Source organism: Antennarius striatus, chromosome 1 (genome assembly GCF_040054535.1).
Source record: "Antennarius striatus isolate MH-2024 chromosome 1, ASM4005453v1, whole genome shotgun sequence".
Lineage (NCBI taxonomy): Eukaryota > Metazoa > Chordata > Actinopteri > Lophiiformes > Antennariidae > Antennarius > Antennarius striatus.
In genome coordinates, this window is record NC_090776.1 from 13,098,176 (window position 1) to 13,220,071 (window position 121,896).

General features: G+C 41.1%; 2 protein-coding genes across 2 annotated transcripts; both read left to right on the forward strand.

The window, feature by feature from the left end:
* Nucleotides 1–20,235: 20,235 nt before the first annotated feature.
* Nucleotides 20,236–52,943, forward strand: LOC137592139 (dynein axonemal heavy chain 12-like). The gene is made up of 68 exons (XM_068310093.1): nt 20,236–20,472; nt 26,772–26,798; nt 26,895–27,081; nt 27,192–27,246; nt 29,112–29,304; nt 31,237–31,425; nt 31,503–31,650; nt 31,739–31,830; nt 31,935–32,113; nt 32,194–32,308; nt 33,024–33,158; nt 34,915–35,100; nt 35,212–35,412; nt 35,536–35,730; nt 35,814–35,935; nt 36,034–36,169; nt 36,256–36,402; nt 36,530–36,649; nt 36,805–36,961; nt 37,051–37,223; nt 37,327–37,479; nt 37,583–37,822; nt 37,961–38,206; nt 38,323–38,442; nt 38,542–38,651; nt 38,798–38,981; nt 39,113–39,253; nt 39,339–39,422; nt 39,568–39,756; nt 39,866–39,985; nt 40,136–40,324; nt 40,402–40,553; nt 40,677–40,815; nt 40,962–41,128; nt 41,240–41,495; nt 41,637–41,933; nt 42,130–42,308; nt 42,583–42,775; nt 42,910–43,071; nt 43,177–43,371; nt 44,032–44,165; nt 44,368–44,530; nt 44,631–44,711; nt 44,806–44,985; nt 45,084–45,215; nt 45,335–45,428; nt 45,522–45,658; nt 45,748–45,989; nt 46,077–46,224; nt 46,320–46,465; nt 46,588–46,802; nt 46,892–47,084; nt 47,171–47,363; nt 47,477–47,649; nt 48,729–48,869; nt 48,982–49,140; nt 49,238–49,533; nt 49,624–49,880; nt 49,983–50,123; nt 50,235–50,372; nt 50,468–50,701; nt 50,795–50,983; nt 51,459–51,562; nt 51,650–51,854; nt 51,940–52,077; nt 52,182–52,273; nt 52,375–52,442; nt 52,569–52,943. The coding sequence occupies exons 1-68, from the start codon at nt 20,236–20,238 to the stop codon at nt 52,760–52,762; spliced, it is 11,097 nt and encodes a 3,698-aa protein (XP_068166194.1). The 3' UTR covers nt 52,763–52,943.
* Nucleotides 52,944–62,224: 9,281 nt separating this feature from the next.
* On the forward strand, nt 62,225–116,751 carry LOC137592200 (dynein axonemal heavy chain 12-like). The gene is made up of 75 exons (XM_068310217.1): nt 62,225–62,272; nt 63,326–63,431; nt 65,650–65,797; nt 65,847–65,901; nt 67,793–67,936; nt 81,130–81,199; nt 81,351–81,480; nt 91,182–91,340; nt 92,371–92,563; nt 95,026–95,214; nt 95,290–95,443; nt 95,535–95,626; nt 95,731–95,909; nt 96,001–96,136; nt 96,244–96,369; nt 96,457–96,591; nt 97,106–97,299; nt 97,380–97,611; nt 97,712–97,897; nt 98,014–98,214; nt 98,363–98,557; nt 98,646–98,767; nt 98,863–98,998; nt 99,088–99,234; nt 99,362–99,481; nt 99,657–99,813; nt 99,903–100,075; nt 100,179–100,331; nt 100,435–100,674; nt 100,875–101,120; nt 101,237–101,356; nt 101,456–101,565; nt 101,710–101,893; nt 102,032–102,172; nt 102,257–102,340; nt 102,482–102,670; nt 102,780–102,899; nt 103,050–103,238; nt 103,321–103,472; nt 103,583–103,721; nt 103,867–104,033; nt 104,146–104,401; nt 104,543–104,839; nt 105,042–105,220; nt 105,487–105,679; nt 105,811–105,972; nt 106,078–106,272; nt 106,919–107,052; nt 107,255–107,417; nt 107,513–107,593; nt 107,688–107,867; nt 107,966–108,097; nt 108,217–108,310; nt 108,405–108,541; nt 108,631–108,872; nt 108,960–109,107; nt 109,203–109,348; nt 109,471–109,685; nt 109,775–109,967; nt 110,054–110,246; nt 110,360–110,532; nt 111,736–111,876; nt 111,996–112,154; nt 112,315–112,610; nt 112,698–112,954; nt 113,057–113,197; nt 113,309–113,446; nt 113,866–114,099; nt 114,193–114,381; nt 114,669–114,772; nt 114,860–115,064; nt 115,150–115,287; nt 115,393–115,484; nt 115,584–115,651; nt 116,558–116,751. Exons 1-75 carry the CDS (start codon nt 62,225–62,227, stop codon nt 116,749–116,751), a joined length of 12,030 nt encoding a protein of 4,009 aa, XP_068166318.1.
* Nucleotides 116,752–121,896: the final 5,145 nt, after the last annotated feature.

Genomic DNA, 121,896 nt, shown 5'->3' on the forward strand with positions numbered 1-121,896 from the left:
AGTACAACACAGACAGTACATCAGACAGTACAGCACGAAGTATAAGACGAAACACAAGGGATGGTTAACATCTCTATACACTCTAATCTCATAGGGGAAGTGACATGTGCACAGTCCCTGAGTTGACGGGGGGAGGGAGAGATAGGTAGTCAGGTGCTGGGGGGAGGGCAGGCCAGTGTGAGGGTAGAGTTCAAGGCTATGGCAGGGGGCAGAGTAGGGAGGGAGTTGAGCCTCCTGACTGCCTGGTGAAAGAAACTGTCCTTGAGCCTGCAGGTTCTGGCCGGCAGACTCTGCAGTCTCCTACCTGATGGCAGCAGGCTGAAAAGGCTGTGAGAGGGGTGGGTGGGATCACCTGCAATGCTGATGGCTTTGCGGGTGAGGCGGGTGTTATAAATGTCTGTAAGGGAAGGGAGAGAGACACCAGTGATCTTTTCAGCTGCTCTCACGATGCGCTGCAGGGTCTTGCGGCAGGCAACCGTGCAGGCGCCGTACCACCCTGTGATGCAGCTGGTTAAGATGCTCTCGCTGGGGCCTCTGTAGAAAATCAGCATGATGGGGGGTGGGGCTCTTGCTCTCCTCAGTTTGGGTAGGAAGTAGAGGCGTTGTTGGGCTTTTTTGGCCAGCGATGCGGTGTTGTGGTCCCAGGACAGGTCCTCGGAGATGTGCACACCCAGGAACTTGGTGCTGCTGACCGTTTCCACTGCAGCACCATCGATGGTTAGTGGAGCATACTGAGTGTGTGTTCTCCTGAAGTCCACAACAATCTCCTTCGTCTTCTCCACATTCAGATGGAGATTGTTGTCCTTGCACCACATAGCCAGGAGGCCCACCTCATTCCTGTAGGCTGTCTCATCGTTGTTGTTGATGAGACCCACTACAGTCGTGTCGTCTGCAAACTTGACAAAGAGGTTGGAGCTGAAAGTTGGTGTGGTATCCATACAGTGGTATACAGTGGTACTACTTACGAAATTAATTGGTTCCGGAAGAAATGACCTAAGTAGACAATTACGTAAGTAGAGACGTGTTTTCCATGCAAATGCCCTTATCCATTCCAAGCCCACAAAAATTCCGACATAAATGTTTTATAAAGCATAAAAATGCATCAAATACATGTTACGATTAGGTTATTACACAATAAATGAGAGTTGTGCATAACGTCAAAAACAAAGAATAAAGAATAATGATGACGATCATTTACCTTTTAACAGCTGTCCCCATTGTTTTTTGCCCTCTTTAGTTCATGCGCTCCTATCTCACGATGCCGAACAACAGAGTGGATTCCAGTCCTCCTTTTGAACTTCTCCAACCACCCACGCAATGCCTTAAACTCCTTAAACTTTGTTTTGTTTTAATAACATGTCAATTGTAGATTTTTGGCCATATTCTTTGGCGAGATCAACCAAACGCATCCGTTTCTCATACTTTTCTGTGATCCCCTTCTTTGTTTGTATGGACAAAAAAACTTTTCTTTTCCTGTTTACTCCGTCACTTTCTTGGGGTCCAAAGTGAATACGTACAGAAAAAGTCATTATATTTGCGCAAAACTATCAGAACACCTCACGGGTCAAGTGCCGAATGCCGACACTCCATAAGCACCGTTCTAGCTCCACACAGAGGTGGAGTGGCATCCCTCTTAGCCAATGGGATGCCAGGAATATATGTAAAAGGTAATAGCCAATGGCAGAGCAGCTATGAGAATATCGCGTTCAGGAACCTGTGGGAGATTTGAGTATCAACCGACACTGTATTTTTACATTACGTAAGTCAAAATTTCTTTCGTAAATAGAGGAAATGTTTTCCTGCTGAGAAATTTTGTAAGTAGAAAATTTCATAAGTAGAGACATTTGTAAGTACGTACAGGTATCACTGTACAGTGTCAGGCAATTCACAAACAGACTAGGCTACTGTCACTTGTATTTACTATTTTCAGGGTATTTTTTGCATTGATTTAAGCTTCTGTTTGTCACAGCACCCAAAAACATATTCTTTTGAAATTCATTAATATTATTTGAGTTGGACTTGGTAATAAAATTGATGGCATAACTATTTATAGCTTTTTGCTGTTTATTTTAGCAAGTTCAAATTTGGTGATTCATAAACGTTGACTCCTTCACTTTATTCTAAATACACATTTCGTTAATTCTTTCTGTCCTTTTCTTCTTGCATATCACAACACTTTAGTGAAGATGCAGCCACTCTGGCCACAACTTTATCACAAAAGCCACAAACAAAACCACACAATGGCAAAACCACAGATCCGTAAAAATAGGCATGAATGCAGTACTAATAATATGTATCAACCTCAGATGTGTATAGTAGCGATTGATACATGGGTTCACTTCAAGACATTGCAAAATACCCTTTGCCTGGCATTTATTATTCATAAATTTTTGCATCACAATAAGCAGTTAGTGTATATCAGACTGCCAATCATTGGTATTCTTTATGTGGACTGGCTGCTTATTGAGTGGGAGATCCGTGAGGGTGGGGTACTCAATCACTCTTCTCCTCTCTCACTAAAAGGCTCAGACATATCTCCCTTGAGGCCTACAGTCAGTCTGCTGCTCTCTGTACACAACTTAATAGCTTCTGTCACTGCACAACTCATCCATGCTTGCTCGCTCAACAGCAACCCAATTACCAGTTTTTGGAGAGAGTTTTGATATAGTACATGTTACTTTGTATAATACAATGAATTTCATTTTTTTTCTCAGTTGTGTTCAAGGCAAGACTCAGAAATAGTAAATTTGTATTAACTGAGGTTAGAACTTTTTGCCCACCTAATGGGGTTACACCAAAGCAATGTCCGCATTGCACCTTTACACCAGGTCATGGCTAAAAAAAACAAACTGAATATACAATCTCAAGTCTGGTAATCAATCTTCTTTTAAAATTCTGGTCTTTGTATTGAGTACATGTTTCGTAAAAAGAAAGGCATTTTTTTTGCTTGTGGGTAGATATTAGCTTATACCACACAGACACACATTAATACTCATACCACCAAATGGCCAAAAGCAACTGCTGAAATTGACTTTATCTCGACACTTGGACTGACTGATGTCAATGATTATGTCATCACTGATGATTTTCTTCTTTTCCTTTCGGCTTTTCCCTTCAGGGGTCGCCACAGCAAATCAGTTGTCTCCATGTAACCCTGTCTTCTGCATCCTCTTCTCTCACACCAGCTACCTTCATGTCCTCTTTCACTGCATCCATAAACCTCCTCTTTGGTCTTCCTCCAGGCCTTCTGCCTGGCAGTTCATCACTGATGATATCTATGAATAATGTCAATGTCTAGACAAACTGAGTAACCCCCTTTTTTACCTATGGGCCACAAAGGGAGGACGGTAAACAGTATTTCTCCAGGAATCTCTTTTTCTTTGGCAACATGTTACTGATTAGTGGTAGAACTGTAGCTAAAATGAGAAACAAGCATGGCTACATTAAGTTATATACGAACATGAGCCATAGGGATACACTGAAGTCTGTTATCACCCACTTTGTCTGAGTGCTATTTAGTAAATTTAATAGCTTCCATTGTTTTTTAAATCAAATGTATTTATTAATTTGCAAGAGTAGTAGATTGGGATTTCTCTAAGATGATATAAGAAGGACATAACCACAATGGAGCAGGCTTTTGCTTTCATAAAAATACTTGTGTAATGATAGTGTGAAAATAAAATATGAACCCAGGCACATTCATACATAGCTGTGTGTCTCAGTCATTATCAGTTCAATAATGTGTGATTAATACCAGTGACTAAATTGCTCTGTGTTATCAACCATTTCAAAAAGATTCGGCAGCAAATCACAACCATACCACAAAATCCAAAAAGGTTTGTTGTTGCTCTGCTGTGTGGATGATGCCAGTGTTTACATCTCTGACAACATTTCAATAAAACAAAACATGTTTGTCGCCATCTTTACAGAATATATTGTTTCCAGATACTTTGTGTGCTATTCTAGAGAACAGAACATATCTATGCAGTATGACAATTTCCTATGCAATGAATCAGGGAAAGAGTTGCATTGTATATAAATTTAATTTTTCTTTCAAAGAAATGTTGAAATATGAAAACAGTCTATTGCTCTGGCTACAGTAACCATTACTCAACTTCATTTTGCAGTAGAGTATGCACATCTGTCGCTGTGGCTGTATTTCCAAAACCAAAGGTAATTTCTTTACCAGATACATTATTGTTTTACCACATGGTGTCCATCTAACAGAAATAAAATAAATGGATAGTATTCACATTAATATATCGGGGCCATTTCACAATGCAGATTTACTGGAAAACCTGGGTAAATTAACCCTGAAATTAGGAAAAAGCAAGGTATTGGCTTTCACAAAGGGAGGTAACTTAACCCAGAGTTAGAGGAGCAACCCTGACCTGTTGTTTTTAATAACTCTGTATTTTAGAGGTAACAGGGCATGTCTATTTTACGAGGATGCCATTGGTGAATTCAGCATTAATTCCGAGAGAATTTAATATTTTTGTATCGCGTTCAGATGTCCCGTCATATCCAGACAGTTATTTTTATGATCATAGTGGTTCACGTCCCAATCCATCACACACATCCACGACCTGATCAATACTCAGATTTTCTTATTTGCCAGAACTTGATATAGATGAGAGCACATTTATGTGTGTGTGTGGCAATAAAAAAACTGAAAAGTCAAACGTCCACCATATTTACTGTACAATATCAAACATAATGAGGATGAGGAGGATCCATAATGAGATGATGCAGAAGTCTGACCTGTGGGAACAATGTTTTTATACTTCATTCTCATCTGCTGACGTGTGCTTCTCCCTCGCTGGATGGTACTTCAATAAAATAAATTAATAAGACTATTATTCAAGCCGTTTCCCTCCGTAATTTTACTGCGATTGAAAGATTATGTGGTCATGAATAATGTATGGGTATGTGCCTCTTCGTTATGAAGCTTTATGTCTGACTTTAACTCGTTTAGTCCTTAAGCGACGCTTACTCAACACCCTGGTATCGTGACAATGTGAGAGTCATGTGTCTGTGACAGGATGTGATCTCTCAAAAATAGTGACTTGAAACTTGATAACTTGAAAACTAAAAGGACGCATCCAATTTCCCAAAGCGATTTTCTGACATTACAGGTAATTTCACATATAACAGGTCTGATGCTTTGATAACATGTACTTTATTACTTTCAACATGATCTGACTATATTTGTTGAAGGAAATAATATCAAACAAGCTGCCGAAATATCGCTGTAACAATTATGTCACTTCGGGCTGTTAGCCTTAAAATAACAATAAAAAAATCCGTGTGACGTATTTGTCACAATAACAGAAATTCACCCAATTGATTTTGCTCCATCAATTACATTAAGTTGAAATATGTTCTGCTGGTCAATTAAAAGTGTACTGAACAATTAGATACACAAAATAATCTGAAAATGTTTGGTTTTTGTTACAAAACATTTTTGGCAAATCTGCACATAATTTTAACAAATTTTTACTATCTGATCCTGATCACATAAACATGTTAATGTCTTATTTTTGTTAAATATCAAATATTTTGCTATTTCTGTTTAATTTGTAGTATGAAAATAAACAACACCACACTCTTCATGATGAATTGGAGGCCATTGTGGGAGATGAGTTTGAGGGATGTGATTCTTTTATTTTCTTCAATCCAACACATTCAGATTGGAATTCAATTTCCAATGAATGGATTATTCTGTCAATTTATTGGGTAGATTGCTATCACTCTGCAAACCAGACGCACATGTCTAGACATGTCTTGGATTGGTTATCTTTGAGTTATTATTGTGTTGTGGGTGGGCTCTTGTCTGGACAGAAATTTCAGGCTCCATGTCCAAATAAAGACATTTTAAATTACTGACCACTCTGAGTTCGGAGCAGTACGATGCCAAACTGTGGGTCTAGTGTACCTCAAGTAGGTGTCTTGGGGATGACTCTGCACTGAATCGATATATCCAGTTAATTTCAAGTTACAACCTTTTGCAATCTCATTCAGACAGGCCTTTCATCTGTGAGGAAACTGTTTTCGTTTAGAATGCTTGCTGTTGCCCAAGGAACAGATCACGACAGGCGGACAGTGGGTAGGCCCACTGGAGGACAGTTCAACTGTCCTTTTTGGTGTGGTGATTATACACTTTCCTACACTTTCAAATGTTATTTATACGACCAAAGATAGACTTAAATGTGGCATCGTTGTTTTTTTTAGATTTTCATTGATACAACTTTTCATGTTGTGCCCTTAAATAGGGAAATGATAGTGAGAGAGAACTGAGGAAAACCACACGCAGCTCTGTCGTTCACTTGTTTTATCTGGGCTTGCGCTAGCCATTCGCCACTTCGCCATAGGCGAAGTAAATTCCAGATTGGCTACAAGGTTTTTAGACTGTGTAGCCACAGTGGCGTTCTTATTTTTACGGAAAAAAGGCTAAAACTTACAACTTTTTCGCTCGCTAGCGCCGCTATTTCCGCTAGCGCCGCTATTTCCGCTAGCGCCGCTATTTCCGCTAGCACCGCTATTTCTGCTATTTCCGTTAGCGCTGTATTTCTGCTAGCGCTGCTATTTCCGCTAGCGCCGCTCGCTAGCGCCGCTATCTCTGCATGCAGACGGAAGTCAAAGTTAAAATGTCTTCTAGTATAAGTAAAACTTACAAGTAAACATTGAGTAATATTTTGTATGTCTGTATCTTCAAATAGCGGATGCAGTTTTTCAATTGTTGAATCTCACATTTATACCTGCATAAAGTAGGAGAGAAATAAAGATAGTTAAGCTTGAACTGTTGACTTTAGTGTATTTTTGTAGGTAAACTGAACAGAAGATTTTGCTCTCAGAATGCAGGAAAACAACCCCATTTTCTAAAAAAATTCCCAAGGGAGGCACCCCGTATCCACCCTATGGGGGGTATCCCCCCTACGCCCCCTCGCCTCCTGCGACAAGCATTGTTTGTCAGCGCACTGCGCCGCTGCCTCGGACACGGAATGTGGCTTTTTGTGGCTTACTCAATTCCTTTACACTGAACCACAATGGCTTGGTCTTACTACTTCCTAGTGCAAATCCAGTATATTGAACCATTTTTCACATCAATTCCATCCATTCACCTATCGCTCCTTTATGGAGTAAAGGCTGTTGACCACAGTCCGCCAGAGTCCTCTATCCTGGTTCTTCCGTTCTAGCTGCTTCCACGTCAGTCCACGCTGCTTCATGTCAGTCTCAAGGTCCCTTCGCCGGGTGTTCTTTGGCCTCCCTCTCTTTCTCGTGCCTTGTGGGTTCCATCTAAGGGCTTTTCGTGTGATGCTGGTATTGGGCTTCCGGAGTGTGTGTCCAATCCATCCCCACCTTCTCCTCTTGACTTCCTCTTCCACTGGCGGTAGGCTGGCTCTTTCCCAAAGGTCCTTGTTGCTGAAGGTATCTGGCCAACAGATCCCCAGGATCCTCCTCAGGCAGCTGTTGATGAATGTTTGCACCTTCATTGTTGTTGCCTTTGTTGTCCTCCATGACTCTTATCCGTACAATAGTACTGACTTGACATTTGAGTTGAATAGTCTGAGCTTTGTCCGTTGGCTGATTTGTTTCGAACTCCATAAAGTCTTCAGTTGGGTGAAAGCGGCTCTTGCCTTACCTATTCTTACCTTGACATCGGCCTCTGTGCCTCCCTGACTATCGATAACACTGCCTAGGTATGTAAAGGCTTTCACTTCCTCAAGTGCTGTTCCCTCCAGTGTCACTGGGTCTCCGTGTGTTGTGTTAACCTTGAGTATTTTTGTCTTTCCTTTATGGATGGTGAGGCCAATTTTTGATGAGGTGTCTGCCAACACTTTTGTCTTCTCTTGCATCTGCTTTTGGGTATGTGAGAGCAGAGCAATGTCATCCGCAAAGTCTAGGTCATCGAGCTGTGATGTAATTTTCCACTGGATCCCGTTTGTCTTATGTGTTGTTGTGACCTTCATTATCCAATCAATCGATAAGAGGAAGAGGAAAGGAGACAGTAGGCAGCCCTGTCTGACTCCAGTCTTCACGTAGAAGCTTCGAATGAGCTGACCTCCATGGATAACTCTGCATGTTGTCCATTCGTAGGAGTTCCTTATCAGGTTAACCAGTTTTTCTGGGATGCCTTAGTGTCTGAGCAGTTTCCAAAGGGTGTTTCTATCAACACTATCAAATGCCTTCTCGTAATCTATGAAGTTTATGTAGATTGGAGAGTTCCATTCAACTACTTGCTCAACTATAATACGGAGAGTTGTAATTTGATCCACACAGGATCTATTCTGCCAGAAGCCTGCTTGATGGTCTCTTAGCAGTGGGTCTACAGCACTCTTTATTCGCTCCAGGAGAATCCTGTTGAAGATCCTCCCCGGCGCTGATAGCAGCATGATTCCCCTGTAGTTATGGCACTGACTGAGGTCTCCTATTTTGGGTAGCTTGACCAGGTACCCTTCCTTCCAGTCTTGGAATTTCCCCCTTCTCCCAGATCTCCCTGAACAGTGGGTGCAACATGTCTACAGAAGCATCTATGTCTGCCCTCAGTGCCTCTGCTGTGATGTTGTCCGGTCCTGTCGACTTTCCATTTTTTAGTTGAGCAATGGCCTTCTTGATTTCCATCTTAGATGGGATTCCACAGTTGATGGGAAGGTTTGTCTCTGCTGCTTCTATCTCTAGTGGGTTTGGTGGTGTAGGTCGGTTAAGCGGCTCTTCAAAGTAAGATGCCCATATTTCCTGTTGTTGTTGTGGTTCTTTGCTTGTATTTCCCTCCTTATCTTTCACTGGTCGCTCTGATTGGCTGCTCTTTCCTGACAGTTTCTTGGTGGTTTTGTGCAGCTCTGCCATATTTCCTTTCGCAGCTGGCTCTTCAGCTGCTTTTGCCAGGCTGTCACTGTAGTCTCTCTTGTCTTTTCTGGCACATTTCTTCACCTGTTTGTTGATCTCTGTGTACTCTTTCTGGGCCTTTGCCTTACCTGCCCGTGTTTTGCAGTTGTTGATATTGGATTTCTTCTGTCTCCTCTCCAGGGCCTTTAGCATTGTTTTTGGTGATATCCATTCCTTCTGTTGGCTCTTCATTGGTCCAGGGACTTACTGGCAGGTTGATGTTATAGCCTCTTTTATCTTTCCCCATCTATCTGGTGTGTCCTCACTGTTCAGGTCTTGTAGGGCCTGAAATATGTTCTTTAGGGTCAGTGTGTACTCCAACCTTTTCTCGGTGTCTTTCAAAAAATTTACAAATATACAAAAAAATTCACTTATATTTAACAAAAACAACAATATATTCAATAACCCAGATATCATTAGAACAACATACTGTAGATATCATTAGAAATATACTTTGTTTAAAACTAAATTATTCCATGGTCAGCATATTATGAAATAGGTTTTTAGCTTACCAAATTTCTTGTAGTGACACATGCATTGTGACACAGAGAGAGATCTGAGAAAAACCACACGCAGCTCTGTCGTTCACTTGTTATATTGAAAGAGACAGCATCTGTTGGCCAGGGTGCGTCTCCCCCCTTCCAGAGCCCTGAGGCATTACCAACAGATCACTGAGCAATCGATCTCCCTGTCTGTGTACGTTCTCAGTTATCCAGGTCATGGTTATCCAAAGCTGTGAAGACCTTTCGTCTCTCATCCAAGAGATTTCTTCAGTTCAGAAGGTGGCTGGTCATGTCCCAGCTTATTAACACTATGGGGTGTGGTCAGTGCTATTCACATTCCAATGACCCATCTGGCTTCTCAACGATTGTTGATGGGGGAGTCACAGGGGGTCGTTGAAATGTGAGTTTCACCTTTGTATGCTAATGAGGGTCATTATTATGAGACACATCACCTGGGTCAATCAGCTGAGCCAATCTTTTTGGGAGTTTTGACTTAAAAGACAACAATTTTCTCTTTTTGGATTGCAAGGTCGGCATAAAAGATGACAGAAGTCTGTATGTAGGGGTATATAGGAAACCAACACACATGGACCAGTAACTGCTTTTTGATTGTCACCACCCACTGGAGCACAAGCTGGGCGTCACCAGGACCCTGCAAAACAGGGCTGCTAAGCTACCAACCAGTGCCCAAGACCAGGTGAAAGAACACCAACACCTGAAAGGGGCACTGAAAACATGTGGATATCCTGACTGGATCTTTGTGAAAGCTCACACAAGATCCAGAAAGGAGAACAACCCAGTGAGGACAGAAGAGAGCAAGCGTAATGGTATAGTGATCCCATATGTGTCTGGAGTGTCGGAAAAGCTGAGTTGAGGAGGATCTTCAACAAACACAAGGTTCCTGTGTATTTTAAGCCAGGCAACACCCTCCGACAAAGACTGGTCCATCCAAAAGTCCCCACACCACACAGTCAGAAGAGCAATCTGGTGTATGCAGGCAAATGCGACGAGGAATGCAACAGGACTCAGCAGACTTCCTTCACCTCAAGGAAGAGGGACACTCATTTCAGGACACCGATGTTCAGATCTTGGACAGGGAATATAAATGGTTTGAGAGAGGAGTTAAAGAGGCCATCCACGTCAAAGTGGAGAAGCCATCTCTGAACAGGGGGGGGTGGTCTACAACATCACCTTTCACCCATTTAAAATCATGTCCTTGTCATGAATGTAGCGCAGGGAGGCAGGACTCAAGTGCACGACACTGAGCGGTAAATCAGAAAAACAAGGTTTATGAACTGGCGACAAGACACAAAGTGTATTTTGTGGTGACAAAGGGGAAATATATATTGGGGCGACAGTGGCTCAGTGGTAGAGCGGGCGGTAGAGCGGGTCGTCCTATGATTCAAGATCGGCGGTTCGATTCCCACTCCCGCCCCCCATCAAAAATTACCCGGAGGTGAACTGACAGTGGGAGGTGTCAGCTCACCTCTGGAGCACTGCCGAGGTGCCCTTGAGCAAGGTACCGTCCCCTTTACAAATTGCTCATTTGAGGAGTTTTTTCGCTGTCACAGAAAAACAAATCACTGTGTCCGACGAAGCAGTAATGGCTCCATTGTGTGGGACGGACGAAGGCAAAGACGAGGGCCGCTTCGTGAATTCAGTCCTGGTGAGTAAAGTTTCGGGGTTCCACATACGACAACGTGAGGTCCGAACTTCAGGTTAGATGCTAAAACCGTACCCAAGAAAATGTTTGTTTTCTTGTGTACAGTGTGTTTGCATTATATGTCAATGGATATTAAACAGAAAAGAGAGTATTTTGTGGTGACAGCTGTTTATTTAATTCCACAATGCTCTCAGGAGCTCTCGTTCACGTGATTCCTTCTGGCAGGTGCGCCGTGATTGGTTGGGTGCTTGATTGACAGATAGTGGGTGGAGTTAAAAACGTGACGGCATGAGATTTTCAAGTGAGCTTATTCAAATATATAGGTGGGGAGATATACAGATACCTACAGCAACGATAACTGCCGCTTCCTTTCACCTTCATTGTATGTTAAAGTGAGGCATCGTACAGCCTCATGGCCACAGACAGACAAGATTTCCTGTGGCATTCAGTAGTGTATTTAGGAACGGTCATCCTACTACTCAGTGCACTACTTTGTCCCATCAGTGTCCTGTACAGTGAGTGGATCTTATTGTCCAAGATGCCCCTTAGTTTGGACAATGTCCTCCTCTCCAACACTACAGTATGAGAGTCTAACTTCACTCCCACAATGTCACCAGCCCTGTGGATCAATCTGTCCAGTCTTTTGGCATCCGCCACCCTCAGACAACAGCCCCAGCACACCACAGCATAGAGGAGCACACTGGCCACCACAGACTGATAGAAAATCCTCAGCAAGGTGTTAAATACTGTATGTTAAAAGACCTCAGCTTCCTCAGAAAAAAGAGATGGCTTTGGCCCTTTCTGTAGTGAGCATTAGCTAGTCTCCCCATTTATAGTTTATTGTAAATGTGGACCCCACCAAATACTTGTAGTCCTCAACAACATCCACATTGATCCCCTGAATGCAGACCACCAGTTCCTTCGTCTCAGCCGCGTTGGAGTTGGAGGTACTTTTTCTTACTCCATGTGACAAAGTCCTCCACCATAGTCCTGTACTCCGCCGCTCTGCTTTTTGCAGACATTGTTGTATTATTGGCCTCAACAAACCTGGACCTTTAGTATGCACTGGGCGGTTTGAAGTTGAGTGCAATGTAAGTGGGATGAGGATCAGCACCTCCAAATCTGAGGCTATGGTTCTCTCTGGAAGAGAGAGAGATCCCGAGCTAGCTGATCCTCTCGGGATCTCTCCAGAAGAGCTGGAAGAGGCGAGAGGGAAGTATGGGCATTCATCCTGAGACAGCTGCCCCTACAACCGGCCCCGGATAAGCGGTTGAATATGGATGGATAGTTGGATGGATTTTAGCATCGGCTTTGACTTTTTTAGAGGAATCCTACATGGGTTCTCATATGGCAGTATTTGGAACAGGGTTACATTTTCTGCATGTACCTCTCCATAAAGTTGTACTGTCCAGGGTGTCCAGTTGTACTGTCTGTTTCAGGGTGAGATGGCAGTTAGTGTGCATCCGGCTTGGCCAGTGGATGCTGTTACCATGATTTTGGTTAATGGTGTGGTAGGGGCTCAGGTGTGGGCCGATGTTGCACCTCCTGCTGTTGTGTCAGTGCCCCTGGTTAGCAATGAGACTGACGGGAATGAAAGAGTTTCCTGAATTGTTTGGGGTATGTGCTGTAAAACACGCAATGGAAAAAAAAACAGTTAAAAGAGATATACTTTGCTTATTTCAAACTTTGATGTTACAAGAATTAGTCAGTCAGATCAGGGATCAAATTTTTCATCACATTTGTTTGCACAGGTGTTGAAACAACTGCGAGTAAAATACTGCAGGAGTCTGCACACAATGCAGTGTCAAGGTGCTCTTGACAACCCCCAGGCAGCCTGGGGGTTGTTAAAAGTGTCTCAAGGAGGAAGATCTGTGGCAGAGTACGCCATCAATTTCTGCACCATTGCTGCCGAGAGCAACTGGAATCCTGCTTCCCTCTTTGATGCCTTTTATCACGGTCTCGCTGACTGAAAAATAAACTGGCAACACAAGATCCCCCCGCTGATCTCGACTCTCTTATGGCCTTGACTATCTGCATTGATGGCTGCCTTCGGGAGCGAAGAAGAGAGAGACTACTCTTCCCAGAGGCTGTCCAGGCGCCCTGTGACCCACCTGCAGCTTGGGCACCTCCACCGACAACTGAGGAGGACGTCCCAGAAGGTCAGGACGAACCCATGTAACTCGGTCGCTATCGTCTACCCCCCAGCTGAGAGAGAGCATTGTCTGCGCGAGAATCACTGCCTCTACTGCTGCCAGGCTGGTCATTTTGTTTCTTTTTGTCCGTTAAGAGGGGCGAGCTCACCAGCTAAACGGAGGGCAATAGTGAGTAGAATAATGAATGCTGATATGCCTTCATGACCCCTGCTGCATGCAACCTTTCATTTCTCTGGACAAAAGATAACAGTGGTGTTTTAATTGACTCTGGGGCTGACAACAACTTGCCTGACTGGTCCCTGGCAACTCGTTTAGGGATTTGTATAGAGTCCCTAGCCGAGTCCTCTCATACCACCGCACTGGATGGTCGACTTCTCTGCCAGGTCACTCATCAGACTGTTCCCCTGTCTATGCGCGTCAGGTAATCATGGGAAGTCTCTCAACTTTCATCTTATTCATTATCCCCAACAACCTGTATCCTTTGGGTGTCCTTGGTTGAAGAAGCACAATCCCCATATACTGTATACTGGGCATCTGGAACTGTACTTCAGTGGGGTGCTTATTGGCACACGTACTGTCTTAAATCTGCCCTGTTGACCCTCGATTCCTGTCGTTCAGGTGGACTGTTGGACTTAGCTGAGGTTCCAGAGAAGCATACAGAAACCCAAGAGTTGCTTGATAGAACCTTCCCCAGGGGCAGACTGTATTTCTTTTCAACGGTCTCACTCCCTCACATCTGAACCAGAAAACACGCCGGAATCTGAGTCTGCCTCCATGCCCTGGCCTGCTCCTGTATCTGCGCCCCGGCCTGGTCCCATCTCTGTGCCCGAACCCCGGCCCGTCTCTGCACCTGGACCCTGGCCCATCTGTGCGCCCGGACCCTGGCCATCTCTGCGCCAAAAGTTAAAGAAGAAAAGGAGACAGATATTAAAGAAATGTGTGTGGAGAAGGCTCTGTCAGCTTGTTTCATTGTCCAGTGGAGAATATATAAATTAGAGGTCAAACAAAACTATTGAGTGAAAAGTAAAAGCGAAAACAAACTGTTTCTAAAACAGTTTTTTAAATGACTACCAGGCTTTAACATTTTGATAAAACTAATATATAATTGTACTCTTTTTTATTTTTCTTCTAAGTTATGACATCATTGTTAATAAAGCCATTAAAATGAACAGTTTTTTTTGTTTTTATATTATGCTATTGTCAAAATTCAATCCTTGCGTACGCTTCTATCGTTCATTCTAATATTACATCCCACTTCAAAGTGGTGATGTATTGCAATTGTCAGTGTTCGTCTGTTTGTCTGTTTGTATGTCAATCCGTTAGTCCACCCAATATCTTCGCAACTGTTGCAGATTTAATATGAAACAAAAAGCACATTATTCGGGCGGCAAAAGGGATGAAAATGAGACAATGTCCTTGACCTTGAGAAAACTAGGTCATGATCAAATTTTAACTTTTGCAGACTCAGGAACTGGATAAGATAGAAAAATGAGGGAGAAGGCCAGTGTGAGTAAGACTGCAGATCAAAGCTGACAGTAGGTCAGAGCACTGGCTTTGATCTTTGACATATGCAAGTAGGTCAGGTTAACATTTTGAATTCAGGGTGTTACAGGATGTTGCAGTCTCTGACTGCCTTGGTTCCAGTTACTTTTGGGATGCATAAACATAATGTTGGCATGCACAAATCTTTCTTGAAGTACATCACATGGATGCACAACTTTCTTGTGGTAAAACGAACTCTGCAACAGTCCTTCATCTTATGCCAGAAAGATATTTGACCTAAACAGTAAAAAGACAGAAGGTCTGTAGTACTGAATCATGTAAACTAATTCAGTACAACCTGCTTCTCCACTGACAATTTGGCAACAGACTCTGTAAAGTCATTAGCCACAGACTCTAATGGCAAAAATCTGAACAGTTGAACATTCACATTTAACTAGTATGACCTGTGTAAATGACATGGGTTGCTTGTCCTTGCGGTCATTTACACACTATAATGACCGGGAGAGCGGCAGTGGCACACAGTTTCGTAGTGCAACAATCATGTGAATCATTTTCTCTTGATAATGTTACTGCAACAATTGTAACAAGCACCAATGCAGTCAGAGACTGCAACATCCTGCGACACCCCTGACTTCAAAATTTTACCCTGAACAACTTGCATCGGTGAAAGATTAAAGCTGGAGCTCTGATCTACTTTCATCGATCAAAGCACCAGCTTTGATCCACAGTCTTACACTGGCCTCCCTTGTCTTTCTATCTTATCCAGTTCCTTAGTGTACAAAAGTTAAAATTTGACGTTAACCTAATTTTCTCAAGGTCAGGGACATCATCTCATTTTCATCCCAATTGCAGCCCGAGTAATGTGCTTTTTGTTTCATCTTTCTATCTCAGGGCTCGAAATTAACCTTTTTTCTTCGTAGCACTGGTGCTCCCAAATTTAGAAGCTAGTAGCACCAGCAAAGACTTTAGGAGCACTTACCCAAAAGCAAGGCAGTGACGGAGCGATAGAAACCGCACCGTCCATCTCTGTTCCGAGCGCCTCTCTCCCTCGCCCAGGAGAGCAGCCACAGCTGCGCTCTCACTGTTCCTGGCAGGACCGCGGTCCTGCTCAGACTGTTTTGCGCACATTCTCCGGCAGGTCCACACTCACGTGTCCGCATCAAACAAACTGTCGCGGTAGTGCGTTTGAGGGTGCACACTCGCCGCCTACATGTTTTCCCCACATCCACACAAAACTGTATGACAGACTCTCACCTGATGATGCTGTGTTGGTCCGCCTCCGGGTCAGGGGCCAAACCGAGGCACTACCTGGGTGTGGCTTAAATAGCGCATTGTGGCCGCTGTCATGTCAGCCCAGTACCTGGACTGAACCATTTTGGTTATTATTGGATTGTTTTGTATTTAAAAAATCATTAAAAGATATTTTATGTTGCCCCAAACTCCACCATGCCTTTAGTGAACATTCGTTTGCATTTTTCTCGGTCATTTTGCCCTCACCTCGGACTTCATAGTTCTGGGATAGTTCTGCGCGAAAGATCTGTGCTGTGTTTCATAGTGGCGCTTCATATTATCACTTTTAATTCATGCTACCTGTAAAAATGCGTCAAGAAAATCTACTCTCGTGAATTTATCATTGGTGACCCCTGCTCTATAGAGAGAGAAACAAAAGGGCTTTATCCGGAGCAGATGAAAACAATGGTGATCAAAAATGTGGAGGAATTGGAGAAACTCAACCAATAAGGTATGACCAAAGAGAAAACTTCTGTAACTTCAACACAGTCGAGAACAACCATCTCTGCACTGTCTGAAGAAATGAAAGATCTGATACAGAGAACTTCTGATCAAGATAATCTGGAATTGAACACCAATCACTTTGTGGATTATACCCTGTCTGACTCAAATGGAATTACTGACCCGGATAACAATTTTTACAAAGACACGATGAGAAAGAATGGAAATCACACCAAGGAACAATACAAAAAAAAGTTTAAAACGGATGGTAAGCTTTCACTAATTCACTTCAACAGTAGGAGTCTATACACCGATTTTGGACGCATTAAGGATGACCTTATCCAGTTCGATAATCCATTTAAAATCATTGCTGTGACAGAAACTTGGATTAATGAAGACAAAGGCATGGATTTCTATTTGGATGGATACAACATGACTTGTGTGAACAGGAAGAACAAAGGAGGGGGGGGGGGGTTGCCCTGTTTATTGAAGACAATATTAAATTTGAGACTCTAAAAAATATGTCCATAACTGTTGATAATATAATGGAATGTGTAACAGTGGAAGTGTTTGTGAAAAAAAGTAAAAATATTATAGTAAGTTATGTCTACAGAACACCTGTCCCTAACTTATCAAAGTTGCTCTTTAACTCACTCTTTAATTCTTTCATAGAGACCATTTGGTCTTTAGTATCCTCCGATTTTCCTTTTGGTTTCGTCATTTTGCAGAGAATAAGTGAGAGTCAGTCTGGGTATGAGTTAGAGAGATAACAACAACAGGAGACAGAAGAAAGACGTCTGCTCCTGTTGAGAGCTGGAAGTCTTATATGTTTGTTAAACAAAGAACAGAACAAGCAGAAACTAAATACAAAAAATATAGAAATAAATTAAATGTTATAATACGAACATGTAAGAAAGAATATTATAGTAATCTGCTTGCAGAAAATAAAAATTACACTAAAAATTATGGGACATAATCAATAATGTTATGAAACAAAGTGAGGCCAAATCATCCTATCCAGAATACTTTAATATTAAAAATACAAAATTAGAGGATAGGGATAAAGTAGCAAATAAATTTAATGAATTCCTTGTGGGTGTTGGACCTGAGCTGGCAGAAAACAATCCTGTCTCACACTTGCACTGGGATTATTTGGACGACATTGGAGGAAGGAACCCAAACTCAATGTTTCTGGCACCAGTGAAGGACACAGAGATAAGACACCTGGTCAGTCAATGCATAGCAAAAATTTCTACTAATGTGAATGGATTTGATATGAAGCTAATTAAGGACATACTGGATGGAATTCTGCAACCACTTACACACATATGTAATCTGTCATTTCAAACTGGGGTGTTTCCTGACAAAATGAAGATTGCAAAAGTGGTTCCGATATATAAAAATGGGGATACTGGTGAATTTACAAACTACAGACCTGTTTCAATACTACCACAGTTATCAAAAATCCTAGAGAAATAAGAGACTGGATAAATTCATAACAAAGCACAATCTCCTTGACTGTAGTCAGTACGGCTTCAGGAAGGATCACTTGACTGAGTTAGCGCTGACAGAAACTATAGAACTCATTACTGATGCCATGGATCAAAAGTTGTACTCCCTAGGAATCTTTATTGACCTTAAAAAAGCTTTTGACACAATTGTTCATAAAATTTTAATTGAGAAACTAGAACGATTTGGATTTAGGGGTACAGTACTAAATTGGATAAAGAGTTATTTACATGAGAAGTCTCAATATGTCACTCTGGGCGGAAGGATATTAAAAGCATTAGACATTGTGTGTGGGGTGCCACAGGGGTCAGTGTTGAGTCCAAAATGTTTTATACTTTACATTAATGGTTTATGTAAGATTTCAAAGGTACTTAAAATGATACTTTTTGCAGATGATGCAACCATCCTTTGCAAAGGAAATTATATAAATAAACTAACTCAAACAGTAAACGAGGAATTAGCCAAGATGCAATTATGGTTTGATATAAACAAATTATCCTTGAACCTAACCAAAACTAAGTATATTCTATGTGGGAAGAAAAGTTGCAAACACAAAATCAATATTTGGTGGAAGATGTAGATATTGAACGGGTTAATGAATTTAAAATGCTAGGAGTGATTATTGATGAGATGCTAAATGGGAAACCTCATTTAAGACAACTGCAAATAAAGTTAGCCAGAAGTGTATCCATACTCTGGACAACTCAAAAACTATTAAATCAGAAGGCACTCAATATAATATATTGTGCACTAACCCTGCCCTATCTGAACTACTGTGCTGAAGTTTGGGGAAACACATATAAAAATGGCTTGCAACCTTTATTCCTGACTCAGAAAAGAGCCTTGAGAATTATTCACAATGAACATTATACAGCTCACACAAACCAGTTATTTATTTATTCTAAATTACTGAAAATACATGACATCATAAGCTATAAAACTGTACAATTTATGTATAAAGCAGCCAATAACAATTTACCTCAAATATGCAATCACAAATACAGATTAATGAATCCAATTACCAACTAAGCGAAAACACAGCATTTGTACAGAAAAAAGCAAGAACAACATTAAAAACATTTTCATTATCGTTCACTGGTGTCAAACATTGGAATAAACTGGATAATGAAATTAGGAGTATGGGAACTCTAACTGCCTTTAAAAAAGCATTTAAAACCTTGTGCAGTAACTGAGTACATGCAAGATGTTATGACTGCTACGAAAGTGGAAAGGAAAGGAATGCTGAGTAAACAAGGACACTACTGACCAGAAACAACCCTTGAAAGGAATAACAAAATGAACATTAACAAAATTTGGTCTCTTCTCAAGAATTGACAAAGAGGTGTACAAAGATGCATGCCTATTGGACTAAATAGACGGATTAAAACAACAATGTACCAGAATAACATAATTGAAATTGATTTGTGACATGCAATGTATGAATTGGTTGACAATGTGCTGGAATGTACAGCAGCGTAGAGCTGCCAGACCAAAAAAATAAAAACCGGGAGGCTTAGTATCACGTAATTACGTGAAAGGTTTATTGTTATAACAACATCTTTTCACGTTATAACGTGAAATTATAATGTTATTTCATGATATGATTTTTTTCACGTAATAACGTGAAAATATCACGTTATTCCGTGATAAGACGAGAATGTGAAAAGAAAAGTGGTTTTATTTACTGTCTGCTGGCCATCTGTAAATCATGGCTCCTTTACATGATGCCATTGAATTATATTTCATGCTTGGCTTAAGACATGGTGAGATTTTGCAGTTATTGGGCTCCATGGATGAGATTTATATAAGCATGCGTACCCTAAGAAGAAATTTGAAAAACATGGGGCTATACCGGAGGAAAAACGAGGTAGCGTCGTTCCTCATTGATAAGCTGGAGGGACACGGCCGGCTGCATGGATACAAGCTCCATCATCTCAACTGTATCCAAGCTGGATATGTTGTCACCCAAAGTACAGTGAGGCATTTGTTAAAGTTTTTCGACCCCCGTGGTGTTAAACAGAGATAGAGAAATTGCCTAACGTGGCACATGTACTTTAACCCAGGGCCTAATTTCATGTGGCATGTTGATTCATACGACAAACTAAAACCTTTTGGTGTCTGTATAAATGGAGCAATGGATGGCTCTTCAAGACTTATGATATGGCTACATGCCTATTCAACAAACAGCGATCCCAAAGTATTCGCAGGGTATTTCATAAAGGAAGTTTAGAGGAGGATGGGGACACCATGAAGAATTCGCGCAGACTTCGGGACAGAAAATGTAACAATGGCAGAAATGCAGAGGTTCTTGCGATGGAGTATGGATCGCCGCCTTGTCACCGACTATTACATCGCTGGGTCCAGTAACCACAATCAGCGGATCGAAAGCTGGTGGGCCTTTTTGAGAAGACATCATGCCCAGTACTGGATGAATCGTTTCCAGGAACTGAAAGACAAAGACTGCTTCTCTGGAGACTTTTTGGACAAGCAACTTATATTGTTTAGTTGCCTGGCCATCATCCAGGTAAACTATGTCAGATATATGAACCATCATCTTGTGTTTGTGTGTGTGCTCAAGCATGCGTAATCGTGAGCAGAGAGAGACAGAGAGAGTGAGAGAGTGAGCGCATCTATATATATGGTCTGTTAGCTATTCCCGATAAGAGCTGCACAGAAAAGAATCAGATTTTTTTGGAATTAACAAAGTATTTTCTCTATTCCAATCATGGATCCCATGGATGTATTTTGTGATTGATCCATGATCTAACTATGATTTAATCCGTGGTTCAAAACAACGTTACCAAACTTTGCCCTCTCGCGAGATCTGTCCGACAATCTCACACGCACACTCTGGTGGTACACCGCCATCTACTGGTCAAAAGCCAGTGGACTTTATATCGCAGCTGTCAAAATCCTATGCCTGTAAGCAACAATGTTGTCATGTATGTATGTAAAAAAAAATTTTTCTTTTTTCTTTTTTACTACATGGGAAGAACTGCAGCAAGTTGTACATTTGTGGAACACCCATGTTATCCAGAGGAGCAGAAATGCAGTGGCTCCAAGTGGACATCCCATTCTCATGTACACCATCCCTCATCTATTTGGAGGACGAGATCATCTGAAAGAAGTCTCTCAGGGAGCAGTGGAGGCTTGTAAAGAGGAATGCGAACAGAGAGGACCTCACCCTTGTGATGAAACTTTATTCAACATGTGTTGCCTTATAATGACAGAGAACTTCTTACACTCTCCCACCACACCAGATGAAGCTATAGAGCTGTATCTTTTCCTGAGAGCATGCATTCTAAAAGACTTAGAGATTACTCTGTGATTTCTGGAATAGGCAAATAAAGCAAGCCTATATTGTTGATGTGATCCGTTTTGAACATTTAATGCATGAGGAAAAGAAACATCACAACTATGATGTTGTTGTTTTAATTTCTTGAACTATTTTGCCCACACTGTACATTTGCACATCAGCATTGTAGTGCTCTTGCTCATCTACATATAGCAAGAAATTTAAATTTGTTTCCATAAGTTCATGAAAGATGGGGCAAATATGAGACTGTTATGTTTCTCATTACCATGTGATTTGTGCTTCAGGGGAAGGGTCACACAACTACACAACTCCAGGGCTCTTTCTTGTGCTTTCTTCCTCGTGGCTGCATTTTTCTTTTTTACACATAAGACACATGCAGACCTAAGCATTACACAAAATTAACTGTTTTATTTTGTAGTAACAGCATTCAGATTCCCTTTCAAATCGCTCTTTTATGTAACAGTACATTAACATGTAGAGCAGGTATTGGGGAACTCATTAGATAACTCATAATCAGGCAACATGATTATAGAAAAGTAGTCAGGTTTTGAGCTGCACTCTGGAAGAACTAACATCACACATGTGTTTTTTTCATCAACTGGACAGGTAAAAAAAATTCCCTGCTCTTATGGATTATAACACTATGCGTACCACAAATGTAAACATTATACAAAATAAACCATTTCCCAACATTAAGGTGCAAGTCTACATTCCTTTTGTAGCCGCATTTAGAACGACTGTAGAATCAAATTGCTCTTTTACATAACAGAGTAGTAGAGCATATATTGGGAAACTCATTAGAGAAGTCATAATCAGATAAGGGTATAGAAAAGTGGTCAGGACTTCACAATAACAATAACAGGTTATTTTTCCATCAACTTGACAAGTCATAAAATGTTCTGCTCTGAATATCTGTAGACATTCATTAGACACACATTAGACATGTGCACCACTAGCTTAGATGAGATAAGCATATCACAACAAAGCTAAGCTAGGCTGAATTTGTATGATGTTTTGTCAATCAGTACACTGTCAAACTCAGTACGTAGCTCTGGATAGGAAGCGTATGTCCATGGTAGTTCCTGAACTGGACCACATGTGTGGGTAACAGGTCTTCGTGCAAGTCCATCAACTGCTGTGAACATGATGATAATTTTGTTTACACATATGACATCTGACCCTGTCATAAACCTTAATACTCTTCGGAGACCTGCCTCATCTAAGCCTCTGTTGTTTTGTTGCAAGAAACTAAAGCTTTGGGTCTCAGCTTGACTTGAGGGAGAGGCATGTGGCATTTTCAAAAGCCTTTTGGTTGTTGGCTTTTTGGCTTCATACATGTGCAAGACATCTTGTGGGCTGGCAAGAGCTCCTCTTTGGGAGGAACCAGCAACGAAGAACATCTTTTCTGATGCATATCTTGGCTTTTGGATCAACTGCTTGTGTGCCACTTTCAGAAGGATGCCTTTTAAATTATTTTGTGTTGGAAGTGCTGTTACGTCCAACCGGTCTAAAAGATCAATCAGCTCATCCTCCTCTCCTGAAAGTTCTCCCTTCAAGGCAGTGGTGATCAGACTCCTGTCTGAATGACTGACATATAGAAGAAGACTTTCTAAAAGCACATCATCGGAGACTTCCCGCTCACCAAAAATGCCACTGTAAAAGCAGGGGAAAGGTGACAGGAAAAATAGCCGTGGTCTTGAAATCCCTTCAGTAGAATTTGCCCAATGGATTTCCATTGTTCTTCTTGCCACTTAGGACACAGAGATGGAATTATCTGGTCCTCCCCTTCAGCTGTGTCAGTCCAAAATGCAGCATACACATCCCTTGAGATGCCATCTGCATCAAGACCTCTTTCATCTATGTAAGTGTATCTAAGTTCATGTTTGAGAAGTGCTGCATCCTTGAATTGGCCTATCATCTCCTCTAGAAGATTGACTCTATGAAGTCTTACAGTGATTTGCACAACATTCCATGAAGGAGTTGAACTTCTTGCTACCTCACCTACAGATTCTGACTCTGCAGTATCATTGGCTATTGGCAGAGGTGTGATGGAAGCTTCATCTTCTCTCAGTGCTGTGTCTGAAGTGGAGGATGCTGCACTTATTGGGAGAGGAATGCTGATCAATGTGTCATTTGAGCTTGTTCTGGGAATGAGAACTGTTTCAAGTTTCAAGTTTATTTATTTTTATATAGCCCAGATTCACAAACAATGTCTCAAAGGGCTTTACAATCTGCACATGGACGATATCCCTCTGACCTTTGTGCACTGCGAGCAGTACGACCCTCACACCGGAAAACGAACAACTCCCCCCAAAACCCTTTTAACAGGGGAAAAAATGGATGGGAGAAACCTCAGGAAGACTGCAGAGGAGGGACCCCTCTTCCAGGAGTGGACAGACGAAGCAATAGATATCGCATGTACATATCTGACGTTATGATAAGGTCCTCATTGTTCTCCAAGTCAGGTAGATAGATCAAAGTGTCATCCATTTGGCCAGCCACAGGTTCTCCAAACATAACCTCAGGTGTGTCTAGGTTTGCCTCAATGTCAGAAGTTTGAATAGGCTGGTCATCTTCTTCCAACATGTCATTCAGTTGCTCATCCTTGTTGTTTGATGTTCCCATAATGCATTCTTCATCATCCTTATCTTCTGGGGTCTTAATGCACAGGTAAAATCTCAACACTCCCATTCTAAGTATGCTGTACAGTTCACCAACTGTAATAACATCATCAAAAATAGCTTCCTCCTGATAGTCTAACTAAATGACTAACTGATGACTAAATGCATCAGTTTTTCCTACTTTATTTTCTCCCTTTGGGAAGACAATGTATTTGGCATACTCCAATATCTCCTCTTTTTTTGAGTCTTTGGGGACATCGAGGGTCCTTGTCCCCCCCCCACGTTTCTGGACTTGTTTACCCTCATGGATCCACTCCAACTCAGTTTTTCTTGTCATTTTCTCAGCCCATTTGTTGTGTTTTGCATAATTTCTTCTAATTTTCTCCTGGTTAGTGTTATCATCAGTGTCACCAATCACCATTCTTTGTTTGATGTCTTTGTCTTTGTCATTGTCTTTGGGAACAATGTAACAACACTTTGTCATTTATTCCCATTCAAGCCCATTCCACAACAGATTTACATTTTACCACACTTAGATATATACTGACTGGCTTCCTGGAAGGGTTATCAAACTTTATTACCTCCTGTGAAATGATCTTTTTAGGGTCAATGACCAGCCTCCTACTGTATGAATGTCTCTCCTGCTCAAACCATTGCAAATACCATGTCATAACCCCACAAGACACACTTCTTTTCCACCGAACCGGTCAAGGCGGCCATCCACAGTCTGGATCTAGCTCGGAGTTTCTTCCTCAGTGAGAGAGTTTTCTCCGCTGCTTCCGCTTATGCTTGTTTGGAGGGTTCTGTTGGGTTTCTCTGTCTGTAAAAGTTTCGAATGTGGATGTTTTCTGTGTGTATGTGTGGCTCCATGATGCACTGGAGTGTCCCCTGCATCACATGCTGAGCTGGCTGGGATAGGCTCCAGCACCCCACGACAGTGGATGAAGCGGGTTTAGAAGATGAATGAATGAATGAATGAATGAATAAATGAATGCATTTTCTTTGATCTTTGATTTCATCTTGACTTCAATATTAGACCTCCCCCAGCAACATGTAATGGAGAATGTCTCAAAGTCTTTGACTTGTCATTTTTATAAAATGGTGCTTTGATGTCTGACTTCTAAAGAATTAAGTGTGATATATACAATACAAATTCAAACTATAAATGTTAACAATCCGTGAATCAAGAACAACGAAGAATGCAGCCTACTGAAAACATAACTAAATCGTTGAAAAGGAAACTACGGAGCCAGAGAAGTTCTGGCATTCACACAGAGCAGCAGTCTGAAAGCAAACAGAGTGATGAAGCACCTATGAAGCGACATCAAGCTTTGCCAGCCGAAACAGAACAGAAGACTGTTCATGATAATGAAAAAAAAGATTATGGAATATTAGAAAGGAGACTGATGCGACTGCAAAAATGCCAGCATGAACTTTCTCACTTTTTGTAAGTTTTTGCTAACATTTTTTTCTGCAATATCTTGAGGGGAAAACATCACAGTGAATCAAGGTCAATACCCTAGCCCAAGCAACTGTCAGCAACACCCCATCAATTCAAATAAAATTTAAAAAAATCACAAACGCTGACGATTACAATACATCACCGCTTTGAAGCGGGATGTAATAAATACAGCACAACACCCTGAAAATGGAATAAATAGCGTAATACCATTGGTGAAATCAACAGCAAAGTTAAAGCTCAAGCATTCATCCTTAGCAACCAGCCTTCAAAACAATCCATCCATGCATTAATCCATTTTCTTGTAGATGAGACAACAAAAATTGCCACGTCTTCATGCACTTTTCCACCTTGTGGGGCATGGGTGTTGCTGGAACCTATCCCATTTAAATATGGGCACTGGTGGGGTACACTCCAGACACTTTGCCAGCGCATCACAAATTCACATGACAGACATTCATTCATCTTTCTAACCTGCTTCATCCGTTGTAGTGGGTCGCAGGGGCAGTGGACACTCTGAGAGCGATGCCAGTGCAAGTTGGAGCTATACATAGACGCAGACAAACACGTATGCCCGCGCTTACACCTACGGGCAATTTGGGACTGGCCAATTAACCTGATGCACATGTTTTTTGGAGGTGGGAGGAAGCCAGAGAACCTGGAGAGAACCCACGTGACAGACAAATGACCAATAATGCACACACACCTACTCTCTTAATTCACTCTCCTTACACTCTCTACAGTCCTTTTTTTTACATCATACAGCTTGTGCATTGAACTGCCGCCTTTTGCTACAAGTTTGCTCACTAACAAAGGAACAAGTGCAATTATAGTATAGGTTTTATGTGACAATATGAATTAGCAATTAAATTCGTCCATGGTGCACTGGCGTTGCTCCTGGAGTTTTGCCCCCACCTCACGCCCTGTGCCAGCTGGGATGCGCTCCAGGTCCCTGTGACCCGCACAAGCGGATGAAGCGGGTAGGAAGATGAATGAATGAATTAAATTCGCCTTTGTGGGTAATGGGTCTGCTGAATCCTATACCAACTGGCTATGGGCAATAGGCTGGGTACACACTGGACAAGACACCAGTTCAAGGCCAGACAATATGAAAGGCAAACAAACACAAATGCTCACATTCACCTAGGATATTTTGACGTGACAAATTTATCTCAGTTACATGTTTTAGTGGTGGGAGCTGCAATGAACACACTGATATTTTGCTTCCTCAATTATCACAGGTCTTACAAAACAGAAGAAGACTGCAAACGTGCCAAACGTGGCACACCCTTGAGCATGTCTCTAGAAACAATACAAAAGCTTCCAGGACAGGTGACATTTTTTCCCCCTTTGGCACAAATTTTAAGTATCATACTCAATATAATGTTTGCAAAATTTGATTGTGTTTTTGTGTCAATGCTTTACAGGATGAAAATGTTAATAGAAGGCGCCGGGTATGTTTCCTTTGTATTATGAAATATGAAATAGAAAAGTAAAGAAAGAAACAAATCAGTGTTTTTAGTTTGTGTATCATTCTGGGTCTATTCCAGGTCACCGAGCAACTAAAAGACTATAGAGGAAAATGTGATATTGTGCCCATCTCAAAAAATTGGTTGGATAGCATCTATCATCGAGTAAAGTTGGACATGACAAAAAGTCATGAGTCAAGGACATTACTTGAGGAAGTCCATTTGGAGATCGTAGACAATCATGACAAAATGCTTCAAAAGCACATAGGTATCCTGCCTATTGCTGTTTTAATATTCACATATAGTGCATGTGTATGTTTAATTCTGCAGTACATCGACTGTAAATGAATCATTTATTATCAAATTTTCTTCTTCCAGCGAGTAATGTAACAAAGGCCGACAGAGGTATTTCAGAAGAGGGGACCAATGAAGAGTGAGTATTAAATGTAGAAAGAACTGATTCATATATCAGGAAACAAAAAAACGTGTTTTTTGAAATCATGCCAACATACCAAAAAGCCAAATATTAAATATTTTAATAATCTATAATTTACACAAATTTAAAAATGCTGTGTATATTAATTAAATGTAACACATACCAATCTTTTGCAGGGGTTTAGTTTTCTATCACAGTTGGCATGAGGATTTTGTCAGAAACCACAGTGAAATTGCAAAGAAGTTGAATAATATTCATCCCGTAATGCAGGCAGTCTTGGACCTTTGTCACCAGACATTTTCCACAATGATCCTGACTGATCTTTCAGACTGCAGGTATGGACACACATCATGAATGCAACATGGCATTAAAAAAATTTAAAATGGATTTGCCTATTTAGAGCAGTCTGGAGGACACTCTCAGACTTTAATTATTACAAGTTCATAGAGCAGAATCCGTAATCTCTAAATTTGTTTTTCAGTACAAGGTCAATATATCAATAATGGAGCATTACTCAAGAAGTCTGTCTATGACACCACAGAAAATTTCTGTAATTTGTCTTGAAAAAACACACTTTTAAATTGCCCCTGTTCATGGTTCTGTTCAAGGTCCTACCTTAACTATACTTCACACATAGAATGATTGCTTTATTGACCTCACATTGAGTCAGTGGAGCCTTTGAGACTAATGTGTAAAGATGGCCCAAACTTAATTTGGCGAATGAGAGTCTGTGCAATTTGTAGGTCATGAAACAATATTTTGAATCACAAATCACTTTAATTTTCGTTGTCATATTCAACAACAAAATTAGGTGCTGTCTTTTAGTAAAATACAGATAGTAAAACACATATGAAACAGATAGGAAAAAGTGAAAAATAACCAAGGGGCAAGATGACCATCACACATTCATCAATGCTTATTCACAGTATGGAATGATGCACAGTGTCAATAATGTATATAAAACTTCCACATAAACACTTGGTAGTATCACATTTCAATGTTGCATTGATATATGTGTATGTACATATTTCAGAGGAGTTTGGTCGTGTTCAACAGATTTATGGCAATTACAGAGAAACTTTTTCAGTCTGCTGGTTTTTGTTTTTATTGCCTTGTCCCATCTCCCTGATGGCAACAGTTCAAATGGGCTGTGCCATGGATGTGACGTGTCCCTTGTGATGTTCACTACTTTCTTGATGCAATTTGGACTGCACAGTTCTTCCAGAGATGGGAGGGGACAGCCAGTAATCCCATGGTCAGCTCTAATGACCCCCTGGAGCGCTTGTCTCTACAGCTACGACCTCTGTGTGTGTACAGCTACAGTATCACATACAGTATACTCTCAGTATGCTCTCAACAGAACATTGGTAGAAGGCCCTTAGCAGCTTTTGAGGGAAGCTGCATATCCTCAGAATCCTCAGGAAGTAAAGTCTCTGCTGGGCTTTCTTTACCAACTTGATGTGTGTGCTCACGGTCATATCCCTACCATGTGAACTCGCTAGAAATGGATTACATGGAGCTTCTCCACACAGACCATGTTAATGTAAAGTGGCTCAGTGTCCTGTTTGCGTTTTCTGAAGTCCACTACAAGCTCATTGGTATGACCTGACAGATGTAGTAATGTCTTGTGTGCCAAAATGTTGTAATTAAAATTCTCATGGAGTTACATCCCTTGAGAAGATGCTCTCTCATGGGATGTAACTCTACATCTGTGTAATTTTCAACACAGATGTGAAGTTTTATGTTGCAACACACAAAATGCATGCAGTGCCTAGTGCAAAGTGCAAGGAGACATTCAACATTAGTTTAGCTTGAATCAATTTAGTTTGGTTTCTTCTTAATTTTATGTTCTGTTGGTATAGGTCTTTGGGATCCATAGAGTGCAAGAAATTGAAGGCCAAAATAATCAAAGATTGCAAAACAACAGAGGATAGTCTCATGACTACCTGGTTTGATGCAGTGCTCAACCTATTCAAAAATAAGCACTTTTATTGCATGAAAAAGGCAAAACTGAATTCCTTATATAAATGTGCATCGGTCCTCATCTCAAATCAGGTAAGCTGAAACTGATTTTGTTTTGAGTTTCATCTTGACTCAGACCATCCATCCATCCATCCATCCATCCATCCATCCATCCATCCATCCATCCATCCATCTGTCAATCTTATCCATCTTTTTTCAGACTTCCCAGTCACTTTCTCGAGCTTATCCAGTGGGAAACTATCTGTGTTCTGTCTAGCCACCAGCTACAAAGGAATGTGATCAGCTTGTATATGGGATCTTGTTCTTTCGATCATGATTCAAAGCTCTTAACCATACGTGAGAGAAGGAATGTAGATTGATCAGTAAATTGAGAGCTTTGTCTTTTGGCTCATCTTCTCCTTCTCCATGAAAAGCCAATACAATTTAATCTCTGCACCCACCTGGTCTATCTGTCGATCTCACACCCAGTACTTCCCTCACTCATGAAACACAGCCCAAAGTACTTGAAAACTTGTCTTACCTATTGTCACTGCCCACGTGAGCATTGACATCACCCAGGAGAACAATGGAGTCCTGAGTCGCAGCACTGTCCAGTGCCCCATCTGGAAATTTCAAGGCCAGGTACTCTGCACTGCCTTTTGTCCCGTAGGCCAAAATAACATCGAGACACCCCAACCTGAATATGACCCTCTCATTCACCGTTGCAAACTCTTACACATGGTGGCTATAAGCCCACACTAGCCAGCTGCCTGTCATCGCAGGCAACGCCAGAGAAGTGCAGAGTCTAGATCCTCTCAAAGAAGAAGAAGAAAGTCAACTTTATTGATCCCCTACGGGGAAATTATCTTTACACTCTTTTTTTTTCATGCGTATATGTATCAAACCATGCATACAAAGTTGTGTAGAGGCCCCTGAACAAACACAACACACACTAGGGGCCTGTAGGCATGCGGTTAGTACAATTGTTAATACATGGGGAGGCAGAGTGAAGGGTTGCGAGTTCGGGGTGCGCCCCAAATGAGCAGCTTGTGGGGGGGACAGCGCCTTGCTCAAGGGCACCTCAGCAGTGGCCTGGAGGTGAAAGGACAAGATCCAGGACCCATGTAGTTGAAATTACTCTCCTCTGTAGGGTGGCTAGATGCACCCTTATAGGGTATAGGGTGAGGACCTCAGTTGCCAGGGAAAAAAGCTGGAGAGACTAGGCCCCATCCACACGATGATGGATTTTTTGAAAATGCAACTTTTTTGTTGCGTTTACGCCTTCCGTCCACACGACAACACAGATATCCGGAACGAAAACGCAACTTTTTAAAAACGCCGACCGAGGTGGATTTTTTAAAAAACGCTGGGTCTGCTTTGTCGTGTGGACGGCGTATCCAAACTTTTTAAAAACGCTGACGTCTTGCCTGCGACGAAAACCACTGTGACGTCATATTTATGGGCCCGTGTGTTGTGACAACAAAACATGGAGGATTCCTATTGGATAAAATTTGACTCAATACTGCCACCACATGGTTTGGCAGGCTTATAGCCGTCTTCAAAAACACACTGCTGTGTTTACGTGTGGAGGGAGATTTTTTTGAAAATGCAATCGTGTGGACGCGAATCGTTTTCGATGCGTTTTTAAAAAGTTGTGTTTTTTTAAAAATCCGTCATCGTGTGGACGAGGCCATCTCTCAACTGGCTTTGGGAGTGCCTCTGCCCTGGAAGAGTTAGGTGAGGTATGTCTGGGGAGAGGGAAGTATGGGCATCCCTGCTCAGACTGTTGCCTCTGCTACCTGGCCTCGGATAAGTAGTTGAAGATGGATGGATTTATGGATTAAATCAATTTATTTCACTCAGTATTGAAGTAACCTGGAGAGCGCCTACATAGATATGTGGAGAACATACAAACATCACATAGAAAGGACTCACCTGGACAGAGCTTGCTTTGAGATGACAGCGCTACCTGCTGCACCACCATTCCACTCAAATGTTGAACTTTTTTTTTTTTTTAATTTCCAGTTAATAGCCATGTTAGAGAGAAGCACTCTGCAGTTTGTTAATCTGTTCGACCCAAGCAATCGCCACCTCATGCCTCTGATTCATATGTCTTTGACTTTTGATGGTGAGAAAATGAAAATGGATCCACCCTTGGAAGATCTGGAAACATATTTTTTTGACATGCTAAAGACTATCACAAACACACTTCAGGTGAGGTTATCTTCATTTATCAAACAACTAAAAATGTTTGGACACATCTTTCATATTTTTCTGTTTCTGATTGACAGAAAGTACCAGCTCTCCAGTCATTTTTGGGACAAGCTAAAACAGCATTTGTGGATGCCAAGGTGCCTGATGAGGTACTTACTTGGGCACATTTGAAGAAACTTGTACGCAAAAATCTGGAAGAACCTGCCAACCATTTCCAGACCTATGGTGGGGTATCCTATTACTCAGTAATTTCTGATCCCTATCCCACTAATTCATTTACAAATATGCTGACCTGTGCCTTTTTAATTTACAGTTGACAAGTTTGACTGGCTAGTCAATGGAACAGCACTGGCTCAGGTGGAAACATTCATATCAGAGGACCACTCTCTTGATGACTATAGACAGGTAACAAAACATTTCATGCTGTGCATATTGTAGTTATTTGCTGGTTTTGTTTCTAGTTTTACTAGCAGCTGTCTGTAAATATGTAATCTCACTACTTTTCAAAGAAAGCAGAGGAGTTCCTAGTGCTGTCAAAGGAGATTATGAGCCACCCAATGAGAGTCCACTTAACAATGATCCAACTGGAATGTGAGGAACTGAAAGAGACGCTGGCCAAGAAAGCCAACAGCTTTGCCAAATTTATATTAGAGAAACTAGCCACCATCCATCGGAAAGAAAATTTGCAGTGAGTATCTTCTACATTCATTAGCAAAATATTTTTAAGTTGCTCATATTTCTCATCAACCTTTTGGTGTCTGTCACAAGGATCTGCTCTGAATTTGAGACCATCAAAGACAAGTTACTGCAAACACCAGAGAATGTACCAGAGATGTCTGATACTATTGAATTTACAAATGATGTTAAAGAAAACCGACTTGCAGTACTTGAAGAGCAAATTAAGGTCAATATGTATCTTGCATAAAATCATCTTGATCCATCTGAATTTTTAAAAAAAATTGCTTGTCAATTTCAAAAATCGTAAATCAATCCCAATAACTCATATTTTTATTTGACATTACAGAAAGTCCACTGTAGACTGTTTTACCTCATGGATCACCACATCTTTGTGCCAGAGGATCGAACACTTAGCTGTATTGTTGCTCAATGGCCACGAAAAATCCCTGATATCTTTAAACTTGCTGAGGAGGTAATGTTCTTATGATTGCTGAAAATAGCCTATCACGGTAATTTTTAAAGACCTGTTTCAACACACGATTAGAAAAAGCTTACATTAAAATTTTAGGTGACAATGTCTCTTGTGGGGTTTGACATGGTATTGAAAACGACTTGAGAAGACAGCTGTTCCTACAGTAAGAGTCAAGTCACTGACCCTAAAAAGGCCATTTAATGGAAAGTAATAATCTTTGAGTTTTGAAAAATGTAAAATGGTTGTTTGGATGAGCTTGAACAGGTATTAAAAATAAACAAATGCTGCTACAAATGTCAGAGTAACACTCTTGAAGTGCTACTCCCCACCCCGGCATGTATTATAGAGAAATGATTGATCACATCAAGTCCCTAATTCATAATTCTTCAGAGAATTAGCAACTGTTTAAGCAGGAAGACTTTCCCTGACAGACACTTTTTTTTTCCAGGTTATGTTTGCTGCCAGGAAAAAAGGGGAGCAAGAATTAATTGATAAGAGAGATCAGTTAAAGACAAAGCTTCAAATGTTGAGGGATAGTACGGAAGAATTCCAGACGTGCTCTGAGATGCGCGACGTTGGGAAGGTCAGGCACAAAAAAGAACATTTATATCTGCCTTTACTGTGTAAAAAATAATATCACTGCCCCTCATATTTGATTTAAGATATGAAGTTAAGAAATAATAAATATCTTCTTTATTATGAAGCTAAATATGGCTGCCTTAGCATACTTGGCTTTGCAGTCTGAGTATTTGCTTGCAAAACACCCCTTCAAAAACTCCTGAAGAGAAACCACAGATAGTTGTTTTACATTTCAGCTTCTCTTCAAACAAACAAGAAGAAATTAACAAATGAGACATGAGAGAAGGGCAACCTTAAATAATTTTATAGTCTATTGTATGTGCCTCTGTGTTACTTGTCAAGTAGTGATAATGTGGTGGGGTTTCATTTTTCCTAAGGACAGGAGACAGTGTGTAAAATACAAGATATTTATTTGTCAATTCAAATCATGTATAGGTTGATTAGCAGTACAATAATATCGTTGAGTATGAGTCCAATAACATCATCGATGATATTGACAGACAGACAGGTTCAACAAACAGACAAGTTCAACAAATACGTATCTAAGCATGATGAGAGCTCTGGAGACAATGAAAAAGTCCTCTGGTGTGTTGTTGCAGAGTACTCTGGGTATAGGAAAAAACTTCAAGTACAAACTAAAAAATGGATCACATCTCTTTTTATACTCTAAAGGCGTAACTATGGGAGGTGCGAATCAGTTGTTTAACTTCATTCCCTCTGCTCTCCACTAATTTTTCCCCCAGTTTCAGTAGGTACATCATGACCTCAAGAAGTTAGCAGAGACATCTAGTCGACAGTTTCACCTGGCTGATGACATAACCTAATCAGTCACACGGACATTTAGTGCAGACAAAATTATTAAAAGATACTGACATTTACGCAAACACTTCTAAAAACAGATTAGATTCTTGCAGAATCTTTCATGACCTCGAGACTTCCTGGGGCCATTTCTCCCAAGTGCTGAAAGATTTGACACACACACTCTAGATTTTTGGGTCAAGAAATGATATTATTTTATTATATTATTATATTATTTTATTGTATTATTTTATTGGATTAAAAACTTTCCACCACAATAACCTTTAAAACCTACTATTACACCTAGTCTAAATATGGTTCTCTAAAATTCTAATGGGAAATAACTGTCTTTCAATCTCTTTCTTGAGTAGTATCTGGAGGCTATTGAAACAATTCAAAATCAACTTAAGGATGCTGAAGACATTATCATCATCATTAACAAAGAGGAGGCCTTCTTTGAACATGACCGGTCATCCTACCCACAAATAGTGGAACTCAGAAAGGCTCTTGACCCTTACAAGAAGCTCTTTTCATTTGTAAAGCAGTGGCAGGAGAATGAAAGAAGGTATACATTCAGTTTGTAAATGCATTGCTGAGGTTAAGGCATTTGCCTCAAGATTACCTTATATCTTTCTTTGTGAATAGATGGATGACTAATCCCCTTCATCAGCAAAATAGTGAGACCTTTGACTCAGATGTGGGTATGGAAACTCATTTGTTCAAGTTGGAAAAGTTTTTTCAACAGAAGGACAAAAAGGATAAAAAATTGCAGGAGCAGGCTGCTACCCTCACTGCGAAAAAACAAAAGTTAGAAAGCCCTGCCACAGCTATGTGCTCTGCTGTTTTAAAGATGATCTCAAAGTTTAAGGTACTATAACTCACTATAACAGAGCATGTTTGGGAAGTCAACTTGTTTGTTGAAACTAAATCATTGTGTGGAATAAATGTGTTTTTGTCCACAGGTGCATAGGCCTGTACTGATGGCCTTGTGTAATCCAGCCTTCAAACCTCGACACAGGGAAGATATTTCAAATCTAATAGGAGTTGACCTCACTCCTGAGACCGGTATTACTGCAGGAACTGTCCTCAAACTCAATCTGGCGCCACATCTGGAACAGTTAGAGTCCATCAGTGCTTCTGCCAGTAAAGTAAGATCCATTTCTTTTGTTTTCTTTTGTGGCATTTGAAAATGTATAACTTGAATATAATATTGATTTATTAAATGCTATATCCCTTGTCACTCTGCCTGTGTTCTGAAGGAGTTCAGTCTGGAGACCAAGTTGCAAGCCATGGAGGAAGCTTGGCTTGGTCTGTCTTTTCCCTATCAACTTTACAGAGAGACTGGAGTTCCCATCTTGAACAACGTTGACGATATGCAGGCAATGCTAGAAGATCAGATTGTTAAGAGTCAGAGTATGAGAGGTGCAGCAGTCAGTAAAGAATTTAACTCTCAGATAAAGGTAATCTTTGAAGGATTTTTAGGAATAAATAAAGGCTTAGCTTGCATGAGTTTTACCGGACTAAAGGGAGTCGGTTTTAAGTCTGCCTGCTCCCAGTTTCTAGAGCTTTAACTGTGATTTCAGGAATGGGAGGAGCGTTTGATCCTTATACAAGACATCATTGAAGAATGGCTGAAAGTGCAGTCCCAGTGGCTTTATCTGGAAACCATATTCTCCTCTGAAGACATTATGCAACAGATTCCAGAAGAGGGACGGCTTTTCAAAATAGTTGACACAACCTGGAAAAATATAATGAGCAACTGTGTTAAAGACCCTAGGGTAATGTATAAAAAACCCCATCACATTATTGTACAAAAAAAAAACTCTGAGGAAATGTTTCTGTAACTGATTTGTTATTGCAGGTCCTTGAAATGACAGCTCACCCTGGTTTACTGGAGAAATTACAAGAATCAAATGAGCAGCTTGAAAAAATCCATAAAGGACTGAATGTATATCTGGAAAAGAAACGTCTTAGTTTTCCTCGGTAAAACATTCCTCAAATTGTTTTTTTTTTTGTTAAAAACACAAAATATATGATTCAATGGAACATATTCTGATTCTTGTTACCAACATTCTTGCTAGGTTCTTTTTCTTGTCCAACGATGAAATGCTTGAAATTCTATCTGAGACCAAAGACCCAACTCGAGTGCAACCCCACCTGAAAAAGTGTTTTGAGGGTATTTCCAAACTGGACTTCCTTCCTAATATGGATATCCAGGTAAGGCAGTCATATGTTTTGTAATTGTTGCATGATACCACTTTTCGGTGGACTTGTTTATAATTGAATACTGGGTTTTTTTTCAGGGCATGTATAGTAGTGAGGGAGAGCGCATCCAGCTAGTTGAAAACATCTCCACCGCTGCAGCCAAAGGAGCTGTGGAGAAGTGGTTAGTGGAGGTAGAATCTGAGATGATTCGCAGTGTCAGAAATGAAATAGCCCACTCTGTAGAGGTAAAATGGCTGTTTCCATACCTTCAATAATACATAGCACTGAGCTTTTTCAACCAATACCATTGTGCTATGTATGAGTCTAATGGGGTTTTTTCGTGTGAAAATATATGTGTTATTGTAATTGTAGGCCTATCCTGAGACTCCACGAAGCACCTGGGTCAAGGAATGGGCTGGGCAGGTGGTCCTCTGCACCTCTCAGATTTTTTGGACTCTGGAAGTTCAGGAAGCCTTCTCAGAAGGAACTGATGTAAATTTTACAATATTTTTTTAACTTAATTAATTAAACTTAATTAAAATGTAGTGATGTGTCTCACTCCTATCAATTAACATGAATTTGCAATCAAACAGTATCACCTTTGTCTAAAACTATAATGATAGTAATTGGCTTTTTATTATTTGTAGGGCTTAAGAAAATATTATGATACTCTTCAGAGTCAGCTGAATGACATTGTGGATATGGTGAGAGGGAATTTGCCCAAACAAACACGTATCACTTTGGGAGCACTGGTCACAATTGATGTCCATGCCAGGGATGTGATTGCAGAGCTGATTCAGAATGGTGATTCAGATTGGACTGTAACTGAGCTATGATTTAGTTTGGGGACAGGATGAAGAGAAGTGGCTGAATAACAAATGTCCTTTTTACAGGTGTATCAAGTGGAACAGACTTTCAATGGCTATCCCAGCTCCGTTACTACTGGTGCACAGACAATGTTCGTGTTCGAATAATAAATTGTGATGTAAAATATGCTTATGAATACTTGGGAAACTCCCCACGATTGGTCATCACTCCTCTGACTGACAGATGCTACAGAACTCTGGTAAAATATCTAACAAAAAGCTATTCTTATTTATACCTCAAATAATTCAGTATTATCACTTCACAAATTGAATAAGGTTAAATAAAATTCCTTTTTGTTTTAGATTGGTGCATTTTTCCTAAATTTGGGTGGAGCACCTGAGGGTCCAGCAGGGACAGGAAAGACTGAAACCACCAAAGATCTTGCCAAAGCTCTGGCTGTGCAGTGTGTTGTTTTCAACTGTTCTGATGGCCTGGACTATATTGCAATGAGCAAGGTAAAAGTTGCAAATTATAGATTTCATATTCATAATTCTTGTACAATAGTTTCAAAAGAAAAAACTTTGTATTGATTCGTATGTTTGATGCAATCAATCACAGTTTTTCAAAGGACTGGCTTCATCTGGTGCGTGGGCATGCTTTGATGAGTTTAACCGTATTGAGCTTGAGGTGCTGTCTGTCGTGGCCCAGCAGATTCTTTGCATCCAAAGGGCCATTGAAATGCATGCAAAAACATTTGACTTTGAAGGGACCCAGCTTAATCTAAATCCCAACTGCTTTGTGTCCATTACAATGAATCCTGGTTATGCAGGCCGTTCTGAACTTCCAGACAATCTCAAGGTATTTAATTCAATATATACTGTACATCATTTGTAATCCATGTGACCTGCCATCAAAAAAGATGCATATGGCCAACAATTTTTGCAACATGCTCGTAGTAAAACCATAAGAAATGTTTTCTTTCATGGCTCCTTGCAGGTGTTGTTCCGGACAGTGGCCATGATGGTCCCTAACTATGCATTGATTGCAGAGATTTCTCTGTATTCAAATGGCTTCCTCAATGCAAAACCACTATCAGTGAAAATTGTCACAACTTACAAGCTTTGTTCAGAGCAGCTGTCTTCTCAATTCCATTACGATTATGGTATGAGGGCTGTCAAAGCTGTACTTGTTGCTGCAGGAAACCTTAAACTCAGCTTTCCTGATGTGAACGAGGACGAACTGGTATTTAGGATGATATTTTTGCAATTATCATGTACATAGTGTAACTCTGCTTTTATTTTGAACTCTGTGCCTGTGTTTTTGAGCCTTTTACATTTTCTGTATGTTGTCATGTCCAGGTTCTGAGGTCCATAAAGGATGTTAACAAGCCCAAGTTTCTTTCCCATGATCTTCCACTCTTTGATGGAATCATTCGTGACTTATTCCCTGGCATCACCCTTCCTGAGGCTGACTATAGGGTCGGATATGTTCATATAATTCCCTGTTCTTTGGTCAAAAATGAAACTGTACCTTTATTATTTTGTTCAGTATAATCAATGTTTTTATATCACTGGCAGCTGTTCCATGAGGCAGCTAAGGAGTGCTGTAAAGCAAAGAATTTGCAGCTTACAGATGTATTCTGGGAGAAAATGATCCAGTCATACGAGATGATGATAGTTAGGCATGGGTACGTTGGGTTTACGTTTTACTATATTCCTCTATAAAAATATCCATGTTTCCAGTGATACATTATGTCACATAATTTGAAAATGTCTCAAAAGAGATATTTAAAATGTGATACTGAATGGAGATATTCTTTTTTTTTCTCAACAGTTTCATGTTGGTTGGACTGCCTATTGCTGGGAAGACCGAAGTACTACAAGTTCTAGCTGACACCCTGAATCTCATGAATGAGAAAAAGTATGGAGAGGAGGAGAGAGTCCGCTACAAAACAGTGAACCCAAAATCCATTACCATGGGACAGCTGTTTGGAGAGTTCGACATGGTTTCCCATGAGGTACATCTGTGATTGTGTCTGGATGTATTTATTCTGTAATATAGACAAACATAAGAACTTTGTATTTATATATTTAATTAAGTAGGTGACCCGTGATTCCTCTAATTTTATTTTTTTATGTCTCATGTTAGTGGAATGATGGAATTGTAGCCTGTGCATTTAGAGTCTTTGCATCTGATGAATCACCAGACCGTAAATGGGTGGTGTTTGATGGTCCCATTGATACACTGTGGATTGAGAGTATGAACACAGTGCTTGATGACAACAAAAAGGTATATAAGAGAATAAAAATACTATGGTCAAAAAATACTTTCACTCTTGAATTAACTTTTTGAATTACTCTCTCTCCATCCATAGCTGTGCTTGATGAATGGAGAGATCATCCAGATGTCCAATACGATGAGTTTGATTTTTGAAGTAGATGATTTGTCACGGGCCTCAGTAAGTTTGATATTTGGAGCTTAAATTTACATCATTATTTTCCAAATGACTATTATTTTTTTAAGATGATGATACTTGCTAGATATGAGTACTGTAAACTATCAGGGGTTTTTTTGGATTATATTTGCTTGTTTTCCCACTGCAGCCTGCCACAGTCAGTCGGTGTGGTATGATTTTCATGGAACCATCTCAGCTGGGCTTGGATCCCATATTTTATTCCTGGTTGAACACTATTCCTGATGCTCTGCAAAAACCAGAGTTCCGTTCTTTGCTGCTGGACCTCTTCAACTGGCTTGTACCACCTGCCGTCAAGTACCTGCGCAGCTCATGTATAGTGAGTGACCCAAGACCCTAAACAAGTCAAACACAAATACCTATTGAATATGCTGCTTTCGTATAATTACATTCAATTTTGCCATGCTTCATTCTGATTTTCTTCACAGGAAGTTGTTTCTACGACTGACTCTAACACCATCATATCATTGTGTCGACTGTTTCAAGTGATCCTCGCTGAACCCTTAAAGACAAAGCCTGGGGATAAAAATATTCGTATATGGATCATGGTAAAAAACAACAACATACTATTGTTATTAAATAATATTGAATGTTGTAGTCTTATTTTACTTTGAACTTCTGGACTAACCTTTGCATCTCTAAGTATATGTTTGAACATTGTTGTATACCGACCATTTTTCTTTCAATTATGATTACAGGCAGCTTTTGCCTTCTCGCTGGTTTGGTCTATCGGTGGCAGCTGTGACACAAAGAGCAGAGAGGAGTTTAGTGTGTTTATTAGGAAGATTTTGTCAGGGGAGTCAAAAGAACATCAAATCCCTAAAAACGTAGAAAGATGGGAGTGTCCCATTGATGAGGAAGGCCTGGTGTATGACTATTTCTATAAGGTACTTTGTCAGGCCATTACTCCTCAGTATTTCACCTTTGACAAAATCAGGTAATCATATTTAAATAATTTATACAGTTTGAAGGAGCTGGCAGTTGGGTTCACTGGAATAATGTGCTTGAGCAAATAGACCCTGACAACATAACTACCAAACCTGAAGATGTCATTGTTCCCACCATTGACACAGTTCGCTACACCTACTTGATGGACCATTTTATCAGCCATGACATGTCAGTATTGTTTTACTATCTATAACTTTAGAAATGACAATTCTCACTTTACCTTAGCATGAATTCACTTAAAAAGCTGTTTTCCTGTTACCTTCTGAAACTTTTTTTTTACTGTCTGTTTAGACCTCTTCTGTTAGTTGGTCCTACTGGCACTGGGAAATCAGTCTATGTGAAGGAGAAGTTGATGAATAAGCTGGACAGAGATAGTTATCTACCTTTTTTTATTAACTTTTCAGCTCGCACAACTGCTAACCAGACACAGGTATGCATGCAGAAAAAAATTGGTTGCTACTTTGACATGTAAGCGTATAATTATTCAAAAACAATTCAAAACAACCAATAAAGAGACAATCAATAAAAATATATTTTTGTTATTTAACTATATTGTATATTCATTCCATCGCCCAGAACCTCATCATTTCCAAGTTGGATAAGAGGAGGAAGGGAGTGTTTGCACCGCCAATTGGAAAGAAGTGCGTCATTTTTGTAGATGATGTGAATATGCCTGCATTGGAAGTGTTTGGAGCACAACCCCCCGTAGAGCTCCTCCGGCAATTGATAGATCATGGGCACTGGTATGGTTCATCCATTATTATGATAAAATAGAAAGGAAATAAATTATTACACAAGATAAGAGAAAACATTATTTTGTATACAGACACAAATATTTTCTTATGACCTGGCAGGTTTGACATGATGGAAGTTTCACAGATCAACCTTATTGACATCCTACTTATTGCAGCTATGGGTCCCCCCGGTGGTGGGAGGAATGCTGTGACGTCCCGCTTTATTAGACACTTCAACATTATTAGCATTAATTCATTCAGTGATAAGACCATGGTTCACATTTTTAACAACGTGATGACATTGTCTCTCACCAAAAATGAATTCCCAAATGAATATTTTGCTGTTGGAGAAAAAATAGTGGAGGCCACAATGGAGGTAAGTGCCCAACAACACGCATGGATTAACAACATGAATAACATGTATAAATGTATATTTACTGGTAGAAAGTATCTCATCAAACATGGGTTTGCTTTTCTAGTGTTACAGTATTCGCTTTGTATCTTTTCATTGTCAAAGGTTTATCAGAAAGCCATGTCGCAGCTGCTTCCAACTCCAGCCAAGTCTCACTACACTTTCAACCTGCGGGACTTCTCACGTGTTATCCAGGGGTGCATGCTGCTGAAGAAAGACTCTCTAGAGGGCAAGAAAACAATGATTCGTTTGTTTGTTCACGAAGTCTTCCGAGTCTACTATGACCGACTTGTGGATGACAATGATCGAGCCTGGCTCTACCAGCTCATGCGGACCATCGTTGAATACCACTTTGACGCTTCCTTTGCCGAGGTGTTTGATCACTTGAAAGAAGGGAGTGAGGCAAGACGAGATTCATTTGTATTCTGTTTAATATTATCATAGTACACTAGTAGAGCGTTTACCGACTTAAGTATTGAGTGTTATATTTTCTACTGGTATGTGAAACAATCATAGCTGTATTTGTGCTGCACAAACAGAAAACATGTGAAAATGAAACCTACAAAAAAATTTCTTTGTACTTTTTTTATAATCTCAGCTTGTTGAGGAAGACATGAAGAATCTTATGTTTGGTGATTTCATGGACCCTGACGCAGAGGATGATGATCGCTTATATGCTGAAGTGCCCTCAATAATTGAATTTTCTAATGTTGCGGAGGGAAGTCTTCAGGAATACAATAAGATGAACAAGAACACCATGAATCTTGTCATTTTCCGGTAAGACAATTCAATCTTATAGTGCCTATGATAATACATAAACTAATATTTTTGATGGAAGCTGTAAATTGGTTAAAAGAATGTTTGAAGTTGAAAATTATTATTTATAATGCAAAATAAATACAAATATGATATAGTATATGGTAGGTGCATTTAGAATGTTAAACATAAAATCAAGTTTTTACATTTTTAGCAATTAGTCAATAAAATTAGGTTTTTACAACATTGTCTTGGATACCTATTTAGCAGGGTAAAAGTGTTTTTTATTATACAGTTATGTCCTGGAGCACTTGTGCCGGATTAGCCGTGTATTGAAGCAGCCAAAAGGCAATGCTCTTCTGGTGGGAGTTGGAGGGAGTGGACGGCAGTCCATTACCCATCTGGCCACCTCCATGGCCCACATGAGCCTTTTCCAGCCTGAAATCTCTAAAAGCTATGGCATGGCTGAGTGGCGAGATGACCTTAAGGTTAGAACTATATTTTGGAAGTCTATCCTAAATCTGATACACTACATGCTTTTTTTAAAAAATTCTATGCTTTTTTTCATGCATTTGCAAATTCACATTGAAGAAAATTGTTTATCACTTTCTTAATCCTTTAGATGCTGCTAAAAAATGCTGGAGTGAAAGGTCAGAAGATGGTGTTTCTTTTAACTGACACTCAGATAAAAGAGGAGGCTTTCCTTGAAGACGTGGACAGTATTCTGAACACAGGGGAGGTGCCCAATCTATTCGCTGCAGATGAAAAGCAAGAGATCATGGAAGTAGGCTTTCACCACAGTTAGATCAAAGTGCAATGAATAATGCCTCGTATAAAGGTTGTATTGACTAATAGTTTCATGCCACCTTTACTGTTTGTCTTTCTTCAGACATTGCGTCCCATTGCCCAGGCTGGCAATAAGGATTTGGAGTTGAGTCCTTTAGCTCTGTTTGCCTTCTTTGTTGCACGCTGCAGAGAGAACTTGCACATTGTTGTGGCCTTTAGTCCTATTGGAGACACATTTCGGCAACGCCTGCGCCAGTTTCCATCTCTAATTAACTGCTGTACTGTAGACTGGTTCCAGGTACTGTATTACGATTAGGATTGTGGTGTGATAATTTATAATTTTGATTTAAAAGGATAAATATAGTAAAATATTCTCCTGGACATATACAAAAAGTATACAGTAGGAAGATATTAAAGTACAATATGCATCAGTGTTTACAATAAATAGATTGTCCTGCATGTTAATCAGTGATTACAAAGAAAACAAAGAGGAGGGAAGGAAAGTCCCTTCCTACCATTAATATATGCACGACATACAGCACAGATGAAATTGAGGTCCTCTCTGACCCACAGTAAACAGGCAGTACAACAGGCGGTACAACACAGACAGTACAACACAGGCAGTACAACACAGGCAGTACAACACGGGCAGTACAACACAGACAGTACAACACAGGTAGTACAACACAGGCAGTACAACACAGGCAGTACGACACAGACAGTACAACACAGACAGTACAACACAGACAGTACAACACAGGCAGTATAACACAGGCAGTACAACACAGGCAGGAAACACAGGCAGGACAACACAGGCAGTACATCAGACAGTACAGCACAAACTATGAGACCAAACACAAGGGATGGTAAACATCTCTAAACACAAGGAGGTTTAGGCTTCCGAATACTTGCCGTTGGTCATATTCTCACTATCCTATCTTCTGCTTCCCACCGGCAGCCATGGCCAGAGGAGGCTCTTGAGCGAGTAGCCAACAGTTTCCTAAGTGAGCTGGAGATGAAGGGTAATGAGAGGCAGGACGTCATAACTATCTGCAAAACATTCCACAACTCTGTCAAAGATCTCTCAGATAGGTAAGACATTTGTATTGATATTTTGAAGAGCCCCACAATGAGCCTGCATCTCATCTAGGGTTGATCCTGCCTTTTGCCCATAGTTGCTTAATGTAGGCTCCAGCAAACCTGTGAACTGCCAGGCAGATAGGCAGCTGTTGACCATTTGATTTTAATGCAAGACATTTTTAATAGCTTCATGACACTGTTTATTGTGTTGCAGAGCTCTTGTTGAACTTGGCCGCCATAATTATGTGACTCCCACATCCTACCTGGAGTTGATTGAAACATTCCGTCAGTTACTCACTCAGAAAAGAGAGACTATCATGAATGCTCAACAGAGGTATAAGGATGGTCTGGAAAAACTAGAAACCACTGAATCAATGGTATATTTCTTAAATTTAAATAATTTGTGTTTTGTTTTCTTTTGTTTTCTTTAATTTAAAAGTTTTAAGTATGTTGACATGCTGTTTTGTTTCTAAACAGGTCACAGAAATGCAGCAAAAACTTGAGAAACTGCAGCCCGAACTGGCCTTGTCAGCTATAGAAAACAGCAAGATTTCAAAGGTAAAAAAGACAATACTGTCATCAGACCTGGGTTATGTATATACCTGAAGATATGAACGTACTGAATGTATTTCTTCAATGTGATGGCTTTCAGCGAGTTGAGGAGGACACCGTAAAGGTGGAAGCCAAACGAAAAGTTGTGAGTGCTGATGAGGAGGTTGCAACTAAAGAAGCCAACAAGGCTTCGAAATTGAAGGAGGAATGTGACAAAGAAGTGAATACTGCAAAAAGGGCAGTGGAGAAGGCAGGGAAAGAGGCTCTAGAGAACTTGAAGGTGAGCACTCTAAATACACTGCTTCAGTGCATCAGGTTTATTTCACTTACTTCATGATTTAAATTTTTGAATAAATTAACCCGAATGCTCTGTTTCAGGGCCCCCAAATTGCAGTCATGAAGGCCATGAAATCCCCACCTCCAGCGGTGAAGCTTGTGATGGCAGGTGTCTGTGTGATACTGGGGTCGAAGCCAGAAAGGGTAGATGACCCAGATAATCCTGGAAAAAAAGTAAGACAATATCTTATATCTTCATACAGTGACATGCTCCTTTTTTAACCTGATGCAACTCGCAGCAAAATTGCAAGATATTACAGTGAATAATACAGTATATATTACTTTTCATGTAGATGCTTGACTACTGGGGTCCAAGCAAGAAACTACTTAATGACACAAATTTTGGAAAAAACCTTCAAGGTCTTGACAAGGATAATATTCCTGTGAGTGTCAAAAAAAACGTTCATAATTCATTATTAATGAGTCATGCTTGTTTTTTTGCTGAGAAACTGCAATTATTATTTTTTTTACTACAGGAAGACATTATAAAGAAGCTCAAGAATGACTACATCAGTAATAAGAACTTTGAACCAAAAATTGTGGCAGAATCCTCCTCTGCTGCAGCCAACCTTTGCTCATGGATCAGGACAATGGTTGAATATGATGCAAAGCAGAAGGTACAGTATTAATGGCTTTTTCACCTTTTTTTACCATGATATACCTGTATGTGTGCTTCAACAATCACAACCTATCTCTTTGGCTTTAGGAATTGGCTCCAAAGCAAAAACTAAGCCAAGAGGCACAGATATCTGTGGCTGAGTCCATGGCCCTGCTGAAGGAGAAGAAAAAGGAGCTTGACGATATTGAGAAACGTTTTGCTGACCTCCAGAAAATGAAGGCTCAGAAGGCAGAAGAGATGGCCAGCCTGGAAGAAAAGAAACAACAGTGTACCGACCAACTCGCAAGAGCTGTCAAATTAATCGATGGTCTAGGTGGAGAGAAGAAGAGGTCATGATTAGCCTCACAAAACGTTAATTTACTCTTCGGCAGACCTCACAAGATTAAACCATTCACTGTCTTAAACTCTCTCTGTAGATGGTCCAAAGCAGCAGAGGATCTGCAGAATACATATGACAATCTGACCGGAGATATTCTCATTTCCGCTGGTGTCATTGCCTACCTGGGGGCCTTCACCGCCGCCTTTAGACAAGACTGCATCAAGTCATGGACCTCAATCTGCCAAGTAATTCTTCCTGAACCTTGCTCTTGTTTTGTCCCCCTCATTTCGTTCAGACATATTTAATCACCCTTATTATTTCTTTTCATTGACAACTTTAGTCTAAGAATATTCCATCATCAGATGACTTCTCTCTCAGTAAGATCCTGGGAGATCCCATTAAGATCAGGGCCTGGAACATTGCCGGTCTTCCAAGTGACACTTTCTCTGTTGACAATGGTGTCATTATCAGTAACTCACGTAGATGGTGAGTGTGCATGGATGAGAATTTTGTGAAATCATACCGAATTTACTACAAAAGATTTTGGTTGAAACATTTGAAAGACTCCTCAGCGAGCTTTGTTCAATTTAATATTTGTATTCTTCTAGGCCATTGATGATTGATCCACAGGGTCAGGCCAACAATTGGGTGAAGAATTCAGAGAAAGAAAACAATATGAACGTGGTAAAACCTACAGATGCAAATTTCATGAGAACATTGGAGAACTGCATACAGTTTGGAACACCGTTGCTGCTGGAAAATGTCGGAGAAGACCTGGACCCATCACTGGAACCTCTACTTCTCAAGCAAATTTTCAAACAAAGTGCAGACTAAGATATTTCTAGCAAAACAGCAATTGAGAATTGAAACTGAAACTGAAGTTCTAAATCCAGTCACTCTTCTTTCACCTAGGTGGCGTGGAATGCATCAGGTTGGGTGAGAATATCATTGAGTATGCACCTAGTTTCCGTTTGTACATGACCACAAAAATGAGGAATCCTCACTACTTACCAGAGGTGGCCACGAAGGTGTGCCTCCTTAATTTCATGATCACACCAGAGGGACTGGAGGACCAGCTGCTGGGGATTGTGGTTGCCAAGGAGAGGTAATGGTCATAAGAAGACCACTTTGCTACAACTGTACTTCGTATTACTTCAATTGTGAAGTAATTTTGATGTGGTTCCTTTGCAGTCCAGAAGTAGAAAAGCAAAGGAATGATGCAATTGTGCAGTCAGCTGACAATAAGAGACAGCTAAAGGAAATTGAGGACAAGATCCTGGAAACACTGCAGGCCTCAAAAGGAAATATCCTGGAGGATGAAAGCGCCATTAAGGTTCTAGATGAAGCGAAGATCAAATCTGATGAGATATCCAAGAAACAGGAGGTGTGGACAATATACGAATAACTTATGTGTTCTACTTACAGGGAATCTGACATATCAATCCAACAGGTCTCTTAAATGGTTATCTAACTTCATACTGTTCATGTATTTTCCAGATTGCAGAGAAGACAGAGATCAGTATAGCTATCGCAAGAGAAGGTTACAGACCCATTGCAAAACACGCTTCAGTACTTTTCTTTAGCATTGCAGATCTGACCAACATTGACCCAATGTACCAGTATTCACTTGTCTGGTTCGTCAACCTTTTCAATAGCTCCATTAAAGATAGGTGAGTGAAAGTCACATTCGGTAAAAAATGAATGAATGAATGAATGAATGAATGAATGAATGAATGAATGAATGAATGAATGAGAGAATGCAATTTAATTGTCATTGCACATAAAATCAGGGTTTGATGGCAACGAGATGACTATCCCCCAGATGCATTTTGTAGCAAAGAACACAACAGTAAACAAAACAATAGAGATAGGCCAATTAATAATATACACAATATACAATCTTTAAGACTAAAGAGAAAAGAACACACAAGTTGAGAACCCGATAAAGAAATATTCAAGTGTCATCAGCAATTGCATGTGTAATAATACTGCACAATCCTTCAACCACCACAAGTGGCATCAAGTAGCCTGTATTGCACATTCGTGTTTAGCCCTTGTTGAGCGCAACTATTGCTCTAGGATACTTCATGCAGCAAGCGCAGGGCTGTGAATGTGTGTCTGTCTGTCTGTCTGTCTGTCTGTCTGTCTGTCTGTCTGTCTGTCTGTCTGTCTGTCTGTCTGTCTGTCTGTCTGTCTGTCTGTCTGTGTGTGTGTGTGTGTGTGTGTGTGTGTGTGTGTGTGTGTGTGTGTGTGTGTGTGTGTGTGTGTGTGTGTGTGTGTGTGTGCCTTGCATATGCACATATTGATTAGGTAGGAAATGGGCAATTTGGTACTACAGTATCAAAAGTAGCAATCGTAAAGATCATGTACACAAACCATACATGACAGGGATCAAAGTCAAAGTCAGCTTTATTGTCAAGTGTACCATACTGTATATGCACGACATACAGCACAGATGTAATTGCAGTCCTCTCTGACCCACGGTAAACAGGCAGTAACAGGCAGTATGACACAGGCAGTACAACAGGCAGTACAACCCAGGCAGTGCAACACAGGCAAGACAACACAGGCAGTACAACGGGATGCGTTAATGGTCAATAAACAAGTCGTGGCCCCTCTTACAAAATGTTTCTGCATAAAAAGACTACAAAAATGTGCCTCTTCTGACAAGAACTTTTAGCATAGGCTCATGTAACTTCAAGCTGGTCCATGGTTATCTGAAACTTTTTTTTTGTCTTCTACTCATTAGCGCCAAGGACACTGACCTGGAGAAGAGGCTTCAAAACCTAAAGGATCACTTCACATACAACCTATACTGTAATGTCTGCCGTTCTCTGTTTGAGAAAGATAAGCTCATCTTTTCATTTCTCCTCTGCTGCAATATCCTCCTGTAAGTAAAAACAACAAATTTTAGAATTCAATTTTAATTTATTTTTTATTCAATGCATATCTGAAGTATTGTCTTTTAAATACTTCACTGCTTTGTGTGCTTTTCCATTTAGATCAAAGAAGGTAATTGAGTACTGTGACTTTATGTTCTTGCTAACCGGAGGAGTGGGTCTGCAGAACATGATCCCCAATCCCGATAACAGTTGGCTACAAGACAAGAACTGGGATGAGATCTGTCGAGCCAGTGATCTGCCTGGGTTACAAGGATTAAAGTAAAAAGCAACACACAGAGACAAACGAATGCAAATAGCTTCCCATAGAGTGTCTTGTTTGTCATTAAAACATTTTTGACTGATATTTACTCTCTAGGGAGGCATTCATCAAAGATGCAAGTTGCTTCAAGTCTGTTTATGACAACAAAGAGCCATGGAATGCCCCCCTGCCTGATTCCTGGAATGAACAACTCAATGATCTGCAGAAGTTGATAGTTTTGCGATGTCTCAGACCAGATAAGATGACGCCAGCTGTGATTAAATTTGTTACCCAAAACATGGGGAAGCCATTTGTACAGCCTCCTCCCTTTGATCTGAGTAAGAGTTACTTGGACTCCACCCCATCTTCCCCACTAGTGTTTATGTTGTCTCCAGGAGCAGATCCCATGGCTAGTAAGTCCTTCAAATGACAGCAGTCGTTTCTAATGTTTAAAAATATTCTAAATCTAAATAATCCTTCTCAATAACACTACTCCTCCACAGGCTTGCTCAAATTTGCCAAATCCAAGCAGATGGTTGGTAACAGATTCCAATCCATTTCCCTGGGTCAAGGGCAGGGACCCATGGCTGAAACAATGATTACACAAGCCATTACCGGTGGTACATGGGTATGCTTACAAAATTGCCACCTGGCCATTTCTTGGATGAACACCCTTGAGGATATCTGTGACAGCCTCCCCAACAACAAAAATCTCAGACCTGGATTCCGACTTTGGCTAACAAGTTATCCTTCAGCCAAGGCAAATACATTTTGATCAGCACTAGTATGCAAAGTAATTATAGCAACAAGGCTGAGCTTTCTTCTGTCCCTCATAACTGAACAACATTCTTTCTGATTTCAGTTTCCAGTGTCCATACTGCAGAATGGTGTAAAAATGACAAATGAGCCTCCTACCGGACTCAGACAGAACCTACTGCAGTCTTATTTGACAGATCCTATTTCTGACCAAAATTTCTACAGCGGTTGTCCAAAGAAGGAGAATGTAAGTTGTGGAAGGAGTTCATGTAGACACTGTATGTGATGGGAAATTTAAAGTTCTGCAGCTTATGTAACAAAAATTGAAATGGTTCTGACTCATGTTTTTCTCCTTTAGATTTGGGAGAAGCTCTTGTTTGGATTGTGTTTCTTTCATGCTCTGGTTCAAGAGAGGAAGATGTTTGGTCCAATAGGCTGGAACATTCCTTATGGCTTCAATCAGTCTGACCTTCATATAAGCATCAAGCAGCTACAGGTATGCATTTCTATGTTGCTTTCTGTGCAATAATAGTAAAAAAAAAAGTCACATCAACTTTATTTGTGTGTTGTTGTTGTTGTTGTTTTTTTTAGCTGTTTGTCAATGAATATGAAAAGGTTCCATTCGATGCCATCTCCTACTTGACTGGTGAGTGCAACTATGGTGGTCGTGTGACAGATGACTGGGACAGGCGGCTTCTTTTGACCATGTTGGCTGATTTTTACAACAAGAACACCATTGAGACACAATGCTACTCATTCTCACCCAGCGGTGATTACTATGTCCCAACTGAGTCAAATTATAAAGACCTCATTGCTTTCATTAAGGTAAAACTATTTGAAAATAAAGCATATAAAGGCCATATAATTTTCTCAATATGTTGACAATCTGGTGTGGCTGATTTGGAGTTTGTGTTCTAGGAACTTCCACTGAACCAGCATCCTGAAGTGTTTGGAATGCATGAAAATGTTGACATTTCCAAGGATCTTCAGCAGACAAAGTTGCTGTTTGATTCTTTGCTACTCACCCAAGGTAGACAAACTCAAGGAGGACAAAGCTCTGGGGCCGATGGAGCCCTCCTTGAAATTGTGAAGAACATCTTAAAGCAGGTATGACTTTATTTGTTTATAAGTGAAATGGCCGTTGTGTAAAAGTGTAAATATCATAATGTTCTGATAATAATTAAATATTATTAGCATAATTTTATCCAGCATAATTTTTAAGATCAAAGTTAAACTTTGTTCAATAGTTGTTACACCTGTAAACCGTTTCCGCATTATAATTCAGCAGATTAACGTGTACAACCACATTTAGCTGTGCCACATCTAAATAACATTGTCAAGGTGAGCCTTGATGCTAACTTGTGTTATTGTTTCAAATAATAACAGACTCTAACAGCAGAGGCTTGGATAGAAAAGTTTTAGACACACAACACTTTTTAAAATTTTAACTTTTTTGGAATGAACTTCAGGTGTATCCTTTTGTAAAAGTGTCAGTTTCTTTTAGCATTACATTAATTATTAAGCTCCATAGGTTTTGCTGCATGTTCTAACTTTGCTTTTTCCTTGTTTATTTTTTGTCCAGCTTCCAGATAATTTTGACACAAATGCAGCTCTGTCAAAGTACCCAGTGCAGTATAATGAGAGCATGAATACTGTGCTTGTTCAAGAGATGGAGCGCTACAATACGTAAGGACAAATATCAATACAAAATGATAACACAGAGAGCACATCATGACCTGTTTATATGACTGTACTGCTTTTACTGTTTCTCAGGCTGTGTACTGTTATCCGTGAGACTTTAAAGAAGCTGTTGAAGGCCATCCAGGGTTTAGTTGTTATGGATGGAGAACTTGAGGGCATTGCAGGTTCTTTAAGTGTGGGCAAGGTCCCAGAGGCATGGGCCAAACGCTCTTACCCAAGTCTCAAACCTTTGGGCAGCTATATTACAGACCTTCTTACCAGGCTTCAGTTTCTGCAGGTGGAGTAATTTGACCAAGCAGATTAACATTAATACAATAAGACATTGTTAACTCTTATAATCTAACAATTACTTTTTCCTGTAGGATTGGTATGACAAAGGCAAACCAAATGTGTTCTGGCTGTCTGGTTTCTACTTCACCCAGGCCTTCTTAACTGGAGCTGTACAGAATTTTGCTCGGAAATATCAAATCGCCATTGATCTTCTTGGCTTGGATTTTGAGGTTAAAAGACACATACTCTAATCCTTCCCAACCCAGTTAAACTATTTTTTTACTCTAAAAGGCATTCTGATCAGTGGTTTTGTTTTTATGATTTTTACTTACAGGTTCTTTCTGTGGATGAGTCTGACACAGCACCCGAGGATGGTGTCTATGTCAATGGTTTGTTTGTGGAAGGAGCTCGATGGGACAGAGAAAGGTAAATTAGTGATATATTTTCAACAAAACATGTAACATCATAATTATATTATCCAAAGAGACTTTATGTACTTAAAATGTTATGTCTTTCTTTCATATTAGTGGAGTTCTTATTGAGCAACGTGCCAAAGAGCTTTTCAGCAAGATGCCAATCATCTGGATAAAACCTGGTACGTATTACCATTTAAGTTTCTGTGTACCTTTTTCAATACTATTAAAATGTTTTCTAGTTATTTCATCTTAATTTTCAGTTATTTTCTCATTTTCGTTGTTTCTTTTCTTCTGTCTCCCGTCAGCTCAAAATAAAGGCCAGGAAATTCCTTCAGACAAATATGTTTGCCCTCTGTACAAGACCAGTGAGAGGAAAGGTACCCTGTCCACCACCGGCCACTCCACCAATTTTGTAATTCCCTTGCTTTTGCCCACAAATAAGCCAACACAGCACTGGATCAAGCGTGGCGTAGCCATGCTACTCCAGCTTGATGACTAAAAGTTTTCAACGGTTGCATTTTGCCACTCTGGTTACTCAAGACACAAGTTGATCTCCAGACCAGAAACTGAACGTACCATTCCCATGTAGACAAAATGCAACTTAAGGCCACAACTCTGGTCCACACATTGAAATCAGATTGATATCATTGCCCTTCAATTATGGTGTAATAGAGCAACACAGAGGCACGGTGGTTAGTACTGCTTCCTCACTGCAACAAGGTCATGGCCTCGATTTTCAACTCAAGTGGGCCTTTCTGGTTGGAGTTTGTATGTTCTGTAGGTGTTGTGTTCGCGTAGGTTTTCCCCAGGTGCTCTGGTTTTCTCCTACCATCAAAACGTGCAGAATATTAGGTTAATTCATAATTGGATTTTGTATTTTAATACATACTATTTTTAAAGAATTGAATTTAAATTAAAAAACATTTTGAAGAACATAAAGTCAACATTATCCTTTTGCAAAATAACTACAGGATGAGATTTGAACTGGGTAAGTAACTTCAGGGTGAACTGAATTGTCAGTCTCCTTTTGAACTACATTAAATACATACACTGTGAAGGAATATACAGTGGTACCTCTACTTACAAACGTGTCTTCATGTAAAATTTTAAAGTTACGAAACACCTCAACAGGAAAATATTGCCTATTGTTATAAAAGAAAGTTCAGGATACGAAAGGTAAAAATACAGTCTGGGCTGCTACTTGCAGCTCCCAAAGTTTCCTGAACGCAACATTTTTATAGCTGCTCTGCTATTGGCTATTACCTACCATCTTTCTGGCATCCCATTGGCTAAGAGGGACCTCTAGGTGTAGCTAGATAGGTGTCACTGCAGCGTCCTCGTCATTCGGCCCTCGACACATGAGGTGTTCTGATAGTTTTCCGTAAATATATTAACTTTTAGAGTATTCACTATGGACCCCAAGAAAGTGATGGAGGAACAGAAAAGAAGAGGAAAAGTTTTTTTACAATACAAATGTGGCGTGAGCGGAGTATGGGGTGGTGAGGAATACCTGAATCGATGTGTCGACAACGCCACCTGGGGAATTGCACCCCAGGAAATCCTAAACTCAGATTGATCACACAGGTCCGTTATACCACTGGCGCGAGACTGTTTTCCATTAAAACAAACAAATTTTTATTAACAAAAGAATTAAAATAATACAATACGTGGCACACACCAGTTATGCCGTACTATAGGGTGAGCACTGGGGTCAAAAGGAAATAAGGGCTGGGGCTCCAGGCCTACCAAGCGGCAGGGACAACCAAAATCAAACGAATCACCCAGTGACACTGCACACACTCAAACCAAAAAAAAAAGGGATCGTGAAGAACGCGCCACCACCAAGGATAAAACTGCCGCTGTCAGCCCACAGCACCTAACAGAAAAGGAGAAACAATTAACACAACAGAACAGCACAAACTGGTGTGGACTAAATAATGATTTACATAATTTAAATGTACAAACTAATTCAACAAACTAATGGTAAATAACAAAATGTAACTGTAGAAAATGTCAAAATACAATCAAAGTATAATTAACTGAAAGTTGAATGGTCAGAGATAAAGAAACGGACTTAAAATATAAAGTGGTGTTCACTGGGCATGGGCGACCATGCAGGCCCTAAAGCTGCCTGTGAACCAACCACACCTTAGAATCAGGGCGATAAGCCGCCGACTAGGACTCAGTCCGCTCTCTGCTCACTGACCGAAATAAACAAAATTAGCGGAACATAGGAACCAAATATGACATAATTAAACTGAGAATGAATTAACCAAAATAAGAACAGAACCAAAATAAAGAACCAAATGAAGAACAACAAAAGGAAAATCAAAGAGCCAAATAATCCAAAATCAAATGTGCCGTAATTCAAACAAAATGGTTAAGAGGGCCAGTATGAAATAAAACCAGTCTAAATAAATAAAATAAAAACAGTCTGACTGTCCCACACGGAAGAACAGAACCATCGATCTGTTCTACGCTAATGCTAAGGAGGCATACACCGCCACCCCCCTCCCTCCACTAGGTAAATCAGACCACAACCTAGTGTACCTACAGCCCACCTACATCCCGCTGGTGAAACGGCTGCCAGCAACAACACGACAGGTCAGGAGGTGGTCCCCGGAAACAGAGGAGATGCTGAGGAACTGCTTCCAGATCACCGATTGGGATGTTATTGTGGGCTCACATGGGGAAGACATTGAGGGGGCAGCTCAGTGTTTTACAGACTACATAAACTTCTGTGTGGACACCGTGGCCCCTGTCAGGACAATCAGGTGTTACCCCAACAACAAACCATGGGTAACCAAGGAAGTCAAGGCTGTCCTGAACAGGAAGAAGCGGGCGTTCAGGAGCAAGAACGAGGAGGAGATGAGGAAGGCCCAGAAGGAAGTGAGACTCTGCCTGAGGGAGGCCAAGGAGGCGTACAGGAGGAAGCTGGAGAAGCAGCTGGGGCGCAACCAAGTGCGGGAGGTCTGGAATGGGATGAGAACCATCACCGGACACGGGAAAGGGCGCAGCACTGTGGAGGGGAATATTGAACGAGCGAATGAACTTAACAGCTTTTTCAATCGGTTCAGCTCCCCCACCACTCCCAGCTCCTCGTCCCAGGCCTCTCCTGGCCTACAGGCCTCTCCTGGCCCTACAGACCGCTCCACTGATGCTCCCTCCTCCTGTGCTTCCTCTCCTTCCACCCCTGCCACTTCTCCGAAGCTCACTCCAAGAACTGCGAAGCTCAACGGCCCCACCTCAACCACTGGACTTCCAACCTCGCCACAACCTCCTGCTCCCACCACGACCGAGACCATCATCACTGCAGACCTGGTGACGACAACGCTGAGGAGGCTCCGTCCCTACAAGGCGGCTGGACCAGATAAGGTCTCCCCAAGACTCCTCCGAGCCTGTGCTTCGGAACTAGGGGACCCCCTGCAACAATTGTTCAACCTCAGTCTGCGGCTGGGGAGGGTCCCGTCACTGTGGAAGACCTCCTGCATTGTCCCTGTACCCAAGAAAGGACGCCCTACTGAGCTCAACGACCACCGACCGGTCGCTCTTACCTCCCACGTAATGAAGACCCTAGAGCGACTGGTCCTGGAGCTCATGCGTCCACAGGTGCAGGGTGCTATGGACCCTCTCCAGTTTGCCTATCAGGCCAAGGTTGGGGTTGACGATGCTGTCATGTACCTCCTCCACCGCACACTCTCCTACCTGGACGCCGGGGGCTGTGCCGTCAGAGTGCTCTTCTTCGACTTTTCGAGTGCCTTCAACACCATCCAGCCCCAGCTCCTGCAGGATAAACTGACCTCCATGGCTGTGGACCCCTACCTCGTGAGCTGGATTACGGACTACCTAACGGACAGACCCCAGTACGTCCGTATGGGGGACTGCTTGTCTTCTATGGTGACCAGCGCCACGGGGGCGCCACAGGGTACCGTTCTATCCCCCATTCTCTTCACCCTCTACACATCAGACTTCAAGCACAACTCAGATACATGCCACATACAGAAGTACTCCGATGACACCGCGATAGTGGCATGTATCCGGGAGGGTGATGAGGGGGGGTACAGGGCATTGGTGGCTGACTTCGTGGAGTGGTGCCAACAGAACCAGCTCCAGCTCAACGTCTCCAAGACAAAGGAGATGGTTCTGGATTTCCGGCGGGCACCTCCCTCTCCACAGCCGGTGATCATCAATGGCAGTGAGGTGGAGGTGGTAAAAAACTATAAGTACCTGGGACTGCAGCTAGACAGCAGACTGGACTGGTCACTCAACTCCAACTGTGTGTACAAGAAGGGGCAGAGCAGGATGTACTTCCTAAGGAGGCTGGCCTCCTTCAACATCTGTCCTAAGCTCCTTTTCATGTTCTATCAGTCCGTAGTCTCCAGTGTGCTGTCATACGCCATTGTGTGTTGGGGTGGGGGGGCCAGGAAAAGAGATATGGACCGTCTGAACAGACTCATCCGCAGAGCGGGCTCAGTGGTCGGGCTGAGCCTGGACTCTGTGGATATGCTTCTGGAGAGCAGGACCATGTCTAAAATTAAGGCCATCATGAACAACACCAGGCACCCCCTACACACCACCTTCTCCCAGCAGAGAAGCACCTTCAGCGGCAGACTGCTGTCACACAGCGCCTCCACAGAGAGGCTGAGGTCCTCCTTCGTGCCCCGTGCCATCAGGGGGTACAATGACTCTCTCAGGAGGAGCGGGGGGGAGGTGGCGAGGTCAGCACGGGGTTGAAAATGGATTTAATTTAATTTAAATTTAATTTTATACTGTTGTATATATATATATATAAAATTTATTTATTTATTTTTTATACTGTTTTTATATTTTAATTCAATTTTATACTGTTTAGATTTTATTTTATACTGTTTATATTTTAATACTGTAATATTTTTAAATTTTATACTGTTTATATTTTTAGTTATAGTTTAGTATATAAGTCCTGTTAGTGCTGCATGTGCCTGTCTGTTAGTGTAATGTATGTCTTGTGGTATGTCCTGTGATGTCAGTGTTTCCTTTTCTCCTGGTGTTTATCCAGTATTATTTGTTAAGTAATGCCTGAGCAGTGGATATATGCAATTTCCTCCGGGATTAATAAAGTATCTATCTATCTATCTATCTATCTATCTATCTATCTATCTATCTATCTATCTATCTATCTATCTATCTATCTATCTATCTATCTATCTATCTATCTATCTATCTATCTATCTATCTATCTATCTATCTAAAAGGGCCAAGACTAAGCCATTATAAAAGGGCCAGGGCTAATGAGAAGAGCCAGGGTAGCAGCGTGGCCCAAGGAGTAGTGGTCCATGGTGTCCTGTAATAGCCAGAGCGCCGCAACGGGAGGATGTGCGTCTCAAACACGCCTGGGGTACACAGCCTGGGATTTACACAGAGATGTTAATGAGCTGGTGCGTGGAAACACAGCAAACAAAGGCGGACAAAGCGCAAACTAACATACCAGAGCGGGCAGGTAGACAGACGCACTGAGCAGAGCTCCACACAGGTCAGCCCCTCTCCCTCGGCCCCTGACAGCCAGCCACACTGGAACAGGTGGAGATTGTGTCACCACAGTGCGCATTACGCACCCACAGGAGGGAAAGATGGCAGGGTGCTTACCTGGGCGAGATGGTTGGGTACCTAGATGGCGACCACACAACGGGTTCACACCACCCAAATGGGAAGCCGTCTGGGGAAACTGAGCTGCCGATGCCACGCCAAACAATTTGCGGCCACGCTGAGCCACAGCCACCACGGGAGCGCATGAAGAGCAGGAGAGAGCGGGCGCGACCGCACGCACCTGAATATAACCGTGTGCGTAGCACCGCCCCCCCCATCAGTGCGCCACAGCTGTGCGTAAAAGGCTGGCACAGTGCCAAACAGTGACAGGGAGGGAAATAGCCTCTGGCTACACAAATAAAGCAAGAGATAATAGAAAAGCATGAAAAAGGGATGCGTTTGGTTGATCTTGCCAAAGAATATGGCTGTAATGCATCTACCATCGCCACGTTGCCAAAACAAAAGGAAGCGCTAAACGCTATAACTCCTTCCAAAGGCCTCGCAATAATTTCGAAGAGGAGGTCGGCAGTGAACAATGAGATGGAGAGGTTGTTACTTGTGTGGATAAAGGAGGAAGAGATGGCTATTGACAAAGTGACCGAGGCCATAATTTGCTAAAAGGCAACTCTCATTTTTAATGAACTCGTGAAGGTGTCACGAACCGGCTCGGGGTCCGCCCCCAGCCTCGCGCTGGTTTCCTGCGGCGCAGATCCCACACCTGCGTCCAATCATCACAGACACACCTGCCACCGTTTTACCCCTAATCACGGACTATAAAGACCCAGCTTGAACACGGACCCAGTGTCAGATCCTCTGTGTTGATGCCTTTTTTGTCGCCAGTTCATCCTGACTCCTACCTTGACCCCGGATTGTCTTTGGACCCCGACCTGCCTGCCTGGACCCGTATTAGAACTCTGCTTTGTCCCCGACCACGAACTCTGCCTCTCGGACTTGTACCTCTGCCTGCCTGCCTGTTTCCCGTAAGTCCTGTCCGTATTCCCCCGTGTCTACACGCCGCTCGTCCCGCTCTGTTTCCTTGGACTCGTGCATCGGTCTTTCCCGTGCTTCCCTTGTGTGCCTTTGCTGGAATAAAGACTTTAGTTCAGATGCACCTAGTCTCCGCTTCTGTCTCGGGCCTGACAGAAGGAAGCTTCAGGCGAGGGAACGTCGGCGAAAGAACACCCGGAGTTTAAGGCATCGTGTGAGTGGTTTGAGAAGTACAAAAGGAGGACTGGAATTCTCTCTGTTGTTCGGATTGGTAGGAAAGTAACGCTGACCGCAAAGCGGCCGACGAATTTGTGCAAAAATTCAAACAATTAGTGATCGATGAAGGCTAGGTTGCACAGCAAATTTTTAATTGTGACAAAATGGGCTTTTTTTGGATGATGCCTCGCCGTACCTTCATCACTGCAGAAGAGAGGAAATTGCCAGGCCACAAGCCCATGAAGGACTTCCTTACACTTGCCCTTTGTGCCAATGTGAGTGGGGATTGCAAATCAAGCCCCTGCTGGTTTACCACTCCGAAAAGCCCAGATCATTCAAGGCTCACAAAATATCAAAAGAAAGACTTCAGGTACTATGGAGGGCCAATACCAAGGCCTGGGTCACCCGTCAATTTTTTGTTGCGGGGGTCAATTTGTTTTTTGGCCCTGCTGTTAAGAGGTATCTAGAGGAGAACGAACTCCCCTTCAAGTGCCTTCTCGTTCTCGATCGACTTGGCTTGGCAGGAGGTGACCAGGCATAACCTTAATGCAGCTTAGAGAAAACTGTGGCCCGATGGTGTTGCCCCACGGAATATGTAGGGGTTCGAGTTGGAGGGTGAAGTTGAGCCTGAAGTTGAGGAAATTATTTCGCCGGGGAAGGCCATGGGTCTTGAGGTTAATGAAGAGGACATCAATGAGTTGATTCAGGAGCATGACGAGGAGCTTTCAACAACGGAGCTAAAAGATTTGGAGGCGATGCAATGCACGACAGTGCAGGAGGAGTTCAAACAGGACAAGGAGGAGGAGGCAGTCATGATTCCATCAGCCCGAATCAAAGACATTCTAGGAAAATTCCATGAAGTTTCGGAATTTGTTGAAAAGAATCACCCAGAAAAAGTGTTCACTAGTCAGGCAATCCCTCACTTTGATAATGTTTGCCTTGGACATTTTCGAAGGATTGTTAAAAGCAGAGAAAAGCAAACGCCTTGGATCAGTTCTTTACAAAATCTCAGGCAAAAACCACTTCCTTCTGAGAGAGAACATGAATCAAAGAGGGCAAAAAACAATGAGGACAGCAGTTAAAAGGTAAATGACCATCATTTTTATTCCTTACTTGATTCTTCGTTTTTTACATTATGCACAACTCTCATTTATTGTTTGATAATCTAATTGTAACATGTATTTATTCAATGTTTTGATGCATTTTTATGCTTTATAAAACATTTATGTCTGAATTTTGGGGGGCTTGGGACGGATTAGGGCATTTGCATGGAAAACGCGTCTCTACTTACAAAATTTTCTACTTAAGAAATTTCTTCCAGAACCAATTAATTTGGTAAGTAGAGGTACGTAGAGTATGTGTTCATGTAATAAAACAACACCCAATATATGCTTTATACAAATCTTTAGCATGTTCACCTTTGTATGCATGGTTATAGTTGCTGACAACAGGATGCAGATGTATTGTCTAGCACCCCATGGTTGGTTCTGCCTTCCAAGAGGAAATTCACTTATGAACTTTCACAGGAGCCGTTTTGTACATATTTACATAGCCAATCTTAGGCCCCGTCCACATGGTGCAGGAACGTTTTGAAAATGCAACTTTTTTCACCCCACATCGAAAACGATTTGCGTCAACACGGCAGCGTTTTCAAAAGATCTCCGTGCACACGTAAACGCATACATGCATTTTTGAAGACTGCTATAAGCATGCCAAACCATGTAGTGGCAGTATTGGGTCAAATTTTATCCAATAAGAATCCTCCGTGTTTTGTTGTCACTTCCGTTAGAAATTAAAAGGTGGCGCCAGGAACGTTTGTTTGGACTGACAAGTGGAATTGCTCCTACACACAATTTTAGAATACAAAGTCAGCAAGACTGCAGAAAATGTGGACTGGGAGTCGTGTCAAACAAACTATGCTGACATAATGGAAATTTACTTGGAGATATGTCCCGCAGAGGCAACAACTGACTTTCCACATGGAGGGGGGGCGTTAACCCGTGTTATACTCGCATTGAAAATTAAGACGATTTGGGGTAAATATCACCAGGCCATCGACAAAGAACGTAGGAGCGGGTCTGGAAGGTTTGTTCTTTTGTACTTCGAGCTATGCGAGGAGATATGGGGCGGTTCTCCCACCACCACAACCCTGCCATTTGGGATGGAAACCGCTGACTTGGTTGAAAACATTCCTGTTCCCTCATCGTCCACATCCTCGGCCACTTCCGACTCGTCCACCATGGAGGCCCTGAATGCTGACACAGATGCGAAGAGCAGTGTGACACATGCAGGGCAACAGTGCAGAGACGCACAGCTGGAATATATATTCATTGAATTATTCTAAATGTTTGCTGTTTGGTTTAGCACGAATCAAATTGCTGATTCTTTGTCATGATACCATATGGAAGAGCACAAAATATGATACCATTGTTTTAAATTAACGACCTACAAATCTCTTATCAAGGCCAAGCTGAATGGCTATGGGCATTCTGAGCGTCTGAAGAGGAAGCTGTCAGCTTAGGCCTAGTCGCTCCAATCAATGGAGGAGGATCGACAGGTACAGAAAAGATTTTTGGAGGTGTTTGAGGCATCAGAAAGACGGTCAGCGGAAAGCTTTGACACACTTGCAAAAACACTAAATGTGCTCAGTACATCAGTTGCTGAAGGGTTTGCTGTGTTAAAGCAAGTTATGCTGAGTCCTCCACCTCCTCCGCCTCAGCCACTACACTACATGCCTTACCAGGAAAGAGGGCACATGTCATATCCGTCGCCGCTCCAATCTGTCCACCCAAGCCAGGCCTGTCAGTCCTTCTCACACGCCTCTGCCATTAGCGGAGCCCACAGCAGCACACAGTATGTGCCTCGGTCCAGCACACCACTGGAAAACACAGGCCTCACTGGGTTTTCCTATACAGAAGCTCTCTTCCAAGATGAGTAGTAGGCTGATAAGGCAGGGCTTTAAGTTTTTTGTTAAAGGGGCCCTATTATGAAAATCACACTTTTTCACGTCTCTACATATGCATAGTAGTCCTCCCTAACCCAATCAACTCCTAGAATCTGGTAAACAAAACGCTTCCTGCATCAATAGATATTTGTAGTTTTAGGAAGTCATTTGCTAGAATGCCCTTTCTTGACGTCAACCAAGAGGCTCTGTGCAATTGGACAGAGTAATTGATGATATTGATTGGTTGACATGCCCAAGGGTGTGGCCATCCCCAAGAAGGAGTTCTTTGTCTCCGACGTGAGGTAGCAGTCTGTTGAAGTGGCGTCCGTCAGAGGGAGACATGATAGTTGCTCAGTTGTTGATTGTACAAATCAACACCAGTGTTTATTTTTCATCCCATCCAAAGAAGAATAGAAGAAACCGTGGTTGCATTTCATTTTTAATGGCAATGTGCCGGCTACATCACCTGTATGTTTGTTTGTGTGTGAGAACCACTTCACTGTAGCCTGTTTTCGCAATGAGGGTCAGTAAAGAACTGGCTTTGCCTTGAGACTGATCCTCATTAGAGTATCAATCCTAACCATACCGGACCAAGGAACTGCACCCTGGTTACAGGTAAGTCTAACCAAGTTGATCTTTTTTGCAGTTGTCTGTTAGCATGAGTGATCAAGTTCTATTTGGCTAATTAGGTAATACTGCTTTGTTTCGCATTTGCGTATTGCGTGTGTGCGCGCACGCTCCAACACGTGTGTTGGACCTACAGTATCTAGCTATAACGTACATCAGTTGGGCTCACTTTTTTTTTTTCATGTTGTTGGTTGGCTTTAATGAAGTCATGTTATGCTGGGCTATGTAGGTAGGTCTCCTTTGTTTCGCGTTTGCATATTGCGTCTGTGCGTGCACGCTCAACAAATTTGTGCGCGTTGGACCTACAGTATAAAGCTAAAATGCACATAAGTTGGTCTCATATTTTCTTATTGTTTGTTAGCATTAATGAAGTTATGCTATGCTAGCCTACGTAGACCGCTTTTTTCGCGTTTGTGTATTGCACGTGTGCGCGCATGCTCCAACACGTGTCTGCGTGCTGGACCTACAGTATCTAGCTACAACACAGGTAAGTAGGTCTCATATTTTCTTTCCTATTATCTTTTCAGCATAAATAAAGTCAACTTATGCTAGGCTAAGTAGGGAGTTGTGCTTTGTTTCGTATTGTGTGTGTGCGCGCACATGTTGGAGTCAATTGTTTGTTCGGCGTAATAGCGACAACGCACATAGGTCTGTCCTCTTTATCCAAAATCAGAACATTGGTGTCCTGAAATTATTGTCTCTCTTACTTGTGGATCCATTCAGCCAACAGCATCAAGGGACGTGGCGCGCCAAACTGACCCAGTGGACACTCATACTGTTGGTACACAGCTATCCTTCAGGACTCTGCAGTTCCACTATAGAAGTAAAGGTATGTACAAGTCATATTCCATACAATGTTTTAATAAAATAGGTTAAATATACTAATTTTCTAAATATTGTTGTCTACAGGTGTTCAGGCAACTGCTTCCCGTAAAGATTTTGTTACCCGTTATGTTGTTGTGTATCACGACCTTGTGTAGTCTGCTTGTCTGTCTCTCACTGGTCTGTCTTTCTTGCAGCTATTAGGAGTTGGCTGGTAGGCAGAGCTGAGAGGGAGTGCCTGTTAGTGCCTGCCATTCTGGGTTGGGCCTGCAGGACTTCTTAAGGACCGCCCTTTTGGTCACATTCTCTCTCTCAGCTGGGCCTGCTGCAGCCTCATCAGCCTGATCACTTTGTTTGGTTTGTTTGTAGCTTACAACACAACTTTACACCACGATTCACTCATCCCCGCACGGCTAACATGACTGATACCCTTCATACATACACATGCCATCAGTAACTTGCTTTTGCTTGTTTGTTTTAGTTAAATAAAACTTACTTTGACTGTTATATCTGTGTGTGGCCTCCCTTTTGTTGCCGACCTTGATCCAGGTGGTAACGTGTGTGTTAGTGAGTGCACATGTGTTGATAGTAGTTCAGTAAAAAAGAATAGTGTTGTGTATTAGACTATTCCAGCAAGACAGTAAGTGCAGTGTAGAGTTTAGTATAAACATTTTTGAGACAGATTCATGTATGTCATATGATGTTGTTTTGGCTCCTTATTTCGTTACGTTTCTATTGTACGGTTTATATTCATAAAACTTTAGCCTCTATGGAAAATGAAGTTCCTGTCCTGCAGATCTTCTATAATTTTTTGACTATATTTGCCTTTGTAATGCTGCTGTTATTTACATCAGTAGTTGTACCCATGTTAAAGTCAAGTTTATACTACAGACAACTGTTTAATTGCTAATTGCGTTCTCATTTTCTTTGATATAGGCAGGAATCATCCACTCCCACCCAGAAGATCAAAAAATACATAGTGTAGATAGATAGATAGATACTTTATTAATCCCGGAGGAAATTGTACATATCCACTGCTCAGGCATTACATAATGAATAAATACTGGATAAACACCAAGAGAAAAAGAAACGCTGACATCACAGGATATACCACAAGACATACACTACACTAACAGACACATGCAGCACTAACAGGACTTATATACTAAACTACAACTAAAATATACACAGTATAAAATTAAAATATAAACAGTAAAAAATTTAAATATAAACAGTATAAAATTAAAAATATAACAGTATTAAATTAAAATATAAACAGTATAAAATAAATTAAATCTATTCAACCGCGTGCTGAACTTGCCACCTCCCCCTGCTCCTCCTGAGAGAGTCATTGTACCCCCTGATGGCACGGGGCACGAAGGAGGACCTCAGCCTCTCTGTGGAGGTGCTGTGTGACAGCAGTCTGTCGCTGAAGGTGCTTCTCTGCTGGGAGAAGGTGGTGTGCAGGGGGTGGCTGGTGTTCATGATAGCCTTAACTTTAGACATGGTCCTACTCTCCAGAAGCTTATCCACAGAGTCCAGGCTCAGCCTAACCACTGAGCCCGCTCTGCGGATGAGTCTGTTCAGATGGTCCGTATCACTTTTCCTGGCACCCCCACCCTAACACACAATGTATGAAAACTGCCTTCTGAAATTATTTGCTGAGTGTCCTGTCTGCACCCGGAAATGTGATGTAAGGACCACAAAGCTGGGAACATTCCTGTCTGTGGAACAGAGATGCTCCCATTGCGAGTTCCGCAGCACTGGAATAGCCAGCCTGTCCTTGGGAGTACACCAGCTGGGAACCTGCATCTTTATGCAGCTGTGTACCTCAGTGGAGCTTCCTTTGTAAAAATTGCACAGGTAAATAATATGTAACTGCATTCCCTTCAATTCAAATAACTATTCTCACTGTAGAGAATGTCTGATTAAGTTACGTGCGTCATATAAAAAAAATGGCCTTCCAACAGGTGTTCAAGGCAATGGATCTGCAGCTTTTCAAATATGGCAAATTTCGCCGGCATTCCAGATCTTTTATTGAGCCTGCAGTCATTCACCACTGGAAAACTTTGCAAGAGGTGATGCTGCAGCAGCTCAACCATACAAATAAATAAATTAGTAGCAAGTACTAGGATGTATTTTGAACAATTTTTCTTAACAAAGAAATAAACATTATCAATAAAAGTAAAGATATATCTTTGTGTTTTATTGAACAGGTTTTGTAGCTGACATGGTGGACCTCATATTTGACAAAGTCTTGGTGGACCCCATGCCATACACAAATGAGATGATGGCCATTTCTGTCTCAGAGAATCTGTCTGCCCAGTATGGGCGTCTGGTCAAGGAGGAGGTCATTGCCAGCTATATGACCAGGTTCAACCGAGACTCAGTCTAAATCCAGCGTTGTGGCCTTCGTCCTCAGGAAACTCCCGGCGTATGTGAAGGACTACACAGGCTGGGATAACGACCTGGATTCTGTGCCCTAAGTAGCCCCAGCACCAGCCAAGGTGCGATAGGCCAGACATCTGCACCGTCTACAGAAAAATTACACAAAATTATTTATTTCACTATGTTTGTAATCCTGAGTATTACAACTGTTGTTGATTTCCTTATAGGATGGCCCTGTGTTCTCATTATTGTTATTGTCTTATTATTGTTTTTGGGTTTATTTTTTGTAAATAATGCTTGCATATGTCAACAGAAATGGATTGTGAATACCAAAAAACGTTCAACATGTCTATTAATAAGACAGAAATCAAGGTGTCGCAAATACAATATATTAGACTTTGTTGTACCTATATTTGTCATGTGTTACTGCATTAATGAAGGTATCCCTGATAAAACAAAATAAGACATAACTATAGTTTTTATTCTGTGACATTTTTCAAAGAACGACTTACCGATGTATTTGTCTCAGACATGAAGGTTTAGCTGTGAGCATGCTACCTGTGGTATCTCCAAACAGCAGATGTTTTCTGCTTCTGTTGGCATCCGTTCAGTATCCACAGGAACACCTGTACAATAAACAGAAGGTGAAGACATTTCAAAATAGAGTAGATAAAGGGATCACTGCAATATGGCTACATCAATTCACGATTAACCTGGTGTGATGGTGGCAAGTGTTGGCTCCGTGTGTCTTGTCACAGAGGACTGCCTCAAACATTTTGCAGCTTCATAACGGGTTAAATCAAAGTGATATAAAAATAAAGTAACTTTGCCATGAGCAGAAGCTAACATTAGCCAGATGGTAATAACTATCAGAACCACCATCAGACTTTACCGTCACTTATAGAAGTACAGCAACATTTTAGCAGTCAACATGTCCTTATATATACAACATACAAAATACATAAGACAGATATGACATTATTACTGTGCGATAAGAGGCGGGAGTAGGAAAAAGTAGCTACTGGACGATGCTCCGGTCCTGTGATGATGTAGGTTACAAAACAAAACACAACACAGAACCAACTAAGTAACGGTCACACGTACTAACCATTCAGAAACGTCCTGCTGCAGCCACACAGTCGGTGTTTCTTCAGTTTCTTCAGGAGCCTCCGCTTCTGGGTCCGACTCAGGGTCATGTATGGCGACACGATGAGGCCTCCCAACACCATAATGATAACAAATCTAATGCCAGTCAGTGTCCCGTTAGCCTAGTGCTCTCCTTCAGACTGACTTAACTGAAGGAGGCGTTGACCAGCGGACCTCATTAGCATACTACAGCCGGAGGCCTGAAACGAAACGTTTTGTGAGTAGCTCAGATGAGCGATTTTGAAAAGCTGATATTTGGGACCACAGATCACTTTAGGTTAAAATATTTGGAATACAGTCTAGTTGGCCATCTGGCAGCTGAATGACATTAAGTTAAAAATACATAATATGGCACCTTTAATATTTATGTTCAAAAAGTTGTTTATATTGTAAAAAATGTTTAAAAAAAGAGTACAAATGTATTAATAGAAATTGGTTTGTTACAGTGAGAAGGCTTTGTTTTTGTAATTGATACTTTGGAGAAGCACATTGTTTTGCATTTTTGATGTTTAATAAACAGTGTTGAGAAGACGTGTTTAATATGACACCATGTAAACTGAGTTCAACTCAACTAAACTGAGTTACGCATGCAACTAAACTCACAACACAGGCTGCAAACTTTTATGCACCTGCTTTATAAGAATCCTGCTGATCTGGTGGAAAGTTAAAGTAACGTATGTGGAGCTCTGTAAAAGAACAGAACTGGACCATAAAGACATACAAATCCGACGGGGGGAAAGTGGAGTTGTCACCAAATGAATATAATTACACTCAGCTATGTGTGCAACTTTAATCAAGTCATTTTCAGAATCATTGTCCCTTTTACGGATGCAGGTAGTGGGAGAGGACCCTCAAGACCCTTTTCCCTTCATTCGTCAGGCTGTCTCTGTTGACATCTGTGGTTGGCTGGTTGTTCTTGTCCTGCTGAACCGCTTCAGCGACACAGTTGTCATCCAGCGTGTCTTTAGTAGCCTCACAGTAATTATGCAGCACAAAACATGCATAAATTACATTAGGCACTTCCTGTAGATTAATGTTCATAGCTCTCCTCAAAGCTCCAAAACGGGCCTTAAGTCATCCAAAGGCACACTCTATCAACATATGAGCTCTGCACAAAGAAAGCCCAAAATACTGCGCCTGAGGTGTACTTACTTCTTTAGTATAGTCCTTCATTAGGTATGGCAGCAGGGGATAGGCAGGATCGCCCAAAATGTAAATTGGGATTGGTTCTTCGTTTTCCACTATATGTCTTGCACATGGAGGAATTTTGCCACTTTTGAGGGCATCATTGATGACACTGTTGGCAAACATACATGCATCGTGTACACTTCCATTCCATTTTACGACCACGTCCATGAAACAATATTTGTAGTCACACGTGGCCTGAACATTAGTTAGTTAGTTAGTTAGTTATTCATTTATTTCAGGCAAGGCAAGGAAAAACAAAACAAAAGACAACAACAAACAAAATAATTAAATAAGCAAATAATAAGCAAAGATCATAACTCAACAATTCAATTCTACCAGAAAGGGAGTGGGAAGAAGAAAACTTATGTAATCCCACCCCAGTTCCTGATTCAGAGATCAAACCACTGAGCTTCACTGCTGCCTCGAAGATTCAAGGATAACCACACAATAATTGCATCATGATGGCGTCACCATGGGCAACAATGAAATTATCACATTGCAATTACAATTCCACACAAAAATGTAAGGAAGGCACGATATACGAACAATGGTAATGTACAATATACCAACAATCGTAATGGACAATGTCAACAACAGTAATTAACAAATACCAACGATGATCAAGAAACACTGAGCACTTGTTAACAAAAAGAACAGCAGTTTGAGCTCAAACGACCCTCATCTCTATATTTTGACCAGAGACGGTGTTTATATGACAGTTTGAATTGATTAGTACTTTGGCATTTCTTGTGTTGTGAGTCCAGATTGTTCCATAGTTTCACTCCGCACACAAAACACAAAAACGTTTATGCGTGGTTTGAGCTCTCGGCAATGAAAAATATCCAAAACCTCTCAAGTTATGAGCCCTGACTGGAGTTATAAAAAATAGTTGGAGGTTTGGTGGTAATAATTTGTTGAATGCTTTATATAAAACTATTGCTGTATTATATTGTACAAGATCATGACATTTTAGCAACTTTGACTGCGTAAACAGGTTATGAGTATGTTCAAGAAAGCCAACCTTGTGAATGATCCGCACTGCTCTTTTCTGTAGTATGATCAGAGGATTAATTGTGTTCTGGTAAGTATTTCCCAAAAATTCAACACAATATGTAAAGTATGGGAGGACCAAGGTGCAGTATAAAGTACGGAGTGCATTTCCATTAAGGTATAGTTTTGCTTTATTTATAATTGAGAGGGTTTTGGAGATTTTTGTTTTGATGTGTCTGACATGGGGTTTCCATGACAATTTACTATCAATTATAAATCCTATAAATGTATTTTCACTTACAAATTAAATTTGAGTGGCATCAATACTTATTTTTTGTTCAGACATTATGTTGCGATTTCCAAACATCACTACCTTGGTTTTATTTATATTCAAAGATAATTTATTTGTGTCCATCCATTATTTTATTGTGTTTAGTTCCGTTTACTGTTTTTAAAAGCTCAAAATAATCATCACTACTGTAAAATATATTTGTGTCATCTGCAAATAGTATGAGTTTCAGGACTTTGGCTGTGTTAAATATATCATTTATGTACAGATTAAACAGTTTGGGCCCCAACACTGACCCCTGGGGGACACCACAAGCAACGCCAAGTACATCTGATGAATGTTGACCCATTTTTACGAACTGTACCCGCCCTGTTAAATAACTTTTTAACCAGTCCCCAGCCAACCCCCTAAATCCATATCTTTCCATTTTATTTAGTAATATTACGTGGTTAATAGTATCAAATGCCTTTTCAGAACAATGAAGAGACCAACTGCATACTTTTTCTGCTCCAGTGCATTAGTTATATCTTCAATAGCTTCCGTTATTACCATTGATGTAGTTCTTTTGGTTCGAAAACCATACTGACCTTCATAAATTATGTGATGTTTCTCAAGAAACTTTTCAAGTCGAGAGTTGAAAAGTTTCTCTAAAATTTTTGAAAATTGAGGCAAAAGTGAGATTTGTCTGTAATTATTAAATGCATGTTTGTTTTCATTTTTAAAGAGTGGAATTACTTTAGCAATTTTCATTTTGCTTGGAAAACAGCCAGTCTGGAATGACAAGTTATAGATATAAGTTAAAGGTTTGACAATTCTTAGTATAATTTTTTTGACCAATGACATGCTAATGTCATGACAGTCGGTGGAGGACTTACTTTTACACTTCTGCACGATCTTTGTCACTTCCTGCTCATTTGTAGCTGAGAGGAAGAATGAAAAGGCATTATTTTCAATAGTTGACTTTGCAATTCCACTATCAAGAATATCAGCAGCCAACTTAGGGCCAACATTCACAAAAAAATTGTTGAACTTATTTACTACATTATTCATATTAAAATCTTCACCATTTTCATCAATAAAGTAATCAGGGTATGTCAACTTTGAGGATTTTTGTTTGATTAGGCTATTCAAAGTATTCCAAGTTCCTTTTATATTGAAGGAAAAGGTCCCCTTCCTGTTTAGGAAATCTTTGGAAGTGCCCATTGGTTGCTTTATTGATGTGTGTGTGCCATCTACTGCACCTAAGCACTTGGGGAGGGCATGCATCCTCTCAAAAAGATCCACAAGGGTTAGGGTTAGGGTCCCAAGTGCACCGTTATATATGACACACCTGCCTAACAATGTTTGAGACACTCTGCTTTGACAGACCAAAGGCATTTGCTGTTTTCCGTAGCCTACCCTCATCAGCTAAATAGTACAGCGTACAAGCAACTTTTTAGACCATACTGACCGAAGATTGCATGACAAAAGACTGCCCCTCTATGTAAAGATGTAACAATTCCGCCACAGACAGAAGCGACGACTGGGACATGCGAAAATTCGCACACCATTCGTCTGGGAGAATGACTTCCATCTCAACGTTAAACAACAAGAATCAACAACATGTGAGACACAATCGTGAAGTGGAACCAAATTTATTCAACATTTTATATTGTGTTTACAGATAAAAAACTGAAAAGTAGGACGTGCAAAAGTATTGGCCCCCTGTTCTCTCAGCTCAGCTAACCGACTCCAGAAATTTCCTGATGACTCCTGAATGATCCAATTTAGACCTTAACGACTAACAATGACAAACAGAGTGCACCTATGTGTCATTTGGTCTCAGTTTAAATGCACCTGCTTTGTCATGGTCTAAGAGGTCTATGAAAGGAACACTGGAGAACAAACAGCTTCATGAAAACCAAAGAACACACCGGGCAGGTCTGAGATAAAGTGGTAGAAATGTTCAAAGCAGGAATGGGATACAAGAAGATTTCACAATATTTAAACATCTCCCGAAGCACTGTGCGAGCAATAATATCAAAATGTAGAGAGCATAAAGCCACTGCAAACCTACCAAGACCTGGCCGTCCCTCTGAACTTTCAGCCCAAACAAGGAGGAAACTATGCAGAGAAGCAACTATGAGGGCCATGATCATGCTGGATGACCTGCAGACATACACAGCTGAGATGGGAAAATCTGTCCATAAGACAACTATTAGTCCTACTTTGCATAAATCTGGCCTTTATGGAAGAGTGACAGGAGAAAGCCATTCTGAAGGAAAACCATAAAAAGGCCCCTTTGGAGTTTGCAAGAAGCCACATGGGAGACATAGATGACATGTGGAACAAGCTGCTCTGGTCAGATGAGACCCAAATTGAACTTTTGGGCTGAATGTAAAATGTTACGTTTGGCGTAAGAGTAACACTGCAGTAACATCGCAGGCAAGACGTCAGCGTTTCGTAAAAAGTTGTAGATACACCGTCTAAATGACAACGGAGACCCAGCGTGTTCAAAAATCTACCTTGGCCAGCATTTTCAAAAAGTTGCGTTTTCGTCTCGGATATCTGCATTGTCGTGGAGATGGAAGGCGTAAACGCGACAAAAAAGTTGCGTTTTCAAAAAAGTTCGGGCATGGTGTTAGTTAGTTAGTTTAGGAGACGTGACATATGGAGTCAGATGGGCATTAACTACAGGTATAAAACAGCTTGTTCAATTATTCGGGGTTCCCACTTTCTGATCGCTGGAAACACAAGATCTCATATTCTGTTTTCATTTCTGACCATTCTGCAAAAAACCAAGTGTTTGTACTCTGAGGTAAGTTTACTGGTGATTTTTAGCATGTATGAAATTTCTCTGAGACGAGGGAGATTCTTACAACTGTTACTGTTACTGACAATCAATGATTACAGTATTTTCTGCACTACAAGGCGCACTGGGCTATAAGGTGCAACCTCAATAATGTGTTTTATAATTTATTTCATATATAAGGCGCACCGGATTATAAGGCGCACAGAATAAAAAATAAATAAAATTTATTTGATAAACTGCAGCGGCTGTAGTTGCGCAATCCGTCCACTAGATAGAGCCATGCTGCTCAGGCAGTCATGATTGCATTCATGACTTCCTGACTACCTTTGAATGGCTCCTATTGTTATGTCAATAAGCCATTCTGAGCTTCATCAAGGAAACCTGATCACTTGATCACTTTGCCATCTTAGAAAGAAGTCAACACGCATATTAAAAAACCTGACATTAAAAACTGGTTAAATTCATTATGAGTACAGTCAGTGCGAACAGAGCGGATTATTTCTTGATCTGAAGTTCGAAGCAGATATTTAAGCTCCGACGTTCGTCTTCGTTTATTAATTAAATATTGGTTCAATCGAACGGTAGTCCAGTCGGAGGTGAGGTGCAGCTATTTGCTGCTGTGTGTCCCAAACAATTTTAAAGTAGTTTTTAATGTCAGGCTGCTAATTTACTGGCAAATATGATGCTGTTTTACTCCTAGAACTGACTTTAACGTCGGTGTCTCACCGCCATGAATCTCACCGCACGTCGCTGCAGACAGAATACACAAGCCTGAATGCGCCCCTCCGCCGCCCGCCCAGAGCTATCAACTACATTTGTAAATCAATTGCAGCACACCCGTTGGCACCTCTGACTGGCAGTGACTCTGTTCTTGAAATTTCAGAAAAGGCTGGAAGTTCAGCTTTGAGGGTCTTTCATTCACCTTTATGCCAGTTTCTCAGTGTGTTTCCACAGACTAATAGAATGGACCGTCACTAGACTCCAGATGACAGCACAATGGCATTTTTAAGACCAATTAAGTTTAAAGTGGGTTATTTCCGACGCCAAATGGTTAGGAAATACTGAGATCAGTCAGTCAGTCAAACTTTATTAATTGAATTGTTGAAAGTTCCTTATGTTTTGCTACGTAATCACCGGTGCTCCTACAGTCTGCTCTACCGTCTGAGAGCAGCTCAGTCAGAGCCGGGACTTCGGTGACGCCCCTTGACTACCATTGTTAGGGGGCGTGGGCCTGAGTGCCTTGTGAGGGGGCTCCTCTGGTGGCGGAGTGCGGCATGACTGCCGGCCAGACTGCCAGCTTTTTTTCAGCGATCATGTTTTTAACCAATATTAATATGAATATTAATCCATATATAAAACGCTCCGGATTATAAGGCGCACTACGGGTTTATGAGAACATTTTAGGCTTTTAGGTGCGCCTCATAGTGTGGAAAATACGGTACTCATTCCCGCTGCAATCTAAGCTACCCACCAGTGACATGCCATGAGGTGACATGACATGAGGTTCACAGCAGTGAGGCACCAATGTTAAAGTCAGTTCTACGAGGCAGACATAGTGACGTATTTGCCATTAAATTAGCAGCCTGACATTAAAAACTGTTTAAATGTATTACGAGTGTACCACTTGAACAGGGCGGGTTATTTCCTGATCTGAAGTTCAAAGCAGATATTTACACTCCAACGTTTATCTTCTCTTATTAATTAAATCTTGTTTTAATCGATTGGTAGTCCTAGCTGAGGTGAGGCTCAGCTGCTCACTGCAGCACTCATTCATTCATTCATTTTCCAAATCCGCTGAATCCGCTAACGCAGGTCGCGGGGTAGCCAGTGCCTATCCTGGCAGTCTCAGGGCGTGAGGCGGGGGACACTCCGGGCACGACGCCAGTGCACCGCGGAGCCACATAGAAACAAACAAATCATTCACTCACACACTCACTCCTATGGTCAATTTGGGACCGGCCAATCAACCTGAAGCGCATGCTTTTGGAGGTGGGAGGAAGCCGGAGAACCCGGAGAGAACCCACGCAGACACGGGGAGAGCATGCGAACTCCGCACAGAGCGGGACTCGAACCCGGGTCCGCTGTGTTGTGAGGCAGCAGCGCTAACCACTGCGCCACCGTGCCGCCCACTGCAGCACTGTGTGTCCTAAATTATTTTTAACCAGCTTTTAATGTCAGGCTGCTAATTTAATAGCAAATTTGACATTCTATTAGAACTGACTTTAACATCTGTGCCTCACCTCAATGAACCTCACCGCATGTCAGTGATACCCACTATGTTCATTTTTTCAGTCTTATCACATCACTTCATTGTCTACCAGACAGTTGATCAGTTACAGTTTATAAAATATATATTGAGCATAAATCCAGCAATAAATAGGTACTCAGTCCGCTAAGTCGTGGACTGGGGACTGGAGGATTGCCGGTTCAAATCCCATATGGACCAAAAGCCTGGGGCATGAACTGGCATTGAAGGAGTGTCAGTTCACCTCCTGAGCACTGTCGAGGTGCCCTTGAGTAAGGTGCCGTCCCCCACAAGCTGCTCATAGGGCGCACCACAAAGGACCTGCCAGCAGCTCTCGCTCTCACTATTTCCTTGCATGCCCTATAGGCCCTTTGTGTTTGTGTGTGTTTTTCAGGACCTGTACCATATACATATGTGTGTGCATAACAAATAGATTGGAGTGGAAAAGTAATATCCCAAAGGGGATAATAACTGGGGCGGCAGTGGCTCAGCAGTAGAGCATAAGTCCTCAGACCAGACATCACCCAGACATCGGCGGCTCGAATCCCACTCCTGCCAGACATCCTCGGAGTGGGAGCTGACAATGGGAGGCGCGAGCTCACCTCCAGGCCACTGCCGAGGCGCCCCTGAGCAAGGCGCCGTCCCCCCCACAAGCTGCTCATTTGGGGCGCACCCCGAAGTCACGACCCTTCACTCTGCCTCCCCATGTACCAACAATTGTACTAACCACATGCCTACAGGCCCCTAGTGTGTTTTGTGTTTGCTCAGGGGCCTGTACACAACATTGTATGCATGGTTTGATACATATATGGATGTAAAAAAGAGTGCAAAGATAATTTCCCCGTAGGGGATCAATAAAGTTGACTTTCTTTCTTTCTTTCTAAACAGAATGTTTCTTCTTCTTTTTCAAAGGAAAGGTAAATTTGCAACACAAGCAGAAAATATGTTCTATTTGAATAATTGACCAATCAATATCAACAGCACCCTTTCTCCCCTAAACATAAGTAAAAATCACATTCCCATATTCAGCTCCAAAACTGATTAACCAAACAGCTAAAATGCTGCCCACTGACACTGAACCAGTGTCTGAATCAGGACTTTTGAGGTAATAGCTCTACTGGCTAATATGTTTCACCTGTAGGTGCAACCCACAGCAGGTGGAGCGACAGGGGGCATAACCTGCAGCGGCAAGGATAACACACAACAACATTAACACAACGATGGAGCTGTAACATATTTACACAGACAAAAGTTTCACTCTTGGGATCTTTAATTAAATTTGCAAGCGTTCCAATAAGTCCACCCTACTCCCCTGCTAAGTACCAAGCTCATGTTTTTTGCCATGATGAAACATCAGTTTAGTTCACACTTTTATCGATCAAAGTATGAAAGGTCGATAGTTTCTTTAATGCTTTGTTTTGTTAAATACATTACCAACTTCATAATTAGTTTAGGAACACGTCTGTCTTCCAGGTTGATTTGGTAAATATAGCAAATTATGAATAAGTTCAAACAAACCAAATTACAGTACCTCTCTAGAACATATATGGAAAAGAAAAGCCAATGAGCTTTTAATCTTTACAATTGGGCTGTAAATAAATACCCCCCCCTTTCAAAAAATTTTGCCAAGGCATTCTAAAAAAATGTGGTGAACACCAATGAAGAAGTACAGTATTTTCTGCACTATAAGGCGCATTGGATTATAAAGTGCACCTGTAATGAACTGTTCATTTTATAATTTATTACATATATAAGACACACCGGATTATAAAGGGTATATAATAAAAAATTTAATAAATTAACAGAAGTCATATCATGGATCTTTCTTTATAGAGCTGGTCTAAAGAAGTTTCTCAAGCCTATTTACAGAAACCCACCAGAATTCTCCAGGCACAAGCAGTGGAGAGGAAAAGAGCAGAGCCAACCCCCACTCCCCCCCCCACACACACAGTTACGTGTTCTTTTATGTATCAACTACATTTGCAAATCAATTGCAGCACATCAGGAACCTTTGTCTAGCAGTGAATCAGCTCTTGAGATTTCGGAAAAGGCAGGAAGTTCAGCTTTGAGGGTCTTTCATTATGCCAATTTCTCTGTGTGTTTCTGCAGACTAATAGAATGGACTGTCGCTAGATTTTTTAGACCAATTAAGTTTAAAGTGGGTTATTTCCGGCTGCACAGTGGTTGGGAAATACTGAGATAAGTCAGTCAGTCAAATTCCCTATGTTTTGCTAGGTTATCGTGACGTTTATTTTTAGTCAGTGAAGAGATTTAAACATTATATACAGGTACATGCTATTTACTATTTTGCTGGCTTCACAATATTCAATTTTAATCACACAGTCTGTACTTTTGCATCACCCTGTCTCAGTAAATTTCCACACACTCAAACTAATCTGACACACACACACGCACACACGCACACACGCACGCACGCACGCACGCACGCACGCACACACGCACACACACACACACACACACACACACAGTTACATAGGACATAGGACATAGGCGGCAGTAAGATCGGTAAGATTGGGCCTAAAAAATCCAGCCCGACCCGACCTAGGCCCACGGGCATTAAAGCCCAACCCGGCCCGAGCCCAATCAATAATTTGATTTGCAGGCCCAAGCCCAAAACAAACCCAAAATTTTATATTTTATTTGTGAGTACTCAGGAGGGGGAAATGCGTCAGTCAGACCCAGACAGGGCACTGCTCAGAACAAGGGACTGGTTGCTATTTGTATGATTACATTTGTGACGATGCCTGTGCATTATAACAAATTAAAGCCTGTCTTTTGTAACGAATTACCATACAGCACCTTCTCTGTTTTACCTAAATTATTTATTTACTAAAGGTATTCCTTAGTTTAATATCCATAGATCGTTTGAGATACACAATATATAAATAATACCGTATTGGCCCGAATATAAGACGACCCTGATTATAAGACGACCCCCTCTTTTTCAAGACTCAAGTTTGAAAAAAGACTTTTTGAACACCAAATAAAATTTTTATACACAAAATAATTACAGTACATCTGATACACATGATTATAACAATATATTCAATGTATTCGATCACATCGCAATTGTTTGAAGACTCTGCCTCATTTATCACCATCATCTTGAAGTTTGCGTCATAACTTCTCCTCAGCTGCCGGTTAACCTGGCCGTTCTTCGACCCACTTTTCTCCAGATAGTCGCTACGTTTCTCCATTTTCTGTTATCTCTTATTTTCTTCTCTTTTCTTTCTTACCGCTATTTTTTATTTTTCTTCTTCGTGCTACTGCTATTTTTATTTTTTTTCTTCGTGACAGGGGTTCGCTTTGGTCTGCGGAGTTAAGTTGAGCATTCGCTTTAAAGATATCTCGCGCCATCTAGCGTTGTGAATGGGTATAATGTCTACACCCCGAATGCAAGACAACCCCCACTGTTTCAGTCTTATTTCAATGCAAAAAACACCGTCTTATATTCAGGCCAATACGGTATATTTATTAAAAAAGTTAGTGAAAGATAAGCCCAAGTCCGACCCGACCCGAACGTAATTATTGACATTTTGAGCCCGACCCGGCCTTAAGATCTTACCTCTAGATGGCGGTCTCAGTTCTTTATTCACAGGATGCAGATCAGAAACCACATTCCATCCGGGACCAGCACCTACATTCCAAAGCTCACAGAGAAGGGGGGTTGCCAAACACTTGTCATAATCTAATTGGACCAGAAGACAACATATCATCTCATGCAAATTATTTATCTGAAATGTATAAAAATCACTGAGCAGAGAAAGGTAGTGCTTTTCTTCAACTGCACTGTTACAAGACCACTGTAGGCAGAGACACTGAGAAAAGCCCGGATATCTGTATTAGACTTGTTGTCAGGAATAAACTTTTTAAACTTATGATGATCAGCTAAGTCTCCTACTTTTCCTTATTAACAGGGGTCCTCAGAATAACGAAGTTTTAAGACTACTTTGCTTCATCAGGCACTGGTGCAGGCTGGTCTCCGGTCACAGAACAGGTCAGTGAGAGCCGGCACTTCGGCGACGCCCTCTGACTACCGTAGTCAGGGGGCAAATGTCTGAGCAGTTTGTTCAGCATGTTTGTATGAAATATTACACTATGTAAACGGATAAACCAATTGATGCCAGTTGTATGGCATAATGAAACAACATATTGTTTGTCTTTGAACTGACCTCTCCTGTTGATAGGTTACAAGACATGATAAATTACAATTAATTGCAGATGACAGATATACTAGCAATGGTAAGTATTGTCTTCATGTCAGTGAAAATATTGAAAATATAGTAGACATTTTTGGCATTAGAATACCTTTGACATCATTATTTTATGATATGTTAAACACTGAATGTTTCTTTTTTTACTTCAGACTTCCCTTGCATCACTCAGCACCCATCCATTGATCCAGTTGTGCTGCACAGGCACACCCTGGGGAGGGCCCATCTAAGGATGACAGACACGAGACCTGATTCTTATGTCAGACCCATCCCACACAGTACTCTGAAATGAGTAGCCTACACCCAGTTGATCTCCCAGGTAAGGGAAACAGGGAGGTAGTGCCATCATGCATGAAGGAGGCCATTAGAGCCATGTATCTAGAGAAGGACAGCATCTACACAGGACATAAGGAGGCTAAGGATCAGTGATTTATGGCCTAAAAAATTAAGATTTAAGAGTAAATCACTTTATTGTCCACACAATGAGGAAATTATCTTTACACTTTTACACTCCCACTTCCAGCTCAGTGGGAGGTGTCAGCTCACCTTTCAGCTACTGCCAAATAAGTATACATACTGTATAAGTATACTTATACAAGCAAACCTTGGTTTTCGAACGCTTTACACATCGAACAAATCGGAATTCAACCAAAAAATTCGGAATTTTTTTGTCTTAGAAGTCGAAAAAAACTCGAACGCGAAATGAACACCTCTTTGGGGCGGCAGTGGGTCAGTGGTATCGCGGGTCATCCAATGATTTAAGAATGGCGGTTCGATTACCGCTCCCGCAGAGTCAGTTGTCTTGTTGTCCTTGGGCAAGACACTTTACCCTCCTTGCCTCCAGTGGGGCACTCGCTGGTGTGTGAATGTGTGTGATTGTTCCGCTGGTGGTCGGAGGGGCCATAGGCGCAGATTGGAAGCCACACCTCCGTCAGTCTACCCCAGGACAGCAGTGGCTACACACGTAGCTTACCATCAGCAAGTATAAATGAGGAGTAAATGAATGATGGATCCACTGTAAAACGTCTGGGTGTCCAGAAAAGCGCTATATAAATCTAATCCATTCTTCTTCTTCTTATTGTTATTATTATCATTATTATTGTATTTATTTCTCGCCGCCAAGTGCAAGAAAAAGTGAGAAAAAGTCGAGAGAAAACGTGACGGTAATGTGCTTTTTATTTTAGTTTACTGCATTCAATAATGTTTCACTTAATTTCCGTTCCATTGCCTATGGTACGAGTTAAACTTCTGTCCAAAAGACGAAGGTAATTTGTACCTTAGGCTAACCTGACTACGTTGGGGTTTTTTTCTTTTTTTCTTTCTCGTGTTTGCTTCTTTCTTTTACATTTATTTGATGTTTCATTACCATTGCGCTTCTGCTGAGCTGTGCTTTTTGTTGTTTGATATTGAAGTATATGATTTTCTACCTTAAGTAAATATTCCTATTTCTATAAAACAGTTGTGTTTCTTGATCGAGGTATCAATTTAAGTTTAAATCAAATAATTACATTAAAGTTAAGATTAAGGGTTAAAATTAAGCGAAGCCTAACAAATATACTATAGAAACCCATATTAAATAAAGAACACAGGTTAGCCACCTCTCGCTAATAGAGAAACCACTCTAGAGGGGCGCTACACATATTTTCTTATTTTGCTTACTTTTATTCACAGGCTTTCTGCAAAATGCCACATACTTCAAACTCATGCCAACTGAAATTTTAGTATCCAGTAGATGTCGTACTAGAGCAAATGAAGCCTCATGAACCTACGAACCACAGTGAACCGATTGGGATGAAAACCTTCAATGCTTCAAGGGGCTTCATCTGCCTATCACTAACTAAACATTGGCCTTCCCAGTTAACAAAATTTTAGTGTCATAACTGTTCCAACAATTTTCATGTTTTCCAGCAGAAAGTCCAAACAGCAGGAACGACACAGAAAATGGCAACAATTTCTGAGTGAAACTAGCTGGCTAGCATGAACAGTCTGTCCAGCTATGGTTTCCGTTTGGAATGGGACAATCGATGAAGTATCTAAAATGCTCCTCAGGCATCTGACAAAAACGGTTTTTAAGTAACTACATACAGTTCTGTTCATGTAGTCAGCTACTATAATACCAATACAGTTGTTTTCATATGCTTGGTATGAAGTCTGATATTATTGTTTTATCGTGGAATTTCCACGCGTTCCCGCTAGTAGACAATATAAACAATAGACATGAGCTAGGGCCTCAACACTCCCCCCCTTAAAATGGAACCCCACTGGGTTACATAGCAAAATACCATCTAAAATCCCACTATGCTTTCACAAATATTCCTAAATTTTTCTTCCTAATCACTTCACCATTCAGGGAAATATCAACACACCATGCTCACTGTCTGGACAAGGCATCAGCCAACACATTTTCGACCTCTCTTTATATTGAATGGTCAGGTTGTAGTCCTGAACGATCAGTGCCCACCGCATGAGACGCTGGTTGTGGTTGTACATGAGGGACAGGGAGGTGAGAGGGTTATGATCAGTGAACACTGTGACTGGCAAAACACTGGACCCGAGCTAAACTTCGAAATGCTGAAGTACCCACGACAAAGCAAGGGTTACTTGTTCGATGGATGGAGTAATTGACCTGGTGCTTGTTGAACTTGGGTGAAAAGTACGAGACAGAGTGAACTACTCCATCCCCATCCTCCTGCAACAGAACAGCATCGTCATCGGACTGGCCGGGGGACTCCACACAGCTGCTGGGGAGTCACAGGTGGCTGGGCAGGCTCGTGCACTTTTGGGGTATTTTCAGGACTCTCTGGAATTATACCACTTCAGTATATTTATGTGACATACACAAATTTTTGTCTCGGGAGTTCTAATGACATAGTCCCTATCACAGACTTCATACGAACCAGATAACTTATCTGATAGCACGGGGCCTGGGATTGGTAGTAACACCAAAACTTAGTCACTGTGGTAAAACTGTTGCACAACAGCACAACGGTCAAACTGACGCATCAGTGCAGTTTGAAAAGAGGATAGAGAGTCTTTGGCAAAAGAGCGGGCATGATGCTCACGAAATTTACTAATGTAATCTAACATATTTATCTGAGAAGAAGCAGCGGATGACAGAAATTTGTCCTGCAGAAACATCAATGGACCATGAGGCATGTGTCCAAAAACTAGCTCAGCGGGACTGAATCCGTAGGATTCCTGCACGGCTTCACAAGCCATAAACGCAACAAAGGGAAGTCCTTCATCCCAGCTGTTTGCAGTCTCCAGACAATATTTACGAAGCCTCGACTTTAACGTCTGGTGCCAGAATTTTAACGCACCCTGGGATTCTGGATGGTACGGGCTGGAGACTACATGCTGCACCATTAAAGTGGTCAGCACTTGCTTGAAAGGTTGGATTTAAAATTGGTGCCCAGGAAGGCCGAATGTGGAAAAGAACCGTGTTAAGGCTTTAACTACGGATCTGGCTGAGATATTACGCAGCGGAATGGCCTCAGAGAAACGAATGGCGGTGCACATAACGGTTAATAAAACTCAGTTTCCACTTTTTGTTCTGGGCAAAGGTCTGCCACAATCTATTATTATCTGTTCAAATGGTTCTCCTATGATGGCTATGGGGTGCAGAGGAGTGGGAGGAATGGGTTGGTTTGGTTTTCCCAAAATTAGGCAGACGTGACAGGAGTGGCAGTACTTGGCAACATCAGACTTTAAACCAGGCCAAAAGAAATGTTTGAGGATTAACTGATATGTTTTAGTCACACCCTAGTGTCCAGACCACTGACTGTCATGTGCCACAGATAACACATGTGAACGGTACACTGAGGGAACAACTCTCTGGAATGCATCGCTCCATTCTGCGTTGGAGAGGGGAGGGGACCATTTACGCATTAAAACTTCACCATCCACTAAATAAGCCACCTTTTCACCCTTTGATTTGTCAGCACTCACCACACTTGAGAAGTATTTCTGTAGCATCGGGTCCGCTCTTTGTGCAGCACACAGGCGGTTGCATGACAACGGAAGACACAAGCTGTCAGGAGAGGTAGGAGCGGTCTTTATGCACGGAGGCTCCAGGGCTCATTCTGCCTTCATCTCAGGCATAGGCTGGTATCACAAAGCTGTCAGAGAGAGCCATATAATCACCTTTCCGAGCTTGTGCTCAAGTTAATACACAAGACGGAAAATCATCGGAAGACGACTGAGTTTGCTCTGTCTGTGCGAACTGAGGGATGTCCAACACTTCCAGCGCAGGTGTAACTCTAGTAGAACAGCAAAAAGAAGCAAAAACAAGGACCTGTCGTTCTTTAGAATACCTTCTGGGAAGGTATCGCACTAAAAATCCTAACGCGCTAGCCCGTCAATGGGATTGTCCATATTATGTTAGCATTGAGCTAACCGCGATAACAACTGTAGTTGTTAATTCCACAGTGAATTTATTTGAAAGACGCGTCTTTTTGCTATTCTGTTGACACAACTGTTCACAGCGCAGATAACCATGATATTTTTGGTGTTAATCGTGTCTAGAATTGTATTGTTTCTTATGGCTGCTAAGCTATGTTTGGCTCCAGTGACGTATGAAGCCCACTGAATGCCGATCCTGCTGCGGTGCAGATTTTAAGCTTTTTTGACCAAACGGATGATGCTACACATATAAAATTTATTTTTTATTTTATTTTTTATAACATATATGTCACTTAAAATTAACTTCACTGTCCCTTTAAGCAAGGTTAGCGAGGGGGAAGCTAAGAAGCCGTCTACGTCGAACAGTGACATGGTTATCAGCTGCACCCACTCACGACGATCAACCATCTTAATTGACTTCTCACACCATGTACAAGAAGTCAATCAACCACCATGTGCGAGAGGTCCCGTGTTCGATTCCCTGACGAGCCCCCACCTATGTTACAACCCAGCTAGAGGACTGGGGAAATAACATAAAACAACCCAGATTTTAAAGGGGGACCATTAAACACTTATTTGTGTTGCACACTTGGACGTAAATAAACGGACTTCCAGGCGTGTATGAGTTTTTACGTTCTTTTTACTTGAAATATGCTGAAACACACAGACACATGCACATCAGCCTCTTCTCTGTGCGCCGCAGGCTGTCCATATACCCAATATGGAATAGCTAATCACCCCGCAACTACTTGAAACATTCCCCATATTCTGTACATTCATGCCAGTTGTATTTTGTTCAGAAGGCAACACATTCATACGCAAATTATACATCCACATCCTTACTTTAATGTACTTTTGCCTACCTGAAACACACAGACACATGCACATCAGCCTCTTCTCTGTGCGCCGCAGGCTGTCCATATACACAATATGGAATAGCTGCACGCGCCTTCCTAAGGACCCCTAAGGCCACCTGGCTGCCCAAAGTGCCTGTGGGAACTCTGCTCATTGTACCCATGCATTCGTTACTAAAATACTAAATTTGACATTGCACCTGAACAGAATATGAGCCGACAAAATCATAAACTGAAATAATAAAAATTACAAAAATAATACAGGGTGATAGGGGGTGCTTAGTGTCTTAACATGTGTCCCACATTTGGATTCTCGCATTAAGGTCAAGTGTTTAACAAGGAAATTTCTTTTAACAAATTAAGGAAGGCACATGGGTGCTGTTCAAAGATAACCAAAAATTTGAGAGGACTAGCTGTAATATACAAACTTTCCAAACCTTCGCTAAATAAATTATTCAAATGGAACACAAAAAACTAGCAGTTCTAAAAAATGCTCAGAAACAAATTAAGTATACACAGTTACAGTTCGACAGACTCAGGGGCGTGCTGCCACAGTCATTCAGTCGTCTTGACTGACTGGCTTGCAGAGTCTTTAAAATGTCTATGCCAGGTGAAGTGGCGGGACTTGGGCCTGGTAGGAAGACAGCACACCAATCAGGAGATGGGCATGGCGGAGGGGCGTGGCCAGGAGTCCCAGAGACACTGCACTTGACACTGACGAAGGAGGGCGGAGCATTCGGGAATAGTGCAGTGCCAGCAGCTCAGAGGCAGGGTCAGACATGACCTTTTCTCTCAAAATTCAGATAAACAATCGTTCATCTAGGGTGCTATTCGTCAAAAAAACAAAGGGGTGACGCTTTTTTGTTGTTAATCATGAAAAAATAAGCAATCTTATTCCTGATTCCTAATTTGTTCATAGGTTAATGGTAAGCCCTATAGCCCAAAACAGCCCAACATTATGTATAACTTGCGGGACCTATGTGAAGTACACTTGTCTCTCCGGTCATTTGTACAACCGTAATGATCATTCACACAACAGTAATGATCAGGACACAAGCTGTGGCAGTGGCACACACAGCTTCCTAGTGTAACAATCGTGTGGAATGAGGGACAAGCAGAATTATAACAAGCGGATGCAGGGGGTATGAAAAATAATTAATGAATGAAGAAAAGCTCGATGTCCATTGCAATGGACATCAGAAGCTGGTTGAGGTTAACAAATACTCCCACGTTCAATGTCAACACATAAATTTGTGTAAATGCCAGTACATTTTTCATACTAAATGCATGATTTTATTACTTTTCTTTATTCATTCATGTTATACAGTATGTATATTTATTGTAAGCAATGTTCTTGTGGAGTACAAAGTCAAACAGACAATTAGTATATCCAACAACACAAATATTTATACCAGGCAAAGTTAACCATGAAGTTTCAAACAAAGTTCTGGAGAGATCTGAACCCTAACTGGTTTCCACCTTGCTATGGGAGTGATGAAGATACCTAGGACATGACTGAGCTTCCTATTTTTTTTTTTTTTTGAAGACCAATCCTTGCTTGAGAACGGGTGAAGACCATAAAATTGTTTTATGTAGCTGGCTTAGAGACAGATGAGTTTTGTTTATTTATTTAATTTATTTATTTATGTACTTATTTCTAACATGTTAACATAATAAACTTCACACCCTCATTATACGTACAACATCAACAACAACATCCAAACAAAAAAGGGCTGACGGGTAGAAGCCAATAGGCTTGTGAATGTCCCATCCCCCAGAATCAACAAACATCAACAAACATTACAATATGTTGTCAACAACTCGGACTTTAAATGTTTTCAACCAGTTCATCCATTGAATTTTGACAGACGGTCATACTCTTATCCACTTAAAGATATTAGTCTTTGTCCCAGATATAACTTAAAGCATGACCATGTTTACATTCTTCCTAGGAACAACAAGGTTTGTTAACTTCATAGATAGTCAAAACAAGAAGTTGACTTTGCCAGTGTTCTTCACAAGAATATCATGATCACATTCACCTCTATCAGCAAATGTAGCCGCGAAAGGGCACAAGCCAGTGTCTTATTGTGCCGGTCCCAAGACCAGATAAATACAGAGGGTTTTGTCAGGAAGGGCATCCGACGTAAAACTTTTGCCAAATCAAACATGTAAATCAAACCTATGACTTCCATTCTGGATCGGTCAAGGCCCGGGTTAACATTGACCACCATCGGTGCTGTTCACCTACAGGGTGCTGTTGGAAATTGGAGAACTGTTGGTCGAAGGAGAGGAGGAAAGTGGGTTCGTAGGAAGAGAGAGAAGAGGAATGCCATGAGTATAGGACTCAGAGTAGGGACGTTCACTGTTGGAACTATGACAGAAAAAGGTAGAGAGTTGGTTGACATGATGCAGAGGAGGAAGGTAGACATAATGTGTGTCCAGGAGACCAGGTGGAAAGGTAGCAAGGCTAGAAGTTTAGGAGCAGGGTTCAAGTTGTTTTATCATGGTGTTGATAGGAAGTGGAATGAAATGGAATGAAATGGAATGAGAGTTATCTTGAAGGAGTTTGTTAGGAATGTCCTGGAGGTAAAAAGAGTTTCAGATAGTGATGACCCTGAATCTAGAAATCAAAGGTGTTCAATGTTGTTAGTGGGTATGCTCCACAGGTAGGATGTGAGCTGGACAAGGTGAAATTCTGGTTGGACTTTGATGAAGTAATACAGAGCATACCTACAAGTGAGAGAGTTGTCATTGGTGCAGACTTCAATGGACATGTTAGTGCAGGAAACAGAGGTGATGAGGAGGTGATGGGCAGGTTTGGTATCCAGGAGAGGAATACAGAAGGACATATGGTAGTTGACTTTGCAAAAACGATGGGAATGGCTATAGTGACTACTTTCTTCCAGAAGAGGCAGGAACATAGGGTGACCTATAAGAGGGGAGGTAGTCTATCTACACAGATAGACTACATCTTGTATAGACGGTGTAATCCAAAGGAGATCAGTGACTGCAAAGTAGTGGTAGGTGAGAGTGTAGCCAAAAAGCATAGGATGGTGGTGGGCAGGTTGACTCTGGTGGTGAGGATGATTAACTAGGGCAAAGGCAGAGGACAAAATGGTGGAAGCTGAAAAAGGAAGAGTGTTGCATGACCATTAGGAAGGAGTTAAGACAGGTCCTGGGTGGTCAGGAGATGCTTCCAGATGACAAGGAGAGTAGATAAGGAGACTTGGTGGTGGAATGAGGAGGTACAGGAGTGTATACAGGGAAAGAGGTTAGCTAAGAAATGGGACACTGAGAGGACTGAGGAGAGTAGACAGGAGTACAGGGAGATGCAGCGTAAGGTGAAGGTAGAGGTAGCAAAGGCCAAACAAGGGGCTTATGATGACTTGTATGCTAGGTTGGACAGTAAGGAGGGAGAAATTGATCTATACAGGTTGGCATAACAGAGAGACAGAGATGGGAAGGACGTGCAGCAGGTTAGAGTGATTAAGGATAGGGATGGAAGTCTATTGACAGGTGCCAGTAGTGTGATGGGAAGATGGAAAGAGTTTTTGAAGAGTTGATGAACGAGGAAAATGAGAGAGAACAAAGAGGTGGGTGTGGTGGACCAGGAAGTAACAAAGATTAGTCATGATGAAGTGAGGAGGGCTCTGAAGAGGATGAAGAGTGGAAAGGCAGTCTGTCCTGATGATAAACCTGTGGAGGTAAGGAAGTGTCTAGGAGAGGTGGCAGTAGAGTTTCTGACTGGGTTGTTCAACAGGATCTTAGATAGTCAGAAGATGCCTGAGCAATGGAGAAGTGTGCTGGTGCCCATTTTTAAGAACAAGGGAGATGTGCAGAGCTGTGGCAACTACAGAGAAATAAAGCTGATGAGACATACAATGAAGCCATGGGAAAGAGTAGTTGAAGCTAAACTAAGGGCAGAAATAAGCCTTTGTGAGCATCAGTATGGTTTCTTACCAAAGAAGAGTACTACATATGCACTGTGAGTATGAGTTAGAGAGATAGCGACAACAGGAGACAGAAGAGAGATGTCCGCTCCCGTTGAGAGCCAGAAGTGTTTCCCTCATTTCAGAGTTAACAAAGACTTTTTTTCAGAGTTTTCACAGAAGATTTCCGTCTTGCGATATGCAGTCTTTCTGGGGGAAGGATCGGTACTCGTACTCCAATCCAAATTTTGCCTGAGTCCGCCATTGGTATTTAACCTCTTTGGTTATATTGACACACACATACAGATAAAATGTTATGAATTTTCTTTTATCTTTGATTTCATCTTCACTTTGTGCTCCCCAGCAAAAAGTAATGGAGAATGATGTCATAGATCCATACCCATACGTTTTTGAGAAGTATGGCTTTGATGTCTGACTTCTAAAGAATTATGTGTGATATATACAGTGTACCCTCAAACTTAAGACCTGAATTGAGAAACAATAAAGAATGCAGCCTACCGAAACTAGAAAAGAGGCCATTAACTCTTCTCAGGCAAATACTAAATCATTAAAAAGAAAACTATGGAGCCAGAGTAGATCTGGCCTTCACACAGAGCAGCAGTCTGAAAGCAAACAAAGTGATGAAGCACAAACAGGACAGACAACTGTTCATTTTTATGAAGTAGTGGATTGTGGAATATTGAAAAGTAGACTGATCAGGGACCTTAGACTGCAAGCACGTCAGCATGAACTTTCTCAAGTTTTGTAAGTTTTGGCGAACAAATTTCATGAGTGAAAAATATCATAGTAAATCAAGGCCAAAACCCTTGGGCTAGGGTTAGGGATAGTTCACTAACCCTAACCCTATATTGTACTTTATTGTACTTGTACTCTCTACAGTCCTTTGTTACATCATACAGCTCGTGCTTTGATCTCTGGCATTTGTTACAGACATGCCCACGGACAGAGGGAGAAGTGCAATTATAACAGATTTTATGTGGCAATATGAACTAAAAATTTAACTTGCCTTGTGGTTAATGGGTATGCTGAAGCACATACCAGCTGGCTATGGGTTAAAGGCAGATTTCAGCCTGGACAAGACAAACACAAACACACACGCTCACACTCACACCTATGAGAAGTTGGTGTGACCAATTCATCTAAGCTGCATGTCTTTGTGGTAGGAGCTGCAGAGAACCCACACAAACTGCACCGAACAAAATTTCACCGAGAACCTGCTTGTCGTGAGGCAACAGTGATACCCACTGTGCCTCTCCCTTGTTGCTCTACAGATATTTGGATTTCCTCCAGGGTGACATTTTGTTTCCTTAATTATCACAGGTCTTACAAAGCAGAAGAAGACTACAAACGTGCCAAACGTAACACACCCTTAAGCCTGTCTCTTGAAATAATACAAAAGCCCCTAGAAGAGGTGATTTTTTTTTCCCACTTAGATTTGGATTTTAAGTATCACACACAATATAATTGCAAAATTTGATGGTGTTTGTGTCTGTGTGCGTGCGTGTGCGTGCGTGTGCGTGTGTGTGTGTGTGTGTGCGTGTGTGTGAATGCTTTACAGGAAACAAATATTAAAAGACAGCGTCAGGTATGTTTTCTTTGTATTATGAAAAATGAGAAAGAAAAGTAAAGGAAGAAACAAACCTGTATTTTAAGTCTGTGTATCATATTGGCTCTATTTACAGGCCGTCCAGCAACTAAAAGAATATGCAGGAAAACGTGATATTGCTCGAATCTCAGAAAATATGTGGGGCAGCATTGATCATCGAGTAAACTTGGACATGACAAAGAGTGAAGAGTCAAAGATATTACTTGAGGAAGTCCATTCAGAGATCAGTGACAATCATGACAAAACACTTTACAACCGCTTAGGTGCCCTGCTAATTGCTGTTATAATATTTATTTACACAGTACAGGCAAACCTCGGTTTCCGACCACAATTCGTTCCGAAAGGCTGTTCGAATACCAATTTGTTCGAATTCCAAAAACATTTTTCCCATTACAAATAATGTAAATGGTCTTAATCCGTTCCAAGACGCTAGAAAACTACCTTTTTTCAACATAATATCCATCCATTTTCTGCTGCTGTATCCACGTACTATATGTTATTTCATAATGTCATTTATATATCAAATTGTATAGTAAGGAAACATCGAAGAAATGTAAAAGAAGGGAGCAAACACGAGAAAGAAAGTGTTAAGTACTATCCTGTGACACTCTTATTTTGGGACTTCCTGTTGTACCCGGAAGTGTTTGCATGTAAATATAATGCTCTTGTTCTGTTGAGTGCGATATGCGTAATGTGCCAGTGTTCAATTGTGTGTTCAGGTGAGCGTAGCGGATTCCGGCTCAATAAAGAAGAGAAAAACGTATTTTGTTCCGCTTATCATTCACCACGCAGATTCCGATACGAGTTACCCTCGTCTTTAGAAGTTTATGGTACCGTAACTCGTACCATAGGCAATGGAACGCAAATTCAGTGAAAAATTATCGAATACAGTAAACTAAAGTAAAAAGCACATTACAGTTAAAGCATGAGAACAATAAAGATGAGAATTTTTACCTTTGTGGTGGTGAGCAGTTAGCATACGTGAATGTTGGAGAGGAGGAGGAGGATGGATGTCACTGCGTTTGTTTCGCGTTCGCGTTCCAAATTTTGACAAAAAAAACGATTTGATCGATGTCCAAAGCGTTCGAAAACCAATGTTTGCTTGCATATGTGTTTTTCTGTGCATTGCATCGACTGTAGATGAACCATTTCTAATCAGGTAAAATTTTCCTGCAGTGAATAATGTAATAAAGGCAGACAGCGAAGATATTTCAGAAGAGGAAGCCAATGAAGAGTGAGTGTCAAATGTGTAAAGGACTTATTCATGTATCATTTATTCATCCATTCGTTTTCGACTGCTTAATCTGCTGTGGTGGGTTGCGGGAAGTTGGAGCCTATCCCAGCCTGCTGAGGGCGTCAGGAAGGGGAAACTCTGGGCGCAACGCCAGTGCACTGCGGAGCCACACAGAGACAGGGACAAATACACACTCACACACTCACCTACAGTCAATTTGGGACCGACCAATTAACTTGAAGTGCTTGTTTTTGGAGGTGGGAGGAAGCTTGGGAACACGGAGAAATCAGGAAACAAAAAAAACAAAAAATTAAACGTGCCAGTGTGTTGTCTAAAATATTGAATGTGTTAATAAATGATTCTATAATTTTCACAAATTTTTTATCAAACATTGCCATGTGTATTAATTGAATTTAACACATGCCAATCTTTTTCAGGGGTTTAGATTTCTACCACAGTTGGCATAAGGATTTCATCAGAAACCACAGTGAAATTGCAAAAAATTTGAACACTATTCATCCTGTAATGCAGGCTATCTTGGACCTTTGTCACCGGACATTTTCCACAATGGTCCTGGCTGACCTTTCAGACTGCAGGTATGGACACACATGAATGTAACATGACCTATTAAAAACTGAAATTTGGCTCTTTATGGTGGTCTGGAGGACACGGCTGTTTTCATATTTTACATATTTCAAGTTCATAGACTAAAATCACTAATCCATAAATTTGTTCAGCAGTAAAGGTTAAATATATATCAGTAATGGAACATTACAACACATTTATGTAATTTGTCCTCAATGCATTCAACCTGGAATTGCCCAAGATGATAAATGCAGATCATCTTTGGTACCCCAACAACCCGCTGGATTATTGGGCTAGGCGAGGCTAGGCTATAACAAGTTGTTAAATTGTCCTTGTTCATGGTACTGTTCAAGTTCCTACCTTTACAATAATTCACACCTAGAATATATTTGTTTTTGACACAAAAAACCAAAAAGGCCACAAACAGTGATTATACTACCTGACAAATGTAATAATGCATTGTGTGTTAAACTTGTACTTACAATCAAATGTCTCTACCCACACAGATGTAACAAGTTTAACAAGAACCAATGCAGTCAGACTGCAACATCCCGCGACACCCCTGAATTCAGAATTTTACCCTGACCTACTTGCATATGTCAAAGATTAAAGCTAGTGCTCTGACCTACTGACCATAGATGAAACCTAGTGCTTTCATCTATGGTCTTACATTGGCCTTCTCCCTCGTCTTTCTATGTTATCCAGTTCCAGAGTGCAGAAAAGTTAAAAGTTGATTTTGACCTAGTTTTCAAGGTCAAGGTCATCATCTCATTTACATCCCCTTTGCCGCCTGAGTAATGTGCTTTTGCTTCAGCTTTCTATCTGCAACAGTTGCGAAGATATTTGGGGGACTAACGGACAACGGGCGAAATTACAAACACTGACAATTACAACACATCACCGCTTTGAAGCGGGCTGTAACAATGTTGTTAAACGAGATGCATGCACTCCCCAGTACACAGTGTAAGGGCCATTTAAACATTACAGCTTTAATTAATTTTTAATTTGGTTTCTTCTTTATTCAACACTCTGTTGGTACAGGTCTTCAGGATCCATGGAATGCAAGAAATTGCAGGCCAAAATAGGTGAAGATTGCAAAACAACAGAGGATAGTCTCATGAATACCTGGTTCAATACAATTGTCCACCTATTCAAAAATAAGCACTTCTGTCGCATGAAAAAGGCAAAACTCAACTCCTTGCATAAATGTGCATCTGTTCTCATCTCGAACCAGGTAAGATAAAACTGATTTTGTTTTGAATTCCATCTTCACACAGAGACCACCCACTCATCCATCCATCCATCCATCCATCCATCCATTCATCCATTCATCCATTCATCCATCCATCCATCCATCCATCATCATCTTTATTCATCTTTTATCAAACTTCACTCTCTCCAGTTACCTCCACTAGCTCATCCGGGTGTGTGTGTGTGTGTGTGTGTGTGTGTGTGTGTGTGTGTGTGTGTGTGTGTGTGTGCGCGCGCGAGTGTGTGTGTTGGGGTGGGGGGGGCAGTTCATTTGGGCTGCCATCTGCTGATAGTGTGGGAGTTTGAGTCCCAAAATTATCCAAGGAGCGCTATTGTTGTTGGGGGCACTGTTTAAGATGGGGTCTCCCATGGCAAACAAGTCCTGGGTGGTGGGCCAGACCAGGAGCAGTTTAAAAACCCCTATGAGACGAACAAAGTTGAGGATCGTAATTTCACCCGCTATCGCGCAAGCACCATACTGGGCTTGAGTTAGGGAAGGACAGAGCGTAAGGTTGACAGATGGATCAGTGCAGCAGTTGCAGAGATTCTATAGGACTGCCATGGTGAAGAAGTTAAGTCGAAAGACAAATCTCTGTTTAGTGGACAATCTGCGTTCGTACTTTCATCTATGGTATTGAGCTTTGACTCATGACAAAAATGACAAGATCCTGGATACAAGTTGTCGAAATGATTGTGAGGAGTTCAGTCACCAGAGAGAAACTTCTAGGGCTGCTGCTGGGAGGACGACCAGGGAAGACCTAGGACAGGGGTGTTCAATTAAAAGTCACGGAGGTCCGGTTATAAAACGTTCCTCTTAGTAAAAGGTCCGAACCCAAGTCCAGTTTGTGTCTTATAGCCGGTCCCTATGCCCACATTATCATCTATTAGACATTTTCAGGGCAGGATATGTTTAACTGAGTGCACAGCTAGCTCTTTTACCTCACCATAAATAAAGTAGACTCAGGAAAATAAATTTCAAGCCTTTATGTTAGATTGAAGAACACACAAACCTCAGAATTTATTTTATTTATTTTTTACGTGAAAGAAGAGCTGAATAATCCTTTTTCTCATAAATTAAAGACGTCCCAGCCTAAAGAACTGAAGGCCTAAACTTCAAGTAAAAAACCATTAACATGTTCAGAAAGCATAAATAAAAACAGTCTCTTTCAGGGGAAAAATGCAAACAGAACTTTCTTCATGAGAGAAAGGGGCATGTGGCCTGCCAGTCATTTACTTGTACACAACTAACCTTGTGGTGGTGATAGTCACCTTGTGGTGGTCTCTCATGTGTGGTGAAAGATACCACTGGACTTTGTCAGCATCGTTTATTGCTGCATGTATGTCCTCTCCTCTTGTGTGTGTTTCGTTGTGGCAAAGAGCTCCTTATCTTTGTGAAGGAACCTGACACACACACAAAAACTACAACTCATCAATGGCCACAGAAATGCATGGTGCTCTCTGAATAGCTGCATCAAGCTGTTAATATTTCTGATTTTCTGGTTGCTGTTGTAGCTGACATTGGGAGTTTTTCCACACATCTAATCTTTCTGTCTTCATTCAAACAATGTGTCAACAACACCTTTTAAGCACTTATTCACAACCGTCCCATCACTCAAAGATGTTTTATGTTGCCCCAAAATCCAACATGCCTTTAGTGAACATTCGTTTGCATTTTTCACGGTCATTTTGTCCTCAGCTCGGACTTCAGGAGATAATTCTAAGCTAAAGTTCTGTGCTCTGTTTCATAGCGGCGCTTCACGTTATTAATTAATTAATTAGTGCTACGTGTTCAGACTATATGAGGTAAAATAGTTTTGAACTACTTGACGGAGGAATAAACATAATTTCTCCGTACACTCAATGTTAACCAGCGGTTTTATTCATTAACCTCCCTTCGTTTAGAGCGATGCTGTCCTCACTGTCTCCCTTCCTCTGTGCTCCTGTAGCGGTAAACTCACAGTGGCAGCGGGCTGTGGCACCCACTGACAGAGCAGGTAAAGAAAAGATCTGATTGGCTGAACTGAGTGGCGCTACTACAGTGTTAACTGCAGTAGCAGCGCCCGCCGTCTGTGGCCGCGACTGTCAGTAAAAATGCGCCAAGAAAATCTACTCTTGTGAATATATCATGGAGTGGCCACGGGCCCGGACAGGACCATCACGCAGTCCAGATCTGGATCGCGGTTCGCCATTCCGTGACCCCTGACCTAGGACATGCTGGAGAGACTGTCTCTTAACTGGCTTTGGAATGCCCTAATATTGCCCTGGAAGAGCTGGGTGAGGTGTGTCTGGGGAAAGGGAGGTATAGACATCCCTGCTCAGACCGTTGCCTCCGAAACCCTGCCCCTGAAAGCATAATGCTATGAGATAATAGCGCTACCCACTGCACCACCATGCCACCCCAAATGTTGAACTAATTATACATTTTCTTTTCTTTTTTATTTCTAGTTAAAAGCCATGCTAGAGAAATGCACTGTGGAGTTTGTTAATCTGTTTGATCCAAGCAATCGCCACCTCATGCCCCTGATTCACATGGCTTTGACATTTGATGGTGAGAAAATTAAAATGTATCCACCGTTGGAAGATCTGGAAATTTCATTTTTTGAGATGCTAAAGGCTATCACAAATACACTTCAGGTGAGGTTATGTACATTTAGTAAACAACTAAAAATATTTGTACACATTTTTCATATTTTTGTTTGTGATTGACAGAAAGTACCAACCCTCCAATCATTTTTGGGACAAGCTAAATCAGCATTTATGGATGCCAAGGTACCTGATGAGGTACTCACTTGGGCACATGTCACTTTGAAGAAACTTGTGTGCGAAAATCTGCAGGAACCTGCCAGCCATTTCCAGACCTTTGGTGGGGTATCCTATTATTCTGTAATTTCCAATTCTCATCCCACTGAGTTATTTTACATGTATATGCTGACCTGTGCATTTTTATTTTACAGTTGACAAGTTTGACTGGGTAGTCAACGGAAATGCGCTGGCACAAGTGGAAACATTCATATCAGAGGACCACTCTCTTGATGACTATAGACAGGTAACAAAACATTTCATGCTGTGCATACTGTAGTTATTTTCTGGCTTTGTTTCCAGTTTTACTAGCAGCTGTCTGTAAATATGTAATCTCACTACTTTTTGAAGAAAGCAGAGGAGTTCCTAGTGCTGTCAAAGGAGATTATGAGCCTCCCAATGGGTGTCCACTTAACAATGGTCCAACTGGAATTTGAGGAACTGAAACAAGTGCTAGCCCAGAAAGCCAACAGCTATGCCAAATTTATATTAGAGAAACTAGCCACCATCCATCGTGAGGAAAATTTAGAGTGAGTTTATTGTAACTTTCATCAGCAAAATATGTAGTAGTTTATTCAAATTACAATTTTTTTTCACCAACCTTTTTGTGTCTGTTCAAAGGATCTGTTCTGAATTTGAGACCATCAAAGGAAAGTTATTGCAAACACCAGAGAATGTACCAGAAATGTCTGATATAACTGAATTCACAAAAGATGTTAAAGAAAACCGACTTGCAGTACTTGAAGAACAAATTAAGGTTAATATGTGTTGCACAAAATTATTGCAATTCATATGATTAATGCGTTTAAATTTCAGCAATATGAAATCAATCCCGATAACATATACTTTTACTTGACATTATAGAAAGTCCACTGTAGACTGTTTTACCTCATGGATCACCACATCTTTGTGCAAGACGATCGAGCGCTCAACTGTGTTGTTGCAAAATGGCCACGGAAAATCCCTGATATCTTTAAGAGTGCTGATGAGGTACTGTTTTTACGATTGCTGAAAATGGCCTAACATGGTAATTTTTAAAGACCTGTTTCAAAACACCTTTTTTTTTTTATTTTACAGCTTATGTTGGCTGCCAGGGAAAAGGGACAGAAGGAATTGGTTGATAAGAAAAATCGATTAAAGACAAAGTTTGAAATGTTGAGTGGCAGTACGGAAGATTTCCAACAGTACTCTGATATGCGCGATGTTGGGAAGGTCAGGCACAAAAAAAAGATTTTATGTCAGTCATTTACCATGTTAAAAAATAATATCATTGCCCCTAATATCTCAGTATAAATATGAAGTTAAATAAATAATATTTTTTTTAATATGAAGGTAAATATGGCTGCAGCATCCTTGGCTTTATGGTCAGGAACAGAGTATTTGCTTACTGTTCTCTGTACACAGATTTCCAAACATCCGTTCAAAAACTCCTGAACACATACCACAGACTGTTGTTCAGTTTTTCTTCAAATAAAACAAATCAAACAAACAATACAGTATTTGTATTCATCAGCAAACTAGGTGCTGGCACAAAGACTTTTCAGGGTTATGCTGATCACTGTAGCTTCATATTGGATATATGTATATATATATATATATATATATATATACATATATCTGAGTTACGTGTCAAGTAGTGATGAACAAAAAAACCCCCAAAACAATTAAACCCTGTCTAAATGTGGTTTTCAAATGTAAACAAATGTTCTTTCTCTTTTTTGACTAGTATCTGGAGGCTATCAAAACAATTCAAAATCATCTTAAGGATGCTGAAAACACCGTCATCACCATTAACAAAGAGGAGGCTTTCTTTGAACATGACCGGTCATCCTACCCACAAATAGAGGAACTCAAAAAGAGTGTTGACCCTTACCAGAAGCTCTTTTCATTTGTAAAGCAGTGGCAAGAGACAGAGACCAGGTCTACATTTTGATTGATAAATGCATTGCTGAGGTTAAGGCATTGGCTCAGGATAACCTTATATCTTTTTCTGTGAATAGATGGATGGATAATCCTCTTCATCAACAAAATAGTGAGAACTTTGACTCAGATCTGGGTGTGGAGACTCATTTGTTCAAGTTGCAAAAGTTTTTTCAACAAAAGGACAAAAAGGATAAAAAAGTGCAGGAGCAGATCGCTACCCTCACTGGGAAACCCATGAAAGAACAAAAGTTGGAAAGCAGTGCAACACTCATGTGCGCTGCTGTTTTGAAAATGATTGCGAAGTTTAAGGTACTGTAACTCATTTTAATAGGGTACATTGCGAAAGCCTTGCAGTATTTGTTTGTTGAAACTAAATCATTGTGTGGAATAAATGTATTTTTGTCCACAGGTGCATCGGCCTGTACTGATGGCCTTGTGTAATCCAGCCATCAGATCTCGCCACAGGGAAAAGATTCAAGAGCTAATAGAAGTTGACCTCACTCCTGAGACCGGTATTACTGCACGATCGGTTCTCAAGCATGATCTGACTCCTTATCTGGAACAGTTAGAGTCCATCAGTGCTTCTGCCAGTAAAGTAAGATCCATTTTTTTGTGTTTGCTTTCTTTGGCGACATTTGACAATGTATAACTTGAATATTAATTGATTTATTAAATGCTATATCCTTTTGTTTCTCTGCCTGTGCTGTAAAGGAGTTCAGTCTGGAGACCAAGTTGCAAGCCATGGAGGACTCTTGGCTTGGTCTGTCTTTCCCCTATCAACTTTACAGGGAGACTGGAGTTCCCATCTTGAACAATGTTGATGATATGCAGGCAATGCTAGAAGATCAGATTGTTAAGGTTCAGACTATGAGGGGCTCAGCAATCAGTAAAGCTTTTGGCACTCGGATAAAGGTAATCTTTGACGGTTTTTGATTGTTTACTCATAACTACGGAAGACTAAATAAATGCTGTTTGCATGAGTTTTACTGGGTTGAAGGGAGTTTTTTTTAAGTCTGCCTGCTCCCAGTCTCTAGAGCTTTAACTGTTAATGTGATTTCAGGAATGGGAGGAGCGTTTGATACTTATACAAGACATCATTGAAGAATGGCTAAAAGTACAGATGCAGTGGCTTTATTTGGAAACCATATTCTCCTCTGAAGACATCATGCAACAGATTCCAGAAGAAGGACGGCTTTTCAAAATAGTTGACACAACCTGGAAAAGTATAATGGCCCACTGCGTTAAGGATCCTAGGGTAATTTAAAAAAACAAACCCAAACCATCACATTATTGTGAAAACAAAAATCTAAGGAAAGATTTCTGTAACTTATTTGTTATTGTAGGTTCTTGAAATGACCGGTCAACCTGGTTTGCTGGAGAAACTACAAGAATCAAATGAGCAGCTTGAAAAAATCCATAAAGGACTGAATGTATATCTGGAAAAGAAACGTCTTAGTTTTCCTCGGTAAAACATTCCTCAAATTGTTTTTTTTGTTAAAAACACAAAATATATGATTCAATGGAACATATTCTGATTCTAGTTACCAACATTCTTGCTAGGTTCTTTTTCTTGTCCAACGATGAAATGCTTGAAATTCTATCTGAGACCAAAGACCCAACTCGAGTGCAACCCCACCTGAAAAAGTGTTTTGAGGGTATTTCCAAACTGGACTTCCTTCCTAATATGGATATCCAGGTAAGGCAGTCATACATTTTGTAATTTTTGCATGATACCAATTTTTGGTGGACTTGTTTATAATTGTATACTGGGGTTTTTTTTTTCAGGGCATGTATAGTAGTGAGGGAGAGCGCATCCAGCTAGTTGAAAATATCTCCACTGCTGCAGCCAAAGGAGCTGTGGAGAAGTGGTTAGTGGAGGTAGAATCTGAGATGATTCGCAGTGTCAGAAATGAAATAGCCCACTCTGTAGAGGTAAAAGGGCTGTTTCCATACCTTCAATAATACACAGCACTGAGCTTTTTCAACCAATACCATTGTGCTATGTATGAGTCTAATGGGGTTTCTTCGTGTGAAAATATATGTGTTATTGTAATTGTAGGCCTATCCTGAGACTCCACGAAGCACCTGGGTCAAGGAATGGGCTGGGCAGGTGGTCCTCTGCACCTCTCAGATTTTTTGGACTCTGGAAGTTCAGGAAGCCTTCTCAGAAGGAACTGATGTAAATTTTACAATTGTCTTTTAAAGTTTGGCTTTAGCTTATTAGCTTATTAATTGTAGTGAATTAAAATGTAGTGATGTGTCTCACTCCTATCAATTAACATGAATTTGCAATCAAACAGTATCACCTTTGTCTAAAACTATAATGATAGTAATTGGCTTTTTATTTTTTGTAGGGCTTAAGAAAATATTATGATACTCTTCAGAGTCAGCTGAATGACATTGTGGATATGGTGAGAGGGAATTTGCCCAAACAAACACGTATCACTTTGGGAGCACTGGTCACAATTGATGTCCATGCCAGGGATGTGATTGCAGAGCTGATTCAGAATGGTGATTCAGATTGGACTGTAACTGAGCTATGACTTAGTTTGGGGACAGGATGAAGAGAAGTGGCTGAATAACGAATGTCCTTTTTACAGGTGTATCAAGTGGAACAGACTTTCAATGGCTATCCCAGCTTCGTTACTACTGGTGCACAGACAATGTTCGTGTTCGAATAATAAATTGTGATGTAAAATACGCTTATGAATACTTGGGAAACTCCCCACGTTTGGTCATCACTCCTCTGACTGACAGATGCTACAGAACTCTGGTAAAATATCTAACAAAAAGCTATTCTTATTTGTACCTTAAATAATTCAGTATTATCACTTCACAAATTGAATAAGGTTAAATAAAATTCCTTTTTGTTTTAGATTGGTGCATTTTTCCTAAATTTGGGTGGAGCGCCTGAGGGTCCAGCAGGGACAGGAAAGACTGAAACCACCAAAGATCTTGCCAAAGCTTTGGCTGTGCAGTGTGTTGTTTTCAACTGTTCTGATGGCCTGGACTATATTGCAATGAGCAAGGTAAAAGTTGCAAATTATAGATTTCATATTCATAATTCTTGTACAATAGTTTTAAAAGAAAAAACATTGTGTTGACTTGTATGTTTGATGCAATCAATTACAGTTTTTCAAAGGACTGGCTTCATCTGGTGCGTGGGCATGCTTTGATGAGTTTAACCGTATTGAGCTTGAGGTGCTGTCTGTCGTGGCCCAGCAGATTCTTTGCATCCAAAGGGCCATTGAAATTCATGCAGAAAAATTTGACTTTGAAGGGACCCAGCTTAATCTAAATCCCAACTGCTTTGTGTCCATTACAATGAATCCTGGTTATGCAGGCCGTTCTGAACTTCCAGACAATCTCAAGGTATTTAATTTAATGTTGAAATTATATTTCCAATAAACTTCAAATCATTTTAGTGGTATTAACACTTTTTACATTCTGGTGTATTTGAATCCATTTACATTTGAGTAACCTGTGATCAAAAAATGGATAATGGCCAACATTTGTGGAAACATGCTCGTAGTAAAACCATAAGAAATGTTTTCTTTCATGGCTCCTTGCAGGTGTTGTTCCGGACAGTGGCCATGATGGTCCCTAACTATGCATTGATTGCAGAGATTTCTCTGTATTCAAATGGCTTCCTCAATGCAAAACCACTATCAGTGAAAATTGTCACAACTTACAAGCTCTGTTCAGAGCAGCTGTCTTCTCAATTCCATTATGATTATGGTATGAGGGCTGTCAAAGCTGTACTTGTTGCTGCAGGAAACCTTAAACTCAGCTTTCCTGATGTGAACGAGGACGAACTGGTATTTAGGATGATATTTTTGCAATTATCATGTACATAGTGTAACTCTGCTTTTATTTTGAACTCTGTGCCTGTGTTTTTGAGCCTTTTACATTTTCTGTATGTTGTCATGTCCAGGTTCTGAGGTCCATAAAGGATGTTAACAAGCCCAAGTTTCTTTCCCATGATCTTCCACTCTTTGATGGAATCATTCGTGACTTATTCCCTGGCATCACCCTTCCTGAGGCTGACTATAGGGTCGGATATGTTCATATAATTCCCTGTTCTTTGGTCAAAAAGGAAATTGTACCCTTATTATTTTGTTCAGTATAATCAATGTTTTTATATCACTGGCAGCTGTTCAATGAGGCAGCTAAGGAGTGCTGTAAAGCAAAGAATTTGCAGCTTACAGATGTATTCTGGGAGAAAATGATCCAGTCATACGAGATGATGATAGTTAGGCATGGGTACGTTGGGTTTACGTTTTACTATATTCCTCTGTAAAAACATCCATGTTTCCAGTGATACATTATGTCACATAATTTGAAAGTGTCTTGAAAGAGATATTTAAAATGTGATACTGAATGGAGATTTTTTTTTTTTCGCAACAGTTTCATGTTGGTTGGACTGCCTATTGCTGGGAAGACCGAAGTACTCCAAGTTCTAGCTGACACCCTGAATCTCATGAATAAAAAAGAGTATGGAGATGAGCAGAGAGTCCGCTACAAAACAGTGAACCCAAAATCCATTACCATGGGACAGCTGTTTGGAGAGTTCGACATGGTTTCCCATGAGGTACAGCTGTGATTGTGTCTGGTTGTATTTATTCTGTATTATAAATAAATGTAAGATCTTTGTATATACTGTACATAAATTGCAGTAGATGACCTGTGATTTCTCTAATTCTTTTCACTTTTTGATTTCCCTTCTCAGTGGAGTGATGGGATTGTGGCCCATGCATTTAGAGTCTTTGCATCTGATGAATCGCCAGACCGTAAATGGGTGGTGTTTGATGGTCCCATTGATACACTGTGGATTGAGAGTATGAACACAGTGCTTGACGACAACAAAAAGGTACGTAACAATAAAAATACTATTTTTAAAGAAAACTTTTCACTCTTGAATTAACTTTTTGAATTACTCTCTCTCCATCCATAGCTGTGCTTGATGAATGGAGAGATCATCCAGATGTCCAATACGATGAGTTTGATTTTTGAAGTAGATGATTTGTCACGGGCCTCAGTAAGTTTGATATTTGGAGCTTAAATTTTCATCATTATTTCTCAAATGACTATTGTTTTCTTGAGATGATGGTACTTGCTAGATATGAGTAAACTACCAGTTTTTTTCTGATTGTTATATTTGCTTGTTTTCCCACTGCAGCCTGCCACAGTCAGTCGGTGTGGTATGATTTTCATGGAACCATCTCAGCTGGGGTTGGATCCCATATTTTATTCCTGGTTGAACACTATTCCTGATGCTCTGCAAAAACCAGAGTTCCGTTCTTTGCTGCTGGACCTCTTCAACTGGCTTGTACCACCTGCCGTCAAGTACCTGCGCAGCTCATGTATAGTGAGTGACCCAAGACCCTAAACAAGTTAAACACAAATACCTATTGAATATGCTGCTTTCATATAATTACATTCAATTTTGCCATGCTTCATTCTGATTTTCTTCACAGGAAGTTGTTTCTACGAGTGACTCTAACACCATCATATCATTGTGTCGACTGTTTCAAGTGATCCTCGCTGAACCCTTAAAGACAAAGCCTGGGGATAAAAATATTCGCATTTGGATCATGGTAAAAAAAATACTATTGTTATCGAATAATATTGAATATTATGCTCTTATTTTACTTTGAAATTTTGGACTAACATTTGCGTCTCCAAGTATACAGTATGTTTGAACGTTGTTGCATACAGACCATTTTTTCTTTTGTTTGTGATTACAGGCAGCTTTTGCCTTCTCAATGGTTTGGTCTATCGGTGGCAGCTGTGACACAAAGAGCAGAGAGGAGTTTAGTGTGTTTATTAGGAAGATTTTGTCAGGAGAGTCAAGAGAATATCAAATCCCTAAAAATGTAGAAAGATGGGAGTGTCCCATCGATGAGGAAGGCCTGGTGTATGACTATTTCTATAAGGTACTTTGGAAGACCATTACTCCTCAGTATTTCACATTTGTCAAAATCACATTTGTTAAATTTGTTTTAATCATTTGTATAGTTTGAAGGAGCTGGCAGTTGGGTTCACTGGAATAATGTGCTTGAGCAAATAGACCCTGACAACATAACTACCAAACCTGAAGATGTCATTGTTCCCACCATTGACACAGTTCGCTACACCTACTTGATGGACCATTTTATCAGCCATGATATGTCAGTATTGTTCTACTATCTATAAATTTAGAAATGACAATTCTTACTTTACCTTAGCATGAATTCACTTAAAAAGCTGTTTTCCTGAAACCTTTTTTCTGTCCGTATAGACCTCTTCTGTTAGTTGGTCCTACTGGCACTGGGAAGTCAGTCTATGTGAAGGAGAAGTTGATGAATAAGCTGGACAGAGATAGTTATCTACCTTTTTTTATTAACTTTTCAGCTCGCACAACTGCTAACCAGACACAGGTATGCATGCAGAAAAAAATGGTTACTACTTTGACATGTAAGCGTATAATTATTCAAAAACAATTCAAAACAACCAATAAAGAGACAATCAATAAAAATATATTTTTGTTATTTAACTATATTGTATATTCATTCCATCGCCCAGAACCTCATCATTTCCAAGTTGGATAAGAGGAGGAAGGGAGTGTTTGCACCGCCAATTGGAAAGAAGTGCGTCATTTTTGTAGATGATGTGAATATGCCTGCATTGGAAGTGTTTGGGGCACAACCCCCCGTAGAGCTCCTCCGGCAATTGATAGATCATGGGCACTGGTATGGTTCATCCATTATTATGATAAAATAGAAAGGAAAATAAATTATTACACAAGACAAGAGAAAACATTATTTTGTATACAGACACAAATATTTTCTTATGACCTGGCAGGTTTGACATGATGGAAGTTTCACAGATCAACCTTATTGACATCCTACTTATTGCAGCTATGGGTCCCCCCGGTGGTGGGAGGAATGCTGTGACGTCCCGCTTTATTAGACACTTCAACATTATTAGCATTAATTCATTCAGTGATAAGACCATGGTTCACATTTTTAACAACGTGATGACATTGTCTCTCACCAAAAATGAATTCCCAAATGAATATTTTGCTGTTGGAGAAAAAATAGTGGAGGCCACAATGGAGGTAAGTGCCCAACAACACGCATGGATTAACAACATGAATAACATGTATAAATGTATATTTACTGGTAGAAAGTATCTCATCAAACATGTCTTTGCTTTTCTAGTGTTAAAGTATTCGCTTTGTATCTTTTCATTGTCAAAGGTTTATCAGAAAGCCATGTCGCAGCTGCTTCCAACTCCAGCCAAGTCTCACTACACTTTCAACCTGCGGGACTTCTCACGTGTTATCCAGGGGTGCATGCTGCTGAAGAAAGACTCTCTAGAGGGCAAGAAAACAATGATTCGTTTGTTTGTTCACGAAGTCTTCCGAGTCTACTATGACCGACTTGTGGATGACAATGATCGAGCCTGGCTCTACCAGCTCATGCGGACCATCGTTGAATACCACTTTGACGCTTCCTTTGACGAGGTGTTTGATCACTTGAAAGAAGGAAGTGAGGTAAGACGAGATTCATTTGTATTCTGTTTAATATTATCATAGTACACTAGTAGAGCGTTTACTGACTGAAGTATTGTATATTTGGTATGGTATATTTTCTACTGGTATGTGGAACAATCATAGCTGTATTTGTGCTGCACAAATAGAAAACGTGAAAATGAAACCTAAAAAAAATTTCTTTGTACTTTTTTTATAATCTCAGCTTGTTGAGGAAGACATGAAGAATCTTATGTTTGGTGACTTCATGGACCCTGACGTAGAGGATGATGATCGCTTATATGCTGAAGTGCCCTCAATAATTGAATTTTCTAATGTTGCGGAGGGAAGTCTTCAGGAATACAATAAGATGAACAAGAACACCATGAATCTTGTCATTTTCCGGTAAGACAATTCAATATTATAGTGCCTATGATAATACATAAATTGATGGAAGCTGTAAATTGGTTAAAAGAATGTTTGATGTTGAAAATTATTATTTATAATGCAAAATACATACAAATATGATATAGTATACAGTAGGTGCATTTAGAATGTTAAACATAAAATCAAGTTTCTACATTTTTAGCAATTAGTCAATAAAATTAGGTTTTTACAACATTGTCTTGGATACCTATTTAGCAGGGTAAAAGTGTTTTTTTATTATACAGCTATGTCCTGGAGCACTTGTGCCGGATTAGCCGTGTATTGAAGCAGCCAAAAGGCAATGCTCTTCTGGTGGGAGTTGGAGGGAGTGGACGGCAGTCCATTACCCATCTGGCCACCTCCATGGCCCACATGAGCCTTTTCCAGCCTGAAATCTCTAAAAGCTATGGCATGCCTGAGTGGCGAGATGACCTTAAGGTTAGAACTATATTTTGGAAGTCTATCCTAAATCTGATACATTACATGCTTTTTTTATTCTATGCTTTTTTTTTTATGCATTTGCAAATTCACATAGAAGAAAATTGTTTATCACTTTCTTAATCCTTTAGATGCTGCTAAAAAATGCTGGAGTGAAAGGTCAGAAGATGGTGTTTCTTTTAACTGACACTCAGATAAAAGAGGAGGCTTTCCTTGAAGACGTGGACAGTATTCTGAACACAGGGGAGGTGCCCAATCTATTCGCTGCAGATGAAAAGCAAGAGATCATGGAAGTAGGCTGTCACCACAGTTAGATCAAAGTGCAATGAATAATGCCTCGTATAAAGGTTGTATTGACTAATAGTTTCATGCCACCTTTACTGTTTGTCTTTCTTCAGACATTGCGTCCCATTGCCCAGGCTGGTAATAAGGATTTGGAGTTGAGTCCTTTAGCTCTGTTTGCCTTCTTTGTTGCACGCTGCAGAGAGAACTTGCACATTGTTGTGGCCTTTAGTCCTATTGGAGACACATTTCGGCAACGCCTGCGCCAGTTTCCATCTCTAATTAACTGCTGTACTGTAGACTGGTTCCAGGTACTGTATTACGATTAGGATTGTGGTGTGATAATTTATAATTTTGATTTAAAAAGATAAATATAGTAAAATATTCTCCTGGACATATACAAAAAGTATACAGTAGGAAGATATTAAAGTACAATATGCCTCAGTGTTTACAATAAATAGATTGTCCTGCATGTTAATCAGTGATTACAAAGAAAATAAAGAGGGGGGAAGGAAAGTTCCTTCCTATCATTAATATATGCACGACATACAGCACAGATGAAATTGCGGTCCTCTCTGACCCACAGTAAACAGGCAGTACAACAGGCGGTACAACACAGACAGTACAACACAGGCAGTACAACACAAGCAGTACAACACGGGCAGTACAACACAGACAGTACAACACAGGCAGTACAACACAGACAGTACAACACAGGCAGTACAACACAGACAGTACAACACAGACAGTACAACACAGACAGTACAACACAGGCAGTATAACACAGGCAGGAAACACAGGCAGGACAACACAGGCAGTACATCAGACAGTACAGCACAAACTATGAGACCAAACACAAGGGATGGTAAACATCTCTAAACACAAGGAGGTTTAGGCTTCCGAATACTTGCCGTTGGTCATATTCTCACTATCCTATCTTCTCCTTCCCACCGGCAGCCATGGCCAGAGGAGGCTCTTGAGCGAGTAGCCAACAGTTTCCTAAGTGAGCTGGAGATGAAGGGTAATGAGAGGCAGGACGTCATAACTATTTGCAAAACATTCCACAACTCTGTCAAAGATCTCTCAGATAGGTAAGACATTTGTATTGATATTTTGAAGAGCCCCACAATGAGCCTGCATCTCATCTAGGGTTGATCCTGCCTTTTGCCCATAGTTGCTTAATGTAGGCTCCAGCAAACCTGTGAACTGCCAGGCAGATAGGCAGCTGTTGACCATTTGATTTTATAGCAAGACATTTTTAATAGCTTCATGACACTGTTTATTGTGTTGCAGAGCTCTTGTTGAACTTGGTCGCCATAATTATGTGACTCCCACATCCTACCTGGAGTTGATTGAAACATTCCGTCAGTTACTCACTCAGAAAAGAGAGGCTATCATGAATGCTCAACAGAGGTATAAGGATGGTCTGGAAAAACTAGAAACCACTGAATCAATGGTATATTTCTTAAATTTAAATCATTTGTGTTTTGTTTTGTTTTCTTTAATGTAAAAGTTTTAAGTATGTTGACATGCTGTTTTGTTTCTAAACAGGTCACAGAAATGCAGCAAAAACTTGAGAAACTGCAGCCCGAACTGGCCTTGTCAGCTATAGAAAACAGCAAGATTTCAAAGGTAAAAAAGAAAATACTGTCATCAGACCTGGGTTATGTATATACCTGAAGATATGAATGTACTGAATGTATTTCTTCAATGTGATGGCTTTCAGCAAGTTGAGGAGGACACCGTAAAGGTGGAAGCCAAACGAAAAGTTGTGCGTGCTGATGAGGAGGTTGCAACTAAAGAAGCCGACAAGGCTGGGAAATTGAAGGAGGAATGTGACAAAGAAGTGAATACTGCAAAAAGGGCAGTGGAGAAGGCAGGGAAAGAGGCTCTAGAGAACTTGAAGGTGAGCATTCTAAATACACTGCTTCAGTGCATCAGGTTTATTTCACTTACTTTATGATTTAAATTTTTGAGTAAATTAACCCGAATGCTCTGTTTCAGGGCCCCCAAATTGCAGTCATGAAGGCCATGAAATCCCCACCTCCAGCTGTGAAGCTTGTGATGGCAGGTGTCTGTGTGATACTGGGGTTGAAGCCAGAAAGGGTAGATGACCCAGATAATCCTGGAAAAAAAGTAAGACAATATCTTATATCTTCATACAGTGACATGCTCCTTTTTTAACCTGATGCAACTCGCAGCAAAATTGCAAGATATTACAGTGAATAATACAGTATATATTACTTTTCATGTAGATGCTTGACTACTGGGGTCCAAGCAAGAAACTACTTAATGACACAAATTTTGGAAAAAACCTTCAAGGTCTTGACAAGGATAATATTCCTGTGAGTGTCAAAAAAAACGTTCATAATTCATTATTAATGAGTCATGCTTGTTTTTTTGCTGAGAAACTGCAATTATTATTTTTTTTTACTACAGGAAGACATTATAAAGAAGCTCAAGAATGACTACATCAGTAATAAGAACTTTGAACCAAAAATTGTGGCAGAATCCTCCTCTGCTGCAGCCAACCTTTGCTCATGGATCAGGACAATGGTTGAATATGATGCAAAGCAGAAGGTACAGTATTAATGGCTTTTTCACCTTTTCTTACCATGATATACCTGTATGTGTGCTTCAACAATCACAACCTATCTCTTTGGCTTTAGGAATTGGCTCCAAAGCAAAAACTAAGCCAAGAGGCTCAGATATCTGTGGCTGAGTCCATGGCCCTGCTGAAGGAGAAGAAAAAGGAGCTTGACGATATTGAGAAACGTTTTGCTGACCTTCAGGAAATGAAGGTTCAGAAGGCAGAAGAGATGGCCAGCCTGGAAGAAAAGAAACAACAGTGTACCGACCAACTGGCAAGGGCTGTCAAACTAATCAATGGTCTAGGTGGAGAGAAGAAGAGGTCATGATTAGCCTCACAAAACGTTAATTTACTCTTCGGCAGACCTCACAAGATTAAACCATTCACTGTCTTAAACTCTCTCTGTAGATGGTCCAAAGCAGCAGAGGATCTGCAGAATACATATGACAATCTGACCGGAGATATTCTCATTTCCGCTGGTGTCATTGCCTACCTGGGGGCCTTCACCGCCGCCTTTAGACAAGACTGCATCAAGTCATGGACCTCAATCTGCCAAGTAATTCCTCCTGAACCTTGCTCTTGTTTTGTCCCCCTCATTTCGTTCAGACATATTTAATCACCCTTATTCTTTCTTTTCATTGACAACTTTAGTCTAAGAATATTCCATCATCAGATGACTTCTCTCTCAGTAAGATCCTGGGAGATCCCATTAAGATCAGGGCCTGGAACATTGCTGGTCTTCCAAGTGACACTTTCTCTGTTGACAATGGTGTCATTATCAGTAACTCACGTAGATGGTGAGTGTGCATGGATGAGAATTTTGTGAAATCATACCGAATTTACTACAAAAGATTTTGGTTGAAACATTTGAAAGACTCCTCAGCGAGCTTTGTTCAATTTAATATTTGTATTCTTCTAGGCCATTGATGATTGATCCACAGGGTCAGGCCAACAATTGGGTGAAGAATTCAGAGAAAGAAAACAATATGAACGTGGTAAAACCTACAGATGCAAATTTCATGAGAACATTGGAGAACTGCATACAGTTTGGAACACCGTTGCTGCTGGAAAATGTCGGAGAAGACCTGGACCCATCACTGGAACCTCTACTTCTTAAGCAAATTTTCAAACAAGGTGCAGACTAAGATATTTCTAGCATGACAGCAATTGAGAATTGAAACTGAAACTGAAGTTCTAAATCCAGTCACTCTTCTTTCACCTAGGTGGTGTGGAATGCATCAGGTTGGGTGAGAATATCATTGAGTATGCACCTACTTTCCGTTTGTACATGACCACAAAAATGAGGAATCCTCACTACTTACCAGAGGTGGCCACGAAGGTGTGCCTCCTTAATTTCATGATCACACCAGAGGGACTGGAGGACCAGCTGCTGGGGATTGTGGTTGCAAAGGAGAGGTAATGGTCATAAGAAGACCACTTTGCTACAACTGTACTTCGTATTACTTCAGTTGTGAAGTAATTTTGATGTGGTTCCTTTGCAGTCCAGAAGTAGAAAAGCAAAGGAATGATGCAATTGTGCAGTCAGCTGACAATAAGAGACAGCTAAAGGAAATTGAGGACAAGATCCTGGAAACACTGCAGGCCTCAAAAGGAAATATCCTGGAGGATGAAAGCGCCATTAAGGTTCTAGATGAAGCAAAGATCAAATCTGATGAGATATCCAAGAAACAGGAGGTGTGGACAATACATGAATAACTTATGTTTTCTACTTACAGGGAATCTGACATATCAATCCAACAGGTCTCTTAAATGGTTATCTAACTTCATACTGTTCATGTATTTTCCAGATTGCAGAGAAGACAGAGATCAGTATAGCTATCGCAAGAGAAGGTTACAGACCCATTGCCAAACACGCTTCAGTACTTTTCTTTAGCATTGCAGATCTGACCGACATTGACCCAATGTACCAGTATTCACTTGTCTGGTTCGTCAACCTTTTCAATAGCTCCATTAAAGATAGGTGAGTGAAAGTCACATTCGGTAAAAAATGAATGAATGAATGAAATTTAATTGTCATTGCACATAAAATCAGGGTTCGATGGACAACAAGATGACTGTGCCCCAGATTCATTTGTAGCAAATAACACAAAAGTAAACAAAAGAAAAGAGATAGGCCAATTAAGAATATACAAATTATATACTCTCTAAGACTGAAAAAAACCACACAAGTTGAGAACCAGATAAAAAAATATTCAAGTGTCATCAGCTATTGCATGTGTAATAATACTGCACAATTCTTCAACCACCAGAAGTGATGCACTCATTCCTGATCCTATCCATCCTGGTCACTCCCAAAGAGTACCCCAGCATCTTCATCTCTGCTACCTCCGGCTCTGTCTCCTGTCTTTTCCTCAGTGACACTGTCTCTAGGCCAAACAACATCGCTGGTCTTACCAGTTTTGTACACCTTTACTTCTAGCCCTGTTCTCACTGAAGATCACAATGTCATCTGCCAACATCATAGTCTTTGGAGATTCCTGTCTAACCTCGTCTGTCAGCCTGTCCATCACCAAATCGAACAAGAAGGGGCTCAGAGCTGATCCCTGATGCAGTCCCACCTCCACCTTGAACTCCTCTGTCACACCTACAGCACACCTCATCACTGTCTTACAGTCCTCATACATGTCCTGCACCGCTCTAACATACTTCTCTGCCACTCCAGACTTCCTCATACAATACCACAGTTCCTCTCTGGGCACCCTGAGATTTCTCCAGATCTACAAAAAAAAAATTCAGCTCCCTCTGACCTCTGTATTTCTTTATAAACATCCTCAAAGCAAATACTGCATCTGTAGTACTCTTTTTTGGCATGAAACCATACTGCTGCTCACAAATTGTACTTCTGCCTAGCTTCAACTACTCTTTCCCATAACTTCATTATATGGCTCATCAGCTGTATTCCTCTGTAGTTGCCACAACTCTGCACATCTCCCTTGTTCTTAAAAGTGGGCACCAGCACACTTCTCCTCCATTCGTCAGGCATCTTTACCTGACTGGGATGTGTTAATGGACAATAACTAAGTCTTGTCCCCACTTACAAAATGTTTCCGTATTTTAATACTGCATAAGTCTCCTCTGACATGGAATTTTAGCATAGCTTTGTGTAACTTCGAGTTGTTCCATGGTTATCTTAAACCTTTTCTTTTGTCTTTTTTTTCATTAGTACCAAGAACAATCGCCTGGAGAAGAGGCTTCAAAACCTAAAGGATCACTTCACATATAATCTTTACTGTAATATCTGTCGTTCTCTGTTTGAGAAAGATAAGCTCATCTTTTCATTTCTCCTCTGCTGCAATATCCTCCTGTAAGTATTAAAGCAGCGAAATGAGAAATTGTTGGAATCAATTTCAGCTGTTTTATTCCATGCTTATATGAAGTATTGTCTTTTAAATACTTCATTGCTTTGTGTTGTTTTCCATTTAGATCAAAGAAGGCTGTTGAGTACTGTGACTTTATGTTCTTGCTAACCGGAGGAGTGGGTCTACAGAACATGATCCCCAATCCCGATAACAGTTGGCTACAAGACAAGAACTGGGATGAGATCTGTCGAGCCAGTGATCTGCCTGGGTTACAAGGATTAAAGTAAAAAGCAACACACACACACACACAAACACACACACACACACACACACACACACACACACACACACACACACACACACACACACACAAATGCAAAGAGTTTCCTCCTGAATGTCCTGTTTGTCATTAAAACACTTTTGAAATATTATTTTCTCTCTAGGGAGGCATTCATCAAAGATGCAAGTTGCTTCAAGTCTGTTTATGACAACAAAGAGCCATGGAATGCCCCCCTGCCTGATTCCTGGAATGAACAACTCAATGATTTGCAGAAGTTGATAGTTTTGCGCTGTCTCAGACCAGATAAGATGGTGCCAGCTGTGATTAAATTTGTGACTGAACAGATGGGGAAGCCATTTGTACAGCCTCCTCCCTTTGACCTGAGTAAGAGTTACTTGGACTCCACCCCATCTTCTCCACTAGTGTTTGTACTGTCTCCAGGAGCAGATCCCATGGCTAGTAAGTCCTTCAAATGAGAGCAGTACTGTAATTTAAAAAATATTCTAAATCTAAATATTCATTCTACACAACATTATTCATCCACAGGCTTGCTCAAATTTGCCAAATCCAAGCAGATGGTTGGTTCCAAATTCCAATCCATTTCCCTGGGTCAAGGGCAGGGACCCATGGCTGAAGCAATGATTACACAAGCCATTACCGGTGGTACATGGGTATGCTTACAAAATTGTCACCTGGCCATTTCTTGGATGAACACCCTTGAGGATATCTGTGACAGCCTCCCCAACAACAAAAATCTCAAACCTGGATTCCGACTTTGGCTAACAAGTTATCCTTCAGCCAAGGTAAATACATTCTGATCAGCACTAGTATGCAAATTAATTATAGCAACAAGGCTGAGCTTTCTTCTGTCCCTCATAACTGAACAACATTCTTTCTGATTTCAGTTTCCAGTGTCCATACTGCAGAATGGTGTGAAAATGACAAATGAGCCTCCTACTGGGCTCAGACAGAACCTACTGCAGTCTTATTTGACAGATCCTATTTCTGACCAAAATTTCTACAGCGGTTGTCCAAAGAAGGAGAATGTAAGTTGTAGAAGGAGTTCCTGTAGACACTGTATATTACAGAAAATTTAAAGTTCTGCAGCTTATGGAACAAAAATTGGAATGGTTCTGACTCATGTTTTTGTCCTTTAGATTTGGGAGAAGCTCTTGTTCGGATTGTGTTTCTTTCATGCTCTGGTTCAAGAGAGGAAGATGTTTGGTCCAATCGGCTGGAATATTCCTTATGGCTTCAATCAGTCTGACCTTCATATAAGCATCAAGCAGCTACAGGTAAGTACAGTGCACTCTCGTGCATTCGCGCATCAACGCTCCCGACTTCACCTCATTGTGGATCTTTAGTAGGCAGTCACGTGATACCGCACGTGCATTCTATTTGCTGACAGTATTCGGAGGTGCGCCGCGTTCTGCCAGTCTTGCACGTACGTGAGACACAAAAGTGCTTTAAATAGTCAATGAGAGTGTGGACAAAAGTAATACAGATAGAAAGCGTTTTAATATCAGTATGGGGAGGGTTCATAAGTGCTTAAATTACTGTAAATAGTAGGATACAGTAGTTTGTGGAATCGCGGAATTCGTTATTTGCGAGTGGTTCCTAGAACGCTTTAACGGCGAGGAAAGAAGGTGCACTGTATGTCTGTTGCTTTCTATGTAATAATAATGTATATGGTCTTTTTGTTTGTTTTTGTTAGCTGTTTGTCAATGAATATCAAAAGGTTCCATTTGATGCCATCTCCTACTTGACTGGTGAGTGCAACTATGGTGGTCGTGTGACAGATGACTGGGATAGGCGGCTTCTTTTGACCATGTTAGCTGACTTTTACAACAAGAACACCATTGAGAAACCACGCTACCCATTCTCACCCAGCGGTGATTACTATGTCCCAACTGAGTCGAATTATACAGACCTCATTGCTTTCATTAAGGTAAAGCCATTTCAAAATAAAGTATATACAGGTCATATAATTTTCTCATTAGGTTGACAATCTGATGTGGCTGACTTGGAGTTTGTGTTCTAGGAGCTTCCACTGAACCAGCATCCTGAAGTGTTTGGAATGCATGAAAATGTTGACATTTCCAAGGATCTTCAGCAGACAAAGTTGCTGTTTGATTCTTTGCTACTCACCCAAGGTAGACAAACTCAAGGAGGACAAAGCTCTGGGGCCGATGGAGCCCTCCTTGAAATTGTGAAGAACATCCTAAAGCAGGTATGATTTTATTTGTTTATAAGAGAAATGACCATTGTGTTTCCACAAGTGTAAATATCATATTATTCTGATAATAATTAAATATTATAAGAATAATTTTATCCAGCATCATTTTTAATATCAAAGTTAAACTTTGTTCAATTGTCGTTACACCTGCAAACCATTAACATTTCAGCTGTGGCCAGAAGTTCAGTGCCAGCTTCTTTTAGCATTACATTGATTATTAAGCTCCATGGGTTTTGCTGCATGTTGTAACTTTGTTTTTTCCTTGTTTATTTTTCGTCCAGCTTCCAGATAATTTTGATACAAATGTAGCTCTATCTAAGTACCCAGTGCAGTATAATGAGAGCATGAATACTGTGCTTGTTCAAGAGATGGAGCGCTACAATACGTAAGGACAAATATCAATACAAAATGATAACAGAGAGAGCACATCATGACCTGTTTATATGACTGTACTGCTTTTACTGTTTCTCAGGCTGTGTACTGTTATCCGTGAGACTTTAAAGAAGCTGTTGAAGGCCATCCAGGGTTTAGTTGTTATGGATGGAGAACTTGAGGGCATTGCAGGTTCTTTAAGTGTGGGCAAGGTCCCAGAGGCATGGGCCAAACGCTCTTACCCAAGTCTCAAACCTTTGGGCAGCTATATTACAGACCTTCTTACCAGGCTTCAGTTTCTGCAGGTGGAGTAATTTGACCAAGCAGATTAACATTAATACAATAAGACATTGTTAACTCTTATAATCTAACAATTACTTTTTCCTGTAGGATTGGTATGACAAAGGCAAACCAAATGTGTTCTGGCTGTCTGGTTTCTACTTCACCCAGGCATTCTTAACTGGAGCTGTACAGAATTTTGCTCGGAAATATCAAATCGCCATCGATCTTCTTGGTTTAGATTTTGAGGTTAAAAGACACATACTCTAATATTATCCTTCCCAGTTAAACAATTTTATTACCCTAAAAGGCATTCTGATCAGTGGTTTTGTTTTTTTTTATGTTTACTTACAGGTTCTTCCTGTGGATGAGTCTGACACAGCACCCGAGGATGGTGTCTATGTCAATGGTTTGTTTGTGGAAGGAGCTCGATGGGACAGAGAAAGGTAAACTATTGATATATTTTCAAAAAACATGTAACATTATAATACTATTATCCAAGGAGACTTAATTACTTTAAATGTTATTTCTTTCCTTCACATTAGTGGAGTTCTTATTGAACAACGTGACAAAGAGCTTTTCAGCAAGATGCCAATCATCTGGATAAAACCTGGTAAGTATTACCAGACAAAATGCATGCAATTCCAGTTTCCGTGTACTTATTTCATTGCTATTTTTTCAGGGGCGGCAGTGGCTCAGCAGTAGAGTGGGCGGTAGAGCGGGTCGTCCAATGTGCCAAGATTGGTGGTTCGATTCCCGCTCCCGCCCAGTCAATTCAGAGTGTGTGCTGACGGGGTGGCCTCAGCTCACCTCCCAGGCACTGCCGAGGCGCCCTTGAGCAAGGTGCTTTCCCCTTTAAAAATTTGCTCATTGAAGCTGCACTATGAAGGAGCTTCCTGCTGCTCTGCACTCACCTGCATGCCTATAGGTTCCTTGTGTGTGTGTGTGCGTGCGTGCGTGTGTGTGTGTGTGTTGTTATGGGTCTGCACACACTATATATATGCATGTACTTAATAATCTGTGTGTAGAGTGGATTCTTAATTTCCCTGTGGGAAATAAATAATAACATTAATCTTAAAAAAATTAAAATGCTTCCTGTAGGCGGCACGGTGGCGTAGTAGGTAGCGTTGTCGCCTCACAACACAGCGGTTCATGGTTTGAGTCCCGTTCTGTGTGGAGTTTGCATGCTCTCCTTGTGTCTGCGTGGGTTCCTTCCTCCCACCTCCAAAAGCATGTGCTTCAGGTTGATTCACCGGTCCCAAATTGCCCGTAGGAGTGTGTGTGCATGTTTGTCTGTCTTTGTGTGTGGCTCCGCGGTGCACTGCGGTGCGGTGTCGCCTCACTCGTGCCCGGAGTGTCCCCCGCCTCATGCCCTATGCCAGCTGAGATAGGCTCCAGCTCCCCGTGACCCGCTGCGGCGGATAAAGCGGCAGAAAATGAATGAAAATGTTTTCTATTTATTTCATCTTAATTTTCAGTTATTTTCTCATTTTCGTTGTTTCTTCTCTCTCCCATGCAGCTCAAAATAAAGGCCAGGAAATTCCTTCAGACAAATATGTTTGCCCTCTGTACAAGACCAGCGAGAGGAAAGGTACCCTGTCCACCACCGGCCACTCCACCAATTTCGTAATTCCCTTGCTGTTGCCCACAAAAAGGCCAATACAGCACTGGATCAAGCGTGGCGTAGCCATGCTACTCCAGCTTGATGACTAAAAGTTTTTCAGCAGTTACCTTTTGCCACTCCGGTAACTCAAGACACAATTTAATCTCCAGTTTGGAAACTGAACGTACCATTCTCGTGTAAACAGACAAAATTGAACTTAAGGCCACAACTTTGGTCCACGCATTGAAATGAGATTGATATCATTGCCCTTCAGTTTTCATGTAATAGAGCATCATAGAGGCACAGTGGTTAGCACTGCTGTCTCACAGCAAGAAGGTCCTGACTTCGGCTTCCAACTCAAATGGGAATTTTCTGTGTGGAGTTTGCGTATTCTCCCTGTGTTTGCGTAGGTTTTCCCCAGGTGCTCTGGTTTTCTCCTACCATCAAAACATGTGCGGAATGTTATGTTAATTCATAATTGAATTTTATATTTTAATTTGACATAATTGGATAATTAATTTCATTTAATAAATTGAATTTAAATTAAATTTTCAAATCACATAAAGTCAATGTTCTTGATTTTCGTCTTCGCGATGGTGATATACCCTTTTGTAAAATAATTAACAAATGACATTTTGACTCAGTAACTTCAGGGTGAATTGATTCTTGTCCTCCTTTTGAGCAGGATAAAATACATACACTTTTACTGCTACTGACAATCAATTCTTACTAATTCCCACTGCAATCTAACCTACCCACTAAGGGTTTTATCCATAATTTCAGTTTTATCGCTTCATTGTCTGCCAGACAGTTGATCAGTTAAAATTTATTTATAAATATATAATGAGTATAAATCCAACAATAAATAAGAAATTATATCTGCAACGCAAGCAGAGAATATGATCTATTTGAAAATTTGACCTATCAATAGCAATAGCATGCTTTCTCTCCTAAACATAAGCAAAAATCATATCCCTACATTTGATTAACCAAACAGCTGAAATACTGCCCAAAGACACTGGACCAGTAGCAATCAGGGCTTTTGAGGCAACAGCTCTGCTGTCTACTTGTTTCACTTGTTTCACCCCTGCCTCTCCACCTGCTGCTCACAGCAGGTGGAGAGGCAGGGGGCATAACTTGTAGATGCAAATAATAACACACAACTACACAAACACAACGCTGGGGCTGTAATATTCGTACACAGACAAAATTTTACATTTGCAAGCGTTTCAATTACCAAGCTCCTCCTTTTTGTCATGGTATCACTTTAGTTCACAGACCAAAGAGGAGGTTTATGGATGTAATGAGCGAAGACATGAAGGTAGTTGGTGTGAGAGAAGAGGATTCAAAGGACAGGGCTAGATGGAGGAAATTGATTCGCTGTGGCGACCCCTGAAGGGAAAAGCCGAAAGGAAAAGAAGATCACTTTAGTTCACACTTTTATCAATGTATGAAATGTCAGCAGTTTCTTTTATGTTTTATTGTTTGTTTGTCTTATACATAACCAAATTCAGAATTTATTTTGAACACTTTTGTCTTCCAGGCTGATTTGGTTCATAAAAATTATGAATGAGTTCAAACATACCCAATTTCAGTGCCTCTGCAGAAAAAGTATGAAAAACAAAAACCAATGAGCTTTTAATCTTTACATTTAAATGTTAAATAAATTCAAAATATGCAAAGGCAATCCCAGAAAATTGTTGTGGACACCAACGATGAGAGAGGTCACAGGGGTAAGAGTTCCACAGGGCTGTCCAGGTGGAGTACAGGTTACTTTTGAACACCCTCAAAGAGATCGTGGAAAGTCACCAGATGCCTCAGAAGACGGATGGGTTGCTCGGCTTGCTCTGTTTACAGCGCAGATGTTGACCACAACCAGGGATATAGTTGGGGAATGGAGGTTCTGTGAGGTTGCCCAAAGGTATATGGCATTATGTAAACGGATCAGGTGACTCATTACTTCTATATCATTTTGATTGACACTGTTTTCAGAGACTGTTGTAGCCACCAGCTTATACAGTTTAAACAAAGACAGTCATTTAGAGGTAACGAGTAACAGCATACAAGTGACATGAAACAAGATAATACCATGAACCTCAACAGGAAATATAGCAGAAGTTGTCCACAGCAATTGCCATGAAACCACAACTGCTTAACATGAACTATTCCCATGTCTATCAGCCATGGACTGAAATCCCTCCATCTATCGATTTCCGTCTGCTGCTTCATTCTCTGTAATGGGGAGCTGGAGCCTATCCCAGCTGGCTTAGGACGTGAGATGGGGGACAAGCCAGGTGCTACACCAGTGCGCTGCAAAGCCACACAGAGACCCAAACACTCACAGTCACACCTACGGTCATTTTGAGACCTGCCAATTAACCTGAAGCTCATGTTTTTGGCGGTGGGAGGAAGCTGGAGAACCCGTAGAGAACCCACGTAGACATGGGGAGAACATGCAAACTCCACACAGAGCAGGACGCGAACCCGGAACCATCTTGCTGTGCAGCGACAGCGCTACCCACTGCGCCACCATGAAGCCCTACGGACTGAAATAACACTAGTATATCAGCATGCTAGAGTGATACATGTCTCTCACTCAATAGTCACAGTCCACAACTATCATCAAACATTGATGTATTGTATGGCTTTCAAAAAGCAAATAACCCTCTCAGTTACAGCAGGCAACAAGGTATTAAAACATGCACCAGCTATGACGTGAGTATTACTTGCATTTTGGATTAGATAGATAGATAGATAGATAGATAGATAGATAGATAGATAGATACCTCAATAAACCCAAAGGAAATTCAGGGTGACATCTGCTCACAAAAGATATAAATAAAAAAAGAAGCATAGGAACCTGATGTTTGCAGATGACATTGTGATCTGCAGTGAGAGCAGGGAACAGGTGGAGGAGAAGCTAGAGAGGTGGAGGTTTGTCCTGGAAAGGAGAGGAATGAAGGTTAGCCGCAGTAAGACAGAGTACATGTGTGTGAATGAAAGGGGCCCAAGTGGAAGAGTGAGGTCACAAGGAGAAGAGATCCAGAAGGTGGAGGATTTTAAGTACTTAGGGTCAACAGTCCAGAGCAATGGAGAGTGTGGAAAAGAGGTGAAGAAGCGTGTACAGGCAGGATGGAACGGGTGGAGGAAAGTGTCAGGTGTGATGTGTGATAGAGGAGTTTCAGCTAAAATTAAAGGAAAGGTATACAAAACTGTGGTGAGACCAGCGATGTTGTTTGCTCTAGAGACAGTGTCACTGAGGAAAAGACAGGAGGCAGAGCTGCAGGTAGCAGAGATGAAGATGCTGAGGTTCTCTTTGGGAGTGACCAGGATGGATAGGGTCAGGAATGAGTACATCAGAGGGACAGCACATGTTAGAGGTTTTGGAGATAAAGTCAGAGAGGCCAGACTAAGATGGTTTGAACATGTCCAGAGGAGAGATAGTGAATATATTGGTAGAAGGATGCTGAGTTTTGAACTGCCAGGCAGGAGGCCTAGAGGAAGACCAAATGTAGTGAAAGAGGATATGAAGGTAGTTGGTGTGAGAGAAGAGGATGCAAAGGACAGGTTTAGATGGAGGCAATTGATTCGCTGTGGCGACCCCTGAAGGGAAAAGCCGAAAGTAAAAGAAGAAGAAGGAACCTGAAATGTATCGGCATGTATCGGGGAGGGTGATGAGGGGGGGTACAGGGCATTGGTGGCTGACTTCGTGGAGTGGTGCCAACAGAACCAGCTCCAGCTCAACGTCTCCAAGACAAAGGAGATGGTGCTGAATTTCCGGCGGGCACCTCCCTCTCCACAGCCAGTGATCATCAAAGGCAGTGAGGTGGAGGTGGTAGAAAACTATAAGTACCTGGGACTGCAGCTAGACAGCAGACTGGACTGGTCACTCAACTTGAACTGTGTGTACAAGAAGGGGCAGAGCAGGATGTACTTTCTGAGGAGGCTGGCCTCCTTCAACATCTGTCCTAAGCTCCTTCTCATGTTCTATCAGTCCGTAGTCTCCAGTGTGCTGTCATACGCCATTGTGTGTTGGGGTGGGGGGGCCAGGAAAAGAGATATGGACCGTCTGAACAGACTCATCCGCAGAGCGGGCTCAGTGGTCGGGCTGAGCCTGGACTCTGTGGATATGCTTCTGGAGAGCAGGACCATGTCTAAAGTTAAGGCTATCATGAACAGCACCAGCCACCCCCTACACACCACCTTCTCCCAGCAGAGAAGCACCTTCAGCGGCAGACTGCTGTCACACAGCGCCTCCACAGAGAGGCTGGGGTCCTCCTTCGTGCCCCGTGCCATCAGGGGGTACAATGACTCTCTCAGGAGGAGCGGGGGGGAGGTGGCGAGGTCAGCACGGGGTTGAATGGATTTAGTTTAATTTAATTTTATACTGTTTATATATATATATATATATATATATATATATATATATATATATATATATATATATATAATTTATTTATTTATTTATAATGTTTATATTTTAATTTTATACTGTTCATATTTTAGTTGTAGTTTAGTATATAAGCCCTGTTAGCGCTGCATGTGTCTGTTAGTGTAGTGTATGTCTTGTGGTATGTCCTGTGATGTGTTTCTTTTTCTCCTTGTGTTTATCCAGTATTATTTGTTATGTAATGCCTGAGCAGTGGATATATACAATTTCCTCTGGGATTAATAAAGTATCTATCTATCTATCTATCTATCTATCTATCTATCTATCTATCTATCTATCTATCTATCTATCTATCTATCTATCTATCTATCTATCTATCTATATGGGGGGGTGGCAAGTTGATCCCTTTGGCCAGGGGGTCTGGCAGTTGAGGTGGGGGAAAGGTGTGGGTTTGGCCCGAGGTAGATGGGTGAGGTGGACGTAGATGGAGAGGGGGAGGCAGGTGAGCTGGACGGAGAGGAGGAGAAGGAGGCATGTGGAGTCAAGTCAGCTACGGGCAATTTGGGACCGGCCAGTCAAAGATTTGAACACAGACAATTCAGGTTTGATGTTCCCAGCCTCCATAAGGACGTGAGGGAAGCTCCATTCAAGATGGGAGTTGAAGGCTATCCAGAGGTGGATAGACCTGGTAATTATCCATTCCCCCGCCAATGGATGAAACTCACCACAGTTCCACCCCTTTCTTCACCAGAGTGTCCAAAACACAGGGTCTTAGGTCAGATGATACAATCACAAGATCAATCTCCAACCTCCGACCCAGGATACTCTGGTACCAGGTACACTATGAGCATCCTTGTGTTCGAAC

Excerpts from the sequence above, each read along its gene's own strand:
- LOC137592139 (XM_068310093.1), top strand. The coding sequence starts at position 20,236 with ATGGCAGAAATGCAGAGGTTCTTGCGATGGAGTATGGATCGCCGCCTT. Across the intron at positions 38,207-38,322 it reads ATGTGAACGAGGACGAACTG|GTTCTGAGGTCCATAAAGGA; the intron begins GTATTTAGGATG and ends TGTCATGTCCAG. Across the intron at positions 51,855-51,939 it reads CCAGGCTTCAGTTTCTGCAG|GATTGGTATGACAAAGGCAA; the intron begins GTGGAGTAATTT and ends TTTTTCCTGTAG.
- LOC137592200 (XM_068310217.1), top strand. The coding sequence starts at position 62,225 with ATGCCCAAGGGTGTGGCCATCCCCAAGAAGGAGTTCTTTGTCTCCGAC. Across the intron at positions 92,564-95,025 it reads CTGTTCTCATCTCGAACCAG|TTAAAAGCCATGCTAGAGAA; the intron begins GTAAGATAAAAC and ends TTTTATTTCTAG. Across the intron at positions 101,894-102,031 it reads TCGACATGGTTTCCCATGAG|TGGAGTGATGGGATTGTGGC; the intron begins GTACAGCTGTGA and ends TTCCCTTCTCAG.